We start from the raw sequence: 118,509 nt of genomic DNA on the forward strand, positions 1-118,509 counted from the left end.
CCGAGGACTGATCACCATGTGTGTGATGAAAACTCTTTAACTGGTACTATAACGCCCTCTACTGGAAACTACTACAGGATACATACCTTAAGAGGTCGGTTTACGCTAATTTCAAATATAGGGTATATGTCATTTTCTCATCTCCTACTACTGGTAGTAAGCTATGCAGATTCTGATATGCACATCCAGTTTTGTTTTAAGACAGTGGTCCCTGTGATGCCACCCACGGAGATGAGGGTGGCATCACAGAGACCACTACCCCTAACCCCCTAACCCTAACCCTAACCCTTTTTTTCCTCACCCCAACCAGGTGGCTTTTGTGCCTAAACCTAACCAGAGCATCAGCAGAATTTGGAATGCAAACATTTATTCTGGCGATTGGCTTCCTAATTTTCCCTGTTCGGGTAGAATTATTACATATTTATACTTGAAGAGGGTAATAAAAAAAAGCCCTTTTACTTTACTTTAAATGACTTACTAAACTAGAGTATTAAGGCAAGTTAGTTAGTTCTCAAACAAAACAAAAAGACAGCATTCCTCACTTGCATGTTTATTTCAGCTCCAGTGTTACATACTGTAGCAGCAGCATCACAATCATTTCATATTTGCATGGACAAACGTCCAAGCATTCTTGTTCTGGAGATGGCACACAACAAACAAAACATCCCAGCTCCCATTTCAATCATTTGTGCGTATATAGCGTAAAAATATTTACATCATGGAGCAACCCACATTTAATATCAGCCCTCCTGTCTTCTCCTTTAAATGCGAGCATCTATTCGAAACTACTTTGACACGTTAGAAGTACTTGGACACAGTTGTTGCAACATTAGGATTCACTATCATGAATCGACACATTGAGTGGAATGAAGGTGGAGTGCAGGCAGTGTCGCATTGTCATAATGCAAAAAAAAAAAAAAGACAAAACTATTCTGACTGACTTCATTTCACTTTTGTTAATCATGTGATTAACTTACAATCAGAGGAGTTTTGTCAGTGGATCCAACTAACACAATGTGGGCTACAGGCTAATCTAACTGTCAAACAGATGTATAAATCAATGCCAATTTTGCCATATTAATATTCAAGCATTTCATCCAACCATGTAAAATCCATATTGCATTCAATACAACTAGCTTATGTCGCCTAAAGCCACTGATCAGTAAATATGAACTGGGTTACATGTTCTAGAATATACATAATAACAGACAAGTTCCACCTTTTACTGCATTAGTTCAAGTACTTTAGTCGTAACATTTTGGAGGAGCAAATAAAAAATGCTGAGGCAGCGAATATTTTCCTGACACATTAAGCTTCAAACACAAACAGGAAATAAGCCTCGAGCGCTAAATGGGAAATCCAAAGAATTCAAGTGATTAGGCAGTTTAACGAGTGGAAACTGTGGAGCCAAAAGGTGGAATGACAGCTCACAGCAGGCAGGCAAACAGCGTCATAATTACAGGTTAAAAGTAAGATGCATAGAGTAGAATGCATGTCTTTGGTATATCAACAATTACCCTAAAATACAAGCATAATGAATGTGTTGCTCAAGGGTTTGTGAGACCACTGGAATCCAACAAACTCTCTGAACTTTACCAAAGGGAGGGAGAAAAAAAACCCTCCATAATTAAAAACAAATAAATCTGGCCGCTTGCTGGATTACATCAATATCTGGAGGAATGTCTTGACTTCTGAATGGAAAATAGGCAAGCGGCTGGAGACTGGAGGGAGCAGTGAGCACACAGGAAACGTGTAACGACAACAGGACGAGTGAGAATAAAAGAAATAATGCTGCCTGCTCACCACCTGCTTTGAACAGGCTTTCACTGGTCTCATGGTGAGGAAGAGTGCAAGACCACCGGTCAGTTTTAAAAAAAAGAATGAAAGTTATGTTATATTGCATCACAGAATGTGTGTTTCATCCAAACGTATACTCTGAAACTATTGTATATACACAATAAAGTTATATGTATATACACACTATGACCTTCACGTTCAGTTTCAATATGACACACATTAAACAATCCACACGCGAGCTAAAAATCACACCAGTACAAATGCACATGAAGGTTGAGATATGGTCACCCTCTCAAGTAACAGCCTTATCTGAGATCCGTCTTTGGACCTGCACATTGAAGGTTCTCAAAAATAGTCACCCACAATTGTATATTAATGTTTTTTAGCTGCCTTCTTTCTGCAACAGGTGTGGTTCTTTAAGTCATTAGACTATTATAGAGTGCCGCAGGAACGAGTCCTACAACCTGGACATAAGTTACCTTTTTTTTTTTTTTATTCCCTCATCCTCGTCAATCAGTGTTTTTTTTTTCCAATGGGTTTTTTTGGTTGAATGCCCCGAAATAAGGTCTGTGGTTAACACAAGATTAAGAGATTTTCAGGTTTTGCTTGTCGACAAAAAATACACATCAGTAAATATCCCACATTAAAATTATGAAGCATTTACGTATCTTATAAAAGGCTGTAGCCAACAAATGGCTAAATGAGGCAACAGAGGCTGTCTTTACAGGCCAAATTTAGTTGCAAAATATTCTATCTAACTCTACAACTCAGATCGCTTAATTTATTGGGGGCTGAAGTCATGTAAACAAGGTTTTTACTTCTGGCGACTTCATTTACGCTTAAAAAATTATATAAATGGTGTTCATCTTTAAAGATTATCTTGCTGAACAAAACATGTAAGTATCATAAACTTGTGTTTGCCACCGCTTATTTTCTTGTCAGGGAACCAGGGTGATGGCAACTTCCAGGATGGCCTACAAAAATATATCATCCCTGCAGCACTCCACTGTGCATGATTCAGAAGCGTTGTAGTGCTGTGCTTTAACAAGGCATATAACTGGACTATTACAGCGTATACACACCATATTGAAAGAGAAAGACGGTCTCTCAGGGAGGAATAAAAGTAGTTTGCACTTAAAGAACAAATACTGTAACAATAAAAATAAAAACGTTGAAACTTCCCATTTTTTTGCTTATTGGAAGAAAACAAACAAACCTTTCAGTTTAGTGAGTACAGATTTGACAAACGTGGCCATTTATGACATAGAGAGCCAAGATAAGACTTCATCCAATAACAAAATGGTACACTTCTTTGCTAGAAATTGGACAAAACAAAAGTGAAATGTGGAATTAAAGCAAAATAGTATTTTCTCAGTCAATAACCAGAGTGAACGAAGGAAAGCTGAAGCAGCATTTAATATCTGTGAGGCACTTGGAAAGCACAACTGTTCTGTTCGCCTTAGAGTGAAAAGAAGGAATGTGTTGCAATGGTTTTTTGTTTTTTTTTATAAATACATGATGAAATAAAACAAACAGCATGGTGTTTTTTTCCGTATCCATAAAATACAAGCCTCGGAAAGCTAACAAAATAAATAAAAAGTTCCAATATTGAGAACTTTAAACGTCATTCAAGACAACTTGTTTGGACTCTCGCCAAATGTAGGAAAGACTAGAGGAGGAGGAAGATTCAGCTCTTGTATGTGTATCTGACCTTTAAAGAACAATCATCTCTGTTGCATATCCCAGTTGCGCAACTTCATCTTAATTTGAAAACACACAGACTTAGGTAAGTCACCAATAAGGAGTGCCATTCTTAGTCACTCCTCCACCATGACGACTGCACTGTGAGGTAATAACTTAACAAACACAGCGATCTCACGCAGCGACAGGGTAGAGCCCTCTTCTTCGTCAGTTCCAGTCTAGGCGTGATCAGCTCAAACACACTTTCCATTACATCGGTCGATGTCTTGCCTCCGATTCCAGCTGCTGCTTTGTCAGGAAGTACTTGAAGAACTCATACACTGACCAGGCGATGGCAGTGGAGGGCATCTGGTATATAATCCGAGCTTGGACCCCTTTGAAGAAGGCCGCCAGACCACCAAGTCGGTACACTGTCCTGAAGGCGTTAGCCATTCCCGATAAGTGTCCGCTGATGTTAACGGAGTTGAGCGCTACATTCTCCTGTGTGTTGAGCAGAGTTTTACAGACGTCGAGCGGAGTGGTTATTGCTGCTGAAACGGCACCTGCCGCTGCTCCCGACACTATGTGGCTGCCGGGGTGGTAATGTCTGTGTGGGTTTAACTGTTCTTGCATCAGCTCGTAGGTGATGAAGTGAACGGCCTGGAAGGGGATGTTCATGGTCAGCTGAGTGCTGTAGCTGCGGTAAAAGGCTCCCATGCCCTCAGTACGCGTTATTGTTTGAACACAGTCCCAAAGTCCTCGATATGGCGAATTGTACATTTGCATCCTCTGCTTTATCACTGCGCCGTGGAAGAAAACAGGGAAGCGCGTTAGCATGTTTTATCGCATATATTTCATGTGTCCTATAAAGTTTTATGCTATTCAATGCACTTAAGACAAAATACTTTCTTTAAATGTCAAAAGTAATTGGGTGATGTATGAGGAATTGACTCAACATCAACATGTTGTCTAACCCAGTCAAATGACGTCACTGGCTTTGTCTCGGCATGACAACTGAGCTGTATGGCACTGAGGAATGAAGTATATCAAGCACCTGAGAGACGTGCGATAATACTTATAAGTACAACTCATTGTTGGTTTCGTTCTTTTCATGGAATTCAAGAATTGTTCTCTTACCTTCAGCAGGGTTCATGACTGCATCATGGAGAACAGTGGCTACACTACCTGCCACACCTGTTAAAAAACATAAACAGAGCCTGTCAATTCTTAATCAATAACTGTATTTGCAAGAGTTTTACAATAAAATTCATGAGCATTGTATTTGTAAAAGTATTTTTTGTAGTGTTTACATTATAAAACACTGGGTTTTATTGCCATATTCCAAAGAGCATGTTTGGGTTTTTCATGTTTGGGATATGGCTGCATCCCTGCCACTGTAAACAGGATATGGCATTAAAATGACTTATTTGAACTACACTCCTCGAGGCCCTGTTGTTGAGCCCAGTGTGAAAGCAGTCAGTGTTGACCATCAAGTGATTTGTGTTGAGACGTGGGAACTCGCACCATTGGCTAGATGGCTGTTTCCTCCACTCTGAATGATGTCACTTAGTGAGCGTTTGAGCCGTTCGTAGCAGGCGAAGTAGAGTGCATGGGCAGGTCCCGCTCCCATCATGGTGATGTTGAGGCCCCTCAGTGGTCTGAAGACCCCCTCTGTTCTGATGATCCTTTTCAGAGCCTCATACACACCCCTGTACTGTGCATTTGGGTCCGGCTGCAGGCTCTGCATCCTTGTCTGTAAAAAATAAAGATGTATTAGGGTTGGGGGATATTAGGCTTCAGCCCCGTCCCAAACCTCATATTCTGCTATGATATGGATTTTGTAATTCCCCCTTTACTGTGATAAATGTTTATGCATATCAGAAATAACTCAGTCAATAACCAGAGTGAACGAAGGACATGCAGCCAGAGGGTTATCTAAGGTCATATCTCCCAGCCCTGAGACATATTTAAACTCTTAGTCTGCACAGCTTCAAAGTGGGCACCTGGCGTTAGCCAAATCACGATTTCTTGATGTATTGTTCACTCTAATACTGTCACATTGTTCTGACAGTAAGTGTACTTGGCAACAGAGACGTCCTGACTGAATGATGCGTGTCTCTCCCAAGGCTGCCGTGGGAGGCTGTGGCAGCTCTTTGTTTTACTCCACCATGCCAAGTTATCTGGACACCACAAAGCATGTTTTTATTTGTGATGAGATCTTGGCCTGGTTCAGGAGATAGGCCGAGTCGATGTTCCTCTCAGCATGTTCCCATGTGTTTCCTTCCTCTGGCTCAACAATAAAATATCAATTACATTTCCGTTTAATACAGATTTGGGAATTTTGGGCACTCAGAACTTGGTAGCACAGTTTACATTCCAAGTTTATGTGACTGAATTTTTGCACTATGAATCCCATTGTTCGTTTGAAATCAGATGGTTTTTTTTAATATTCAAGCGAACTGATAGATAAAACTGGTTAACTACTTAAAGTAGCTGTTTGCTCTAGAATTAATTTGAAGGGAAAATATGCTGGACACAGTACAAAGTAAAGCACATGCAGTTCAAACTGTATGCGAGGACTGTGACAACCTTCTGAATGCTGGCTGATAAAAGATGTATGTAAAAGATGTCTTCAGTACCCAAAAGCTATTAATGTAGAAAATAAATGAATAAAAGTTATAGTAAAGGTTAAACATGGGTAAATTGTTGTGAAATTAATTCATATCAGAATGAATATTAAATCACGCAAAAAAACAAAAATGTATCCGTAAAAAGCTGAATTACTCAAAATACTTATCTAACAATATCCAAGTGCTAATGTAGTACTGGGCATTATATCGATAATTTTCTGAACCGACCAGACTGCCTTTAAACACTGTCATTAAATCCACATTATTGATGGTTATTGATCAAAATCTCATTCTGTTCATATTTTCTAAATGTACTAGTAGTCATCCCTGCAATCTTGTTGAAACATGGATATCAAGGTAAGTGTTGTGATATTTGACTATGTTGCCCACTCCTCGCATTTCAGAAGTGCTTTTGAGGAGATTTCAATATAGTGAAATATATGTTGTGTATCATGAAATAGCTAAAAAAGAATATTACAATGTTATTTTAGTCACTGGGTATTATACAGAGCTGTTGAGACAGTATGATAACAATGTTCTGTAAAACTTCTAGTCCAGCAAGTCCCAAGCACTAACTTAAGAACAAGCATGCAGACTGGATCATCGTTGCAGAATCTGTTGGGTTAATTTGTGATTTACTTGCAAATTAATATTTGAACAACATTTTTTCAGTACTCACGATGAGAAACAGCTAAAAATAGCAATCAATTAACCAAGACTGTTGTCTGCAGACAGCATGCATCTGTATACAAGACGCACGCTCCATCTTCTACACTACACTGTGTCACATCTTTCCAAATTTTATGCAGCAATTCACTGTTTGTCTGGCTCTGTGGCAGTTTACTAATCAACACTGCAGAAGAACAATTGCATACACACACCCTTTACTGCATGAGGCTGATTCCAAATGTGCACAGCACCGATAAGATCCCCCTCCTAGCCTTAACACAGGCTACTCCCTGCGTTTTAGCCGTCCGTTCTTTACTGGGCGGCTGAAACACACGGTTGTAAGTTGACTGTGGATTGTTACCATTGTCAACTGAACTCTCACACTCAAAATTAATTCAAGTCTCGTTTCAAAACCTTACGCAAACTCATCTCAAGCCTGATGTGAGTCAGAGGTAATTACATCATAAAACACAGACTCCTTATTTGGAATCTTTAACAAGAAGTAGCCTAAATGTATTGGAGTTGGTCTATCATGTCACTGGCTTTTTTGCACTGTAAACTGTGACTGTCACAATTAACAGGATAAAATATTACCCATTCTTTCATCGGTTTACATCACTAACATTTCAAAATAGGTTCTTTGCCAGCTTGCACTGATTCACCTTAACGGGCAACACTTCTGGACGCTGCTTGTGAAAACTTGTAAATAACCTAAAGAGGAAATGGCAACAGTGGTTTGTGTAGTAATGGTTCATGGGTCAATTTGGAAATATGTCAAGGCAAAGACAATGATGCAAAGATGATATAATGGAATTTTCTTTCTTGCAGTATGTTCATGAAGTTGTCTGTGCCACATCAAGCTTATCATTAGGGCAGAGCAGCGCGCCAAATTATCAAAACAACACTGCATTGTTAGGAAACAATGGCTGAGCAGAAGAGGAGGATTGCAGGGGGCAAAGTTCACACAATAAAAGAAGCACAGTTTAACAAGCTTTAAACTGGCCGGTAATTGCATTTAGGTACGCGACATCAGTTTTAAGTCACAGACCACCACAAAGTGTTGAGGTCAGGAGGAGTTTCTCTGTCTGAACTCATGTGAACTCATGTGATCCCTGCTCAGAGTGTTTGTATTAAGTTAAATTGGTCTGACCATTCTAGATCTACAATCATCACCATTGTCTGTGACACAGTATTGATATGAACTTGCAAAATGAATCCAGAGAATCACCCCAGTAACTGAATTATAAATGGATGAATGACGTTGAACAAATTCAATAACCTGCCGTTCCTACTTGATCAAAGTTTTAGTCGACACATCAGAACCTCCCGCGGATGCAACTGAGGTCAGAAGGATTGTAGTACGCACATTAGTCTCCAAAACAAATTGAAGAAATTGAAGAAACAAGAAACAGTTCCTGAATAACGTCGAAAATCTTAATGACATTTTTTATTTTCAATGTTGGCTAATGTTTGTAGCATCTGTTCAGATGTTGACCTGCGTTTTGTTGCACTAGTTAAGAGTTAAACTGAATCAAAGGCTGCTCAGCGTATCGCAATATAATAGAAATCACAAGAAGGTGCCATCTTTCATGCAGCCCAATTCTAATCTAATGAATACTACACTTAATCATATCAGCGAATAGACAGAGAGGATTTACTTACAGTATTGATTAAACCATTAAGTTGACCCTCAGTCACTGGTCAACACATCTATGAGTGGTCACAAAAGTGTACTTAAAGAAAAATGCACTACAGACTTTAACAACTGTGTTTACGCTTTAATGGTGGAGTTATACGTGTAGTTTTAGATGTAGAAACAGTTTGACATCTTTCACAGTCAAGTCAGGTACTTGACCTTCAACTAGTAACAGAGTAAGTCTGGATTACTCATTTCCCTGCATGGAAAATTAAACCCTGTGACCGAGAAAAACTACAGGATAGCACGGAAACGTATTTAGACACAGTAAAAAGAGTTCATGATTAAAATAATGACCTTACTTTTAACCTTAACCTCTCTAAAAATGTGACTTTGGTGAATTATAGGTGACAGTGGGTGTCCAGTAAGCTTGCTCTGTTAGCAAAGTTACTAGTTATATGGAGAAAGAAGCGACAACAGTCAAAATGTTCCCACTTCCTTCTCGGTTTAGCTAACATGTTGTATTTATCATGTTTTCATGTGTGCTAGCCTGCTTAACTAGTTTGTTCAGTGTACTTGTAGCGAGCAGGCTGTGACTGGGCTAACACTGAGGCTAACTGAGGATGTGAAGCTTGAACAATTTACAGCTAACGCTCGTTAGCAGCCGATAGCGAGCTGTGTGTGCAGTTAGCGGCGTTGAGTAGCTAGTCGGTGGATGAGCTGGAGAGGCACGACAAGCGTGATTTGTTTACTCCGTGTGCGTTACCTTGACAGAGTCCACGGGGTACATCACCGTGTGCTCCAGTATGCCAGCCACGGCTCCTGCTGTCATGTGGGTCGTCACTGAGACATGAGGTGGCAAGCTCTCGTAGTCACCGTCACCACCAAAAGGCTCATCGTCCTGGCTTTTGATCTGCGACATGTCCAGTGTTGCCACCAAACGAGCTCAACTCCATGCGTGGTGAGCTCCCCCAGATGGTCTTCAGTACCAGATAACACTCAGAGAGGTGTCGGCGGCGTGGATAACCACAACACCATCGCTACTTAGTGGAGTTCCAGCGCCAGTGTGACGTTCAGAGCCAGGGGCGTGGCTCGGACGGATGTAGACCAATCATTTTAGAGATACTCACAACTGGGCGGGCTCTTGGTTTAGGGCGGCCAATGAAAAGTTTCCGAGGTAGATGCCTCTGCCCCTGACATTTCACAACGCTGTCGTGCGTCCTTGTGTTGTTTTTGAATGGGTTTAACCCAAGTGAAACCGCACAGGTCTGCCCGGAACGATAAGTAGGCTTGGTCTTCTTATCATTCAAGGGGACTTGTGTAGTTTTGGAGAAGAATTTCAAACTCATAATTTTAATATTTACAAATAGTGTGGTAATAACACAAACTCAGTCTTTTTTTTCCCCTAACCAAATAAACGAGCTGTTCAGCTGTTCTCAGGGGAAAATAATATCGAACACTGTTTGAAGCTGGAAAGTTGGCATGGTCCTCCAAATATAAACAAAGTAAAACGGCATGAAATTGTGTTTTCCTTTATGGTCACTTTGTTTATTCAGTTTATTCGGTCAAGAAAATTAAAAGTTTGTTTATTTGATTTGTTTGGACATTACAAATTAGCCAACAACGATCTTTCTCTTCTGATAAAAATGTCTTCCCCGAAACTACATAATGCACCTTTGAGTAAGACTACAACACAAGTACTCAGGATTTCCCCTTCCAAGAGTCAAATAATACTGTACTGGATTTTTTTTTTTTTTTAGGCTACTGATGCAGTCAATTTTAACTACTTTAACTACTATGTTGCAGTTGGTTATTTACTCATGAACACAGCATTGTGTTCCTAACAGCTCATATGTGTTGCTAAATGTATGAAATGTCAAATAATTGTGAAGTTAAGGCTGTGAAATACAAGCATATTCAAATTGAAATATTCATATAATCATGGCAATAATCATGATATCAGAATTTGAAATACTGACATCATGTTAATAATACATCTTTGACAAAATCTTGTGGATAATCCAAAGAAGATGTTGGGCCTTCATCTTTTCTTTATCAGTTCATCGTGTTGTCTTTTCACTAGTAATTGTTCTATCTGTACACTTTTTAAAAAAGGTAATGTTACAGGCTCTCTCCACCTTCCTACACTCGTATTGTGAGGGTAATTTATTTGCCAAAAACAGAAATGCACAGTCAAGAAAGTCAGAGATATATTTGATTGAAAACTCAAATTTCTTGACAACACAATAATATCGTTATCTCAAGTTCACCAGGCAGCAATAATCATGTAGGCCTAGTAAAAATCTGATATCTGTGTGGGGGAGTAAAAACAGTATTTCTCTCTGAAATGTAGTGCGGTAGAAATCTAAAGTTGCGAAGGCGAAATAAATGTGTGAAATTGTTATATCTATACTTTTCAGGTATGGTGTTTTTGTTTGTTTGTTTGTTTGTTTACTTATCTTTAGTTTTGTGCAATATAGAACCACAGTGAGTTTCATATAAATTGAAAAAAACAGCAAAACAGCAAATGCTGCTGTGGTTATCCTGGTTTATTGTTCAAGGGCCTGATGATTAGACTAGAGACTGAATTCACTGAAGATAGTTTTCTTCAAAGGGCACTGAGGAACCACAAACAAAAAGGTCTCTCTGAAACCAACTGGTGATACAGTGACATAGCTTAAAGACAGATGAGAAGATAAAAGCCGACTTAAGACGTTTTCTTTCACCCTCTTCAATGTGAACAACCGCACATATGATCCGTACTTCATGTAACATCAACGGTCATGAAGTAATCTAGACTGTATGTAGTGGTTTAGCGAACCCCCCTGTGCCTCCCAGCATAGTGGTGCGGCGCATACATGCTTTAGTTTCATTTCCTGAATAAGAAGTGTCATGTTGTTATCACAATTTCAGACTTGTAGGCTCTATTAGATGCAGCAACCACTTGCGGGTTCATGTTTATTCAATTAAATTAGTTCAAAGAGCCTGTTGGAGGCCAATCATCTTAATGATTTTTCTCTTTTGCATGTCTTATTCTTAATAATTTATCATTTGTTTTTTTGGCCGTGTCGTCCTGTCTCTCGTTGCAGGCCAGAAGTTTAAATTTCACTTTGTTATCCAACTGGTTGGCGGTTTGTGTTTTAGGGTCTCATCTGATTCAACTGAGCACGCTGAAGATTCTGTGGTTCTCTGTCAATCCCCTCTCTTTTTTACACTACACAGGTTGAGTTGAACATTTTGTTTCCTCCTTCGTAGTTGAACAAGCCTGTCTGACAAAATATTCCACAAGGAAGAAACACTGTAAATGAGTTGGACTCGATCAATTGGCCATTCTGTGTCACTCACCATTGGCTGAAACATAAGCTGTAGACACAAAGCACACAGCAGCGTCACTGTGGGTGTGTCGGCGAAGCACTGTGACATATCAATGACTCAGCACTATAGGAGTCATCTTAAAGAGCCAGTTGTTGAAGCAGCGTTGTTGCAGCTGACACTCACATGTCCATTAGAGAAGCCAGTCAGAGTTGACTGACTGTTTCAGCCTTTTCACAGTGGCATATCATCATCAGTTTGTCACTCTTAAAGAGTTAACTGTCCTATATTGTTAGCTACAAGCCACAACAAGTGTTATATGACCTTTAACTGGACGATGTATTCAGTCTAACGTGAAAAACGCATATAAGAACTGAATGTTTACAATAAAAATGTCTCCTCCTCTGTTATATACTGGTTGATAATGGACCAAATTTCTTTCATTGTGGAAGTTGCAATGAATGAGGACACCTACCGCAGACAGCCCTGGGTGGTCCAGTGTGTTCCACATGCAGAGGGCATCAAGTATTAACACTTCCCGCACACAGGGCACTTGAATAGTGACCTCTTTGCAATGTTGAGTGACTCTAGTGATTCCTCTCAGCCTACAATCAGTGTCAAAATAGTCAGTGAAATAATTGGCACGCGGTAGCTTTCTTTGGCAGATATTCACGACAGACTAATTCTGCAGAAGGCAAGGCAAGGTCGATCTTGGCTGGCTCTGACCGTCCACTCTTGGAGGAAGTTGTTCCTCTCCCATCTGCCCAGAGATACAGGCAGAGAGCAATGGGTTTAAATGTTCCCATGTTGCAAGTGACAAAAAAAAATGCACTTAACATGCTTAAGTTAAGTTAACTTGATTCTTCGTTATGAACAGATTTATATTCACATTTTTTTTCTTCTGTTGTGATGTTCCGTGTTCTCTTGTTTGCTGTGTTATTTGTGTTTTTATTCACTTCTACATTTAAATTTCACCAAGAGGGACAACAGTAATCCTAACTGAACTGACATGAAGTTTTGGATGAGTAGACCTGGAAACATCCCTCAGACTTTACTTATTACATTCATTCTCATTTGTGAAAGTTTGAGTTTTCTCAGCAATTACAGAAAACTGAATACCACGAGGAGCCGAGAGGAAGACATTCACTCATCTTAATTCGGCAGCAGCTTTCAGTTTTATTTCACAGCTGATGACCCTCGCACGTCGTACACTGTAATTATCGCTATCTCATTTGTCCCATTTTTACTACCACTCTCTTTTATTATACACCTACACCGCCACATTTCATAGAGAAAACATTTATTTTTCACTCCACACTAATTAAATGACAGCTATAGTTACTGGTTACATTGCGGAATAAGATTTTTGCACGTAAAACACTGAAGGGTAAACACTTACAGTATATAGTAATACTTCCCATCTCCATGCACCCTGGAAGTAGGTGAAGTTGTGCCAGAAACCTTTACTCTGCACACAAAGCATACATCTACATATCTACTGTGACGTTTTGCTATAAATTAACTGTCCAAGATAAAAGTCAGTTCATCAATTAATAACTGTCAAGTCTCAAAACATCTCATGGTTCCATCTTCACAAATGTGAGGATCTGGGTAATTCATTTCGTTTCGTTTCGTTTTCTTCCGCTTTATCCATGCGGGTCGCGGGTGATGTTACCGCTTTTATACCACCTTTTTTTTCAAGGTGGAGCGGGGGTTGCTGGGGCCAAATCCAGTGACTCTATGGGCGAAGGCCAGGGTACTCCCTGGATGAGTCGCCAGCTCATCGCAGGGCGATCTGGGTAATTGTCATGATTTTTTTTTTTTAATCATTTTAACAAACCAAACTTTTAATCAATTAATGGAGAAAATAATAATCTATAAAGAAATTATTAGACACAGTCTCACAGAACAATGTGTTCCATTTTAACCACTAACAAGAATACAATCCTGCTGTTGTATTAATCCATCAGTAACCAGAACGTCACTCAGCAGAGTGCGCACCACCACCAAGGCCCAACAGGCCCCTTTTAACTCAATGAAGTCTAATCCAATGTCAAATAAAACATAGTTAGATCTGCTAAATCTGGAGTTTTATTAGGATCCGCATCAAACTCTTGTCACCACATTCATGTTTATTTAATCAAGAGCTATGCATTATATCCTGAGAAATTCACAAAAATGTTGAAAAAACAAAAATAATTCTGGATCTGTCCCTTTATTCAGATCCACACCAAATGTTAATGAGGTCTGTTCTGGGCCAAGTACCATCATCCATCAAAGTTTTGTGGAAATCCATCCCGTAGTTTTTGTGTAATCCTGCTGACAATCCAACCAACAAACTGACACGGGTTATTTTTTGTAGTGTGAAGTTGTGGCTTTTACTTAAAGCAACAACATGTAGAAATTGCCATTTTATGCGACTTGGCGCCCCCCACAGACGTCGAGTGCAACACCACTGTCGTAAATACAAATCCCAGGTCTGTAAAAATGTGACCGCCGTAATGTAGGCGCGAACTACAAACATCATCACAATGTTATGTCTCGAGAACCTGAAGTAAACGTATATCTAACGCTCTGATCCACTCTCACTGAGGTTACATAGTGCAGGAACAAATGATGGGAGGGCAGGCTGCATCGCCAATGCACCCCATTACGAGACACTGTACAATCACAACGATTTTGAAGCTGTTAGTTTAAGATTAAAAAAAGGTTACATAATGTCATGTTGGACATTGTTGAGGATGTTTTTGCGCAGCTACAGGAAGAGACCGTCAAATTATCCACAGCGCTTCAGCTCGTGCTCTCATGCGGCAAATCTTAAGTCAACTGGGATACATTCTTTCCTTTCCAGTGCCAGAGAGGCCGGTGTTTGCATTATGCTTTGAGATTAACCCACCTATTTCATATCCACTGCAAGGACATGCAGACACCATTTGTTTAGTCCGAGCTCCTCCTCGGGAAATAAGCAGCCAGACAAGTTTAGCATAAAACCTTTATTACTGAACTGCAATGTGACGACATTTATTTTTCGCATTCATCTGTGCAAACATTTCACTAGACCATCTTGATATAAATAAATGGGGGCATGTGCTCTCATTTACAGTCCCCTCACAGCAGTGACATGACGGCTTCTGAAAATGAAGCCCAACATAAATATATGCAACAGAATCCAACTCACAAGTCGGACGACCCAACATAAGATTTTCAGCAGGGCTTTCAGAGAAACTGATACTCTCGACCAAAGAACTAATGCATTCTGGAGAGTTTCTGCCAACAGTGACCAGACATGTATTGCACTACTACAGCCATCAAAGGCCATTTGTCTTGTTGAGGCAGAACACGCACGCACACACACACGCACACACACACACACGCACACGCACACACACACACACACACACAAACACACGCACACACAAACTCACGAAAAAAAAAAAGGACCATTCCAGCTGGGAAAAGCATCTTAACTGCATTACAAAGTGCTCCATCCAGTAATTACAAATCGTATTGCATTTGAGGTTTCTTTAGAAATGGCAAGTGATCGTACCAACTATAAATACAAAAATGATAAGATGTGATCCTACATATACACAAAGGCATAAAGAAAGGCAAAAGTCCAATAAGTTTCCACCGCAGAATACTTCATATTTGGGTACGGAAGATAGGCTAGCAAACCAAGTACCGTTGTGTGTCTTTGTCTTTTTAAGAAATAAAACAGGAACCACCAGGAAGGCATTTGCCGTCGACTTTGATGATGGAGCACGTGGCAGGCAAGAACATGAATTCTAAAAAAAGACTTCTCGAAATTAAATAAACAAACAAAAAAAAAATACCATTTCTGTTTCAACTCGTTGACGGGAGCAGCCTTGTTTTTCAATCCTCGGAGAGAAAAGGAGTGAGGATTGGCTCTGGACATGCTGTCCAGACTTTATGCTCTGAAGGATTTAGAGGTTGATGGGGAGAGTGGGCGAGCCAAGGCCTTCCTCCAACCACGGTACGGAGGAGGGGGTGCAGCGCTGGGCTGCCCGCCGATGGATGCGGCGGAGTCGCAGCAAGTACAACATGATGGACAGTAACACAATGAAGAAACAGGCCAGGAACAAGTAGTGGTTGTTGAAAAAGGAGAAGTTGTGCCGCCAGTGAGAGTGCGCTCCTTTCAGACTCTCCTGCTGGATGTCTCTGAAAGAGGTGGAAAAAAAACACACCCATATTAAAACTGGCTTTGAACAAAGATATGACGTGTATACAGAAACTGATTTACAGGTGGTGTTGATTATATATAAACACATACAGACATTTGACTGGATACGTGTTTTAACAAGAATCCTGATTATCCAGTTCTTGGGAGCTCCAATTTCAAGGAGCAGAAATCAGGAATTTCTTTCCTTACTTATCTCAGAACATTGACCTCCTAGTCCTAGACAGTCCTAGATATAAATCGTTTTTGAAACTGTAGTATATGATTAAAAGATGCCGGTGAATTGTTGAATATTTAATTTAACTGTTTCATCTGTTGTGCCTATTAAAGGCTTTGACAGAGCTCATTTCACACTCAGGATGTGTTTGAGACCAGTGGCATTCCTTTGCTTTAATTTCCCTGCTGCTGCTGTTTAAGCCCTCATACTACGTCCACGAACAGCCAATCCTGCGTACTGATCATTGTTTCAAACTCTCAGCTCATGTACCAATTAATAGCACTAAGAATTAACGCCTCCACTTACACCGAGGAACAGATTTAAGACGATTATTTTTGACAGCTAATATTATTCAAGGCTAAGAATGGGGCACGTGTGAGAGAAAATCCATCTTACCTCAAAGGCAGAAACCGTGTTCTGTAAAGAATAGCTCCAAGAGTCCACTGGACCTCCTTATCGTAGACCAACAGGGCGGTCTTCAGATTTTTATAATTGGGAGGGAAAGAAAATCCTGAGTGCAATACTTCGTACATCCACGCTGATTTGAAACACTGGTACCTGCGGACAAAAACATAAAGCCCTTGATAAACATTTGAGTCCAAACTTAGCTGGCATCCTTTTGCGGAATGTGACCAACTGGTTCGTACAGCTTTAGAGGCAGTTCGATAATCCTGCGTGACTTACTTCAGTCTGTGAAGATCAGCATGAGAGGCGTACAAGCCGGAGTCAAAGCGCTCCCTCAGAGTCCTCCATTGGGTGGAACAGTAACTCTGTAAATGTTAAACTACAGCATTAGGAGTGTTTCTGTCACATTAGTGTCATGATTTCATCGGCTCAGTGTGGCCTCTCCGTGCTTCTCGCTCCGCCTCTTCACCTGTGCCATTTGCGACTCCCCATCTGACATATTCTCGATCAGAAGCGGCTTTATTAACAAGAATGGTGTCAGAAAACGCAATGCGGAAAAAAAAAAAAACGGGAATGGTTTCCCTTTTTGAATGACGAATACAGACCACTGCTACCTGGTGGTGTGGAGAGATATTTTCGCTCATGTAGGCGCAGAGCATACAAGCTAGTTAGTGGTAGTCTGATGGTCTTTGCTGTTGTGTTTAAGTGCAGCTTTTAGAGACACAGGCGACGCGACTGCCTGTGTCATTTCCAACTTCTTAGCAGACGTATTCTCAATTAGTATTGACTATATTAGTGAGAGTCAAGTAAAGTCTTCTCTTTTTGAATGAGTCATACAGGCTGCTGCTACGTTGTGGTATGTAATGTTATTTCCTCTAATGCAGGCAAAGACTGTACAAGCTGTCTGCTGTCGGCCTTCGTCGCTGTTCTTTCCTCTGTGTGTGTGTGTCTCGGTCCAAAGTAGAAAAAAAAAAATCAATTATGCAGATCATAAAATGGATGGGGGTCTTAAAATCCTAATTCTAAACAGTAAGTGAACCAGTTTGAGAAGAATACAGTCAGTGGTGCTGTGATGATTAGCTCTCTGACAGAATACACTGCAACAAAATGTTAAAGGTCAAGTAAGATGAAGCTTTTCAAAATAAAAAAAAATAAAAAAAATAGAGAATAAATTACACATTGAGGTTACAGCGGCCATGTGTCATGAGAGCAGACGTGAATTCTCTTCACTGTATTTACCTTGGCAGCCCGGGCATACTTTGAAGCGTTATAATCCCCGCCCATGCGCAGCACATCCTCCGTGCAGTAGTAGAACTCAGAGAAGCCGTAGAACTGACTGTTGCTGTAGTCAATGGCCGGCTGGTAGATGCCACTGAGGGAGGTTTGGGTCTCGTCGGTGCGGTTGAGGAACGGCTGCAGAATCTGCCTACACAGGTCAAAGTCCCCGGTGCCTCGCAGGTGGAGCTTCTGCGTAGATGGACCGACCTCATCCTGCAGGTCTGTGGGTAGACACGGGTCCAGGAGTGGAGACTCTGCTGTCTCGCCAATATGCTGATCTAAGAGTCTGGAGGAAACAGTAATACGTGGTTCATAAAAGTGGGAAAAAATCTAAATCGTTCGAAGAGCTCGATCTGGCGGTGGATCTCACTTGTTTCGAGTGGCAGTATTTCTGAGGAGGCTCTCTTCATATCTTTGGCGTGCTGCATTTCCTCCAAAACCCAGGAAGGTAGACACATAAACACGATAAACATGCTCTGTGCGATGTGCGTCACACCCTAGGTTGAACTCTGCCAGTAAGTTCTTGGCAACTTCCTCCTAGGGAACAAACAAAAATGAGCCTTGGAATGATGACACTGAAATTTTCCCCCATACATATCCTTGTGTGTTTAACATCTATAAGTTGACAACAGTGCTGACATGCAACACGTTAATATAGATTACTACAGAAGGTTACCTATGTTTCGGAGGCAATATAAACTAAATATAATGTCTCGGTTACCGTATCTCAAAAACACACCAGGAACGGAAGCTGAAACTATCTAAAAGGATGACAGTGAAATTTGATTGAGCATCATGTGGTGAAAGGGAAAACAATGAGATCAGGGAGGACAAGCATCGTCTGCCAAACCGACTACTGTACATGAATCACTACAACACAAACAAAAGTTCTTGCCATGGACAACTCTCACTGCTCTCGGCAGTCTCTGCATAAAATGACTTAATGTTCTCAGTGCAAAAGTCCTGCCATGGAGTCATGCAGCAGGCTTACAGTGTGCCCCTCAACAGTGATGAATGGAGAGCAGATCCTCTCCACGGGACAAAAATGGTGCATACAGGTTTAACCAGGGAATGACAGAGGTTGGAAGGAGGGAGAAGAACAAAGGGTGAGTGACAAAAAAACCAAAGACAGCACAAAAACAGAATTGGTTGTGGATAATAACCTGCTGTGGAGAAGCAAAGCTTACAGTTTTGGGCACTTCGTACGCGATCTGCGTGGAGACCCCGCCCATGTCCAGGACACCCGCAGTCCTTTTCCTCACCATCGCCTCCTGCTGATCATTGCCTGGGACATGCACCTCCACTACAGCTTCCCCGTCTTCAAAAAATGCCCAGAGAAAGCAAACAGACCGGGAGGGTGTATCATGTGATTATTGTGTTTTTGCACATTTGGAGGCATATAAGTGTTTCTTATGTAGATCGGTGAGCATATACTAAATCGGCTTTTTATGCAAAAACAAAAAAACGGCACACTGTAGAAATATCAATGGTTTGTGTACTTACCATTGTGCACATGGTTAAACCTTCCGAGCACAAAGTTTATTCCAATCCATGCATAGACACCTAAAGCCAATGACAAGTTGTAATGTTTCATACAAACTTTATACCGTGGAGAATCTTAAATCCCTTGTAATTTAGGGTTGTGGGGGAGTAAAAACAGTATTTCTCTCTGAAATGTAGTGCGGTAGAAATCTAAAGTTGCGAAGGCGAAATAAATGTGTGAAATTGTTATATCTATACTTTTCAGGTATGGTGTTTTTGTTTGTTTGTTTGTTTGTTTACTTATCTTTAGTTTTGTGCAATATAGAACCACAGTGAGTTTCATATAAATTGAAAAAAACAGCAAAACAGCAAATGCTGCTGTGGTTATCCTGGTTTATTGTTCAAGGGCCTGATGATTAGACTAGAGACTGAATTCACTGAAGATAGTTTTCTTCAAAGGGCACTGAGGAACCACAAACAAAAAGGTCTCTCTGAAACCAACTGGTGATACAGTGACATAGCTTAAAGACAGATGAGAAGATAAAAGCCGACTTAAGACGTTTTCTTTCACCCTCTTCAATGTGAACAACCGCACATATGATCCGTACTTCATGTAACATCAACGGTCATGAAGTAATCTAGACTGTATGTAGTGGTTTAGCGAACCCCCCTGTGCCTCCCAGCATAGTGGTGCGGCGCATACATGCTTTAGTTTCATTTCCTGAATAAGAAGTGTCATGTTGTTATCACAATTTCAGACTTGTAGGCTCTATTAGATGCAGCAACCACTTGCGGGTTCATGTTTATTCAATTAAATTAGTTCAAAGAGCCTGTTGGAGGCCAATCATCTTAATGATTTTTCTCTTTTGCATGTCTTATTCTTAATAATTTATCATTTGTTTTTTTGGCCGTGTCGTCCTGTCTCTCGTTGCAGGCCAGAAGTTTAAATTTCACTTTGTTATCCAACTGGTTGGCGGTTTGTGTTTTAGGGTCTCATCTGATTCAACTGAGCACGCTGAAGATTCTGTGGTTCTCTGTCAATCCCCTCTCTTTTTTACACTACACAGGTTGAGTTGAACATTTTGTTTCCTCCTTCGTAGTTGAACAAGCCTGTCTGACAAAATATTCCACAAGGAAGAAACACTGTAAATGAGTTGGACTCGATCAATTGGCCATTCTGTGTCACTCACCATTGGCTGAAACATAAGCTGTAGACACAAAGCACACAGCAGCGTCACTGTGGGTGTGTCGGCGAAGCACTGTGACATATCAATGACTCAGCACTATAGGAGTCATCTTAAAGAGCCAGTTGTTGAAGCAGCGTTGTTGCAGCTGACACTCACATGTCCATTAGAGAAGCCAGTCAGAGTTGACTGACTGTTTCAGCCTTTTCACAGTGGCATATCATCATCAGTTTGTCACTCTTAAAGAGTTAACTGTCCTATATTGTTAGCTACAAGCCACAACAAGTGTTATATGACCTTTAACTGGACGATGTATTCAGTCTAACGTGAAAAACGCATATAAGAACTGAATGTTTACAATAAAAATGTCTCCTCCTCTGTTATATACTGGTTGATAATGGACCAAATTTCTTTCATTGTGGAAGTTGCAATGAATGAGGACACCTACCGCAGACAGCCCTGGGTGGTCCAGTGTGTTCCACATGCAGAGGGCATCAAGTATTAACACTTCCCGCACACAGGGCACTTGAATAGTGACCTCTTTGCAATGTTGAGTGACTCTAGTGATTCCTCTCAGCCTACAATCAGTGTCAAAATAGTCAGTGAAATAATTGGCACGCGGTAGCTTTCTTTGGCAGATATTCACGACAGACTAATTCTGCAGAAGGCAAGGCAAGGTCGATCTTGGCTGGCTCTGACCGTCCACTCTTGGAGGAAGTTGTTCCTCTCCCATCTGCCCAGAGATACAGGCAGAGAGCAATGGGTTTAAATGTTCCCATGTTGCAAGTGACAAAAAAAAATGCACTTAACATGCTTAAGTTAAGTTAACTTGATTCTTCGTTATGAACAGATTTATATTCACATTTTTTTTCTTCTGTTGTGATGTTCCGTGTTCTCTTGTTTGCTGTGTTATTTGTGTTTTTATTCACTTCTACATTTAAATTTCACCAAGAGGGACAACAGTAATCCTAACTGAACTGACATGAAGTTTTGGATGAGTAGACCTGGAAACATCCCTCAGACTTTACTTATTACATTCATTCTCATTTGTGAAAGTTTGAGTTTTCTCAGCAATTACAGAAAACTGAATACCACGAGGAGCCGAGAGGAAGACATTCACTCATCTTAATTCGGCAGCAGCTTTCAGTTTTATTTCACAGCTGATGACCCTCGCACGTCGTACACTGTAATTATCGCTATCTCATTTGTCCCATTTTTACTACCACTCTCTTTTATTATACACCTACACCGCCACATTTCATAGAGAAAACATTTATTTTTCACTCCACACTAATTAAATGACAGCTATAGTTACTGGTTACATTGCGGAATAAGATTTTTGCACGTAAAACACTGAAGGGTAAACACTTACAGTATATAGTAATACTTCCCATCTCCATGCACCCTGGAAGTAGGTGAAGTTGTGCCAGAAACCTTTACTCTGCACACAAAGCATACATCTACATATCTACTGTGACGTTTTGCTATAAATTAACTGTCCAAGATAAAAGTCAGTTCATCAATTAATAACTGTCAAGTCTCAAAACATCTCATGGTTCCATCTTCACAAATGTGAGGATCTGGGTAATTCATTTCGTTTCGTTTCGTTTTCTTCCGCTTTATCCATGCGGGTCGCGGGTGATGTTACCGCTTTTATACCACCTTTTTTTTTCAAGGTGGAGCGGGGGTACTGGGGCCAAATCCAGTGACTCTATGGGCGAAGGCCAGGGTACTCCCTGGATGAGTCGCCAGCTCATCGCAGGGCGATCTGGGTAATTGTCATGATTTTTTTTTTTTAATCATTTTAACAAACCAAACTTTTAATCAATTAATGGAGAAAATAATAATCTATAAAGAAATTATTAGACACAGTCTCACAGAACAATGTGTTCCATTTTAACCACTAACAAGAATACAATCCTGCTGTTGTATTAATCCATCAGTAACCAGAACGTCACTCAGCAGAGTGCGCACCACCACCAAGGCCCAACAGGCCCCTTTTAACTCAATGAAGTCTAATCCAATGTCAAATAAAACATAGTTAGATCTGCTAAATCTGGAGTTTTATTAGGATCCGCATCAAACTCTTGTCACCACATTCATGTTTATTTAATCAAGAGCTATGCATTATATCCTGAGAAATTCACAAAAATGTTGAAAAAACAAAAATAATTCTGGATCTGTCCCTTTATTCAGATCCACACCAAATGTTAATGAGGTCTATTCTGGGCCAAGTACCATCATCCATCAAAGTTTTGTGGAAATCCATCCCGTAGTTTTTGTGTAATCCTGCTGACAATCCAACCAACAAACTGACACGGGTTATTTTTTGTAGTGTGAAGTTGTGGCTTTTACTTAAAGCAACAACATGTAGAAATTGCCATTTTATGCGACTTGGCGCCCCCCACAGACGTCGAGTGCAACACCACTGTCGTAAATACAAATCCCAGGTCTGTAAAAATGTGACCGCCGTAATGTAGGCGCGAACTACAAACATCATCACAATGTTATGTCTCGAGAACCTGAAGTAAACGTATATCTAACGCTCTGATCCACTCTCACTGAGGTTACATAGTGCAGGAACAAAGTGATGGGAGGGCAGGCTGCATCGCCAATGCACCCTATTACGAGACACTGTACCATCACAACGATTTTGAAGCTGTTAGTTTAAGATTAAAAAAAGGTTACATCATGTCATGTTGGACATTGTTGAGGATGTTTTTGCGCAGCTACAGGAAGAGACCGTCAAATTATCCACAGCGCTTCAGCTCGTGCTCTCATGCGGCAAATCTTAAGTCAACTGGGATACATTCTTTCCTTTCCAGTGCCAGAGAGGCCGGTGTTTGCATTATGCTTTGAGATTAACCCACCTATTTCATATCCACTGCAAGGACATGCAGACACCATTTGTTTAGTCCGAGCTCCTCCTCGGGAAATAAGCAGCCAGACAAGTTTAGCATAAAACCTTTATTACTGAACTGCAATGTGACGACATTTATTTTTCGCATTCATCTGTGCAAACATTTCACTAGACCATCTTGATATAAATAAATGGGGGCATGTGCTCTCATTTACAGTCCCCTCACAGCAGTGACATGACGGCTTCTGAAAATGAAGCCCAACATAAATATATGCAACAGAATCCAACTCACAAGTCGGACGACCCAACATAAGATTTTCAGCAGGGCTTTCAGAGAAACTGATACTCTCGACCAAAGAACTAATGCATTCTGGAGAGTTTCTGCCAACAGTGACCAGACATGTATTGCACTACTACAGCCATCAAAGGCCATTTGTCTTGTTGAGGCAGAACACGCACACACACACACACGCACACACACACACACACACACACACACACACACACACACACACACACACACACACACACACACACACACACCACACACACACACACACACACACACACACACCACACACACACACACACACACACACACACACACACAAACTCACGAAAAAAAAAAAGTACCATTCCTACTGGGAAAAGCATCTTAACTGCATTACAAAGTGCTCCATCCAGTAATTACAAATCGTATTGCATTTGAGGTTTCTTTAGAAATGGCAAGTGATCGTACCAACTATAAATACAAAAATGATAAGATGTGATCGTACATATACACAAAGGCATAAAGAAAGGCAAAAGTCCAATAAGTTTCCACCGCAGAATACTTCATATTTGGGTACGGAAGATAGGCTAGCAAACCAAGTACCGTTGTGTGTCTTTGTCTTTTTAAGAAATAAAACAGGAACCACCAGGAAGGCATTTGCCGTCGACTTTGATGATGGAGCACGTGGCAGGCAAGAACATGAATTCTAAAAAAAGACTTCTCGAAATTAAATAAACAAACAAAAAAAAATACCATTTCTGTTTCAACTCGTTGACGGGAGCAGCCTTGTTTTTCAATCCTCGGAGAGAAAAGGAGTGAGGATTGGCTCTGGACATGCTGTCCAGACTTTATGCTCTGAAGGATTTAGAGGTTGATGGGGAGAGTGGGCGAGCCAAGGCCTTCCTCCAACCACGGTACGGAGGAGGGGGTGCAGCGCTGGGCTGCCCGCCGATGGATGCGGCGGAGTCGCAGCAAGTACAACATGATGGACAGCAACACAATGAAGAAACAGGCCAGGAACAAGTAGTGGTTGTTGAAAAAGGAGAAGTTGTGCCGCCAGTGAGAGTGCGCTCCTTTCAGACTCTCCTGCTGGATGTCTCTGAAAGAGGTGGAAAAAAAACACACCCATATTAAAACTGGCTTTGAACAAAGATATGACGTGTATACAGAAACTGATTTACAGGTGGTGTTGATTATATATAAACACATACAGACATTTGACTGGATACGTGTTTTAACAAGAATCCTGATTATCCAGTTCTTGGGAGCTCCAATTTCAAGGAGCAGAAATCAGGAATTTCTTTCCTTACTTATCTCAGAACATTGATCAGGATTAACTCTCTCTTTCTAAAACTTAAAAGTCCTAGATATAAATCGTTTTTGAAACTGTAGTATATGATTAAAAGATGCCGGTGAATTGTTGAATATTTAATTTAACTGTTTCATCTGTTGTGCCTATTAAAGGCTTTGACAGAGCTCATTTCAAACTCAGGATATGTTTGAGACCAGTGGCATTCCTTTGCTTTAATTTCCCTGCTGCTGCTGTTTAAGCCCTCATACTACGTCCACGAACAGCCAATCCTGCGTACTGATCATTGTTTCAAACTCTCAGCTCATGTACCAATTAATAGCACTAAGAATTAACGCCTCCACTTACACCGAGGAACAGATTTAAGACGATTATTTTTGACAGCTAATATTATTCAAGGCTAAGAATGGGGCACGTGTGAGAGAAAATCCATCTTACCTCAAAGGCAGAAACCGTGTTCTGTAAAGAATAGCTCCAAGAGTCCACTGGACCTCCTTATCGTAGACCAACAGGGCGGTCTTCAGATTTTTATAATTGGGAGGGAAAGAAAATCCTGAGTGCAATACTTCGTACATCCACGCTGATTTGAAACACTGGTACCTGCGGACAAAAACATAAAGCCCTTGATAAACATTTGAGTCCAAACTTAGCTGGCATCCTTTTGCGGAATGTGACCAACTGGTTCGTACAGCTTTAGAGGCAGTTCGATAATCCTGCGTGACTTACTTCAGTCTGTGAAGATCAGCATGAGAGGCGTACAAGCCGGAGTCAAAGCGCTCCCTCAGAGTCCTCCATTGGGTGGAACAGTAACTCTGTAAATGTTAAACTACAGCATTAGGAGTGTTTCTGTCACATTAGTGTCATGATTTCATCGGCTCAGTGTGGCCTCTCCGTGCTTCTCGCTCCGCCTCTTCACCTGTGCCATTTGCGACTCCCCATCTGACATATTCTCGATCAGAAGCGGCTTTATTAACAAGAATGGTGTCAGAAAACGCAATGCGGAAAAAAAAAAAAAACGGGAATGGTTTCCCTTTTTGAATGACGAATACAGACCACTGCTACCTGGTGGTGTGGAGAGATATTTTCGCTCATGTAGGCGCAGAGCATACAAGCTAGTTAGTGGTAGTCTGATGGTCTTTGCTGTTGTGTTTAAGTGCAGCTTTTAGAGACACAGGCGACGCGACTGCCCGTGCCATTTCCAACTTCTTAGCAGACGTATTCTCAATTAGTATTGACTATATTAGTGAGAGTCAAGTAAAGTCTTCTCTTTTTGAATGAGTCATACAGGCTGCTGCTACATTGTGGTATGTAATGTTATTTCCTCTAATGCAGGCAAAGACTGTACAAGCTGTCTGCTGTCGGCCTTCGTCGCTGTTCTTTCCTCTGTGTGTGTGTGTCTCGGTCCAAAGTAGAAAAAAAAAAATCAATTATGCAGATCATAAAATGGATGGGGGTCTTAAAATCCTAATTCTAAACAGTAAGTGAACCAGTTTGAGAAGAATACAGTCAGTGGTGCTGTGATGATTAGCTCTCTGACAGAATACACTGCAACAAAATGTTAAAGGTCAAGTAAGATGAAGCTTTTCAAAATAAAAAAAAAAAAAAAAAATAGAGAATAAATTACACATTGAGGTTACAGCGGCCATGTGTCATGAGAGCAGACGTGAATTCTCTTCACTGTATTTACCTTGGCAGCCCGGGCATACTTTGAAGCGTTATAATCCCCGCCCATGCGCAGCACATCCTCCGTGCAGTAGTAGAACTCAGAGAAGCCGTAGAACTGACTGTTGCTGTAGTCAATGGCCGGCTGGTAGATGCCACTGAGGGAGGTTTGGGTCTCGTCGGTGCGGTTGAGGAACGGCTGCAGAATCTGCCTACACAGGTCAAAGTCCCCGGTGCCTCGCAGGTGGAGCTTCTGCGTAGATGGACCGACCTCATCCTGCAGGTCTGTGGGTAGACACGGGTCCAGGAGTGGAGACTCTGCTGTCTCGCCAATATGCTGATCTAAGAGTCTGGAGGAAACAGTAATACGTGGTTCATAAAAGTGGGAAAAAATCTAAATCGTTCGAAGAGCTCGATCTGGCGGTGGATCTCACTTGTTTCGAGTGGCAGTATTTCTGAGGAGGCTCTCTTCATATCTTTGGCGTGCTGCATTTCCTCCAAAACCCAGGAAGGTAGACACATAAACACGATAAACATGCTCTGTGCGATGTGCGTCACACCCTAGGTTGAACTCTGCCAGTAAGTTCTTGGCAACTTCCTCCTAGGGAACAAACAAAAATGAGCCTTGGAATGATGACACTGAAATTTTCCCCCATACATATCCTTGTGTGTTTAACATCTATAAGTTGACAACAGTGCTGACATGCAACACGTTAATATAGATTACTACAGAAGGTTACCTATGTTTCGGAGGCAATATAAACTAAATATAATGTCTCGGTTACCGTATCTCAAAAACACACCAGGAACGGAAGCTGAAACTATCTAAAAGGATGACAGTGAAATTTGATTGAGCATCATGTGGTGAAAGGGAAAACAATGAGATCAGGGAGGACAAGCATCGTCTGCCAAACCGACTACTGTACATGAATCACTACAACACAAACAAAAGTTCTTGCCATGGACAACTCTCACTGCTCTCGGCAGTCTCTGCATAAAATGACTTAATGTTCTCAGTGCAAAAGTCCTGCCATGGAGTCATGCAGCAGGCTTACAGTGTGCCCCTCAACAGTGATGAATGGAGAGCAGATCCTCTCCACGGGACAAAAATGGTGCATACAGGTTTAACCAGGGAATGACAGAGGTTGGAAGGAGGGAGAAGAACAAAGGGTGAGTGACAAAAAAACCAAAGACAGCACAAAAACAGAATTGGTTGTGGATAATAACCTGCTGTGGAGAAGCAAAGCTTACAGTTTTGGGCACTTCGTACGCGATCTGCGTGGAGACCCCGCCCATGTCCAGGACACCCGCAGTCCTTTTCCTCACCATCGCCTCCTGCTGATCATTGCCTGGGACATGCACCTCCACTACAGCTTCCCCGTCTTCAAAAAATGCCCAGAGAAAGCAAACAGACCGGGAGGGTGTATCATGTGATTATTGTGTTTTTGCACATTTGGAGGCATATAAGTGTTTCTTATGTAGATCGGTGAGCATATACTAAATCGGCTTTTTATGCAAAAACAAAAAAACGGCACACTGTAGAAATATCAATGGTTTGTGTACTTACCATTGTGCACATGGTTAAACCTTCCGAGCACAAAGTTTATTCCAATCCATGCATAGACACCTAAAGCCAATGACAAGTTGTAATGTTTCATACAAACTTTATACCGTGGAGAATCTTAAATCCCTTGTAATTTAGGGTTGAACGATATATATCGATATCAAGATATGTATATGCGTATTGCTGGAATTTAGCCCATAAATAGAACACATAATATTTATTCAAAAACTTGTTATTTTCTACAATATTGCTGTTCTTTGCTACTAGTCAAGAAAAGTCATATTTCTTAGTTTACACGTTACATCCCTATTATGCTCATCTCTTAGTAATAATCGGAAATTGCAATGCCCTCAACGTTACGTCAATTTTCCCCCATGTTACTGAATATTGATATTTTTCAAGGTATTGTATCAAAGTTTACAGTATAAAATTACAGTATTGTGACAGTATTCAACATAAACTATTATCATGAATTGAGAGACACTCTGCTACATAGTGACACCTACTGTTATCTGAATGTAATTTATTAAGTATATCACATGAATATCGTTTTTGGATAAGTTACCAAGTCTAAAGTTGCAGTTACAATACATTTCAGTTGAGTATGCCGATTGTCATTCCTGTCTATTCTTATAATTCTTTGTTTTATTACCTTCCTGTTTTCCGGAAATCACTTCCACGTGGGAATCAGAGAAGAGGAAGTTGAAATGGACTGGGATGTCTGTTCGCAGGTCCTCGAGAAGTGCCTCCTGTTGACTGAGATTAAACCACAGAAACTTCACTGTAAAAATGTATTCCGGATGACACATCAATGCTTTTCCCTTTCCGGTGCATGTTTAAGAGTATATTTCTTGCTGCTAAATCTAAACCTGGGGCCTGAGTGCACATGAAAAGATGACGCTCATTTGACCGACTGTACCTTTCAGGAAGGATTCTCATTCCAGCTGTGCACAAGATGTACAGAGGTGTTTCCTGGTGCTTATTTTTGGGGATATGTTGGGCTGCAAAGCTCAGCAACGGATAGATATAATCACTGGCTTTCTCTGGCGTTTTCGCCAATTCAGAGATGCCTACAAGGAAAAGCATTAAGACAAGGTTATATTTCAATCACTGCAGAATCTTTACTCAAACAGCGCAAATTATTCTTCTTACCCGGTTTGATCTTCATGACCACTGGCTTGCGGTGTTGATCTCTCATTTGCTGAATGTCCAGCAGTTCGTGTGGGTTACCATTGTGCCGGGGCCAGCAGTACACAAACACCCTGGAGCCACTGCTGCCACAGTCCACCACCAGGCCATAGTTTAGGTTGGGGTTGCTTGTGTCTGTTGCATCCACATCTGTCACCCGCGCCAAGTGCCTTTCAAACAACACAGATTTATTAGGATATTATTCCCTGTGTTGATTATAACATAAAAGGGCCTGGAGAGGGCTCGTGGTTTACCTGTGAAAGTGATTCTCCTTTCTGAGCCAGCTCGCGTGGCCCTTCCCAGTGACGAGCAGCAGGTAGAGCAGTCCAATGAGGCAGAGCACCAGGCCGATGAAGAGCAGCTGTCTCAGGGAGGGTATCAGGAGCCGAGGAAGCACCTGGGATGGCAGGCTGAAGTGCCATGAGGCTGGGAAAAGGCACGAAAAGCTGATCCTGTCAAGAGATAAAAGGAAGGGGAGCCTCAGCAAGGCATTTTATAAATATGTCACAGATATGAATCAGATGAAGGCAAGCAAACCTTCCCATGATGCAGATTGTTGGCTTAATTAAGAATCAGTCTGCTGCAGGAGGGACTGGGCTTATTCAGTGGCTCCATCCCGTCATCCTTACATGTCACCATGACCTTTTGGAGGAAAATATCAGAAATATTACCATTATTCAGTGATCAACTTCTTAAGTTTTTTGTATGAAAAAGGCCTAACAGACGAATGAAACATAACGGTAAGTTGTCGCATCGTCGGGTTAAATCGACGCTGTAATAACAGGCGATTTCAACGTATTCGAGCTATGAAAAGAGATGAGCCACACCGAAAAGACGACGGTGAAAGACTGCTGTTACAAATAAAGTAAGAAATGTTAGCTAACATGAGTGTTTTCAGATGTCTGTGAGGGCTGGCGATAGTGTAGCAGCGAGCTAACAGACCTGGATTTGACATGTTTAAACACATCGTCATGGCCACCACGGTGAACTTTAATTTCGCGGCCTTTACATGATTTCATACTTACGAACAAAAAAAGTGAAAGTCCCTCCCTTCCTAGAAAAATCTACATTTCTGGGCAGCCAGATGCTAACCGCTGGCTAACATGAAGCGAGTATGTGGCAGGTCTCCGGTGAGTGACGTGGGTGTCCCGCACACGGTGTGTTTGATTTTTATCTCCGCGTCGGCCGGAGAGCAGCAACAACATAGGTAAACCCAAACCGCCCAACATCCTTCTATTTCTTTGACATTTACTGGCGCGCTGTAACCACGGTTGAGGCGCATTACCGTCACCTAGTGGCTGAAATGTGTACCATGAGAAATCAATACATGATAAGTCCAAATCCTATTTCAGATTGTTTACATTTTTTTAATTCCAACAATTTCATTGAAAATGGCCAAAATACACATACACAACGGTTAGTCTATATAGAGGATAAACAAACTGCCAAGGAGAAAACGGTATGGTAGTAAAATCAGATAAACAGTCACGTTTATATTCAGGTCTCCAATAACTTCGACCAAAACTTGATCGTAAAAGGCTTTTATTTAAAAAATAATACAAAAGATACAGTATGAAATCTATTCAAGGCACCATAGAAGTCTGTCAAATACATTGTGATATGAGACAAGATTTGAGGACATAGTATACATATATGTACGTCAGTGTCAAATCAATCTGTGTGTGTAGCATTTTAATCAACTAAAATAACAAGAAAAATAGGATTAAAGTCCTGCAACCTAACATACTAATGCACAGTGCTGGGGAGAAGTGAACTACATGTAATCAAACGCAAAGCTTAACTACATTTTGTAGCTCATTGTTACTTCAACCACATTCACATCAGCATTGTGACTCAAGTAGTTAAAGCAGGCATTATGTAAATGTATAACATGGTGACATACCATGATGTGATGTCAATTTCATTGTACTCTCCTGTACAATGACAATAAAGACTATTCTATTCTATGTCACATGTTTTCAGTGGGAGAGAGGTGCTTCTTTTGGTCTGGACTTTTTTTTAACTTTCATGTGCACTAGAATATATAACACACTTATAGTAATAGGTATCCTTTAAGTTAACCAAACTAAATTTCAGCTGTAGTTCTGCTAGTGTGCAATGATTGGTATCTTGTAGCTATATGCTTTGAAAGTAACTACCCCAAAAGTGCTAATGTAATTGATATTGTACAAAGAGCTCAGTGCATTTGTATTTTGAATCAGTTCAAGCTTTATTTATCCACGTTCATCAGTGTTGCTCCTGTTTTGGGAGGTTTTCATCTCTTCACTAAGACCAGACAACTTCCACCCTCCTGAACGCCTTACAGTCAAACCATCCACTCAGACTGATCTGCCAGCAGCAACTCACATCAACAAACCTGAGTCTCTTGCTCCGTAGCATTATACTTTTCACAGTTTCTGTCCTCACATCTGTTCGCGGGACTTCAATGCGTTGTACCCTCCCGAGTGGCAAGTCTGTGAGAGAAACAAAGAGAGGCTGGTCCTCTCTGAGGATCTGTACATCCTGTAAAACCCAGTCCAGAGAACACGGCAGGGAGACCAGTGAGAGCTTCTCTAGTAGAGGGGAACCAGCCAGGAGACACCTGAGCACCCTCTTCAGGGACATCCAGGACATGACAGGCCTCATTTGGCTGTGCTCGTAGGAGAATCTTCATGGACACAAGACAGATGAGTCACAAGAGGAAGATGACTTGATTAGGCAGTTTTTAACCTTAACACCTTTATCACATTATGCTTGACTTGGCTGCAGGGATTTGTGGCTAAAGAAAATCATGACACCACTGTAATGTTAGCAGACTGAACTTTGGATTTTGTTGATGTTAAGAGAGAAATGCACCTTTTCATTGTAAAGATTGTTACACGCAATGAAAACACACTCCTTTGCTGATAGAAAATAGAAATATACGAGTAGATTAGTAGTGTGTTTGGTAAAAGACACAAAGACAACCGTGATAAAAGCACGACAACAGGATCCACGAAAATTATCGACCATAACTGCCTTGCAGCGGATCCTCAGTTTAAACCACTCCTGTTTATTCTGGTGAACATTACTGACTCTCATTATTTGAGCACTAACAATTAACATTACTGAGTCCCATTCCAACAGTATCTGTGGGGGTTATTCAGCTAGGTTGATGTTTGATTTTAGATTTCTCACATTGGGAGACACTAAAGATGCATAGAATAACATTTTTAACTCGTAAACATCTCAATATTATATTCAAATATGCAAATGGACACCTGAACTAAAATAAACATTTAAATGTGAATTTTGGATGTTTTCTTTCTACCAAGTTTGCAACAAACACATGACTGCATGTGCAGGAACAAAACAGTGAATCCTAGCAGTTTGTCAATCTCTGACAGTTCCCAGTGTGCCTGAATGGTAGGCTTACTTGAGTGTGAGAGAGCGGAGGTCAGGCAGCCGTGGAAGATCCCGATCATCCTGCTGATCCTCCTGGATCTCTTCTATCTGTGACACGGTGGGAGGCTCGGCAGAGATGTGCAGGTCTCTGAGTCGGGGACAGGCTTTGATGACCTCCAGCAGAGGGGTGTGAGGGCTGGTTTTCACCCCTTCCAGGGTGAGAGAGAGCAAGGACGAGCCTGCAACTTGCAAGGCAGGAAGGAGATCTACCAGAGGGCCTGAGTAGTGAAGTGAGAGGCTCCGCAGCTGATCTGACCACATCTGGAGGCCCGCGGCTAACAGAGAACGCTGGCTCCTTCCTCTGGTACCCTCATAATCGACAACGTTCACAGATATGGAGTGGATGCGTGGACACAAACGACTTATACTGTCTAGAGAGTCGCATGATACGTTGCTAACGTCCTTTAAGCGCAAGATCAGGTGTTTATCACCTGACTGAGATACTCTCCCTTTTTCCTCTGAGCAACTAGGTCCCTCATCTTCTTCACTTTCACCACTGTATCCCTCCGACAACATCCTCTCCTCATCTTCCTCATCTGCAGCTTCTGCTCCTTCTCCCTTTCGCCTACAACTATCCATGCCCTGCCTGTGCCTCCACCCCTCCCACACCTCCTCCAGCCTCGGAATCCCTTCTCTGTCAGTGAACTCACCCGTCTGCTCGAACTCTCTGTGCTGGATGAGACGGGTGGCCTGCGCGAGCCCGTCCATGGCCACTCTCTCCAGGCCGGGCAGGGAGAGGAGAAGGTAGGCGGCAACCGCAACAGGGTCTCCCTCTTGTTCCCCAAACCCAATATCCAGAGCGAGCAGACTGCTGAGGGGAAGAGGAGACAGAGGTGCAGAGGCAGGGGGGGGGAGAGAAGACTGGGATGTAGCGGTGCAGCCAGGGGACGAAAAGGAAACCCCACCTCCAAGAGGAAGCAGCGCAGCAGGGGAAAGAAAGTGACAGCGGGACACGTCCAGATGGCGCAGAAAACGACAGCGGCTGGTGATCGTCCTGATTACACACCTGTCACAGGGTGTACCAGCCAGGGAGAGCGAGCGGAGGGCAGGTAGACACGAGAGGGTTTCAGACAGGACCTTTGAGGGCAGCTGCTGGGCTCCAGTCAGGTCCAGACTCCACAAGCTCTGAGACAAAATGAATTTAAAGAGTTACAGGCCAGACACAGGATTCAAGATTCTTAAAATCGATTTTAAAGGGTGTTTATTTACACCCTCAACACACGGTCGAGCTCATGCATCCACTTCAGACAGGCTACGCACTAACACTTTCAGCTGAGCAGCTACAGTGAAGATTTTTCGGCTGAAATATGAATCAATCTGACTCAATCAACCTCGGGGTTTCTCAAGGCTTTTTTTCGTTGCTTATTAACATTTTAAAAAAAAATCCCAATCTACCCAAGTTGTTTAGAAAGTGCTGCTTTGCTGTGAGGCTCCAGAAATTCTTCAACTGACTTTCCATCAGCGTGAGGGTGAGTAGATTATAGCAAAATAATAAAAAGGCTCAAACGTCTCTCTTGGAATAACTGATCCACCATCTGTGCAGCTGACTTCACTGTTAACTGCACTTTCAGTTTTTTTTTTCGGTAAAAGACAAAAATGTACAAAAGCCCTCAGTTGCAATCAATAGCTAATGAGGACACAGAGACAGGATTCCCTCTCACCTGACAACGTGCAGCAATGTGGGGACAGAGGGCTGAGTTGACCAGACTACAACACTTTTCCATAGACAGCACACGGAGTTGAGGGACCAGCAGGAGGTGGAGGGCTGCTCGGGTCATCTGCTTTCTGCTGCACAGCAGCGACATCAGCTCCTGGACCAGATCACCTGCTACAGGACAGCACAATCCAGAAAGAGAGACATACAGGGAGATATTGTAGCAGGATTGGAAGTTTCATGTCAAGCACACATGAGGAAGAGAGTCTACATTCGTTTTTTCAATTTATGCCTCACTCTACACAAGAGTAAGTGTGATGTATTTCCTTAAATGTAGACTTTTATTTGAGTTTCCTTTCATTTCCTGTCATGCTGATACAATGAAAGACAGGGACAAAACACGTGATCATGTCTGTTAAATAAGCTCCCACAGACTCACGCAGGATGTTGAACGGCCCCATGATGTATCTGAAGGAATAATGATCCATGTAGTTGTCAGCATAGTCCTTCACCCACACGTCCTTCATGTTGTCAGCGAGGCTCAGCAGACTCAGCCGCGTCAAGGAATACACAGAGCCGTCTTCATCCATCTCCCCACAGGTGCCCCTGAACTTCATTTTCTTCACCTTCTTCCCCGTGGGCTTAGCATGCACCGGACCACCACCCGAGGCCTGAAACAGAGGCATTGCTGGACGGCAGTGGCTGGTCTCAGTGCCGAGGTGGATGCTGAGCCTGTGTGATGAGATGATCGACTGAATTGAAATCTTATTTCTGATAAATTGTGTTTGCTTATTTTTTTTCCCCCTCTAATTTGCTTTTAAATATCCTCACTTGCCCTCATAGAGACCAATGTACACATCAAAACAAGTTGTAAACTCCTATTTTTACTGTTTTTATTGTGTAGTTTCCGGGCTTTCCTCCTCAAAGGTGTCGGCATGTAGATGGTGATAAAAGAATTCTGCGGAGGCAAGGCTGGGTGGAATGATAGAGCAATCTTTATCAAAACAGAATCTAGAGCCTTGAGTCCGGATCAGAAGCGGCCGCTTTCTGATATTATCAAATCTGTGGACAAAACAATGCCAAAATGCTTTGCCCTCTGTTCTATCAGAACTCCTATCAGCCTTTGCTCTCAGGAGATCATCCAAGTGCCACCCTCCTGTTCTTCCTGTGAGGGCCTTTTTTAGAGTCCCTTCCCAAGGACACCCACTTCTTCTGATTGGTTCCCTTGCCAAATTATCCAATGGACTAAAAAATGAGTTTGACCTGTGTTAGGAATCGCTCACTATTTGGCATGCAGGTCAAACTTAGCTAAGCACTTTATCGTCTGTTACCTTTGGCCCCTCACAGTTGGAAGCCAACTCCCGGACCTTCATTCACACAATGAAAATCAACTGGTCATGATTGAATTCAAACTAAGTAGATCAGTCATGACTGAATCCAACCTAAGTAGGTCAGAATGTGTTGTCCTCCAGATACCTCAATTGTTTATTCATTCGTTCATTTTTCTCTATTCGTGGTTTATTTGACAGGGACAGGGACAGTATACAAAGACAGACTGAAACCGTTTTCTACAGGTATCACATAATGTTCATGGCAGTTGCTAATTTGTAACACCCTTCTCAAGAAGAAGGGCTTGCATCAAAATAAGAAATATAAATGGATAAATACAGTAAACTTTGTACAGCCAGATAAAATAAAGCGCACATTTTAAAATGAAGTGTGGGGTAATAGACTGTGCAATACCATGTATGTGCCACTCATGACTTTAACTGTGTGCTTATCAAGTTAATTGAGCTGAGAGAGCGACAAACCGAAAGTAAGGCAAACACAGCCTGTCCGTGAACGTGTAACATCCAGTCACAAGTATTTCTATTGCACTGACACCTACCTGACACGTCAACTCGAAGACGTTCTTCTAAGCAAAGTAGAAGTCTGAGTAGAAGTCAGGGAGTGAGGAAAAGGAAAGTGTCCTTCCTGGTTGGATACGTCACGTGACATATTGGTGCTCTTCCCTAAGTTTTGTCTCTCAGGCACGATCGCCTCTCAGGCTGCGTAGATCAACGGGCAGCCATGACATTCAACCAGGTACACACACACACACACACACACACACACACACACACACACACACACACACACAATCTATGCGCACTGACAATCTGATTGCAGAGGCGGTGATACACAGTCTCAAGAGTAATGTCTTCCTTTAAGATAATACCTAGGGCAAAAATAACCCATGTAACCTCAATCAGGATCTATGTTCAGGGACGCTCAAAGGTCTTCAGAAAAGGTTTTGTTTACGCTTAATAACTAATAAGCACTCTGAAACCTCTCTTAGAATGTCTTTTCTGCAGGATATAAAGTAGTAGGCAACATATAGACAATAGAGAACATTCAAAACTGAAAAAAATATTTGCTTTCAAATTTTTAAAGGTGCACTCCGTCGTGTTGGGGAAGAAATGTTGAACAGAAGAGAAAGAGCTTTAGTGGCTGATTTAAAAAAAAACAAAAAAAATTTATGTTGAAACTAAATAAATCAGCTCCCATCATGTAAATGGCTCAATAAACAAACTGACCTTAAAGGAAACACCAATTTCACACTATTTTACTTTGTTTATATATGGGGGACTCTGCCACCTTTCTAGCTTCCACCAGTGTTCTGGGGACCTTATTTTTAATCAATGAATATCTTTTAATCATCATCATCACAATACAAATGGAAAATGTAAATATGGAGAAAGTGGCTGAAAAAAAACAAAAAAACACCAGAACTTCACAAACAGACTACAGTTTACATTTACAGTTACACAGAGGGGGGGGGGAACACAATGCCTATGCAGAAAATTGTATTTTCCCAAAATACAAGAGACATTAAAGTCCTCATAAAATAGAGTTGTTCTTCTTCAGTTTTGTTTGGGACTCCTTAAGGGTTCAGTGTGTAGGTAGTGTCATCTAGTGGTGACATTTACGATTGCAACCAACAGATTAGTGCTGGCCTCAACCTGCCCCTCAGGTGATTGTACACAGATGAAGACACAATTGTGAATATGATATTCAATTCATTCATTCAATCATTCAGAATCCTACACACTAGCCCCTTAATCTTCACATTTCCTAGCTGATATTTTTTAACTGGCTAACTGGCTGTTCAGAGGATATTTGTCACAGGCATTGAATTCTAACCGGTGAAAAAATTCTCTCTCCTGGGTGACTTCACCTTTGTCACTGCTTCAAACCAGTAGAGTTGACTGCAGACTGTAATTGGGTGACTTTTCATGCTGTAACAGTTTATCAGAAGTGGAGTAGAGGACAGTGGCCACCTCACATTCTCAGCTGTGTGGCCCAGGCGGTGAAGACGATACACAAATAAAGCTGTAAAGTGGCCTGTGAGAGGGCTGGAAGGTTCAGTGGGTGTTTTGTTATCCGTACTGATGAAGATCAGTCGCTGCTTGTTAAATGACTGCACATGAGAGATAAAGAGGATAAAAAAACCAAAGCAGACTTGGAGGTAATCTTTATTTCAAGCTTCCATAATAAGACAAATCAGTACAAAGAGCGACTTTTACATACACAATTTAAAGTCATACGGTGATGACAATCGGCTTCATTTCAGTAAAAAAGTAAACTTGTCTTAAATACTTATCAAGACAAACACAAACACAGAGATCAGTCCACTTCATTTCCCTTGATTTCCAAACATTCGTGAGACAGTTATAATGGTAAAGTGGTTGTTATTGAAATCAATCATCTCAGTAGTAAAAGTGGATTTAGATAATAAAACAGCAGATACAAAGGAAAATTCCACTTTCCCCTCAGTCATGGAGACAAAAGGTCTACAACTGGAATAAGACGCTTAAAGTTTTTATCATGAGTCCCTGGTTTCATCACACTGAGGGCTGAACATGAAACCAAGTCAAGAGGAAACTATAAAATACTGTAATATAATTATGTACCTTTCTCACTTAAAGCACCTGAGTGGAGTGAACAGCATATAATTCAAGAAATGGTATTAAACTTCACTAAACCTAACCTTCTAACCAAAACTGGGTGTGAGAAAAACAACCTTTAAGTGAACAGAAAATATATCAGATAAATATCCCAAAAATGTTTTTAGTTTCAGTTTTTGGGGAATTTGGCCATATTTGTCATTTGTCATCATATGTTGATTGAAATTGGACAAAACTGGATTGTATTGTATCATAATATGTATTGTGTACTTCTTAAAGATGTAATTCACAGGAAATGGACAGAATTCGAAGATGCTCAGTGTACTCTCTGCAGTTGCTAACTTGCTGCTATTATCAAGCAGCAGCTCACTCAGCCGTGGTGACAGGAGTGCCATGAAGCGGCAGCGGAGTGAAAGAGGGTCGGGCAACAGCACCAGGTAAAAAACAGCGTGTTTACAACTGGAATATTTTCACATTTAACCTATTGGTCATGATTATGTTTTAGTATGCAAAACTGCAATGTTCACTGCAAGTTCTGTATTTTTACTGCATTCAAGCTCAGTAATCAGCCTTAAAGAGTTACAGAACAGGCTGATCGGGCTTCAGATCGAGCTCAGCTGACCACAGTCCTGCATGACACGTAATCTATTCTGTCCTCCGGATTTCACGGTAAAAATCTTTATGGCTATGATTCATTTCCATCTCACTGGTTTAGGGAACAAAGGACAGCTGTGCAGTGATAGGGCTTTTTTCCCCAGCCGATTATTCTTGAGCTATTTCACATTTAACCTATTGGATTGAGGATTCATTTCGACTACAACCAGAGGTGACTGTGGGAAGACAAACCAAGACAGTTTTGGTGTGTTTTTGATGAGTTAACAAGGCAATCGAGCTCAAATCTTGGATTTAGACAGATGTATTTGTCTGTTTAGTAAGGAAAACAGGTGTCAAAATACATCCTTTGCTGGAATTTTGTGAATGTATTTTGTTTACTTAATAGACTAAGTTGTGAACTCGTCGCTTTTCCACCTCCCAGTTGAGACTACAAAGCCTACTGGACTATCGCCTGTGTTGTGTCAGGAGACAGACGGACAGATTCAAACTCTGTGGATAATATCATACAAAGACTGAATTTCTAATTTAAAAAAAAAACTGAAACTAATAACAATTATACTCGAACTAAACATTTTGAAACAATAAAAAAAAAAACTGAATGGAAAAAAACAAACAAAGAAAATGAAAAATACAATACTACAATATCTCTGAACTCAAGTTGATCCCAGTCTTTTGATCATGAAGCATTTTCTCGCTACAACAGCATGACAGTGAGATTGTCAAGTTGTTCTCAGTTCAGGCCCTGCAGCTACACCGAGCTACGGTGCTACACTAATATGCCACTTGACTTTATGGACAAATGTCCAGTTAGAATTTCTTGAGGTAATGTGTGCTATGCAATGGAAAATATGCAATATGAAATGTAACATACTTACATTATAATTGGTAGTTAAGCAGTTTATGTAAATCACATTAAAAAAAAGTCCTTAAGAACAGAAAGAACATAAAAAAAACTAGCTCTTTGACCAGCTGGTCATGATTGTGTTTTAGTATGCAAAACTGCAATGTTCACTGCAAGTTCTGTATTTCCTGCTTTCAAGCTCAGTAATCAGCCTTAAAGAGTTACAGAACAGGCTGAGCGGGCTTCAGATCGAGCTCAGCTGACCACAGTCCTGCATGACACGTAATCTATTCTGTCCTCCGGATTTCACGGTAAAAATCTTTATGGCTATGATTCATTTCCATCTCACTGGTTTAGGGAACAAAGGAGAGCTGTGCAGTGATAGGGCTTTTTTTTCCCAGCTGATCATTCTTGAGCTATTTCATAGATATGTATTTTAGTTCCTCTTCATCTTGTCCAGCCTTGTCTTGTCCAAGAATCCTCTTCAGGATGGCTCTCCCTGAGGCATTTACTCTGGCTTTGGCTCTGTGAACGGTACCACCTTCCTCCCAGCCACAAACACCTCGACTATGTTCCGATCATCACCTGTCGAAGACGAAGTGACAGAGATGACTGTGAAGTAAATCAGCAGCATGTTAGAGTCTGAAAAGTTTGGACAAATACATTGAAATTCACACGTACCCAAATTCAGGAACTTCTCCAAAAGAATCTGAAATCAAAGTGTACGTAAATTAGCTTTAAACTGGAATGAAATGTTCTGCTTTTATTCATTTGTGAGTAAATGTGGTTGAATAGATTAAGGGCAACCTTTGGTCCATCACTCTGGATCAGGTCGATGGGTCCCCCGGGAGCAGTTACATTCACCCTCAGGGCATCGAAGTCTTTGCCCACCTCAAAGTTCCCTGTTTGGTCATCCAGGGACAAGGCTACAGATGAAACGCATCATAAAAGAAGCTGTTGTGGTGTCTACCCTCTTGTGAAATTGCAATCAGTCATCATTAAAAATAACTTCCCACAGGGACTTCATGGACTGAATCAGGCATTTCTGCCGAAGTGCGACGTTAGCAAGAAAAATGAGAAGACAACGTGATTTTTCAATTCTAACCTCTATACAGTGACAGATCAGAGCGACAGCTGTGTGTCTTACCTTGGCTTCCTCCCAGTGTGGCGATTCTGAACGCCTCCTCAAAGGTGAGTGTTTCGTGTCCTGGATCCTGAATGGTCAAGATTTTGGATGAGTCCAGAGCTCTCCTCAAAGCATCCAGTATAGAGGCCGAGTAGCCGCCCGCCACGTCTGCCACAGGACAGCAAACAAAGACCAAATTGTTCAAATCAATACAAGCAGGAAGACATACGACATGATGCGTTACTGTCAGTTTACACTCAAATCCCTTTCGCATCCTTATACCGTAGTTCCGTTCAAGAAATTTAGGCACAGGTTCAGCATTAAGTACACACAAATTCAAAACACTATTCATAGTCGTACAACGCACGCCAGGCAGTCGTGACAGTTGTGTCAACATCTACAGGATTCAGAATATTGGTTTAACAACAGGTTAGACTGATGTTAAAGGATTCATCTGCCTGTTGTATTAAAATGGTTGAGGAAGAGAAGAGGCAGGGTTTTTCCACATGCGATGAGTCGGAAGAGGTACTATCAGCAAGTACGAGCGCAAGTTGCTTGAAAGCTACGGTATGTGACACAGGTTGGCAAATGTTCCTTAATCCAAAAGTTTTAAAAAACACAAATATTATTAGGCTGCTGGCTCCAAAAAGCAACTTTCTCATAGTGTAACAAACGTAGTCATACAGTATGGGGTCTGGCAGCTCTCACCTGTTCCCAGCCCCAGTTTCACTTTGTGATTCAGGACGTTGCGGACATTCAGCACTCCACTGCACAACCTGGGCAGAGGGAGAGAGGGATACAATAAGAGAACTGGAAAAAATGAATATATTTAATTTTTCTGTCAAGTAATAGATTCAAGCTTAATGAATAGCTTGTACAGAGCCAGACCCTCTGGAGAATAAATACAGAGTCACGCTCTGCTCTCACTGGGACCAATTTACCAACATTACTGTTTAGCTCACTTCTCACTTCGTCACTTCTCTTGTTAGTTAACCTGACTGAAGCAGTGATCCGTGGAGTTCACAAATGATCGTGACAGCTCAAAGCTATTTAAAACACTTGTCACATTCACCCATTCAAACACTTCTACACATTTTTTATAACATTTTATTCACCTTAAATTTGATCTGGTTTGCAGATTTCCCTATGCTGGAATTAATGATGGGCAACCATATAAAACCTACTAATACTTTGAGTGAACACAACGAAGGTCCAGTCGTGTTTAGACATTTTAGTGCAGAACATTACATCTTTAAGGCTGCTACAAGATCTTTTTGCTACAAGAGTGATGAGGTAAAGTATCCATTAGTAGCTATGTAGGTCTTGTTCCCTATTTAGGTCATGTGGAGGCATCGGTATTAAACTTTAAGAGACAGTTAAGAGGTAATTATAGTACGTTTAAGATCTATTTAATTGTAAAATCAGTCTTATTGTCTCTATATCTTCAAATGGTCTTGAGAAACAGAGCCTGATACTTACGAGATGTTGGAATTGGGACAGTGAGACAAAGAGGTTCCTGTTTCTCTGAACAGGGTCAACTCTTCATCAGTGAGGTGGCAGCCATGGGCCATCACTGTCTGTGAATCATCATCATAGACAATATCAGCATTTCTATCAGCATTTCTATGTTTCTACAGAATGTCTGCCTGTGTGTGTCACTGTGTCCTCACCTTGTCAGTGAGCAGGTTGTGCTTGTGATAGACGTCTGTGTAAGACTTGGACTCAGGAAACAGATCCTTCACAAGTTTAATTTCCTCAGCGTTTTCACTGATGTGACTCTGAAAGTAAAAGCACACGTAAGACATTAAACCGAGAATCTGGGGTGTTACCTTTGACAAAAGCGGGAACATGAATATCTCTATAAATCAGGGGGTCCGGCCCCCGGGCCATTTCCGTCCTGCCCTCCTCCTCCATCTGGCCAATGACCTGATGTCAAAATTGTAATGTAATCCGTTCTAAAGGAACATAATTTCAAGTGTCATTACTCAAACACAGAAAACAATACGTACCAGGGAGATGAGAGGAAACCATGAGTCACGCAGCTACAAAGAAAACAGTTGTCTCAACAAGGTCTTTACCGTAAAGCTAAGAAGGAAGCTGATGCTGCGGTTGAAGCAAGTTATGTGCTGTGTGAATGAATCACCAAAGTGGGTAAAGCCATTCACCGAAGGGCTGTTTCTGAGGAATTGCATGTTGCAAGTGGCCGATATTCCATGCCCAGGTAAAAAGAGCTTGTTCAACAATATATCTCTAACAACAAACACAGTGGCAGAGCGGACAAACAAGTAGTCAAGTGACATTTATGAACAGTTACGGGTTAAAGCCTGACGTTTCACCGCATACTCTGCGGCGCACAACGCAACCATGCAAAGCTAGCCGAACTTCAGTAAACGCGATCAAGGTCCAGGCTTACTGAAGCTGTACTCAGGGTTTCAACTGTGACCTCCCTCAGGACAAAATGTGGCTCAGCCCTGTCAGCAGAAGCGCTACCAAGAAATAAAGTACCAAACTATTCAGGGAATCCATTTGTTAGTACAGTGCAAGGTTTACTTTGAATAAGTTATTTATACAAAACTTGCACCAACTGTTGAAAGGTTTTTAAAAATGTATACAAAATGGCGTTTGCATTTAAGTATTATTCTGTTGATGATAATAATAACACTATATTTTCAGCGCTTTCTTGTAGTACCGGCCCTCCTAAAAGACACATGTACCCAGCTCGTTTGAGTATAAAACCCCTGCTATATATAGAGCCTGAGGTGCCGTGCGGTAAGTCAAAACTGTTATCAAAACTGATAACTTGTGATAAATGCTGTTCTGTGAGACCTGTTTCTTCCCTGTCAGATTTTTCACCTCTTGAAAATTGCATGTTTGTGTATTTATTCCATTGTTCAAAAAAACCCACAGGGCCAAAGCTACACGGTCTCTATGGCAACAGTCCCCTGTGGACATGGCCTGGTTCGGTTGCCACAGTGAGCTCACCTGAATGTGCAGGTTGTTATTCTTAGCGATCGCTCCCAGCTGTCCCAGCAAAGCTCCTGTGCAGGTTGGAGCGAAGCGGGGGGTCACCACTGGCTTCACAAGAGGGTACTGCCAAAACCAACAAAAACAAGTGGAGTCAGAGAGGATCTTAAAATCTATATATTTTTTTTCTCCTGCATATGATTTTTTTAATCCATCTTTGAAGTTTTGTGCTCGATATATTAAGGAGTCTTACCTTTTTGTCCAGGAGCTCTGCGATGAACCTTGAGGGAACAAAACAATTGTTGCGATTCATTCGAGGCAGCCACATTCACAAGTTTCAAAAGGTCCAAATGTTCAACAGCAAATTAAACAGCTATACAAATTACATCTGCATGGTATCATGATTGTAAATATGTCCGTGTAAAATGGATATGTTGATAGTTTTATGGACGAAAGGGTAATCAAATAGAAGAAGGGGAAGTTAAGACATGTCGGTTGAGGAAATTCTATAGTACAGTTGATGGTCTTGTCTACACTCCCTGAAGATTAAGTGTTACACACATCATGGAAATACATCTGATGCTATCTATTGCTATCTATCGCTATCTGTAAGGTACTAGATGAGATATCGTAGTTTTGAGTGCTGAAGAACTGACGCTTTTCTGACACACAGTGAAGACATCAAGTCTAACTGACTTTGTTGACTTTGGGGATTTTTCCCAACTTTCTTTTCTTGAGTTCTTGATCTCACTCAAGTGAAATCAGCAATAGCCAGAGCCGACACATGCATAAATGCTAAAACTGTGTAAAACAGCTGGTACCCACCGACAAGTTTCCTCTTGAGACTCCTGACACGTCTCTTTGTAATACTTCGCAGGGTTGTTTCTGTCCATACACACCTTCCCCACCAAGGCACGCTGTCCAAGGTCATCTGCAAGAAAAGAGATGAATGGGTAACTAGAATATAAATAAACTGCCAAGGTTTTGGTTTTTGGTTGTGGTTGTACCCTCTAGTGTCTCGGTGTCACTTTTCTAATTCCTGCTCACCTGTCTTCCCAGTTTTTTGTCCTCACCGTTTTGCTATTGTGCCATTACCAATCCATTAAGTAGGCTAATTTCACTGATTCTCCCTCAGAAAAGCTTGACTGCATGTTCTTGGCTTATGTAAGAAACTCTTGTCAGCAACTGCACCTTCCTGAGTCAGTGAGCTCGCACCAAGGTTGATTCTATTGTCCAGCTCTATCATACAGCACAGCCCGAGTATGAAATTCAACACAATGCGATTCACACCATGAAAACATGTAACTAAAATGCAAACAAGGTATCGGAGAAGTGTTTGATATAAATGAGCAGGCGCAGATATGACTGAGTATATCATAAGGACTTCTCTTGACGGGAAAATGAAGGGCAGAAAATATGATTTGAAATTGAGTTAGAAGTATTTGTGCAACTCGCACCAAACAATCTCCAAAATGTCGCTTGTCACATGTGCGTGTCAACGTGTCACAGCATTTCAAGTTCGACAGGTCAGACTCAAATCCCTCTGCCTCTCACAAGCCCTAATCTCAGTCCTATTGTTTGACTGCACGCACGGACACACATACATTACATCACATAAGAAGTCACTAACTAGTCAGTATAGTAGGCTACATCTTTGGTGAGACATTAACTGACAGTTACAATGACTGATGTAACAGCTCACTCTAACTTGTCCTGCCCCAAAGGGAAACACTTTGAAACAATTTTGAGAGTTCTGGTGCATATGGGAAAAAAAGTAGTATAAAGTCTCTTGGGACTCTACATGAAACTGCATGTTATCTGATCAGTTCCCATCAGTGATATCACACAGTCGCATCGCAGGTAATGTAGGCGCCAGGAAGAAGAATGCGTGAATACGAGAAGGGTGATATCTCTGGCTGTGCTGTATTGATTTGCATTGGTTCTTTTTTAACTACAATGCAATGCAAGCTGCGACGCTCCAACAGTTGTGTGCTCTTTAAAACCCGGTGCTTACATCACTACTTACCCACATCCCCAGTAGTACACCCAAAGTCCTGGAAACACACTTTATTGTGTAAATTGGTGGAGCCTTTATAAAGTGCAACAAAACTAAGAGATTTAAATCAGTGCAAAGTTCTAATCAGTTACTGAGGCGGATTTCTATGCATAATCAGAAATAATGACAGATCAGTCCTCCACAACAAATAACTCAATAATGGTGAAGCTACCATTGTTAATCTGGTTCTTACCATGCTTCTTTGGGGGCTAATCTTAGAAATGCTGTTTTAATTCATTTGTTTTATGAACCAATTGATCGGCACACACTGAGGCTTGGGCCTAGCGGACATCTTTGCTAGACTGGTAATTCATGCTGTAGAACAGTTTTCTGAAGAAGCTTTGTGCGACTGTGTCCAAACATTTCCAGTCAAATCAGGCAGAACATGTGCGTTTATATCGGATGCCCATGGGACCTTGAACTTTGGAGTTTACAAGCCTCTTGCCTGAGAAAATACAGCACACAGTCATTGAAACTATTTTTTTTTTTCTTTTGCTACATGACAGAAGAGGCAATGAAGGTAAAATTTTGCTGTGAATGTTCAAACATGCCTGAGCAAACACACACACACACACACACACACACAAACACACTTGCAATGACTGACAGAAGGTTTGAAACAGCTGCTCAGAACAGGTCGAAGGTGAGGGCTCAGTGTACCTGATAACACAAAATAGCTGTGTAAAGCTGCCAGAACCAGTTCTCATTTCTATTATATAACATGACACCTTGAAGATAAAAGCATCATGGTGGAATAAAGGTCAGTGCAACTTTTCTGAAAGCTACATCCTTCCAGTCACTGGGCTTAATTTGATGGATTAAGTATTCACAATCAAACATGGCCTCTGGATCCATTATCACAGTTTAAACAGCCACTGTGCTCTCGACAGTGATTGTACAGGCTAAATATGTCAGACTAGGCAGTGTTGACTCTTTCTTTATGAGTTTTGACTAAAACCTGGCTGCGTTAATAGATTTACATTACGAGAATTTTTCACATTTGTTCACAGTAGCCTCTGCATTCATCATAGGGGCAGAACCCACCACAGACTCCCAGATTTAACAAGCAAATTGTAAAGTCTGTGTGAAATGACAACCTCAAAACCACCAACAGGTCACCTACTGCTCTGGTGATCCTTTCAAACTGCGGACAGGATAATCTATAGTGTCATGTGTTGACTCACAAGAGGACAAACTTGAGCACTAACTCTCCATTCCTCTGTCCATATTACAGTTAGAAAACACTGAAGAGGGCCAATGCTTAAAAATAAACAAGATTTAGGTCAAAATGTGTGTGTGTGTGTGTGTGTGTGTGTGTGTGTGTGTGTGTGTGTGTTTTAGTGTAGAGTAGCACATCTTACTTGCAATCTGGCCCAACAGGAGAGTGGCATCCGTGTGTATAGTAGCATGGTAACATGCAGTGGTGGTTCCGTTTCTCAGGGTCCTTTTCTGTAAAGTTCAGGATTCATATTACAGGATTAGGACAACATTCCTACATTTTTTTTTTCTCTTTTCTATATGTTGTTCAGCCACTTAAATGGTCACACCCTTCTCAAATCACAGGCTGTGTGACAAGAGAAGAGACCTCATGCAGCACATCAAACACATCACTCTTATAGCTTTACATCTCAGGGCACAGCTTGTGACTGATGCATAGTATTTTGATGGCCATTTATTTTAAGGTGGCAGGATACTTACCACCACCTTAGTGTAGACCCGTTGGGCAAACTCCAGATCCTTGAACCGAGACTCCACAGGGAAGGTGTAGGTACAAAGCCACTGCATTAAGGGCATGTCCAAGGCTGTGCCAGCGTAGCTGTACTGGGATGCATGGATGTGGGTGTCCACCATTCCCGGCATGAAAAACTCACTGCGGTGAGGCAAAAACAGGCTTCAAACATACACGTTTTGTTTTCATGGCCCATGCAACAAATGATTCAAAGATGTATGCTCATGTTTAAGGTTCAAGTTCAATAAATATGATATGATTGCTGATGCAAAGAAGAGTTTTTGTTCATATCTGCCAACCAGTGTCACCAAACACACTGTTACTCTCTGACTTATTAAAGTCATTTGATTCTGTTTTCCACTGTATAAACTTTAAGTTATAGCCGACCAGTTGGATGAGTACGAAAAGAAAAAAAAAAAAAGTCTGTGTTCATTTGCGAGAGTGTTTCTGCTGGTGGTATGTGATTGAAATTAACAATCCAGTCCGAACGCGTGTGTAATTGCGCGTCACTTTGAAAGTGCGCACGTCTTCAAGGCACGATATGCTGGTCCTGAAGATTGTCATACATCCTAAGGGCAGCTATGACGGAGAGAAAACGCTAAGCCCTATTTCTATCCCATTACATTGAATAGCATAACATTCGAGAAGCAGTGCAGGAGATTTTGGAGAGGCGTGCCTCTGGATAACGTCAGGGATATAACACGGATCATATTGCCTTCCCATAAAGCGATAGCCTATTTAGCACCGACCAGAACTGTCGCCTGCAAATTCGGTTTACCACAAAAATCGCAAACCGTGAATAGCCCCAAACCTGTTTAGTGACAAACGAAAAACAAAAACAATGGCTGAGCATGTGTCTTTTTCTGTTTATAATAGGATATCTCTCCTTCGTGATAATAACTGATCACAAAAAAGGATATCTCTCCTTCGTGGTAATAATTGAAAAATAATAATAGGCCTCAAACACCAAGTGGTCGACTTTGAGGACAAAATTAACCTGAAAACCTCATCGGGGTCTATCTGATTTCTAACCCTGTCAAACTAAGGCAAAGTGGAATTCAGTCAGTGTTTGTTCGTATAGTCGACTTACTGTTGTGCCAGCTGAGTGATTTCAGACGGACTGAATCCAAATTTCTCAGACAGTCCGTCAAGCTCCGAATCTTTTTCAATGAAAGCAATCTGCAGAGAGGAAATGAGTCAAGTTACTGGAGAAACCTTCTCGCGATTACGTAAAAAGTGTCTGCATTGTGCAAGAGAGCAGGCTGCTGGGATGGCTGGAAACATCGCACATGTGTACTTTGAGAGGCGCAGTTACACCTCTCCAGCTTTATAGATAAACCATTACTTCTTACATAGCCGTGCATCTATTTTCCTCTGGACGGTTTAAGGATGTCGTGTGAATTTTAATCCCACTTGTTTTTGAAGTGGCTACTTGAGACTGTCATTAAGGTCTGCGTAGAGCTGAGAGTGGGCTTAATTGTGAAAGTTGCTCAGCAACAGCTCACTGTAGGACACAATTAAGGCATTATGTAACAGATTTGCGCATTCTTCGTTTGGAAGACGTCTTTTAAAACGAAGTCTTCCAAATCTAACCCGTTTGCACCAAATTTAGGAGCAACACACATTCTACCTGCTATAAATATATATCAATGTTTAGGCTGGATGACAGCTAAACGCATATATTGGTCACATGTGTGTTTTCTAGATCCGACCAAAAACTGCAAAAGCTGTAGATATTTTGGAAATCTGACTAACCTTCCCCTTCACATCCACTCCCAGGAGCGCATCTTCCAGGATCTCCACCGCTGTGTGCTGGGTCGAGTGGATACATGTTCCCCTGTAGACGCGCATGATTTCTGCGGTGTATCCGTTAGAGTTGGCCATCCCTTCAGTTGATCAGTCGGATCCGAGCAGTGAGATACCTGTGGCAGCAACAGCGCGCTGGGTTTTTGACCTGTGGTCGCCCAAGATGCGCCGTGACGCACGGCACCACCTGATTGCAAAATGCGCAGCCAATGAGAAGACTGGGTGTGTGTCTCTGGGAGATTAATGGGGCATACTGGCGCGATGCAACTTCAAACTTGTCACAGACTCCCCAAAATTCTTCCAGTTGTGTTCGAGTCCACTTGCGGATGGTTATCAATCAGGTACAACTACTGTATACGCGCCTTTGAACTGTATCCGTTTATTGAGTCATCACACTGACCATATAACTGCGAGGTAGAAGCAAACACTGTCCAATTCTCCAAGGTAAATGTAAAATGATCAGATTTTTGGTGCAAGATGTTTTTTTTTTATTCTATCTATCTATCTATCTATCTATCTATCTATCTATCTATCTATCTATCTCCACGTAAACTCCACGTCCTAAATATAGACACCATCAGAGGACATTCTGTACTGTCCGTCTCTAAAGAGTGACAGCAGCAGGTCTCTCTCCAAACATGCACAAGAGTAAAAAAAAAAAAAAAAAACACAGAGTGAACTTGAATTTTAAGTCACAGGGCTATAAATTTGGCCCATCATGTGCCAGGACGCATATAGGCTCACATGCGTGTGAGCGCTTCCTTTTTGTCAGTGCTCTTTACCCATGTTTGGCCAATGTTGTCATGGTGTTTGAGATGTTACTCCATCTTAAACATTTACTGACATCACTTTACATTTCAACATCCCTCTAGCCAAGGTCATTTGGGCGTAGTTGTAGGTGATAACATGTTGCCAGTTGGAGAAGAGAGAGGTAATGTCCAGGTAATATATTGGTTATAACCATGCAAATATATTAGCTTTATTCAACCTTCAAGATCAATGACGGCGAACCCTCTTCACAATGACGTCAAGTGACTGTCAAAATGTAATAAAAGATACGAAATATTAAGAGATATTAGGAGGCTGCAATTAAAAAACATATATGGATACAAATACCAAAATAAAGCCGAATATTAAGTCCATAGAAGATACACGAAAAATCAGTTAAAACTGGTTCAAACTGAGGCTGAATGGATTCAAACCATGGATTTAATCTCACATAAAATGGTCTCAGAGCATTCATTATAAGGGTGCTCTGTAACGAGCTCTAGGCAGCAGCAGCAGCAGCATGGAAGCTGAAGGCGGATTTTGCAAGTTCAGTGCAAATTTGAGGGACTGTATTTTTGTCACTGTTTATAATTGGGTGATAATGGAGCTAGGGGTGTCACGATATACAGATACTGACGATAATCGTGATATCAAAAAATGCAAAAATTATATCGTGCTAAAAATCAAGCACCTTTTATATCATTTCTGATTCCGTTCCTGCAATAACTGCCAACGCGTGTGGCCACTACTGCTGCACAAAATCATGTCATCGGAGTTGGCAGACGAGAGTGAGACATGCCACCCACAGTAGATATCGCGATACTGTCGTTATCATGAATTCTTTTGGCCAGGATAATCGTGTAGTGAAAATCTGAACTCATGACAGTCCTAAAGGGAGTAGAGACATGTGAACTGGGCAGAACATATGAGCGATAACATGGTAAAATCTAACAGTACGTCAAGTTGCAGTATGATGGGGTAAAAAAAAAAAAAAAAGGTAACATAAAGGCTACGACAATGCTCACGACAGTGTTTTACAATAATCTAACATCTGCACATTTCTTTTGTTTTACAGCAAAATCTGTTATTTTCCTGCTAATTATCCCATGTGGCCTGTCCTCTTCTAGGTCACCATGGTGGAGAACATGTTGTATGACTTAGGCACCACCGACGCCTTAGCCTGCTCAGTCCTACTCCCAGTGTGCACATTTCTTCAATGTATGTTAGATCACTGTTACGTGTGCTCTGGTGTGTGTTCTGCTGTGTCTCCCTCTCTCTGTTGGTTTGCTCATAGCACCCTCTTCCCTCTCTACCTGAGCACACCTGAGGGTAATTGGTGCTCTGGAGTGGAGAAAGATCCCACACAGCAGCAGCACACTTGTGAGGAGGGTCCTCTCCTCGCCCTTTGATCCATTGTTCCAAAAGGATTGGGTCAAAACCTCCATGCACTTTAGGTGCTGGGGTTCTGTTGACTTAGTTTGTTGTATTCCTTTTTGGGCTGGAGATTACCGGTAGTTCAGTTATTTTGTCTCTTTTGTTTTAGGTTTAGTTTTCCTTTAGGTAGTTTAGGTAGTTTTGTTCTTTTTGACTGGGATCTTCAGCCTTCTTTTGTTTGTTCTTGGGGTTTCCCTTTTAGAACTGCTTCATGAAGCTTGCTCAATTGTTTACATCACGTGCGGCGTCCTTAATATGTTACATCCTCCAACCCCCTTTGAGCCCTGTGTTTAATTTGTCTAAGGAGGCCGTAACAATAATTGAATGAATAGTTTTATTTCAGTTACAATATACAATACTTAAATTATGTGCCATCAACTGACAAAATATTACCATACATGCTTCCACTAAACATTTTCTCACAACAAAATTTTAAACAAACTTCGGTAACCGAAAAAGGAATAGGCTGAAGCCAAGGCTTATTTTTGCCTATCCTGTACAATCAATAAAACAACCCAGAATATCAGTAATACAATATAATCAACTTGGATCAGATATTTTATCATTATAATCTGTATACTCTAAATTTACTGCATTCATGTCCGTCCTGGGAGAGGGATACCTCTTCTGTGACTCTTCCTGAGGTGTCCTCCATTTTCCTTTTCCCTGCTACAAGGGTTTTATCTGGGAAGTTTTTTAATTCTCAAAACAAGGGTCTAAGGGCAAAGGGTGGTGTTCACTGTACAGATTTTATGGCCACTGCCACTGTGATTTTGGGCAATATAAATAAAATTGACATGACTTGACTAACTGTACCTTTCTGGGGATCCCCAGGAATCCCCTCTGGACCTCGCTTTGAGAACCACTGGACTTGAAGGTTAAGTTACCCAGGAGACAGTTCATTAACCCTGTGTCATTAGTCATGAGTCTCTGAGCCGTACAAAGCCATGTGAGAACCACATAAATAAATGGGAATCCTGTGAGCTCAGTGATGCATCCACCTATACGTCATGACGTCTGAATGAGGAACTGAGATTCGAAATATTGCCACATTCTTTTAAATTTATCAGCCCCACATGATGAATGACAACAAACGCTCACTTTAGATGACATCAGTGTGAACGAAAGCACGCTGTTCCGTGTAACTGCAGGTTAATCAGAGACGGGAAGTGCGAAAGGCTGCAAATAATGCAGAAAAATTTGAACTTTTGTGTGATAATTTTATGGCAGTGAACATTTTTAAGCCTTTCTAAGAAAAAGCTAAATGTATTGATATTTCTTACTGTATTTCAATATTTTTTATTCTAGAGATGGAGATAGAAAGTCTAGATGGAGGACAGAGGACATCTAATCTGCCCTCATTGGCATAAATACAGTGGACTTAATATTTCGACACGTATCATTGTAACACAATAAAGACAGCACAATCCACTGTTCACTTGTGGAGTGGAGGGTGTCTCCCTTACTTAGAGGGAAGTGGGTAGTCATCCAGGGTAGTCCTGGCCTTTGCTAAGCTCTGCTCTGTGGTTTTGTTCTGTGTCACAAGGTGTTCTTTTTTTGTCTCTATTCCTTCGAATGTTTTTTCTGCAAATCCTTTTGCTTACGTTATTGCTCGTGTTGCCACGAAGGTTCATGCAAAAGGTTTCTTTCAGGCAGATGGTCTTATATATGCTAACTAATACACAGAGGAAAGTAACAAAGTACAAGGACTTCATTACTGTACTTACGTAGATTTTTCAGGTACCTGTACTTATTTTTCTGACAACGTTTTTCCTCTGACTCCCTACAATTTCAACACAAATATCTGTACTTTCTACTACCTAAAATTTCAATTCAGGCTCGTCACTTCAGTTTTACTGTATTTGAGGGGAATTATGTATTATTTCTATTTTGCATCGTAGCACGCCGCCCTCCCAACATTGCAAGATTGATTTCATCCCATCAGAGAGACAGAGTCATAAAGAGATTCACATTTTTTAACCATCTTTCTGGTGCGTTTACAGACAGCTGGGACAAATTCTACCTTTAATTTTAATAGCCTTTGAATGAATATATATGTATATTAATATGACATGAGGTTCAGTTAGCTTTCCACAACTTTTTACTTTTATACTTTGAGTACATTTCAGAGCCTGTACTTTCTAACTTTTACTTGAGTAAAGAAGTTGAGTCAGCGCTTCTAATTGTACCAGTCTTTATTGACAGAAGTATCTGTACTTATCTCTACTTGAGCAAACACTGTGTGTACTTTTGCCACCTTTACATGTTAAGTACAGCAATGGTGAAGTTTAACTAATCAGCTAGAATGTGAGGGGATGAACAGTCCATTAAAAAGAGGAAACGTGTATGCACACCTACACACGCTCAAAGTTCATATTTGTTTTGTCCAGGAAACACAATTTTAAAAACTGCAGCAAAACAAACCTTTCCTTCATGGGCATCCCAGATCTATCAGCTAAACCTTGGCACAATAACAAGGGATGTTGCAATCCTGATAAAAATCCACCCTCTAATGACTTCTGACCTGAATGGTAAGGTATATAACAGTTACTGGAACTTTAAACTCCATACCAATGACATTAGTAAACGTGAACGGGCTAAAAAAGAAGTCTGTCAGATTTCAACTGTGTTTTTTAATTCTATCCCAGACAGGCAGCACTACCAATGGAGCTCACTTAAAAAATAGTAGGGACAATCAATAATCTAACGCCATCCTGTGATTGAGTAGATATTTGGAGGCTTCTCTGTGCCACAAAAATATTTGAAAATACTAAGATTTTATGAAGACAGAGGCGATGTGTTTGATAAGATCTGGGACCCTGTACTAAAGTTTGCTCAGCATTAAGACTAGCGCACCGTGTCTATTGTGAAGCATCTTGCTGCACTGGTCTTTATATACTTCGGTTCTTCTCTATTCTTTGTTTTCAATTCAGTCATGACTGTTTTACCTTTAATTCCTGGATGTGCTTTTCTCTCTCTCTCTCTCTTTGCTTTTCTTTGTTGTCTTTGTTTTTTTGATTATTCCTGTTCTCACTCAAAATAACAGCCTTCACAAGGGTAGAATTATCACAGGCCTATTCTATTATACTACATTACCTTTAGTTAGGTATGGCTAATAAACTGGTAACCGAGTGTAAACATAAGATATGAATGTGCATCAGGTCAATAGTCAGTTCCTGACAACTTTGCATCGCCTCTACTTCTGCTTTTAGTTCTGCTCATATTCAAGCCCTCTATTAGTTCATTTATAGTCAATGGAACTGGGAACTTGGATGAATGAATTTATGTACAGAATGTACATGTTTTTATTGAAGTACATTCAAATATATCCAGTTGGCACTGTTTGTGAATGTGCGCTGTACAGTCCATTCATCGTGAATCACAGTATTTATGGTCCAGTAAAAAAGAAAGAAACACAGCAATCTTTAAACTTTGTGAATCATCTGGTGGCTTATGACTAATCGACTGCCAACTGCATTAGTAAATCTGATTATGGTCACATCTCAAACTCTACTGTGTTTCAATTAGAAAACTTGTTTTGCATGTATGAAAACTAAAAAGAGTCCATTTGGTACAACAGAATCACTGTTGTCAGTCTTTAACATTGACTCGAGATACATCTGGAAGCACATCAGACTTCTTCTGTGTCTTCTTTTGTTCTGAGCCATTATCGGAATCCTCTCCCTCATCATCATCATCATCGCCAAGGTCACTTAGGTCGTCATCATCATCATCATCATCATTGTCCGAGTCATCCATGTCCTTCTTTCCTCGTCTAGGTCCTTTCTTTCTCTGTTCACCGTCATCCTCTTGGTCTTTCTTGTCCCCTTCAGAGTTTACTCTACACAATGGAAGTAAATCAAAAGGCGGTGTCAACTTCTGTTTTGTTGTAGTACAACAAGAGCAAAAGAAAAATCCTGCACGCTTCATTTTGAATTTCATAATCTTGTCAAAGTAATAGATTAAATTATACACGAGTAAATGGATGCTGTAATGTTGACAGAGGCTAAAATGCTGTCGATGAGATGATTTGGGATTTTTGTAAATCAGCTGTAATGCATCTTACTGTCCACAAGATGGCACACTTATAGTAGAATTTAAAGTACATGCTTGCCAGTGAGGGAAAATACAAATATTGACCTCATGAAACGATCCTGCCTCCAGTTAAAGAGCCACATTTCCTAGAAATCATTTACTTCATATACAATGTGCGAACACATGATACAAATGGCCGTAAGGGCAAGAAAGTCATAAAATTGTCTTTTAAATAGCCATGGTAAGCAGAAAAATGTATCATTTATGTAAAGGCAGAGCACAATATGATATCTTAGTCATCAACTGCTTGGATTGCAGACGTTGTGGCAGCTGCATTAACTCTGGCAGCTCTCAACAACTAATGCGTATCTAAAGTGATCAGCCACAACATTAAAACCACTGACAGGTGAAGTGAATAACAATGATTATCTCATTAAAATGCAATGAATGCTAGGAAACAATGGGTCCTGGCATTCAGGTGGATGCCACTTATCATGAACCACTCACTCCAACAACCTTGAAGACCAAGTATCCCTATGGCATTGGACACCCAGTCGGACAATGGGCCCTGCAACACTGCAAAAACTGCTCAGGAATTGTACGAAGAACCTGACAAAGAGCTCAAAGTGGCAACCGGGGCTGCAGATTCCCCAGATCTCAGTCCAATCAAGCATACACTGAACATGCTGAAACAAATCTGATTGTTGGAGGCCCTATCTTGGATTGGACATGGCACAGTACCCAGCATGGATATGGGACCTTTGTGGGTGTCTGACAAAAAAAATGTTTGTGGAGTTCAGCTGTTTTTAGACAGGGCAGCAAGCCGCCAATTTCCCCTTCTTTTTGGCAGCTAGGTCCGCGGTTTTAGACAGAGGCCGGCAAATTGGGGGTCTGTTTTGGTCCACCGATTTGCCGCCTGGGAGGGTACACTTATTTCCGTCTCGCCTGCTATCTAAATCCGAGGCGTCAATGTGCTGGCCCCTGCATAAGATGGGCGGAGGTGTGGATGACCTGCACTGTTGTGCGACCCACAGTCAGTCTATCACTTCATCTGCAGACATTAAGATGAACAACTGGACAGCCGCTGAGATCCAGGAGATGCTAGCGTCTCCTCGGTCTCTGTAGCTGTCTTCGTTGTCAGCTTGTTGTTGTAGCGGTAAGCTAGGAACGGTCGCTACTTTCAAATTAAAAGCCCCCCGCTAAGACCCCAGTTCTAAACTCCAATGAGTCTCCACATTGCTGCCCTTACCTTGGAGCAAATGTGCCGCCTTTTCTATCTAAAAAGGGCTACTGTTTTGAGCTCTTTGTCACGTTCATTCAGCCATTCCTGAGCAGGTTTTTGTGGTGTGGCAGGGTGCTTTGTAAGTGTTTTTAATGTTGAGGCTGATTGATGTCCTGTGTGTATAAAAATAAGGAGTGTAAAAACTGAATTTCCCCAGGAGGGAATAATAAGACAGTTCTTCTTCTTAATCCTGTTTAGGGATTCTGCACACAAAGACAAACACACACACCATAAAAAACAAAAAAGGGCCACTCACGGAATAACGATATCTTCTTTCTTCCCACACTTGCAACAGATTTCTAGTTGAAGAGCGCAGGGCTTACAAATAATGTGATACGCATCCTTCACAGTCTTTTGAGAACACTTGACACTGAAAGAAGAAAACATGTATGATCAGATTCCATTAGAATCAACTGAAACACTCAGCTCTCTTGGCTTTTGTCAAATCAATAATTACAATGTAAATAACACATCCAAAAGACATTACTGCACTTGTGTGTGTGACACACCTGCAAACTGAGTGAGTCTGGCTCTTGCTAGCAGGAGATAACCAAACATATGCAGCACATCAGGAGTTTTCCTGATGACCCCCACCACCCATTACATGCATACTTTACCCTCCTCCCCTCTGGTCGAACTGTCCTGCAGAACAACCTGCTTCTGCAAAAGCTTCATCCCCTCTGCCATTACAGCTCTAAACAGCAGGCGGCAGATGTAGTGGTTTTTGTTTATCTGTATATGCATGTATGTATTTTTTCTGGTGCTGCACGTGTGCTGGTGTCTTTGTCTGGAACAGAACTGTGAAAATTAATTTTCCATCGGGGACAATAAATCATGAATCTGAATCTGACTACAGTATTTGTATTAGGTAAATGAATTATTTCCAGGTATAAAACGACAGTAAAATAGATTGTGTAATGGCATCGGTTATCTCATGTCGCTCTCCCTCCTCTATTGTATGTATTTATACAAGGATACTGCACTGCTGAGGGTGCAATTATTTTGGTACACAAAGACACATCATTTTGAAATGATCAGACAAGATTCTCGCTAGCTTTTGGCAGGGTGCAACTGAGACATGGGAGGTCAGAAGTGGCAATTGTCAACTAGGAAATTCCAACCTTTGACGTAGGCTGGAACGCAGCATAACTTGCCATCTGGTCTGCTAATACAGACACATCCCTCCCACAGTCTGCTTTAAATTTCAAAGGGCTCCTTTAAGTTAAAGTCCGCCTCTCAGTGTGAGAGACTTTTGGATCTTAAAGTGATGCCTGATCATTTCTTGTGTAGCCTGATCAGAAGCTAAACATCTCCCTGTAGGAAAGAAGATGATCTTGGTTGTGAGTCACACGCAGCCTATAAGTGTTTTGTGTTGTGTATAATAATAATCAATGTTATTTCTCTTGATTTGTCAATTACTCACTGATCGCTTCCTCAACAATTACTTGCAGATCCAATCAGTTGAGATGTGGGCAGTCACGAGCAGTTGAAGCATGCAGATACTTTTCTGTGACGAAATGTATTTGTGATGTATCCATGTTTACTCACCATTTTTTGGGCTGCGTTAGTGTCTTGTATTTGTTGTACTTCACTTTCCATTCAAGAACACCCTTACAGTGTTGACAGAGCCCATCATGGGTCTTTGATTTTGCTTTCTACAACACCAAACAAGCAGAGATACTCATATTAAAACATGGGTTAACTTCATTGTTTTACATTTATACACAATGCTACAACAATAGTGTTACAATATTACTGCTACTGCCCGACAAAAGATAACTGCAACCTTGTTTCTACATTAGAGCTCATTGTTAAGTCTAAAATAATACAATGTTATGTTATTTCAAAAGTTTTAAGTAGGTTCCCTTCAGCTGAGCTCAGTAGCAGTTCAAGCTAGGTAATATTACTCCTGGGTTCACCTACCTTCACTTGGACAGTCGCTCCGTACTTGTCGTTTTTGAAGGCAAAGGCGTTTTGATGCTTCTGGCCTCGCGACCGAGACACATTACCTTTCTGAGAGCTCATTTTATCTTAAATTCTAGTTACACATGTTATGTTAGTGCGCAAATCCAAAAACCACGCCAGAGAGAGGGCACTAACCCGGAAGGAGTACGAGCAACGTCCTGAAACGTAATTGACGTCGAAACGCGAAAGCTTTTCCTTGTCTCGGAACTGGTTAAAATAAATTAAGTAAAATACTTGTTCGTTGGGAGAAAACATAAAAAAAATATTAACGTGTTTTAAAATTTAACAAATGCGCTAAGTAAAAAAAGATATAGCTCAATTACGTCACTTGAGTGGGCGTTAGAAACACATCGGTCGATGCCGATTTGACTGTGCCTCGCAATAGTAATCTCCGATTGGTTCTCCCAAACGTCAGTCAAAACATTAGGTCACCACTCTGCGGCGTCTACGGGTACCGCCCACCGTTTGTAAGATTGGTGGGCTGGTTCATAAAGCTCTTTTCTATTGGTCCACCGAGCTGTCAATCACGTCCTATCCTTCCTTGGACGCTAACATAACGAGCAGAGCGATATTCCCAACGACAGCGGTGATGTTTCGGAGGCAAGTGGCGCTGCTGTGAACTGTTTGGCAAACCAGCACAGACGTGAGACGAGAATTTAATCAATTCGGGACCTTTGTCGAATTCCCCCATGTCGCCGCCGAGCTGTAAAGACTTGAACGTTTTGAATGAACCGATCTCGTTGTCATTCAGGACCATATGTTGAGAGAACCGAGCGGAGGAAACAGAAAAGACAGTTTCGGAGGGTGTCTGGACGGGAGGACGAAGCGGCTAGCTAATAGTAACTCACAGCTGTGGTGCCAAGGGGGATATACACACGCAAAGTGACATCGCCAACAAATACGCGCAACAGAGGATAATCTGGCAGAGGATAACCTGTCCAATCTCCCGGCGTCGAGTTGAAGATACATTAGTTGTCCTGGTGCGAAGATAACACCTGACTACGACGGGGCTGGCCAACAGTGTCACCTCAGAAATAGAAAGAAAAACTAAACAAGCGTCAAGCTCCGTCCAGGTAATGTTGTCATCATTTCTCTTTTCTGTGTTAAGCAGGAACACGTTTGCTTGTTTTAGTGTCGCTGGCTAAGTGGCCCTTTACACTTGGCAATAAAGTGTGCCCATCCACAGGATATTAAACCTCCACAAACCATCACTGTAACCTGAACACATTGCTGCCCCCACCACCATTTTACAGTAAATCGCTGCTGGGCTCCATTCTGTCTGCGTGACTGGAGATTAATGGGGACTATTTGGGGGAATATGGATAGCAAATAGCCTCCACTGTGTATTTTGCTGCTGCGTGCTCCTTCAGGATGTCACAGCATCCTGCAAAAGTGGCCATCATAGATTGCAAGTGGCTATAAAAAAGTATTTACAATCTCTCTAAGTAAGTGGCAAACAGGTCATTCATTTGAATCGGAGTCACCTGTGTTTAATCAAGAAGGGATCTGTGAGCCTCTCCTTTCATGTAAAACCACTTCTAATGAAGATAAAGGACCATTCCAAACAACCCCATTACAAGGTTGCTGGAAAAAAAACACCCATATTTCTTAGACTTGGATATGGATAGCGTAGAAAACCGATCTTAATCTGCAAAGGGCACTTCAAAGATTAAGTGTGCAAGAAGAGTGGCGGCGAGGATGGCCATCAAGATCTGAAGCTTCTTTAGAGTTGTGAAAATGAGATGAGAAACATTTGCTGCCTGTGTGCTTCATCATTTATAGTTTAGAGGACTAAATCACATCCCGAATGCATTGGAATATGCAGGTGGGATGCCTTTCTGCAGCAGGACCTGCAAAGCTCGGATACACAACATTGGCAACATATCCTGGAACAAAAAACATTGAAGAATAATTGCACAGACTCTGGGATGTCATAGCAGGCTGTTCATCTTATTTCTAGCATTAGTATTGGAAATATAATCCATAATAAGACATGTCTGCTGGATCTTATCTGTTTTATTCTATTTAAAGTGCACATGTAGATATGAAACCCCCCCTCTTTCTGAGTAATGGCCACTGCAATTCAAACGCAGCTGGATTGTCTAAAAGGTAGCCTTAGGTGGGGGTCCAGGTGCACGGTGAAACAAGAAAAGCCTTCAAGTCAGTACTGCCTGAGTGGTTGTGGAGCCAATCAGGGTCATGGCTATAACTTTGTTTTTATAATCCTGGCTGAAGAGAGCCATGCATTCTGAAAAGAATAATTCATAGTGCATCTAAAAATGGAAACCATTCCTGGAATTCCCCCGTGTTTGTTCCTTAATGAAGACAAATGTTTATCTTCTTGGGGAGAGCATCATTCATTCAAGAGTTCTGTGGCACAAAATTGCCCTTTTGGTGTTCCCCTTGTGATCAGCCTGCTGGGGATGCAGCGACAAATTAGTACACCAGCTGTCTGAGAGAGCCCAGAGGTTCTTGTTTTGATGAGGCTTTTATCTGCTTCTCAGTTCTCAAAGGAAATTCTTGCATTTATCTGTTGACTGTTGAATTTTATTTATTTATTTTTTTTAACCATCCTCACTGTCCCTGTCACAGTGTTCTGAGAATGAACCACTTATCCCTCGGCGAGCTATGTTGCCTGTTCTGCTGTCCACCGTGCCCCAGCAAGATCGCCTCCAAGCTGGCCTTCCTGCCCCCAGAGCCCACCTACAGCCTCATGAGTGATGACAGTGGCAGCCGGTGGACGCTGCACCTCTCCGAGCGTGCCGACTGGCAGTACTCATCCCGAGAGAAGGACGCCATCGAGTGTTTCATGACACGCACCTCAAGAGGGAACCGCATTGCCTGCATGTTTGTCCGCTGCTCACCCAGCGCCCGCTACACGCTATTATTCTCCCATGGAAACGCAGTGGACTTGGGCCAGATGAGCAGTTTCTACATCGGCCTGGGTTCCCGGATCAACTGCAACGTCTTCTCTTATGACTACTCGGGCTACGGGGCGAGTTCTGGGAAACCCTCGGAGAAGAACCTGTACGCTGATGTAGACGCAGCCTGGCAGGCACTACGGTCACGGTAAGGAGAGAAGATGATGATGATGATGATGATGATGATGTATTTGTGATGTATCCATGTTTACTCACCATTTTTTGGGCTGCGTTAATGTCTTGTATTTGTTGTACTTCACTTTCCATTCAAGAAAACCCTTACAGTGTTGACTGAGCCCATCATGGGTCTTTGGTTTTTGCTTTCTACAACACCAAACAAGAAGAGATACTCATATTAAAACATGGCTTAACTTCATTGTTTTACATTTATACACAATGCTACAACAATAGTGTTACAATATTACTGCTACTGCCAGACAAGATAACTGCAACCTTGTTTCTACATTAGAGCTCATTGTTAAGTCTATAATAATACAATGTTATGTTATTTCAAACGTTTTAAGTAGGTTCCCTTCAGCTGAGCTCAGTAGCAGTTCAAGCTAGGTAATATTACTTCTGGGTTCACCTACCTTCACTTGGACAGTCGCTCCTTAGTCGCTAAGGAGGGAAGGTGATGATGATGATGATGACGATTGATGGAGGGAAGATGGGTGAATCGATTAGTAATGGTCAGTGCCTTGCATACAGAATAAAAGCAATACAGTAACGCACAGAATTCAAACTTGATCTCTCACAATTGATGCTCCTTTATTCAAGGGACCCAGAGCTTGAAAACACAAATAGTGTCAGCATCAAAACTGGTTGCAAAATTACAATATCCAAAAATCCCTTGCCTAGGCTTACAAAAACACTACGACTTGCCTTAAAATACTTCTTTTGGTCGCCACAATCACAGACGGACACATTCCGACTTCACAGAAAAAATAGCTGGTTTTGATCGCCACAAAAAAGCTGGAAATGTCTGCAGGTCTCCTTAAAAAACACCTGTTTTCATGCCAAATATCCCCAGGTGTCTTTTAAAATATCCTTGTTGGCAGTAATATTGGTAAGTACTACTAGTCATCCCTACAGTATTGTGTCAGTATTGTAGGGATGACTAGTGGTACTTACCATTATTACTCGTGGTACTTTTGCAAAATATTAACGCAAAGAAATTGGTTGATAATCATCAGTAATGAGGATAAAGTGGAACAGTCTGTTAAGTTCATAAAATGACATCATTTTACTGTAATGCAGCCTTTAGAACAAGGAAAAGACAACTTACTCCTTATCGCAATATAACGATATCCAAAATCTTAGAGGATGTAATCTCACATCACGACAATGACATAACATCGATATATATTCCCCAGTCTTTGTTTACAGCTATGAGGAAGTTTGACAAAGTAAATCGGAAGCCCTGGAATAAAATGAGTTTGATATAGATTGATAGAGAAAAGCACAGATGCATGAAGGGATGGAAGAGAGAGAGTTGAAGATGTGAGGAGTCCAGAGAAGGAGCTGAGTGGAGGGATGATTAGCTTGGGCCTGATAAAATCTTGGGTGGAGATGATGAGGAATGGTTTAGTATGGGTGGCATGATGTTCTTGTAGGCGATAATAAGGAACGTGTTTTCTATGATTGTGCTGACCAGCCTTACAGTATGTAGGTGTGAGTGGGTGCTGTGCTGCATCTTCTTGCTCTGCGGGCTATGAATAGACAGATATTTATTGGCCGATATTCGACCTCTACTGATATGCAATCTGTGATATGCTTTCACAGCTGATAAGACACGTGCTTCATCTTGCTGATGTCTGCTTTAATGTGTATCGTTGCTTTGTAACGATAATGTAACGATCTTTCTGAGTTTCCTTTTTATTTTTTCAGTCTCCTGTTTGCTCCATTTCATATTCTCTTTTCTTAATGTACAAAACATAATGAAGTTCTCAATGAATTGACAACAAAAATGTACAGGCAAGAACTGTTCTCTCTTTCTTTAGTCCCTTCCCAAAGATGAGTTCTCTGTGTGTTCATCAGACTGTCTGTTTAACATCACTTCCTTCCATTCGACCCACTTGTCATCTCCCTCTTTTGTCCTTTTGTAACACCATAGTCACTGTGCTTCGTGGCTTCAGGGCTGGTTTGCCAGGAGAGGGGCCCCATTTCTTGCCTTTCTGCATTTGGATCCGACAAACTATAACAAAGGTTTTTATCCTAGGATGTTGGCTCAGTTGGGAAGCAGTGGCACTCGTATGTAGAATGTCAGGTGAATGGCATTCCTGGAGTTGAAGCCCATGTTGTGTTAGAAAGTTCTTTCAGCATATTGCTGGTATATCCAGTCTTACAGAAAATTACAATGTGTTAGACTTCACAACTTGCACAGTTGTCAACTTTCTTTATGAAATCAAGCCACACTTCAGACAGTTCTTTTCCCCTCCAACATGGCAAAGTTTCCAGCAGCATAGACACAGAGTTTGACGTCATTGTTTTGTGAATACACAATTATGCCGGCATCAATTTTAAAGGAACTGATAAGATCAGAAGCATATGATTCGATGGATTTCATTTGAAATGTGGAAGTGATTCTCAACAGGACACAGTTCTTGATTTCCATTTCTAGTAATAGATTAAATCCAGAATTAAATTGGCGATGGTAATGGAATACATTTTTTTTTTTTATTATTATATTTTTTTTATATTTATTATTATAAAAAATGCATATACGCCAATTTTGGTGTAAAAGTGGAAATGTATGCATACACGAAATCTCATGTTGGTGTTGTTCCTAGAATATGTGATTTGTATCATCACGGCATTGCAAAAGGCGGAAAAAGACAAGCAAACTACATACATTACATGGGACAAGTTGTCCTTTATAACACAACGTTATGGAAATTTGTTTTAACCAAATCCATGTTTTCACAAACCTAATAATAAAATGTTTTTGTTGCCTAAACTGAACCAAACAGCGTCATAAATCTGAAAAGAAACAGAAAATGATAAGTGACCTTGTCAGTATAACATTTGGGATACGAACCCCAGTCTGCTGAGTGACCGTCCGACAACATTAATTATTATGTTCCAGGAATGACACCAACATGGGTCGTAAGGCAATGACATCACAACAGTGTGATTGGTCAGTAACAATGAGTGTCGTGGAACAGCATCAATTATGATGTTCTAGGAACAACACCACCACGGTGATATCAGATATACTTGCATACATACTAATAAGATGGATGCTTTATCTCTGCAGAACCAAGAGAGCACACAGCCACATACCTGTTCCCATAGAAAACAGGATGTGGATGTGGGGTGTACCATGTTTGTGTGAGTGGAAATAATGTGTACATCATATTTGTGCCTTTTTGTTTATGTGGACGAGGAGGGAAATGGAGGTTCATCCAGTAGGCCGTGTTGTATTTGTATACTTCCTGCTGGAAGACAAACAAATGACTAACAGAGGAGATGGGAAAACTAAAAGGGCTGAAAGAGAGGAGCCAAAAAATCAACCACAAAAAGAGAGAAACTAGTCTAGAAACTGTAAACTAGTGTGGAGTGCTCCTCCTGTGTCAGTCCTGATGTGGGTGTATGTTCTTTCTGTGGCAAGGGAGGACGTGGCACTGCAGAGATTTAAAAGTGCTGATGTATAACACTGCCGATAGCGCCACTTAAAGCGAAATGTTTCTCAGCTGCTGACTTTTGCTTTGAATCTATCTGAGCACTTCTTTTACATATTACACTATCTACCAATTGACTTGAGTGATCTTCTGTAAGTAAGGGCCTGTTAAATAAGGAAGCTGGCAAGTTAAACAGGAAACTCTTGATCATAAAGGTTCTGACGACAGGAAATAGGCCACTGCTGCAAAGAAGAACCTGCTCTTCTGGTGGCCGGGCACTCTTGAATCTACGGGTTGGATCAAATGCATTCCTTTGTTTTAATGTTGAAACCTTGCTGTCACTTGTGTTTTACATTTAGCATGCTTCATTGCCGCAAATGTCACCCTGTTGAACGTGACCAAAAGGAGAAGTGAGAAAAGGAGCATCAGAAAGTTTTTGTGAAAACCCTTTCTTTGTTTTTGCTTTCATACACAGCAGCTGACTACTAGCTGAAATGAGTGCTTAAATAGGTGCTGTGTTTTTTGTTTTTTTTCTTTTATTCGTATTTTCTAGCTCACTTGCATATTTGTATTGATACACAGAGGAATCTCCTGCTCCCACACAGTCGTGACTGGGGCAGAACTTAGTTTTGAAATGTAATGTAATCTGATCGAGGCAGAGCAGATGCTCCAAATAGCGTCAACTTTCTGATAGTGTGTGGGGCAGCGATTCTAGACATAAATGCAAACCCTGTGTGTTGGCTACTCCTTTTTTATGTTAGCCCAGTTACATAGTTTAGATAAAAAAATTTGAATGGTGCTACTTTTACTGCGCACTGAATGACCCAGGCTTAGTCTTCACTGTTTATAGAGATACATGAAGTTGTAATGTTTTACCAATAACTGATCATTTCTATCACTGTTCAACAGCACTAGTTAAATGATATATATGATATATGAAGAGCTCTAAAGAGCATTGCTTCATTAATAACTATTATGTGTGATGAATCTTCTGTGTGATCACATCTGACTCGAGTGGGCAAAATCTTAGTGCTGTTCATTCATCAGCTTATTCAGGCTGAGGTCATGTTCTCGGGAGCATTATCTGGTGTGCAGACACTTGCTTTTGTATTTTTCACTTTTGCTCCTGTCCAGTGTCTAGTGTTCAACTTATTTGGATTTGCAAAGCCTTGTTGGCACGCCCTCATTTGGTTAGGCCAACTTAACTTTTGCACCATGATCAGATTGGGTGGCTATTTGCCTACTAGTGTTAGTAAAGACTACAAACTTGTTCTTGTATGTGATGTTAATGACTGTTTAAATAAGGGCAGAGCTGGTGGTAGTGAGTATCTCAGCCACTGTATCACGTTGCTTTGTAGGTTAATCAGGGAAGAAACCTCTCCAACATTAGACGAGAGGGAGCTTACAGGAAGAATGACATAACTTGATAAATTGATTCTCAAGAAGTCTCGCTTGCGTGTCTTGTCGTCCCTCAGCATATTAGACTGAGTGCTTGCTATTCTTTTTCAGCAGTGTTTTGTTATGCAATCACACAGTAATTGCACTGTCCACCAGTTTTAATAATGCACAGAGGTACTAATTCCGTCTTTACAACACAGGTTATGAAATACTGAAGCTATGAATGGTTCAGTTTTTGTATGTGGTTCTTATTATGCAAGCCAGTTTCTTTCAGTTTGATTCATTGTTGTTGTTTTTCACATCCATGTTAAATGATATAGACATTAAACTTAGTGTAACAAAACAAATAAAAACATAGTTGTGATTATGTTTTAATATGTTACTGTCACTTTTTGTCATACTTGGGATTAGAGCCCGACAATACTTGATTTTTGGATCCCTCACATTTTGAGGGAGTCAAGTTCTGATAAAGATATATTGCCAACATACAAAGATATATTACCCACATACAAAAATGTAAATGATCCAGGATATTTTACACTTTAACAATATATAAGTGTTTATAATGTTTACTGGAACTTCACTTGAATTTGTTATAACTGGAAATGACCCCAAGCCTTATATTCTGCATTATAATCATATCTACATATCGGACAACATATGCGCCAGTACCAATAAATCTGTGATGGGCTAATATCAGCCAATGAATCCATTAGGCTCCTATTTGTGACAACTGAAATCCATGATGTCTTGTCATCTGTGCTGTTGTGTTTTGTCACACATTTTTACAGTGTTTGCGTGAGGCTAAATCATTACACCTCTCAAAAGCCAATTTGCACCTCTGAATGCCAACTCATGCCACAGTGAGTCTGAGTAATGCCATATTGAGATCTCCTTGTTTGTGTGTTTTTGGAAAATGCAGATGGCACTTATAACGCAAAGATAAAAATGATGATTGACATTAGAATGTAACTTTTTTACAAACAAGGAATCGGACAGTCACAGGGTTTGTAAAAGGGAAGCAGTGTTAAGTAATGTCATATGGCTTTGCACTTGTCCTGATGGAACTGTGCACAGAGACATCTTGTAGGATGTCCTTTTTTATAAACAAAAAACTGACAATTAAAATAAGACCAGAGGTTAATTTCCCAAGTCTATTTTGCATTTTTAGCTTAACCAAATGGCAAGCTTACATGTAGACTCGGTGGTTTGGATACCTCGGTCACTGGCAGCAATCTGTTCTTCCTTCTTTGCCATCTCAAGTGACACTCTTTCTTTCTGTGAGTCCTCTTCAGCCTCCAGTCAAAGTATATATCATGTAAATGGGCCCGCTTTCAGGATTTACACTCACTACTTTATGTTGCCACGCATCAGACTGTCTTGGTTGGTGGTACTCTGCTATGGCCTCCAAACCAAGGACGTCACATTAAAAATGGACACACAGATGTTAAAGTGCACATGAGAGGCTACAGCTAACTGAAGTTGGCTAACTCGGGTTTTGCGCCCAGCTAATTTGAATGGGGATAAAATGATTTAATCGTGCAGCTCTTATGGACTTACCAAATGATATTGGAACGAATGGCTCAAATTATGACAGCAAAGCAAGTCATTTCACAGGAGCTGTGACGAGCTTCTTTCACAATGTAAGCTTATGGGAAAAAGTCTTTTTGGGCCACAGCTCTTCCTGATGTCTTGCTCCAAACCCGTGGTTTTGTATCAGCTGAGCAGACACTCCAGTTTCACATTATTCCTGTTCTACATAGGGAATTATATGATGATATTATTCTTCAAAACCATTTAGGGCTAATTGCTAGATAGTCTCTCAAATTAAAATGGGTTCAGGTTAGAGGAACTTCAAGTCCCATACATGGGCATAAAACTACAAGTTGAGATGCAGACTGCAAGATGATAGAGGTCTTTTGCATAGCTTTAATGAAGATTTTCTCCTTGCAGACTTTTTTGCTTTTTTATGTAGCTAACCTTTTACTGTGTAGTGCAGATAAGAACCCCAGTTTCATATTATCGCTTTTTGACTCAGATGTCTGTGTCTGATTGTTTGAGGGTTGTGCCAGATTTATAATTGACTGTGAGGGTACAGCCCGGCCTTTTGAACCCTGCTGGGCATAAATCAACTAGATCGTGTTTATCACATCAAAAGGCCTCTCTGCATGGCCTCACATTAGTCGGCTGCATATGTCCCTCGTACATGTCTCCTGTGTTCGATCACAGCCTGAAGAAGAGAGCAGCCCTCGAATCGCTCTCTCTGCTTGTCATGCTGTGTCTTTAGTATTTAGCATTTTGAACACTCAAGATCCTCTCTTTTTATACTTATGATTCAGCAGTCAGCAGATTTAGCTTGTCTTGAGCGTTGAGTACGCCCCGTTCACTTTACTCCGCAGTCATATGACAGAGGGCAGCCACCTGTCACTTCTCTAACCACCGAACTCCTCAGCCGCTCCTGTGTTTCTTTGTTCAGACATGGTGGATGAGGCACTCCCTTCACCTGTGCAGGAAGTAGGCCACATGATTCAGTAATTGCATGAGTCAGCGGGTTTTCACACTCACACAGGCTCTATTATCACACCGAGGATTACACATACTTACAGAATTATGTGTCATGTGTACTGTTTGTTGCTCCAGGTTAGAAGAAATCGAACGTAAGAAAAATGTTGAGCAAAGGGTGACCAAGCTGGTGAAACCCCATTAGCCAACTTCCTCTCTCTCTGTGTGTGTGTGTGTGTGTGTGTGTGTGTGTGTGTGTGTGTGTGTGTGTGTGTGTGTGTGTGTGTGTGTGTGTGTGTGTGTGTGTGTGTGTGTGTGTGTGTGTGTGTGTGAGTGACCACAGAATGGCACTGTATCATTTTCTTTTCCCTCTGAGATGGAGGCGGGCCACCAGTCAATCCCGCTAGTCTAATATTGAGTGGTAGCCTAGCAACCATTTTCCAATGAGCTCTCAGACCGAGGTCTTCCCGCACTGTGGCCAATGAAAACAAACAGGGAAAAAAAAAAACTCTTCCTGGTCAATCCTCTTTTATTGATCCAAGTCGAAATGTGTCATCTCAGACGGTCAATAACGGCGAGAAAGTCTCACAAACATGGCCACAGAGAGGCAACATGTCTGTGAATTGTTTACTTTTCTTTGCTTGAAAAGTCACTGGCGGTTAGGCTGACGGAGCCTTTAAACAAAGGCTGCTGTGTCTGTGGAGTCAGTTGGGTGGAGTGAAATCACTCACCTGACTGTCGTTAGCGCATAGCTGTAGGAACAGCACTTGCTGATTGTGATTGCTGATTATAGAATCTCATCTTAATACTTAATTCCCCCCTATTCACTTTTTTTAAATGTAGTAAGCCATAAATAGAGATCTGAACATCTAATTATACAACGGGAGGAAATGAGTAAAAAGGTGCTAACCATAATAACAGATCATTGGAGCTCGTCAGTGAAGGAGCCCCCTGCTGAGTGCAGATGGTACGCTAATCTGTTAAAAATGCCTCTGCATATGTTCAGGATATCCTAAAATATCTATTAGTCATAGTGGCTGCTATTGGATGAGAATATTTTTGGTCTTCAGGGAGTAAGAGGTGGGCAGCCAAAAGGCGGCGAGAGACAGAATAGGGGAACGAGGGAGGATGTGATGCATAATAGATTGGATTTGTGTCAGGAGACTAAATTGACGGAGGTCTGGGGGAGGGGTGTTACCATGGAGCATGGCTGGCTATGGATTGATGAGGTCTATTCAAGCTGAAATGCAATGGAGTAAATTGTAGGCTAGTGCTGGGCGGTCTAGCAGTCTAGGGGGGTGTGGGGTGGGGGACGGCTTGCGTTTTGGTCAGTGCCAGTCGTAGTGCAGCTGCAGATGTGCACTGTGATTGTTGTCCTCTTCGCACAGCCTTTCCTGAATTTGTGACCAAAAGCCACAACAGTCTGTCAAGCTGCCAAAATAACAGGGTGGTTCAGTGGTTTGAGTGACCTTGCTGTAAGTGGAAGGTCGGAAGTTCAAGCTTTGCAATATTCATGTGATTGTGTGTGACCTAAAAACTCCCTCTTGCACAGTGTTGGCTTAAAGATGTAAGCAAAGCATGCCGAGTTAGTCCTGTCGGATGCCTTGCTATATGTACTTTAGAGTAGCCATTCACCTGATGACTAAGCTGCCAGATGGTTTCAATTTACCCTGTGTTTATTGACACTGCATAAGCTTTACATTGTCATGACACCCATGTGGTGAGTGTTATTGTGTCTCAGGATTGGCCAGTCTTCAGTGGCCTGATATGGAAAAAGAACATTGACTAGATAAGCATAATCGACAGGAGATAATCTGAAGTGCAAGATGATAATAACAGATACAAGTCTGTTTGACAGCTACACTAATAAAACTTAATAGCAGTAAACAGATAACAGACTGTTGTGACAACGTGACACATCCAGCAGCAAATATTGTCAAGTTATTAGGTCTAATTAAAGACTCATTCAGAACTTCTCAGATGTTGCCTATAGATAAACAGATATTATTAAGGAAGGTAAGCAACCAAATAATTCACTTCCATGTCTCCTGGGAGGAGTTGATGTTGAATATCTAAATGAATGTAGTGGCCGTCATCTCACAGTTTACTTGACTTCTCCCATTAAGTCTCTGTCAATGGGCAAATTTGTAAGAGATCACCAGAATGTTTGTTTCAAACATTCAGAAAATGAACTAACATCATCAGCAGTATGAAGAAACGACAGTGTTGACGTCATGTCAAAAACCTATGTATTGTGTTGCCAAGACACTGTAATTGGCATGCTAACCAGCTAGCCCCGGCCCATCCTGTCTCGTAAGTTTCAGCTTGCCGTGTCCTCTTGTACCTGGAGTCGCAGTCCTGATTGGAGCTGCTGTAAATCACCTCTGTGATCCCCCGTCTTCAAATTGACCTCTGTCATTCTGGAAAGTTGTATTCAGACCACATTGGGTGCCCGGAATTCTTCTCTCGGGCTGCTAAAGCCGGTTTAGCTGAGCCCTGTTGGCCGTGGTCACTCCCCTCTGTGACCCGAGCTACCTTTTGAATTCTCACCATATTTTCTAGATTACACCTTTTAAGAATAGTGACCTCTCTCTTGAAGGGAAGACTGAGAAGTGTGGCTTTGGTGGTTGTGGTTTTTATGGGAAAATGCCTTGTCCTCAAGTTCCTTGTTATTACCTATTTTAAATGCTGTTTGCCGTTAGCTGATCTCACAGACATGATTCATAATAATTTTGCAACAAAATGTTAAAAATCAAATGGACCATTGTTATATATTTTGTTCAGTCGTGTACTTGCATTATCCTAAATGTTTTCAAATTGTTCAAACCAACAAAATCGGGGGAATGCGGGGAATCATCAGATGATATGTCTGAGAATGAGGAGGGAAGCCTTAGAAGGTAACTAAACACAATGGGAATAAAATTTGAAAACCTCTCCTTGTTCATGTTCATTTCTTCTTGAGTCACATGAGATTTTCACTAACAATGTTGATTAATAATGAAGACAACTCCCATGATTCAATGCTACTTAATGTCTTTTGTTTTGATTGAGAGACAAGTAGCAACAGAAATTATATACTGAGCATATAAGCCTTACAACAAAACAACAACAAAAAAACTCACCTAAACTTTTCTATGCCAAAAAAGGTTCAATTATGTTTTTTTTTCATCATGTTTTGTTCAAATTGTCTTTGAACATGGTAAAAGTTGGATCCTAACTTTTATACTTTTCATTGGGGCTGTAGGTTTTTGTTTCGCCTCCTGCAAACTCTATGATGACGCTTTTTGTTTTAAACATCAAACCCTCCCTCTCAATTACTGTGATTATGCTCTCTTTATTTTTCGTGACAAATTGAAAGGGATTGTACCTGACATGAAGATGACATTTACTTGCAAATGGTGAAACAAAGCTCTTAGCCCTAATCTGACAGTTCAGAAAGGTCAGTGTCATATTTGATACAGTTCGTGAAAACCTTGAGATTTTGGCCTCCTCCTCACTGTCCTTCACCTCCCCCTTCAGCTACTTTATGCTGTATCGTGGAAAGAGGCTTCCAGTCCATGAATTGTCTTTCATGATCAGCCGACCGTCTGCAGTCACACACTCCCGTGCCGTGATGGTATTTTCACCCCTATTTATACTCTCTGAAGGTCAGCTGACACACCAACGATAAACAGTTCCTATATTCCTGCTAATGACCGTCTGCAAACTAGACTGTGTCCGTGTGCTGTTTGAAATGGATGTGCCAACACTTAACACACGTCGATCGCCCCTTTCAGAGCAGTAGTACTACATTCCTTTAACTTCTTTTCTTTTCTTTTTAAACATGTTAGACTTTTGTCTTCGGAGCTGCTAATTTTAAATAATCGATTGCAACAGCACAGAGTTGTGGCAGACTTTGTTGTTCTTGCATTGTTCATCACTGTGTATTGAAGGAGGGCAGTGCCTGTAATGTTTCCCATTTTTCATTTTTGTCAGGTTTATGTTGTGGTATGGTTGTGGCTGTTAACTATGAACTGTCCGGACACGGTGAAGACACTGATGCAGTGTTCTCAGACGTGGTTTCAGGTTGTCAGCTGACTGCCTGCCTGCCTGCTAGAGTGGGTCACGTTCTCAATAATCAGCTGTGGAATGTCTTCCCTTTTTTCCCCCCCCCCTCTTTCCAGTTTCTCCCTCATCCTCTATCCAGTATCGGTGTCTCTTTTCCTCTCTTTCTGCTTGTTTTGCTCTTGACCCTCCTCCCCTCCGAATCACGAGACTACAGTGGTGGTCCTCTGTGTTCAGCTGCAGAAAGCCACTGAACCATGGCTGCCTTCCATCTTTGTGTACTTGTTTTAGGACACCGTATAATCACTGACTCACTGTGGCGTGACGTTTCAGCCGATAATAGAGTATGAGTAATTCTCAGTTAGCACACAGGTGTGTGTTTGCTTATGGAGCAGCATGAGGGGGAAATGAGAGCTTGATGGGTGTGAGGAAAAGCAGACCCTATGTAGAGAATCGTATTGATGAAGTCGCTCTTTTACGTCAATAAAGCAGATTTTCCACTCTAAGGCTAACGAGAAATGTTGCATTTTGGAGCCCACTCATTTGCCAGCCAAGCTGCTTTTCATAATTAACAAAAAGGCCTAACTGGATGCCTGCCAGTGTCTAGTAGAGCACACAAAATGTACCCAAATATGTCTGGCTACTAGCAGTGTAAATATCCTGTTCATGATCGGTGAAAGAGTGATATTTAGACATTCTCTGTCCTCCTCGCAGGTATGGCATCCGGCCAGAGAATGTGATCGTGTATGGCCAGAGCATTGGCACCGTGCCCTCCGTGGACCTGGCTTCTCGTTATGAGAGCGCTGCCGTCATCCTCCACTCCCCGCTCACGTCTGGCATGAGGGTGGCCTTCCCCGACACCAAGAAGACCTACTGCTTCGACGCCTTCCCAAAGTGAGTGCGCTGCATGCACAGATGGCATGTGTGAAAGCCAGGCTAAATGCATCACAGACATCCCCAGAGAGGCCCACAGACAATCGCATAAAGAGAGTTCATATTCATTTACAAACAGCATTGTATGTATCAGGAAAACCTAAACACACAAGCTTGCAAACATGGATACATTTAGATGTGTCAAGTTAATCCAGCATGTGTGTCTCTTCTTAATGAGTCTTTAGAAATATCCTCAGTAGCTCCATCTGTTGGTCAAATTGCAGAAAAGCTGTGCTTCATTTCTCCTTGGTGAATTTTCAACAGTTAGTATGCATCTTTTACAGTGTTTATGATTACAATAACTTAAAGGAGACATATAATGCCCATTTTTAGGTTCTTGATTTCATTTTGTGGAACCACTGGAATAGGTTTAAATGTTCTAGTGCTCAAAAAACATCAGTTGTTTGAAATGCTCTGTTTTAGCTCCAGTCTCTTTAAGCCCATACATGTCTGACTCTGCACAGCTAACAGAGCAGCTGTGCTAAATAAATTCTTACGTGCCAAACTAGTCAACAGGCATGAATTATGCAAATATTGCAAATATGTGACAGGGTAGTGTGGTGTGTGTCACAAAATTACAGAATGAAAGGCGAGGCCACTGACGGGGCATTTCAGGAGCAGTGTTTTGTGTGGGAGAAGGGAGCTTCTGTACGTGCTGACTTTGAACTTTTGAACTTTTAAGATCTTTTACATGCTCAGGATCTTTAGAAAACATTGATGGGAAGGAAAAGAAATGACAAACAGAAAAGGTCTCCTTTAATGGTCTCGTTTTTCTTTTTGCCTTCATGTCGGTATTTTGAATCCCGACCTAACTGACTGTTTTCCTATCTTCTTTCAAAGCATTGACAAGATTTCCAAGGTAACGTCACCAGTACTGGTGATCCACGGTACGGAGGACGAGGTCATCGACTTCTCCCATGGCCTGGCGCTGTATGAACGCTGTCAGCGCCCCGTGGAGCCACTCTGGGTTGAGGGTGCCGGACACAACGACGTGGAGCTCTATGGACAATACCTGGAGAGACTCAAACAGTTTGTTGCACATGAGTTGGTCAACTTGTAGAGGGCCTGGATGAAAGGGTGGAGAGGGAAGAAGAGAAGAAAGAAATGGTTTTCAGGAGAGGTTGGATGACGGAGAAAGGGTACATCTTTTTCTTTTTTTGTGAAGCGATGCAGGTGGAAGTGTTTGTCTGTTCAGTACTGAAGTTTCGATGGAAGTCTTCTCTCATTACCGAGCACCTCTCCCTCTTTGCCCGGGCCTTTCTGCTCCGTCCGCTCCACATGCTGCAGCTGTGAACTTACAAGTATCCATCGTTTTGTTTTCTTTTTTTTTTTTTTATCATGTTGAAAATTGCACATCCTGAAAGTGCGTGAATGAAAGAGGTAGTAGACAACTGCACAGGCAACATACTGTGTGTACGTGCGATATACGAGAGCGTGTGCGTGAGTATGGGGAGTGTCACATTTTTGCTGCCTTTTGAAATGGTCCACGGTTCGTAATGGTCAACTCGCGAGGCTATTAAAGTCCGGGGAAACAGCCTTGCTACAAACTGGACTGGACCAGAAGTGGACCAGACTCTCTCTAACCCAACCGAACTCTTTCTGACTTTGAGGTCAGGTTTGGTCCCACACACTGCAGTCACCATGAATTTCATTTTTTTCTTTTTTTTTTTTTTTGGACTACTGTTTATTATATTTTTTTATATTATACATGATATTTGCACGTATCAGCTATCACTGAAGAACTGTACAAGACAAACTGACATATAATCTAGCTGTGCCAGTGTTGCCAAATGTTTAGTATGATATATTGCAGAGACTTAGACACACAAAGAACGTTATCCTTTGTACGATTTAAGATCTACTAGAAACATCTCCAAAGCTCTGTTAGCTGTATTCAGCCTCTACTTTTCTGTTTAGTTTAAAAATGGTACAATTTTAAATGTTACAATCTACAAGAACATGATGCAAGATGGGTTAAAAGGCCTGGGCTGTTTATCATCAACAAACAAAGTGTGGGTTTCCACAGCTCTTACTTCGGAGTTTACATCGAAGTGTTGTTGCTGCAAGATCAGTATCACTAAGCTGTCGTAAATGAACTTGATGCTGGACTGTTTTGTGCAGAAAATATCTGACCGATCATTGAAAATAAGAAGTATTCACCCTAGTATAGTAGTAACTATTTTCACGCCCAGTATTGACAGTGTTTTATCTGTCTTTGGGTCTGAAGATATCAAGTTAAAATAATGTACTTAGTAGATCTCTTAGGAACCTGAATCCAATCTTTCTAGATGTGTCATTTTTTTTAATATATATATATATATATATATGACAAAGATTTAACTACTGTGACAGCACCGAACGGTCTGCACTCTGTTTAAGACTTATACCACTAATGCCAATCCAAACTGAATGGATAACATTATTAACGACTCGGTCAAACTGATTTTCAGTTCAGGAAGTTGTTAAAAAAATAAAAATGTTTTATTATAAGTTATTGACAAGCATTTATTTTCAGTACATTTGAGCTAAAAAATGACTCCAGTGGGTGTATGTCAGCATCAGTGTCTCAGCATTAAAAAGCCTCCATCACAGACGGAATGTTTTGTTTTTGTCTTAAATTTATCCTTTTTGTCTGCATGGTATTTTTTGGATCCATTGTTGTCTGTTGATTTGCCCTTTAATTCTGAGTGAGACAAAACAAAGCATTAACAACTCCATTGAGGGACCGTCAGAGCCGTGTATGGCAAATGTCAAAGTGCTACTGCATGCCATGAATGGCCAGTTTCTCTACTTGGCCTGTATATGAAACACAGAAATGCTTAGGAAATCTCAATATTTTTTATGGGTATTTTGAATACCTGTATAACACTTGAGCCTGCGTCAACTAAAGGGGCCGAATACCCCTTTAGTGGAATACTGTCGGTAAGTGACAATTAACCAATTAACCAATAAGCCAATAGGTGCTACTGTAAACCTTCAGGTCTGAATACTTACAGGTTGAGAGGAAGCAAAGATAGCTTGATGTTTGACGGATTGACCAAAATCCAAAACAGGATTGGATCAGTAAGTGTTCGTCAGGTGATGGTCTGTTGTATGAAATGTTTTTGTTTCTTTCATAATTCATTTGTCTTACACACGAGGTTATGCTTTCTTTCATTTTGACTTTGTAAATAATATTTGTACTGGACATGTTGTCATTTTTTCTTTTACAAGCTTTTGTCCTCAGCTCTTACTTTTCCAAATCTTGATATGACAACTGTTAGACCATGGTAGGCCATCATTTTGGCTTTTCAGATGACCTTTGTACCGGTCTCTTTGACTAATGTCATCTCTGATTTGATTAGATTAATTTTGTAAAGCATATTTCAATACAGAAGGAACGTATATGTAATAACAATATTAATATAGTAATTCTAATATGGATAGAGAAAATAAAGTGGTATTTGAGAAGCAACCCAATTTGTGACTGTTTGATTTTTAAGGGCAAACCTTTCGTTCTTTATTTTTTGTTCTGTATCGTCTTGCATGACTACAAGTAATCAAATGCCCTTGCTGTTATTGTAATGGAGCTCATGTTCAGAGGGTGAGATATTGCCTCTATTCTGGAAAGAGACGTGATTTGGCTGCACCACCGTGGATATTTACTGTCAACAACACAATGTGCACACCCTCTGTCAGGGTGAGTGCAAGACCAAGACAATTTTAACAAGCAATTTCACAGGAAATGTGTTTCATAAAACTTCAAATTCTCTGGTCAGTAAATAGAGCCAGTGAGCAGAATGCCGTTCTGTTGTTTTCAGCGAATTGTCCATAAATTTGAATTGCGAGACTTCAAACGGCGTGGACACATTATCCAACACCTGTTTCATTTAATGGAAACCGGCACAACAGCCTTTTAGAGTGTGTATTGTATTGTATTGTATTGTATTGGTATTACTGAATATGTATTCATAACACTGCACCAGCCTTGTTTGAGTCATTTAGTAGAGATAATTGTGTTCTGCACAGTGTGCTCATGAGGTGCACAGTTTGATACTATCGCCAGGTAAAATTGAAGAGATGACATTTCAAAGGAAGCGACACTAAAAGGAAAAAGTGTCAACTTGACACTGCTTGAGATCAAGAGGTCAACTCTGCTGCTTAGTCTTTGGGACGGTAGCAGAATATGGATGAGGAGACCACAGGAAGATGTAGACGGAACAGCGAGGGAGAAATCCTGCCGTGTGACTGCAATGAAAATGAGAGATGTAAAAGTTGTGCAACTATTTTGTGATAATTATCAGTGTTCAATACGTCAGAATCCATGTTGTGGATCAAAAAGAGAGGTTATGTTCAGTGACCCTCCCATGTCAGAGTAGGAGGGTGGTAATAGTCGTCTCTCTTTTATACCAGCAGGCGGCAGTGTGGGCCAGGTTTAAGCCCCTCCCCTCCGTTCATGCTGTCAAAGTGCTCCTTGTGCCACATTCAATGACTCCTCGAAAACCCCTTTGCTCATAAAATGAAGTCCAAAGAAACGGACCTGCCCCACTTTCAGACACCTAATTAGAAGAGCTGTGTGCTTCTGCAGGAATGTACTGTTTCGGCCACAGTGTTTTCTCAGTTGGATTCACAGCTTTGTCCTATTAACAGGTTCTGTAGAAGCAGAGATAAATTACTATCAAATTGTCTATTCGAAATCAAGATGTGATAACATCAAAATGTGCTTAATATTGTGTTAACAACACTCAAACTGTGACTATGGGCTCTATTAGAACTGTAGTAGTATTGCTGGTGGTGTAGCCACTCTCAAAGTGCAACCAATTCCAGCAGCAGACTGCACATTTTGACCTCTCGTGGACAACTTTTGGTAAGTTTATATTGATGACTCATGCTTGTCTGCCTACATTTACATCAACTCATTTCTTTTATGCAAAATGACAAAGATATAGACAAGATTTATGACTACCTCAACAATGAAAACCTGTACTGCTACCCAAGGCTGTCGGCACCAAAACCTACAGAACATGCCCTTAATATTTGTGCTTTAGAACTGAAACATGATTCAGGTATTCTTGCATTCAATATACTTACATCTAAATAATGTTAGGCCAATTAGATTATTAGTTAGAATAATACGTGTACAAATGAAAACGTGCGAAAAAAAACCCACCAAAATGTTATTTTGGAAAATTCTTTGGGACAGTATTTATACATGAATACAAAATAATAAATGTGTATGAAGAGTCAGTTAATTAATTATAGATGAGATGAAAAAACAATTAATCTGTGTATTTCTCTCTTGTCAAAGTATTCTAAAGGTGAAGAGATATGTTACATGTCCCGTATCCATGTACCACCACCACCACTACTATCACTACTACTACTACCACTAATAATGATAATAATTATTATTGTGATAACTGGCCAAGTAAATGTACACATACAAATACAACAAAGCTAAACAAAGACTGGTAAAATGAACATAAACTAATCAAACACATTGAAGTGGTTAAAAAGAGAAGTGTACATATAAATAAATAAATAATATAAGGGCATAACTGGGAACAATGACATACACTAATGTGTAATGTGATAAATTACTTCATATATATAAAGTGGGTGCTCAAATACAGTATAACCATATATACATGTCTATATAAAGTGAGAATTATAGAATAATATAATTGCCACTTTTATTATCAGTACAACAACACTGTCTATAAAAACAATATCTATCTATCTATCTATCTATCTATCTATCTATCTATCTATCTATCTATCTATCTATCTATCTATCTATATATATATATATATATACACACACAAATGAAATGATATATTTTTCCTTGTAGTTATATAGTAAATCAAAATGTCTTTGTCTGAAAATCTGATTGGCAAAAAAGATTGTTTGCCATGTTTTCCTTCTAATAAATTCTGAACAGAAATGTCTCTCATTTTTCCGACGGTATCCGTTGGGCATTGAATGCATCGCCACTTCCTCTCTTCCAAGCCGCGCCTGGTTTCTTCTCGGTGGGACGGGGGGCAGAGCGACGGACGGTCGGACGGACGACAGCCCACCAGCAGGAAAAAAAAACACCATGTGAAGAAAAAGTATTTAAAGAGGGACACGGAAAAGCAAACTTGCGAGGAGGGTGAGAAGTTATTCATTGGTCTCGCCGGCACCGGGTCAGCGTGTTAAAAGGCTCGGCAGAGAGCGAATGGACGAGGAGCAGGACAGTCTCACCAACGGTACGAGCTCACCGTCCGTCCGACCACTTACATTGTGTCTGTGTGCCAACCTCTGGGGGTGATAGGGCATTCACGGGTAACACTTCAGTTACAGCTGTTGTTTTTCCTTGTGAAGAGACTTCTCAGGAGGGTTAGCTAACAAGCTAGTCATAGTGACAGTTTCTGTGTCCAAGCTAGCGCGTAAAAAGTTGTGTTGCTACGTGTCCCATCCCGTACCTTTAACTGTCAAAGTGAATGAAAAGCCTCTGTTACCTAAACTAAAATCTGATTTAATGTGACTAACTGATCATCATGTGTAATGTATGACATATGTCTTCCCTCCAGGCTCTTCTTCTGTGGTGATATGTCGGTTCTAAACTACCCAGTACCCCTTTGAAAATGTGGTTAACTAACGTTATAGGTTATGTTTCTTTATGGTTTTCAGGGTCACTGTGGCCAAAACAAGCCCATAAATCTTGGTAAATTGCTGAATGAAATCCTCCCATTTATCCTCGAATAGCACTCAACCTGATGCAGCCTTCTCGCCAGACTTACTGTAAGTGTGCTGGTCCAGCAGTGACAGCTCTGTTTCTGCTTATAGTTTGGACTTGATACAGTCAACACGTGGCTTACTGTTTGTTACACTGCCACTGTGGAATTCCAAACTGAAAGATGATTATACAGCTGAGGTATGTCTGATGGTCTGTCCCGCGTTGACTCCAGTGTTTCCCACCCACATCTGTTTGATATTCAGTAGCTCTGAAATCAGGAAAATGTGTGTGTGTGTGTGTGAGAGAGAGAGAGAGAGAGAGAGAGAGAGGGAGAGGGAGGGGATGAGGTTATTAGGAAATGCATGAGGTCCATTAGGAGCAGTGCAGCCTTGTGATGAGTGTGTTTTCCAGAAGTTGAACAGCCCCGAGGTGAGTAAGTCGGCAACTCTTTATGCTCTGACAGGTCAGTTAGTTAGTGGCAGGGGAGCGCCAGCAGCTTGGCCCTTTTATGGTGAGGAATGTGAATAAAAACATCGCCTGGCTGAGATAGGGTTATAAAGACCGATGCCTGGGGGATCATCCCCATCACAGGGCTCCTGCTGAGTCCCTCTAATGCAGGGCACAGACCGTGAGAGTATGAAGATCCAAAACGGTGTAGTCCACATGCCTTTTGATTCAGAAGGAGGATAATCAGTTAAAGTCTTCTGAAGACGGGTTCAGAGACACTGTACCGGGATCATTCAGGATGGAGTGGGTGAAACAGCTGCACTTGGGTCTCGCTTACATTAGTGACTGAGCCCTTGTTGAGCAGTCCTTTGATCGTACATTGCTTTGTGTATGAGTTGAAGAGGTTAGTTGTGCTCTGGGCTAAAATGATGACTAATTGGCTTGGCGAGACAATGTTCGGTTGTGTGTCTGTGGGTTGGTACGGGTGTCTGTGTAGGCCTGTCACGATAATGATGTACGATGATATCAATCACTTGTAATAAATGGACTAATTGTCAAATTAAGTAGATCGCAACCAATGTACTGTTTTGCCAATATGGCCTGTTACAGATATATTGGTATCTGCATGTATTATGTCCGTAATGTGCTGATGATGCTTGGGATGTTTCATATCAGTACATTCACTGTGAAAACTTCTGTTCCCTTTACATATCTTTGCCACTAATGTTTGATAACCAAATATATAGTATGAACATCTGCAGATATATGTATTCGATCAATCTTGCTCTAAGATCCAATTCCGAATTTCATTCCTTATTATTTTTAATATTCAAATTATATTCTAATGTCAATCAAATTTCATGTCCAGCTTTTGTTTGTTTCACTGCACAAACGCTTCATCCCAGCGCTCCTCAGCAGACTGACAGCCTTTTCAAAAAATAAAATAGACATTTAAACAGAAATTGCAGCATTCGATTTACAGTATTTTTTTTACTTTCTGAATTCTGTTCCGATAATGGAATTTTTGTACTTCCTAATATCGATGTAGGCAAAACCCCAAAAAATCCAGTATTGGATGCACTCCAATATCATGACCATTTAATGCCACTGATGCTGTAATATATTAGCATTGTAATGCGAGTAGTTAACCTTTTCGAGGAGGAATTCACTTTTTCTTAAAAACAGCATCAGACACTTGAATTTTTTGAAAAAAGCTTAAAATATTCTAACACAAATAATATCTTAAAAATCACACTGCCAAAACAATAAATAAAATGGGGGGGCAAATACAGGTGCTGTGTCAAAGTTTTAACATGGGAGGCAAACACCACTTGTTATTCTGGCATCATCTTTGCTAAAATAGCAGTAAGAATTTTTTGTAAACAAATTTGCAACAGATAATATGGAGGGCGGCAAAAATGGTAGAGGTCACGTACGTATGTTGATGAGATAAGATATCGTATGTGCAGTGACAAGAAAATGTAATGAACATGCAAGGACGATGTCTGTGCTCACATATTTGTGTGTGTGTGTGTATGTGTATGCGTGTGTGTAAGTGCAGATACACACTCAGCTGATTTAAAGACTGAAAGTCACTACTTGAGTGTGCCTTTGGTTTAAACAAGCCTTTCTTGGACAGTTGTTGCAGTTTTCCACTTTAAACTACCTCTTTAAAAAGACTGAGTCGTTCATCAAGTCATGCGGCCATAATTAGATGTGTGGAAGCTTGAACTTGGTGATGTTCTGTTTGTGAAGACCTATAGTAGCAAGCTGTGATGTTATTACTGTAGTACAGAGTGTTTGTGTCAAAGAAAAGTGCCATTGGAGCCTTTTTTCTGCAGTGTCATTTCCTTTACCCCTGTGTGTTTGTGTGTGCAGGTGTGCGTCCATATGACCTTTCAGTGTGTGTTTGTGTGTGTGTGTCCATGGCCCCAGTTCACTTTGTGCTACTTTCTCCATTTGTCTGAAATAAAGTGTGCACAGACTCAAGCTGAAGCACTCTTCTGCTTCCCTACTGTAATTGGTGCCATCTGTTTTGGCTGTGTTAACATAGTCTCAGGAATGTTGCGACCCATTATTCACGACCTCCTTCGTTAGTGTGGACAAGAGCAGCCAATGTCCCTCTGTCTGAGCCAAACTAGCCAGGGGATAAGCTGACTGTTTTTGAATTATGGATTATTGGTCCTTTCAAGGCAGACATCCAGGCTCTTTACTGGAGATCCTGGAGTGGGATGCGCTCAGGGTTATTACCCATTTCCCAAGAATCAGCCCTTTTTCATCCTTCACCACCTACTGCTTTAACTCTCATTTTATGTGCTCTTTTAGTGCCTTCTTCCTCCTTCGTGACCTTTTCTGCCTGACCTCTTAGTCACTTGTTTTTGTCTCATCCCTTAACACGTCTTTTACTTATTTAATAGAGCTGCAATGATTAGTTGATTATAACTAATAATTGCCAGCTACTTTGATAACTGATGAGTTGTTTCAGTCATTTTCTTAAACTTGTTCCACGTTCTTTCTTGATAAAAAAAATTCAGCATGTTTTGGATTTGGATTGTTGGTTCGAAAATAGAAGCAATTAGAGATGGCTGTTTGAGCTTTCAAGAAATTATAATGAGCATTTTTTCCACATTTGATAGCCTAAACTAATTGGCAGATAAACCAATTACTGAAATAATTGTTAGTTGTGAAAGACAGCAGGGAAGTTAATCTATCTCAAATAATCATCACATCCTTCTCATTTATTCCTTCTCCTCTCAGGTAGCAGACGCGTATACCATGCCTACGAGTGATGGCCCCAGCCGCTTCCCGGTCTTTGCTCCGCCCAACCCCAACCACCAGAGGTCTCCGGGTTATGTCCCCGGACGGGTGGCACCAGTGCGTTCACCGCCACCTGCCAAAGCCCCGCCGCCACCACCGATAAAACCTCATGGCCCCCCGCCAGAGCGGCGAGCCACTTTCAACTTGTCAGAGGAGAACCAGCGTAGGGAGCGCGCTCAGAGCCTCCAGCAAAGAAAGAACACATTTATCTGTTTTGGAGTGTCGATGGGGGCTTTCTTCCTCACCCTCATCCTCATCCTTAGTCTCACAAGTGGAGATGTGTTAGACGGTCAGTATTGGCTTCTCAACTTGCTGCATGTCTGTTTCTGGCTTTTATACAATCTGTGTATATTCCAGATATCCCTGTCTAATGAGAAGTATGAGGTTTACTGATTTGTTACTGGCTCGTCATGTTGGCAGAAAATTGTCCGGACCACAACCCGTCCCTCAGTAGCTGGAACCCAGGCCACCAACCAGAGAAGGCTGTTTTTGTAAGGAGTGGGCATTTGTTTCGATTGGATGCCTCTGCTACCTTCCATTCTCTAACCATCCAGTCAGGAGGTAAGCACATCAAGGTGCATGATTTGTTGAGCAGCATTTTGGGTTGTACCGTTGATGGATATTGAATATGATTAGCGCACTCTTTTTTTGTCTTTGCCTTTTTACAGGTCGGGTGGTTTTTGCAGACAATGCGGACGGCTCCAAAAACATAACCTTGAGAACACGTCACATCCTTATAGAAGACGGTGGAGCCCTTCACATAGGTGCACCTAAATGTCGCTACCGTTCACGTGCCACCATCGCCCTTGTGGGCCGCTCTGATGACAAGGCAGTCACTGAAGTGCCCGGCCTGGGTCGCAAGTTCATAGGCGTCATGGGCGGTGGGACTCTGGAGCTACATGGTACTGAGAGAATTTCCTGGTCTCTGCTGACCCGAAGTGTCCCAGCCTCCGGTCTAGTCACTGGGGGTTATGCCTTCCAACGGAACTTCAGCCGAGGCATCAACTTGCGCGTGGTGGACCAGGACACAGCTGCTGTGCTGTTTTCTGAACGCTATGACACACATGACTCCCGAAATGACAGTCGCCGGCTAACGCAGTTGCTGCGGTCTCTGCCAGAGGGTCGCATTGTCACACTTGCTATCGGAGACTCGGCTGTCAAAAGTCTTCTGGAAGAAACTAAGAAGGCCTTGGAAGAGAGGCTTGGCAGCAGCTTTGTCAATGATCTCAAATACAGGTAAATGGGGCCAATTTATGAATATAAGACTTGTTAATTATTTGTTTTTTTAACTCAAATGGTAATACACTTGGATTGTTTCTTAATGTTGCCCTGGTGAGTGTGTCTGTTTAACTGAATGAAAATATGCGTGAGTGCGTTTCTGTCTCAGCTGGGTTGCAGAATGTGCCAGCTCTTGGAGAGTTTGTATTGGTTCTCCATGGTGTGTTGTCTGTGCAAGTTTCAGGAGTTTTTTGTTGATTCTTGGTCTCCCGGGACTGATAAAGAAGGTTGCTGTGTTTTTGTCTGACCATTAAAGTAGGACCCCTCACCTTTGAAGCCTCAATACATGGACTGACAATACCATTGTTCTGTTCCACGTCCACCCTCCCTGAAAGGTGTCCTCTTCCACGTGTCTTTCTATTTATTTGGGATGTTTCCTTGGATTCCTTTTCCTGTTGGCCCTGTGTTTCCGCTGTATCGTGCTCTGCCAGGAAAGGAAGCAGGTACTGGATAATGGGGTTACGGTCAGAGAGTTTCCAGGATTTGTGCAAAATGTGTCAGTTCAGGAGATTTTATGTCCATACTGGAAGTTTGAATTTAATCCTTACCACGTGGACTAATGATTTCTTTAAGCTCATTAAGTGAAGGAATTGGGTTTTTTTTCTCTGTTACGGTCAGTCAAACGTATGTATGCACACACATGTTTCTTTCAATGGAAAGTACAGCATTTCACCCTCAGTTATTTGTGGCTCGGCCTAGTTTGGTCCTTGGTTGGCTAAAAAGCCAAGTGCTACGCCAGATTCTCCAGTGTCACATTTCGCCTCTGCGGGTGGGTGCCAAGGCAGCACAGAGTTTTCAAACAACCTCCCTTTAAACCACAGCACAGAGATTTAAATGGTTCAGACAACAGACCCCTGCATATGTTCAGAGGTGTGTGTGTGTGTGTGTTAGAGCAAGTCAACGGTGTGCACTCTCTTCTGCTTTCACCTTTTATTGGTGTGCGGATTTTTATCTCAGCTTTCTGTGGATTTGCTTGTGGCAGGAGGAAACACATGGTACACGTTTATGAGAGAGCATGCAGTTTAATGTCTCATTAATGTCACACTTTGTTTGGCTGAGTGATTTGAGGCTGGAAGAGTTGGGTGGTAAAGGCATGTGACCTAAAGGATTGAGTAATGATGAAGTATCAGTTTATGAAGTGCAATGACATGTTGCAAGAAACAGCAGGGATTATAACTGGCTTTGTAGCTATAGCTTTGGTTTTTTTGCATCCGTGCTGTAGCACTCTACACACCTGTGTGCCTGAGGGCATGGACCTCTTTCCCCAAGTACCACCAAAAATGCCTGTAGATTGATCTCAGTGACGTCAACCTATCCTCCCTGGCACAGATGCATTAACACATTGGCTCCTGCCTCGTTCCTGATGACCCCTCGTTCTTTAATCTTTGGCTCTCATCACACGTAAGCACACGTCCATACCGGTCTCTAGTGAATTCACCTCTGGCCTCCACACATTCGCTGCCTCCGGTCAAACAATGAGGTCGTTAAAATACGGATGAACATCAAATCAAGGATGTGGCGAAAGGAAACAGTGAAACAACCCCTCTCTCGTATTGTCTCAACTCTGTTTGTTTTATGAAGTGCACACTCACATAGCATATAAGCAGCCTCAGGATAGAAAGCTGGCAAGCGGGGAAAAAAAACACATAAAGCATCACGCTGTAGCTGTAGTGACAGTACAAAGTGGATCCCCAGATGAACTCTGTATGTGGGGCGCACGGTGACATGGCACACAAGCTCTTTCATCTACAGGAAGACGTGTTTAGGTTGTTATTATGCCTGTGGGAGCAATTATAAACGGACACAGATATTAACACAGAGGCATTTTCAAGTCGATAGCATCATAAACTACTGCTAATATTCAGTGAGAGTTTGTATGTAAACATTAGCATTTTTAATTGTTTGTTGTTCATTTAATGACATTTAATTCCTCTGAGGAGTTGATAAAGCATTTTGCTGCTAGTTTGTTGTGCAGTGAGTGAAACTGAGCTGGAGAGGCAAGTGTGAAAGTGATTGTTTACTGTGTGTGGAACAGGCCAAGCAGTGCCTCAGTGGAAAAGATATGGATAACCCTCCTCTTTGAGAATGTACAACTGCCAGATAGGATTCCATAGGTTTAAAAATAGGCTTATGAATAGTTAAGTGGTTCAAGAAGGTCAAAGTCAGGTTGTGTTTAAGGTCATGCCTCAGTTTGATACAATGGCCTTTCCATATTATTTCCATGAATAGCAGAAAGGATTTAAGCATGTTTGGACTCGTTTCAGCTAATTCTGGACAACAAAAAAGTCATTCTTTATAAGCTTATGGTATGACGTAGAAATCAAGCAAGGCTACAAGTCCATTATATTGTCTTGTTTTACTGTAGGTCATGCGCCCTTAAAACGCCCAGTCCCTCGCCATCCACACCCTCAAGTTCCTCTGCTCAGCCTCTCCTTATTTTATCATTGTAATCTCATTTAAGAATGATTTCCTTGACATTAGGCAAAGGCAGAACTTGGAGCAAAAGTCAAAAGTTGGATTTGAATGGAACTTTGGATGTAGCAGGTACACCCATTATTCCTCCGAGCCATGTGAACACCCTTCCTGAAATCCTCTGTCCTCATTTTAATAATCTGTTGACCTCTTTGATACCCTTTCTTCAATTTCATACTCGTCATGTGGACTTAATATTATATGATATTCAGCCAGACACTGACATTCAGTCACTTGTTCTTCTCTCACCTCATATCCTGCCTCAGGCTCATCCAAGGCATTTGCTCTGCCTTCAGGGCATTACACTAGTGACTCCTTTTAGTGTCTTTCTATTATGATCTGTAGTATCTATAGCCTTAGTGGAAGAGGTTTGTGAAAGGGATTGATTCTTGATCCCGATCCCGACATCAGCTCGCTCCCTTTATCTGAGTCACTGTTGTTGTAAGATATTACGTAAACCCGATTCTGATGTTGCTGTTGACATTTTCACTGAAAATCACCAACTTGGAATTCTGGTCTTACCTGCAGCTCCTGCCATTACCTTTCAGTGGCTTAACTTGGTGGTTAGGGTCATCTCTTACAGGAAGTAGGTCATGTTTGGTAAAAGTAATATTCTCATTAATAGCATTTGACATGAAATTACAGAAAATGATTGAATATGTCATACTTACCAGCCAGTACAGGATCAAAACACTGTTATTTGTGTGCAGGTATGTCACACGCAAATGTGAGCCAGGTAAAAGACGTAACAATGGACGTAATAAAAAGGTCATCTTCATCATTCAAACACAGTCTATGGAAAACTACTAATCAGAACTTCTATATACTCTGATCTCTAAAAAAGACTCCTTTCTGTCTCTCCAGACAGGCTTGGGCTTTGGTCTCGGTGGTAGGCGGTGGAAACGCATCATGCTCAGAGGACGTAAGGGAACATGAAAACCATGACACAGGAGGGAGGGCTCTGGCAAGACGGAACTTCACCACTGTGGACGGAGTGGGCTTCTCGGTCACCGCCTACAGCGAGTGGAAGAATGGTGAGAAACGGCTTATGATGGAATCGCTATCAGAAGCAGCTTAACGAAATAACAATTCCAAAAAAGTTGGGATGCTGTGTAAAACATTCACACTGATTTGGCATTCATAGGCTACCTGTTTGATGCTATTCATCTGTAGTTTTTCAAAACAATCTGCTTTATCATGGAAGCTGTTCAGGTGAAATTGACAGGTTTCTCTTGTTTGGATTTGAAGTAAGGTGACAGGGTAAGGAATGAGGTTTACCACCACCAACTGCTTTACAGATCAATCATCTGATTATAAAAGACATTCCTGTGACTGGGTGGGTGACAGAGTATTTGTGGCCATGTCATTATGACAAATACAGGGTCTGAAGGTCGATGTGGGTGAGGCACTCAATGTCTATATGTATTGCGTCTGTACATGCCCACACCTTTTAAATCCATTTTGACAGTGACACATTTTTACTGTTGATCATAGATTGTAGAGTTTCTCTGAGTTATCTATCTGTACATTCATATTTTAGTTGATATTGCCCACAAATGATCAGTAGTTATAACAGTTGTACACAAGCATTAATTCAGAATTCAGAGTCTTTGCCTCAAATTCTCTCCATGGTTGTTTAGCTTTTAGGAAAGCTACAGCTTTGTTAGATCTATTATTACCAAAAAATCTAATTTAGCATCAAAGCTGATGGTTATCTCAGAATCAGAATTGTACTCTGTCTCTTTTATTGCTTGGGCCTCATGTTTATTTTTAATTAAGTGATATGTCCTCCTGCAGGTTTCCCAATCTCAGGCTTCCAGGTGGATGCTGTGGACCAGGTGGTGCTGAATCTGCAGGATGAAGTGCAGCAGACCTGGCGACCCGGGGATAAAATTGTTGTTGCTAGCACAGACTACTCCATGCACCAGGCTGAAGAGTTCACCTTGTTGCCCTGCCCTCACTGCACCAGCAGGCAGGTCAAGATACAAGGTGAGAGTGTGCGTGTGTGTGTGTGTCTGTGTGTGTGTGTGTCTGTGTGTGTGTGCGTGTGTGTGCGCGCACGTTGAGAGAATAGGTTTGGTTGCCCTGGCTGCAAACTAAAACAAGCTTTGTCTGTGTGGTGTTTGTCTTCTAGGGACAACTCCTTTTGTAAGTGTGTGACTTGTAGTCTGACTCAGGGCTTGTACTGCAGGTTCCACTTTGAGCTATGCACTTCCTGTAAAATGTGTTTAACTACAGAAAGAAAAAGGAAGAAAGAGATATAGGCACTTCAGGACAGACATATTTATATATTAGAAATCTTATGGTGAGATTCAGGACCAGTAGCTATGTTTACTTACACAATATTCCTTAATTCAGATTGAAATTGTTGTGATTGAAGATTTCAGGTCAACTGTTTACATGGGATAGGATTAATAGGGTCTGAGTTTTTCATGCAACAGCGATATGTAATTGGAACAGCTGTGTGAAGTGCTCAAAAGAAATATTACATCATACATATGCCTCCCTTTTTTTAAATCTGTTTTGGCACGTGTTTGATCATCTCCCTGTCCCAAAGATGGATAAGGATGAAGTTTGTATTAAAACCAAACTTTGCACAGTAGACCCCTTAGAGGACACCATCTTTGATAAGTGGAAATGTACATCACAATGCATTTAACACAGTTGACATGTGCAGCAAGAACACAGCCGGAAGAAAATCAGGTTTAAAAATAATCATCTTTTAAATGGAACTAATCCTCTGCAACTGTTTGGTTGGGACTGAAGTATTTTTATTCTGTTTGGGCTTTTAAACCCACTATAATCTGAATGTAAAGCTCCATGTAAATGCAGCTGGAGTCGTGCAAGCAGCAGAAGAAATTGATCGAGTCAATAAACGTGATCAGTAGATGTAATGCTTCTCATCCTGAGGTCCAGAGAGATCTAATTTCCTGTTCAGCTGTTGAAATTAAGTACGATTATTGGTGGAGGCTAAAAAGACATCATCAACTATGTTAGGACGATTATTTTTGACCTTGTGTTTTGATAGTGAAGTTTTACCATAACAACAGTGATTGCATGTTTTTAGACATGTTTGTCTCTGATTCATGTACTCCATTTTGTTGCTCTCCAACAATCTGTAACTTTTTGTCCATCTTTCTATCAGACATGTTTCCTGATCTCATTCCTCTCTTGTCAACAAACGCCAACTCCCTTCCTGTAGAGAAGGGTGTACTAGTGTGTGTGTGTGCCTAGTTTTGTGTTTGCTGCCTTGAGGAAGGGCTGAGCAGCTGGAGTTCTGCTTTGCATTATCAATGACAGCTTCACCCTTAGGGCAAGGGTACTTTCCGCATCGTCGAAGAGCAGATTATTTTGTGTTTTATGTGAATCTGATTTCTTTTGCTTTTACGTTTTTTATAATTTCAGTTGGTCGGTTCTTGGGGTGTGGGTAGCAGTTGTTTATGTTTGAGTGTGTGCTGCTCGCTGTGCTTGCTGTGGTTGACAGTTGGAAGCGTGCCATTTACAAAAATAAAATACCTATGTTTAGTTAAGTGCCACTATCTGTTTGTCTCAACATGTTGTCTTAAGCTGGTGTTTTTGTGAAAAGGTTTGAGTCTCAGTATGACTTGTACCACAAGTGAATGGATTTGCAAGAATTTGATTGCAAATTAAAGTATGTTATTCAGTAAAATTTGATTTCCTCCAGTGTCCATTTACTTTTCTGATTTATTTAGACATGCAGGGACTGAAGTTTGTAATCATACAAAGCATTTGCTAGCACCTTTTGTCAAGTTTTTAACTTGTTGTAGCATATTAAAAAGAATCTACCTTTCTTTTTCTACCAGGGAAGCCTCAGTATAACCATTTCGGAGAGATCGTAGATGGAGTAGACATGCGTGCTGAAGTGGCTCTGCTCTCCAGAAACATTCTCATTTACGGAGAAATGGAAAACTCGTGCTATGGAAACAACGCATGCCAGTTCTACAACCACGACACCTACGGAGGCCATGTCAAGGTGTGACTTACGTGTGATTTAATAGCACAGGACCTTGTTTAAACTGTTATGTCTGGATTTGCTGATGTTCATGTCTACAGGTTTCAGCATGATTTTACATTCTCATTATGGGTCACCGTGTCTGCAGTGTCCATACTGCAGAGCGGAAGCCTCCATACTTTCTATATTTATATACTGTCCTAAATGAGAGAGGTTATTCATGTTCCCAGTTTGTTGCCACTATTGTACCTCTCCCCTTAATTTTCTCCTCTTTGCCTTTACATGTCAAGTTTATGCTTTGAAGGCTGACAGTTCCTCATCTTGAAATATGCAGTTTTTAAATCTAAATATACATTGAAAACATAAAACAGATTAGGGTCAAACACAGCAATGGCTCATCAAATCCTCCTTGACATACATTTGTCTCTATATAGGCGAAGAGTTAACTGTACGAATGATTTCATTCACTTTGGTGGCAAACACACAGTAGCATTCCGTAGGCTTGATGTAACCGACCCCCATCATGCTTAACAAAATAAACACTTGCCATCTTTTTTTCTTTTCTTTTCTTTTCTTTTCTTTTCTTTTCTTTTCTTTTCTTTTCTTTTTTTCTTTTCTTTACTGTTCTCTATCTTCTTTTTTTGTTTACAATGTAAGCTTTCGCCAACAAAAACTCATTCATGCATCTTACACAAACATTCTCTAAAGTGATTGATCTTTCCACACCCCAAGCTAGAAACCCTCTGCAGCAGAGCCATTACCCTCACAGGACTCTTCACCACATGTTTTCTCAATCCATTTTTCATGCTACTCCCATATGAACATAGATAATACATTTGCAGTTGGTATATTGCAAGAGTCTGTTAGTATAAATGCAAGAACTCATTTATGTGTTGTTATTCTTTGCATTGATTTACTATATAAACAGCATATATGTATGTATTGAGACGTATACTGCAGAAACAATGTTTGCTGTTATTGAAATGTGCGTGTGTGTGTGCACGCGCATGTGCATGCACGTGTGTGTGGGTGAGTTACAGTTAGCTGGAAGTATTGGCCAATACCTCCTTAACAGGAACCAGATTTTTTGGATTATGCCATACCCACAAAAAGACCTCCTAGTGAGCATTATACAGCATATTTGTGCTTTTTGTTGACGTACATGTTTCACTGTACTTGCTCCACAGTCCATATGTGTTTTGCACGTGTGCATTTCCAAGTATATTTAATTTTTAAAAAATGTTGTGTTTCTTTAACTTGCATTTGTTATTCATTGAGAGGAACATCAGTGGTTTTGGTGCAGTTTGACTCACTGGAGCATGATGCCAACACAGAGCTATAGTTCACTTCCCAGTGGGATCATAGACAAACAGAAAATCATACTGTAGACCTAAACCTTTAATTGGATCAGAGTGGGTAGACGGTTAGCCTACTTTTTTGGCATAATATGATCCTTGTGTTACCCTCCACAAGGCCAGTGTGTTTAACTTTAGCGGTGTAGAATAGCTCATTGTTCTTGCTTGATTTTAAAATCACCCTCTCTTTTGTGGCTTTCCTGGTTCTCTCCCTCTTTTACACTGGCAGATCTTTGGTAACTTTTCATCAGTGCATCTTTCCCACGTGGAGCTGAAGAACATGGGACAGCAGGGCGAGAAAAGCCGCTACCCACTCCATTTCCACATGTGCGGAGATGTTGACCAGAGAGGAGGCTACAGGGAGCCCACCTACGTGGACGGGCTCTCCATACACCACTCCTTCTCCCGCTGCCTCACCATCCACGCCACCAACGGTCTGCTGGTTAGTAAAGTGTTTGTGTTGAGTAATTCTATAAGGAACAGTAGACACATGAAACCATCTGGATTTTTGGAAGATGTGTGAGAGAGCTCTTACTAATATGTAACATGTCATGTTAGCCTTGAATACTCGTCAATTGCTGCTCCCATCGCTGGATCACTGTAATGGCTGGTTTTCTCCATGCCCTCTCCTTTTTTTCATTAATCTCTCTCTTCAAGCCATCCTGTCCCACATCTTTCTCCAATATGAAATAATCTGTCTCTCTAGAAGTCTCTTTGTGAAGAAGTACAATAATTTGTACATAATTAATTAGTGCCTTACCTTGGAGTTATGTAAATGAATAATTGAAATTACATGTTCACACAGGTATTTCTGTTAACCGCACAATTATATTGCCTTTGTATGCATGTGTTTTTGTTCCCTGTTGACGTCAAAGAGTGATGGGTTACCTATTGTCCTTGAGGCCATTTGTCCATTTTCCACAGAGGAAATGGAATTTAAACTGTTTTGGATGACATTGTTTGACTGCTGTTTTTTCCTGTTTCCCTTTTGACACAGTGATAATGTGAATATCTTCAGCAGCTCCCTCGATGCCATCATCCCCTATATGGCTTTAATAAAAAAAATTTTTTCAAGGAATTTAAAGTACTTAAGGTGGCAGACACTGAGCAGTTGGAATGAACTGTATTTTCCTGTGGGTTGTTGATGATTCCAAGATGGACTGAAAAATGTTGTCTTAGCCCACTTGTTTACCAGGATTTTCTGCATATTTCCATTAGGTGTAAACCACATCTTTCTTGGAAAGGAAAGGCTGCCAGAAAGAATATAATACTGTATTTATTTTCTCCCATGTTGAGCTCTGAAAACTATTTTGAAAATGTTTCTTTAATATCCTGTGGTCTTCTTTTTGTGACCCAGGTGAAACACACTCTAGGCTATGACACCCTGGGTCACTGTTTCTTCCTTGAGGATGGGATCGAGCAGCGTAACACTTTCTACCACAACCTCGGTCTGCTAACTCGACCTGGGACTCTGCTGCCAACGGACCGCAATGAGACGGTCTGCATCAGCATAAAGGACAAAGTCTACAAAGGCTATACTCCCTCACCCAGCACAGAGTGCAAGTAAGAGATTAGAATAACAACTTGATGTGTCTCGGGTTATAGGTCAGGGTTAGGGTTAGGTTTCTGCACCATCATGAAGAGCAGGTCTATGAATACTTACAGCGCATTGCTTAACAACCACTGTAAGATAAGGACTTTATGACTGTATTTCTTAGTTTATGAACCTGCAGTCAGATCAATTATTTACTGGTCACACACATTTAGATTAAATTTAGTTGCCTTGAAAGTTTTTGACTTCCACAGTAGATCCATGAGTGCTCTGTAAGTAGGCTCAAAATAATTATTTCATTAGTATCAACACATTACACTTTTGAAGTGTAGTTTTGGTCTTTGTCAGAGTTATCCTTTGGTCGTCATGATACAGGTGGTGCTGACTTTCTCAACCAACATTGTGGACAGGTCTGATTTCATTTATAGCTTTGAAGGGACAGAGGCTGTATCTTACTAATATACAATGCCTAATCCATCCACTAACAACAGCTGCAATCAGAGAACCTTGGGTCTTGTTAAGCATAAAACTGAGATTAATTGTAATGACGGATAATGGTAGGAACACTGCAAAGGCACTTGCCAAGCCCTGAGCGCTGTGATTAAGCCAACATCATGACTCTAAAGTAACTTGATATTTAGGGAGGGAAATATAGTAGACACTGTATTTGACACTTAGTTGTAAGGCCAAATCAACACAAATTATATGTATTGCTTGTAAATCTCCACCACTGACAGTGAAGTCTTTAAGGAATGTCAGTGTCAGGAAACCTGGTGAGATAGTACATAGATACCCTGAGAGGAGACAGAAGGTCCATGTCCATTGGAAAGAGAAACTGTAGTTAGTAAGAGTGTGTACAAGAGATATTGGCAGGATGGTTTTATCCATGCAATAACAACCTCCACTCTCCACGGGATGTTTTTATGTCGAAGCAAGAACAAGAAAATCCCCTCTTTGAGAAGCAGCGAGGCCTGTTTCCAGGAGTTTTCGTGTGTGTGTGTGTGTGTGTTGGCAGAGTTTACCCTGTCCAGGGTTTATGTTGGAGACACAGATTATTTGAAGGAATTTTGAGAGATCACAGGATTCTTTGATCTCTGTCTTCTGCTAATAAGTCAGAGTCTCTGTTCTGCCAATGTCCTGTTTTTTTTAATAATCTTTTGTTCATGTATGTCTGTGTTTTTGCGGTACGTCTCTTTCCAGGGCCGTTTCAACATTCTGGATCGCCAACCCCAATAATAATCTCATCAGCAACGCAGCTGCTGGTTCTCAGGTAATAACATCAGATTTACATAAGAAAACAGCTTCAAAATAACATTTTACAGATGATTAATAAAAATGAATGACCAACAAGAGCCCCTTGATATATGAACAATATAGTTTCTTGCATGAAGCTTTAGTGTTTCTTTTAACTACTAAGACGTAAGACTTTCATGCTCATAACAAAGTGATCTGCCAATAAAATGGGATTTAACAGGCTTTAGTGTCTGATAGAATTGTGAGATCTCAAATACAAAAACAAATATATGACGAGGATCTCCTGTCTCTTTTTCATTTTGGCACAACAATGCTGAGGTCCACAGGGGAGGGCTGTGCAAAGTCGTACTTATTGGTAGAGAGTACGTGTATAATATTTAGGTTTGTCTTTATATATCTGTTGAACCGTAGAATTTAATGAGCTTTTGAGCTCATGTGAACTCTTCCACCTAATTTATTCGTTGTGTGGGGCTTCACCCACATGTAGCACATGTGTATGATGTGCATATGAGCCCAGATAATGAAATTCCTGCTGTTATACTACTGCCGTGATTTGTTTCACCTCATTTCTCTGCTCGTCCTTCGTGCTCTAGGATGCTGGCATATGGTTTGTGTTCCATAGCTCATCTACCGGAGACTCTCATGGGCTGGTACCAGAGACCAAGGCGGAGCTCACTCCCCTGGGGATTTTTTACAACAACCGTGTACACTCCAACTTTAAGGTATCATCCGTTTTGATAATGTTACATTTTTTAATTGGTCCAGGATCCAGTCCGTGTACTTTCTCTCCCATATACAGATAGACCCTTTTAACACTTAGTTTTGAAATGTATATTGGGCAATTTTATGGCTGGACTATATGGCCTTAACATAACACTGATATTTTTATACATATCTAGATATTTTCAGATCTCCTCAAAAGCACTTCATTGATGCTGGGACTGGGCAACACATTTAAATATCTCAATACTTTTGACAAATACCTCAATATTGATCTTGTCATTGATATAACAATGTTGTAGGGATGACTTTTGGTCTTTCACACAATATTATTGTATTGAGTGAGTATTGGAACAAGCGGGACAGTCTAGTAAGTTCAGAAAATGGCATCACTTTACTGTAATGCATCCTGTAAAACCAGCAAAAAAACAACACTTGTTGCAAAAGTTGCAATATCTTGGATGATATCTGATCTCATATAACAATAAAGAAATAATATATATTGTCCAGCCTTATGTGACTGGATCACAAATGGGGTTGCAATGGTAGGAGATTTTCACAGTATGATTATAGTTACTAGTTACTGGTATTAATATTTGTTAAAATTACATTTAATAGGATGAAAACAGGGTTTTTTGGTTGCTGAAACACGTCATAATAATTTCACAAACTATTATGTCCTAAAAAAGATATTTTTGATAACACTAATACAGTAGAATCAATAGTGTAGATAAGCAAATGTTATGCTATTACATCTGTTGATTTTCATACCACGGTGTACCTTGAAAACGGTATATCACTGAAATCCTAATCACAAGTTGATGGTACTAAAAATGTTTACATATCTTTTGTAAATGCTGATGCATTCTGATGCATCTCCAGCAAGGACTAAAGTGGAAAAAGGTCCTTTGACCTTCTAGTAGAAGTGACAAACTCTGAACACAAATCTTCAACACCTCTGAGATGCATGATGGACACAGGTGTGAAAGGCCATGTGTCTCAGCTCAGCTTTAGTCTGGATATCCAAAATGCATTTTAAAACAGGGTCATTGAGACGAGAGAAATATAGTGTTTATAACTTTTAAAAAAGGATTGCACATAATTCTCTGCTTACCCTCCTTGTTCTTGCCAAGAAAAGGCATGAACATACACACACACACACACACACACACACACACACACGAGTTGGCTGTACAATAGTGCTCTGTTGTGTAATGACAGAAGTCGGGCAGGTGAACTGTAAGTTCTTTGTTCAGTCTGACCACAGCAGCCTCTCTCATAGAGGTGGGAGCCCTGAGGTTTAAGACTATACCTCGCTTATACCACAGGACCAACTCGGAGGTTTCCATATACACGAACACACAGACATGTTACATATTTTCCTTTAATTTATTTTACAATTTATTTTTTATACATACCAACATAATCCATATATAATGGAGTATGTAAATAAACATTACAAGCTTATAGACATTATAAATTATTCACAGGAATTCCGTTCCCAATTTTCCTACTTTCTGCAGAAGCACATAAAGCATTGACTCTATAACTCTGTTAGCCAAGAATTTAAACTTAGTGCATTTATTATTGCCTCAGGTGCCACACTGTAAAATAAACCAGTAGTCTTGTTTATGTCAGTAAGACAGAAATAGACCTGAGGCCCATCTTGGATTGCTCATGATAATTTTAGAGGAAATTTGGCATTTTACTATACTCAGACTCTCATCTTTCTAGGCAGGACTGTTCATTGATAAAGGAGTGAAGACCACAAATGCCAGTGCTGCAGACCCCCGGGAATACCTATGCCTAGACAACAGCGCCAGGTGTGTATGTGCCTGTAAATATGTTGTGCAATACCATCTGTCACTTATACTATGTATAGCATTTTTATGATGTATTATTCATTTATTATTATTATTTTGGACATCTTTAGTAGTTACCTGGGTGTATATAATTGGATAGCGACTTTCAACGGACTAGTAAACTTCTGGTTTTTGCACCTAACATATAAGTGTGCACTATGAGAGGGTCTACGGTGATCATATGCATCATGGTGTCCAGTTACTCTATGTAAATATTAGGGTATTTGTGGTTTACAAGTTTATATTTTTATGCCACTGTCAATAAATGTTTGTGAATGAAGTTATTTATAGATACATCTCGCAGGATATCACCATTGATTGGGATGGATGGATGGCCTTATACACTGTTATTGCCTTTTAGTGGAAGGTCTGTCAGGTTTGTGTTGACAGAGAAAACAAGGCTTCACAGATAGAGTTTCCTCTCTGCAGCTCCCTACCCAAATACAGCCCTCAACTAGACGGAAAAAATCTTACGTGTCCACCGAGACTTCTGGCCAAGCTCAGAGTGTGTGAATGTGTGTGTGTGTGTGTGTGTGTGTGTGTGTAAGTGAATGTTTGCAGAGGTATGAGGGGGAGGATTTTAAATGTTAAAAAGTATACTAAGTATCAATCTTACATAAGAGAGAGATGGGTGTTTTTGTTGTGTGATTCCAAGAAACTTTAGAAAGAGGAGTTTAGACATACTAAGGACATACGAGGAAATAATTTATTCTAAACTTTCGTCTCAAGGTTAATATTCCTCCATGTCAGGGTGCTGATTAGCCCTACTGGTAGAGCGGGTGTCCCATGTACAGTTGCTTTGTCCTCACTGCAGTGGCCCCGGGTTTGAGTCCCAGCCAGGGACCCTTTGCTGAGTGTCAAATACTGATAATTTTATTAAAACATGGTACTACTCTAAATAGAGTACCCTGCGAATTTGTCTTACCTCTCTCTACTTCATGACTCCCTGTGCAGTAAACTTAATTATAAAATTAATTTACACAATTAAAAAAATGGAATGATGATCGTCATGGACAAGTTGCAGTCAGTGTGTGCTGATAGGACATTTTACAAACTATTGTTATCGGCTGAACTTGGCTCTGATGGTTGCTCATGGCTGCACAGCCTCCAGCGACCACGTCACCATTTTACATGGAGGAGACGCTGAGGCAGTCATCATCATTTGAGGGCTACCTCCGCTGAAAATATCTAAAAGTTTCACTGTAACTTATCACCAAGTTCAATTTTGACAGTGTTACATTCAAAAAACGAAAAATCCGCTATCGGTCGATCTCTGGTTTGTGGGTATTAATAAGGCACAATGCTCCATGAACCTTGAATTAATTCATGAAGCCTGATTTTAGCCTTCTGTGAGGTATTGTTTTCTTCTTCGTTTACAGACACATCGTGGCGTATCGCAGAAGTTTCAAGTATCACAGAATAGCTGTGTCATGATACCATTGTGGGGATTCCCACATCTGTTGTACACAAGATATTTCCCAATCAAATATGTAGATGGATATAAAACTTGGAAGCACATTCATGCTCACAAGGGGGAAAAAGCCTTTTGTGCTGAATGACACTCCTCTCTCTTTTGCAATAGTTCACATTGTGGGAGGCAATGAGTATTGAAGCCAGCAGAGTTCAACAGTGGGGCTTTAGACTTTTAGTGTTATTTTTGCCTGGTGCTTTTGCATGCTGATATTATATTTATCATGTCCACTCATAACCCTGCAAAAGTTGACATTTTTAAGTGTATTTTATGTTTTTGTTTGTGCGCGTGCTGATCACACACGTTAGCTATGACATTGTGGTGAGGTTGAAAGTGTGAGCGGTAATGAACGTAGACAAAGGAAAGTCACAAGAATACAATAGACAGAAACAAGAGTGTGTTTTTCTGTGTGTTTTTTCAGATTCCGACCACACCAGAATGCTGACCCCAGGAGCCCTCGAGTGGCAGCAGTCATTGACACTCTGATTTCCTTCAAGAACAACGACTTAGGAGCGTGGATTCGGGGAGGTGACATCGTCATCCAGAGCTCTGGGTGAGTTGACTCCGAAGCTGTGATGTGATTAATTTCACGTCTTCAAGAGAACTGTTGATGTTTCTGATGAAAAATGATAGGAGCATGACGAAAAGAAATACTGTGATGTTGACAGTTTGTGCTGGGAGTATGATGCAATCCCACCACAACTCCCTGTGACGACATCATCTACTGTTTCTAACAAAATGCACTCAGTTCAATTACTTACATTTTGAATATGTTCCAAATGGTTCCACTCTGTTTGATCACTTCCTCTCTTTTATAATCAGTCACTCATTGCTGAACTGTTGGTGAAATACTCTCACTTCAGTTTTTTTTTTTTATAGCGGACATTTTGTAAGATTAACAAATATCTCTGTTCTGTCTCCAAACAGCTTTGCAGACAATGGAGTGGGATTATCCTTTGCTAGGTGTGTACTTATCTAGATCACTCTGCTCTTATAGTCTCATGATCTTATGCAGCCATATTTGCCTTTCTCCTCTTCATGCCGGATGAATGTGCCAAGAATCTCTCATGTTTGATAAATACTGAGCAAGACACAGATGCTTCAAAGCTCCTGTGCGGTCACAGGCTTCTCCTTCTTGCTTAACAGACGCAAACACATTTCTTCGCTGTTTTTTTCTGTATAAAGGAATAAACCTTGAATTTAACATGCTGTTATTTCCTTCTGATTCGCCAGTGATGGCAGCTACCCTAAGGATGAAGGATCCAGCCAGGAGGTGACACAGTCTCTGTTTGTGGGTGAAAGCCGAAACAGAGGGACCAATGGAGGACAGAATAAATACTGGGGCATCGGAGGGACTGATGCAAAGATGAGGACACTACCAAGAAACAGGTGCTGAGAGGAAACGGAGGAAGTGATGATAAGTTGATAAAGGGAAGAACTGAGGGGGAAATCCAAATCAAACTGAGTTTTCTCAGGAATTGCAGGGGATGGTCTTGGAGGAGTTGGCAACAGCAAATATGCTGTGAAAAACAAACAAGGAAGAGAGAGGCAGCGAGGCAATCAGGTGGTTGGACAGATGGGCAGACGAGGCTGCTACAGCTGGCTCACGCAGTAGGTGGACTCGTGAAAGGAAGTTCTGTTTTGAGAGACTTCCTTCCAGTGATATTTTAGGCAGTTTATGAAAAAGAACTGTGGTGGCAACACTTGCATGGTTTCGTAGAAAGGGATTACTCATTGTACCATTTGATTGCATAAGAGCAATGCATTTTTGGCACAGAGCTCACGTAAATTTTAGCTTGACATCACCATGTCCCTCCTTTGTGTCTATGGTTTCTATCATATTGATCTTCTTTGGAAAGGAGTATATGACACAGATGAGTATACTGTATCTTTAATAGTGCTCCCACTGATGAGTAAACTAAACCAAAAGTCTGTTGGTCTTGCACGACTTGTGCCTCCTTGACACTGCCTTAAATAGAACTTACATTACGAGGAAGTTTATGGTGTCTCTGCAGGCTATAATGCCATGTCAGACTAAGTGGACAGTCCTAATGAGAGCAGAGTTTTAAGCTTTATGTCCCCTCAGGGTCTCCTTACATTCCTCTCTGTCTGTCTTTCTGTCGTGCTTTATAATTATAGGGATAGTTATACAAGACGAGGGCAACATAAGCACGAAACTGGCAAATAGCTGCTCTTTTTTAGCTTCAACAACTACAGTTTGTGTCAGTTTGTGACCACTGTCACCGCTGTGTACAACTTTATAGCCATTTTACAGGCTTCCTGACCGCACTGTGACATCTGGCTCAGTCAGTTTGTGTGTTGTCATCGTCGTTACTGCCAAACATGCTGACACTCTTTTTTTCCTCCCAGAGAGAAGATGGTTCCACTAAAATGGGTGGATAATTTGATACTTAAATTAAATACCAGTTCAGTAAGGTTTCATTAATCACAATTACGTAAGACTGTGTGACCTCCACAACCCACTTTAATGGAAACAAAATCTACATTTCAACCTTTGATCATCTGAGGGAAAGTAATGAAAACCCCAGTATGACATTTAAAAAAAAAATGTTCCTTCTTAATTATCACTCAATCAGTCTTGTTACATCAATCCAAAAAAAACATTTTCCATTTATACTGTACAATTACTACTCTTTATATGACACACTGTTTGAGAAATAAGTTTTATCTTAAGCCTAAAACGTACCACTGTCATACACACATTACACAAACCATCATTTCTAGATTTATTACTAATGGTAAGCCTTGGAATTGTAACACTGACTCAAGGCCCATATGACCATAAATTATGGAGCATGTTTGGTCTGAGGCATTTGATGTCCTGCTCCCAAGCGACCTCATGGCCTGGCTAAAACTTCATGGATTTTTAATAACATGTTCCTCTGACAGTCTTTTAATGTTTTGGGTTTTAGCCAGTTAATGACTAAAGCCTGTGGTCCATTGGAATGATAAACCATTTACTCTGTTTACTTCATCTCCCATGTATTCATTTATGTCACTTGTCTTGCCTAATCATGAATCATCCCCTGTTCCTCTCCACTGCAGGACGTTCCCAATCCGAGGCTTCCAGATCTATGATGGCCCGGTGCGGCTCACACAGAGCACATTTCGTGGATATATGCCAACACCGGAGCGTTATACCAGTGCAGTGGGATTCAACCTGAAGAACACGTGGCAGCTCACCCCACGTAACAACCTGTCAGAGCTCAACTTCCACTCCACTGTGAGTAGACATTTAGGTTTGATTAGACATCGCACACTATACAGTTTCTGTTCAAAGAATTCCAAAACTCCCACGTGACCTCTTACCACCCTGTTTTCACCCTTTTTTTTTGGTCAGCTCTTTTTTCATTCTTTCTTCCTTCCTCTTTATCACTCTGTTGTTGCTCTGTCTGCATTGCAGAGTCACCGCTGTAAGTCAAACAGTAGCTGTGAACACTCCTTGATTGATCTGTGTCCACCCGCTTGGTGCATAGGGTCAGACTGTTTCATCTTTGGCAGGTTGTTTTCCCCTATATCCATCCCCTTACATTGATTAGATCACAACTCAGATCAATGTCACATAGCTGACAGTGTAAACATCAGTTTGACAGAAAATAGGAGGGGAAAAGTGGACCCGTTTCAGTCAAGCCTCCTTAAAAAAAACATTTTAAGGCACTAGAGCCCTCTTGTGGTGATATAGTACAGTGCACTGTCTTTAACAAAATGTGATACTTATAAACCCAATTCACCCTAAATTTCTTTGGAATCTTCAGCCCTTCAAGTCCGACCTATTAAACCATAATATGATTGCTATTTTCACACTTCCATGCAGTGAACTGTTCCAGTGTCGTAAATACCATACCAAAAGTTTCGCTTCACAGCCCTTCCATAAAAAGGTAGTTAGTAGATTGATAGCTGCAATCAGATTTCTGCATGGCAAACAATCTATTTTATTTGATAACATTACTGTTGTAAAGGGAGCCCAAGTCTTTTACAATAGAATTTTCTGTAAACAGCCATCCATCAGAGAGCAGCGCCGTGCTCTTCTGTAGTGCCTGTGAAACCTGAAATGAAAAGGCTGCAGTTTACATTTCCCTCTCCCAGAGGGGCCGAGATTATCACTGTGAGATTCACTGAGAGCAAATGGCTCCATTATGTTGATGAAAAATAACTGCTAAGTAAATAGCAGCAGTGTTGGAGAGAGCACTCCCAAACAAACATTTAACAGAGGTGGCACTTAACCATAATTATAGTGGCCTGAATTGAATTATAGTGCTAGAATATATATGTTGTCATTTACAGCACTCTTTGCAAATAACATCCTCAGGTGGGTCTGCGTACATTCTTCGGTCGCCCTGGGCAGTGGTTTGAAGAGAATGACCTGGATGGGGACAAAAACTCCATCTTTCACGACGTGGACGGCTCAGTAACAGGCTACACAGACACCTATGTCGGCAGAGCAGACAATTACCTGATCCAGCATCCTGGCTGCGTGAATGTGTCCCAGTGGAGTGGAGTGATCTGCAGTGGCCGCTACTCTCAGGTGCAGAACGTCGCACATCTACAGTTGTTCTTGTTGTTCTATCTTTGTCTCTCTTTCAGACCATTTCACTCAACCACATCCTCCTCTCCCTCAGGTGTACATCCAGACCCAGGGAGCCCCCAGCCTCATTTTATCCATCAGCAGAGACGAATATCCGTATGCTCCTCTGGTACTGAGAGGGATTAACAGCCAGGGGGCGCCATCACAGCAGTACCAGCCCATCCTGATGATGAGCAAGAGCTACACTCTGCACTGGAGCGGTCCGGCACCCAGAGAGGTCGTCCTGTCTCTCATCAACTTTGACAAGTGAGTAACAAGAGTCAGAAGCATGTGTGTGATGGATGCATGGATTTCTGTAGTATCTGGATATATTCTCTCTCAGAGAAGGACGTGGAGCAACAAGATATTTTAGATTGTTTTGTCATTAAAGTAAGCATTGATCCAGAAATTCCTGTGAATATTTATGCCATCATTGTATTAAATTGTGTTTTTGAGCATTTTTTTGATCCTATTAAAGCTATCATGAGCTGAAAAACCTCATTAACAAATACCAGTGTCTTTTTTGTGTTAGTTCTAAATAGTCTCGAGGGAAGCCATGTGTGACATCATGTCCCTCTTTTTTTCTCCTACCCCTCAGAGATGACTGGGTGCTGGTGGGACTCTGTTACCCAGCAGACACCACATTTCAGATCATGGCTGACATCAACGATAGGCAAAACAACACCTTTGACGACCTCACAGACTACGGCACCGTTTCATCCTTGGCAGAGCTGCAGAAGAGGCCGATGGAGAGGAAATACTACTTTGACCAAACTGTTGGGTGAGAGAACAATTCCAATCCTCTTGAATTTCATCATTTCATTCTGAAAGTGCATTAAACCCCGGGTCCTTCTCCTGCTCTCCTCCCAAAACACCCAGCTTGTTGTGGCTCTACCTTCGAGCTCGGCACGGTCGTGACGGTCACAGCTACTGTTCAGTAAAAGGCTGTGAAAGAGTGAAAGTCATGGCCACCACATCCTCCAAACAGACCTGTAACTGCTCAGCCAAGGCCTACCCCAAGTACTCCAAGACACCCTCAGCAGTGGTGCCTATGCCAGCTCTGAACACACAGCCCTGTAAAGGCTGCGGTGCCAAACAGGTTTGTGTTGCTACATTTAAGATAACTTGCGCTCAGCCACCTGAATCAGAAGCCACCCTAGCTGACAAATTAGTTTTTGTTTCAGCTTGTGTTTTCCAGCGAGCCATGGACCTCCTACCTCCAGACACAAGTCAAGTCTCTGAGCAGCAAAGAGCAGCAGAGAGGAGATAACAGCTCCTTTATCACTGTGAGCATGCCAGGCCTCAAACACATAATTTTATCTGTATAACTTGAACATGTCAATCTTAGTTAAATAAGTCTATTTTTCCTCTCACCTGCCAGGTGAATGAGGTGAACATGCCTTTCTCTCAGCCTGGGTATTTGCTGGTCTCAGTGGATGCCTGCTCTGGGAAAGTCACCAAGAAAACCTCGTTCACCAAGATGGATGCCAAGATGCAACAGTACTTAAAAACAGGAATACCAAAGAGGTGAGCCAGGAAAATAAGATACCACTACCCGAACCCCACATATCTGACATGAACATCACACTACGTCACCATGTCACACACCTGAAGTACAACAGAAAGATACACATTCTTGCTTAAATCTCAAATGTGTTTTGTCAACAGGTCAATGGTGCTCCTGGCAACACGAGGTCAACCTCAAGGCCTGGTTGATATCGCACCATATCTAGTCTCCTTTGGTTTGGCCAAAGCTGCTGATCTGCATAGTAAAGGTAAGTGACATTTACAAAGAGTAAAAATAGTTTCAATTTTTTTCTCAGAATCTCTCTCTCTGATACACTCGTACTGCTGCCTCTTACTGTAGAGAGTCTGGCACTTTGGGGCTTCCATGGTGGCTCTTCACCCCCCCCTTGGGTATCGCTACAAGCTGGGCAGGGGGATGAGCTTCTTGGGCTGCAGGAGCGGTACTTGCCCCTGAATTTGGAGGCTTACGGCTGTACACCTGCAACTCATACTCGCAGAGACCTGGAGCTACTCAAAAAAGCCACGGGACTACAATGACCGATGTGAACTACACAAATGAACTACCCGAAAAACACTCTTGCACACAGATACGCAAACACACACAACCAGCTGATGAATGTGAACTGCTGAACCTTTAATTTATTTACAATTGCAAAGATGTTTACCGATTTCAAGTGGAGAGAAGGTATTTTAATTTTGAGCGGGGTGAGTATTTTTGTGATTTTTGTGTGTGTGTATGTGTAAGTATGCCTTGGGGCTGTTGAGTCGATGCACTTTCCTTTTAAAGACACAACTTGCCTTATCAGCCAAAGTGATCAAATGGAGCTTTATAACAACTCAGTTGTAAATCTTTGACGACAGGAAGACACAAACCCGAAGCAACCTTTAACATCTACCGAGCAATGTGATTATTTATTATGTAGTAAATGAAAACAGAATGAATTGAATTAAGTCTGAGAGCAGAACACAATGCATTAGATACACACAGGCCAGGAGGAAATTATGAAAATAAATTGCATTGTCCCTGAAATGAGATCCTGTTCGATTAGAACAGATGAATGAGATGGATTAGATGTGCTCAGGTCAAAGGGAAATAATGAAATTAAATGCCATTGTACCTGAAGATTAAAGAGCAATACTTAGCCAAAACTTGACATATAAAAACAGTCAGTCGAATAGACATGTTAGATGATTTGATGCAAAACAAAGTCATAACAAGCCATATTGATATTACATATTTAAATGGTTTTATAGTCACAATGTTGTTTGCAGTAACAAGTCTGGATAGTTTGCCTTCCTAACACACAAAAATGCAATTAAATATAAAAGTTGCTACTATGTAGACCACCAGACTCTTTTCCACTAATCCTCACTCACATCTTGTAGCTTTTTAGTTGACGTCTGTCACAACTGAATCTTTGACTGGAAAACCTCCTCTGATCATCGTGCAGCTGTACAACTGAAGACTTTAAGCACCTTTTTTTATGGATTCCTACATGGACTTACTGGATCTTTTTATCTCATATTTTTATTTATTTCTTCACAGCGATGATGTCTCAAGTGCTGGCCACATGTGCAGCACAAATATATATACAGTATATATTTTTTCTTTTGTTGATTGCTCAAACACAGTTGAATGTTTTTTACCTTTCATCTGCCTCATTCATGATCTCTTCATGTACATTATTGCCAAATCCATGTTTAGATTCAATACAGAAAAAAGGGTGTTTGGATGTGAGCAGGGCTCCCCCACTGAGCGATGATAAGTACCTATCTGTGACCGTGTGTGTGTGTGTGTGTGTGACTGTGTTACTATATGATGGAGAGATCCTCTGGAGGATAATTACCGTGTTGCCTTTTAACCACTCTACTGTTAAAAAGAGCAAAAGAATGAGAGAGAGAGATGTTTCCAACCCTTAACTTTTGTTCAACTGATGCTTTGAAGATGCACAACCAGAGATTTCTTAATGTTTTAATTAGAATTAGAAGTGAGCTGTGTAAATTTGGTGTTCATTGTTATAACTCATACTGTACATGTAATGTTAAACAGGTTGTCAATAATGTGTATGTGTATTTACTGTCTTTGTTTTTTTTTTTTATCTTGTGAAATTTTTTTGTGTGGATTTTTTCCAACATGAAAAACTCAGCATTTGTTATGACATTTCCAATTAAATAAACATGGATGCTTTGTGATAAAATCATATTTATTATTTGCTTACAGCTGTGACTTAAAGAGTCTGAGTTCTAATGCAAAGGACTGTTCATATTTAAAGAGTAGCCACCAATTTACGTGGGTAATTCTACTACATATGTGAAAAAAATAGTATAAATCCTTTTGTGGCCCCAGAGGTAGCTACATGTAATCTGATAAATTGCCCACCAGTGATGTCACTCAGTGTCTTAAGTTTCATTGTGGATAATGTAGACACCAGGTTTTTGAACAGCAGTCCACACTGAGAACGACAACAGCCAGTTTAAATATAACATTTTAACAATCATTCTAACTGAAGTGGACAGCGGAGTCCACACCAGAGATATTTCCTCTTTAATTCTTCTTTTTCAAAAACTGGTGCCTACGCTAGCCACAATGCAACTTAGTCACAGAGTGACATTACGGCCAATTTATCAGATTACATGCAGCTTCCTCTGGAGCCACAAAGGGCTTTAAACTTTTTCCCCATATACAGTTGTTTTCCTAAGACCTGTAAACACACTTTAATGTGTAAAGTTGTTGGAGTTACCATTTAATCTGTTTAGCATCCACTATACAATTTCACCACTTGGGGGCAGCCTAGTATTTTTGAGGAATAGCTGCCTTTTACCTTGAAAGTCATTTTGGCGCAAATCCACATTTCTACACCTGAGATGCTGAAATAAAGTCAGTGCAAGAAATACCATCAATGTGACTGTTAATGAGGAAAAAAACGACACATTTTTGAATTATTTTTGTCTTTTTTCCGGCAACAACAAACCATCCAACCGTAGTCTGAAAAAACAGCCATCACTGTTATTTCACTACGCCAGTTGCCAACACAGAAGAGGTGGCCAGAGGGATGTCATAAAGTTTTAATGAGCCTCTGGAGATCAGGGATAACACCTTCTATCTAACATGTAAAGCCATTAGATGTACAGCACACATACAGTATATGTGGCATGGCAGAGTGCAGCAGTTGCTTTTACTGCTGTGGATTATTAATGAGGGACAGGTTTCAATAGGAAACAATGAATTTATGATCCACAACTTGTTCTAAAGTCAGCCGTTCAAGCTAAAAGCAAATAGCAAAATGAATAACGGTGAATAGATTCAGCGACCTGCCTCGTCAACTCAAGCACTACTGCTGCCGATATCGTAGTGAGACTGATTGCTTCTGTGTGTGCTGGTGTGTGAAGATCCTTGACAAGAAAATGATACAAAGACTGTCACTGCCTAATGAAATACGGTGCCGTCCTAACAGACCACAGCCCACCATATGGCTCTGATAGTGAATTTACTTCTCCATAAAACAGTCCCTGACCATGAAGACTGAGTGCTCCCACACGCTTCACACCGTTCAGAAAATGAGAGAGGACAGATTGGTGGGACACACTATGCCAGCAAAATGACACACATGAGGACAATAGCTCCCTCTCACACCCAGGCATCCGCCATCAGAAAAAAAGACACTGTGGAGGGATTACACTCCATCTTTCTCATTGTTTCCCACTGATTATCTCTGCACAACCCAGGCAGCATTTTAAACTTTCATACCAGAGTATTATCAGTACAGGCAGAGAGAATAATTTCATCAGATCTGCCATTGCACAACATATTTCAAAAGCTTTTTTAATTTTTTTTTATTTATCCTTTGATGATTATGTTTCTGTCGCATGGATGGACTGAGTGTTCTGTACAGCTGGGTTTTAATTATGTAACACTCGGGCGTTTGAACTGTGCAAATACAATTAGAGAAATGCCAAGGATAAAATATGACAGTATAAGACTCCTGTATGCGCTGGAGTGCGGGCGGTTGCCTTGAGCAATATACTGTATATTGCTTTTCATGAGAGTGGCCCAGCTATAGCAACACGCGCTCCACACACCGTGACACCTCAGTGGTGATGTGCCTTTTCTTTTGTCTGTTTCTGTACTTTTGATTCTTCTCGGCAACTACATGTACACCCTTCTGCTTCAAGGTTTAGAGAGGTTAAACGAGAAAGAATGTAGTAAACTGTGAAAAAAAGAAAACAGAAAAGGGAGATGCATCTTCCCTACAAAGGCAGAGAAGATGAGCACAGGAGACTGATGATGAAAATAATATATATATATATTTCTTCAGGTTAACTAAATATGTAAGTAGAAGATTTTATCTGACAAGAAAAAAAACCCAAAGACCAACAAAATAAGCCCCTATAACTGAATGTGGGAACTCAAACTGTGTTATTTAGCCTCTCATTTTTATCCATTAAAAATAACCTTGAAATGTTTGAAATACATTCATTTACAATTTGATACTTTTCAATGTGTGATTTAGATGGATCATAAAACCAGTTCAGATCTTGAAGAGTCCAAATCTGATGCTAGGCTAGTTTTTAGCAGCGCTAGCTTTAGTTTGGCTGTTTTTATTCACCATTACAGTATTAATGTGGAATAACATACAATTAACAACACACTGGTACAATGTCATTGTTACTGATATGTTTCAATTACAAGACACCTTGGGGGGGGAAGAAGGTTAAGTACATTTAGCTTTTGTCAAGGCTAGCTCTGGCTATCTAACCAGCGACCTTTAAAGCTTTTTTTGTGAATGTATATGAGTCAAACTTTCGTGTAGAAGCATTATTACGACAAAAGAGGCACTTTTAAGATTTACTGTATTTTCATTTTTGGGCATGCTCATTTTCAATGGGAGTTCAAGGGGCACTTTTACAGAAGCATCATAGTTGTTATTTTTAAAACACTAAGAAGGCTCGACACAACATGAAAATTTGCTCGTAGTATCACCAGGGTCTCTACACATGAACACGAGCATTGAGAACATTGTTTGTGTACACAGAGTTTAATAAAATGAGAGTTTTTTGCAGTAGATATGCAGGCCGGAGAACGTAACAAAAAGCAAGCTTTATTAACATGAAGCGGATTCCACAAAAACCAAAGGCAGACAGTAAAAAGCAGGCAACAAAACTGACAAAAGCAGATGGGTGGGGGAGGCGAATGAGAAATGAAAAAATAAATCTGGATGAAGGTCGGTGAACACATGGAGGATAGCAAGGGAAAAGGGCAGAAAACACGAGGCGCGAAGGCAGTGACACGGAGAGCAAAACAGATAGACTGACAAAGAATGAGGGAAAAAGACGGACTTAAATGTACATATTTCAAAAGAGCAAGTGAAACACAGATGTACACAGAAAAGGCTAGAAAAAGGCAAAGACAGGAAGTGCAAAGACACAATAAGGCACATGAGGATGAACCCTATAAAATAAACCATGAAATTACTTACTGAAACCCCAAACCGTGACACGACTGTGTTTCTGTTTTGCATGGCAGAAGGCATCTAGGGGAAGGCACACCTTGGCCACATGTATGTAAATCCTTTGACTCTTTGAATGCCTGAGCATATTTATATTCCCAGCAATATGCACTTGACATGACATGACTGTTGATAATGGAAAGAATAGTTTCCCGCCTGCATGTGATTAGTGAATTACTGGTTGTGAGCGTGTGCATGTTTGCATAGAAATGAACTGTGTGTGAACTGCAGAGCAGCAAATACTCATTAGCTGAGTCGACCCGGGAGCTTTACAGCTTCACAGTTTAGTACATTCACAGGAACTTTATCTGGATTCCCCAAATTCGCCTCTTCGTATAATTTTTTAATCACACTGTTCAATCGGTTCAGTGGTTCCAGTTGGTTCCCCGCTGATGCCCGGTGATGGTGGTCCTGAATAATTAAACAATTCTGACAGCCGTGCAGGGGTCCGTTTCCATGACAACCCCACTCCCGGTGTCCTGGCTGCCCTGAGGAGAAAACGTAAATCTCCTGTCTGCTTAATGTCACAGTAACAGCGGCAAAGTGGAACTCAAAGACGGCCGGGTTGGGGTCAGTGTGGGCTTTTGAATACATGTCCGGCCGCGGCTCCCTCAGAGGGATGCTGTTGGGGACCGCCTGTGACCACCAGTTAGCGGTTCCTGTGTTGTCACGACTACAAAAGCGGTTTTCAGGCGCCGGAGGAGACAAGATGCAACAGAATCAATAACACAACTGGAGAAAGGCAAATACAGATTTCTTGATCATGACTGGCTCCAGCAAAAAAGGCAGGAGTTTACAAATTGACCATAAACAGCCACAGAATGTGCTGATTAGTCAGCGCAGGGGTGGGTGGGATCGCTTTAAGGTCACAGAGGGAATATTTTAATGATGTCTGTAATCTTTTCTGACACTATGTTGACACATCTATGCTTCTGAGCGTGATACTCGCTCCACACACACTCACTAGGTCTCCTGATCTCCCCTCACACACAACATAGTCAATTACCCTTTAACTTCAAATGGTTCATCAGCTCCGCGGCCCATTAGACAGTGAATTAACCTTATCTACCTGTAGATGAAGAGGTATGGGTGTGACGGTTATAGCCATGTCCCAGTCAGAGCTATTACGAGAAAAGACGTCATGTATTTTCCACGCAGCACGATACTGCCTAATCAGGACCAGAGAAATGCAATAAAAAACGGATTATGATGCAGTTTTTTATCTGAACAGCGCTTATACCTTGTTTTAATTATTCAGTCAATTAATATGTGGCTACGTGTTGTGTTTGGGGACTCCAAAGGGGCTGTAAATGCTAAAACCCAGCATGGGATTTTTTAAAGCCAAACTCCCAGATTCAGTGACTCTCAACTGATTTGTGCAGCGTGTTTCATGAGTCACAGTCACAGCACACAACTGAAAATTGTTCCATGTGGGCAGCGCACATTAAAAGATACTTCCGTTTGGTTAAACGTAATGTTCATTTTGCTGAACTGTAAAGCGCCTTCATGAAATTGGTTTGTGTTGCTCGCAACAGAATCACAGCGTCATGGATGAGGGCTTTTTGCAGCTCGTGTTTATTGCACTTACGAGGCCACCAAATTGTTGATGCAAATATGGGACCATTAGTGTTCGGGAATCACGGCGGCGATGATGACCATTAAAAAAAAAAACGATGATAATGATGGCAGCAATCACGCCTGATGCTGCCAGCCTCCATCTCCAACTAAACTAATTCTGGCTGTGAAACCAGTTTCCTGTTGAGATAAATCAAGTTGCGACATGAAGTGTGGTAACCAATCCAAGATACTCATCGTTCCCTGGAGAGACAGGACCTGATTATGAGTCTGTTGTGACTGACTAAACACCAGGGCTGAGAGCTATATGCTCCAAGCTCTCACTGCGGCATTTGACCCTGAGCTGAAAACCAACTTCTGTGAATTCCCAGGAGCCCCGGCTCAAATGCAGAGGGATAACGGGGTAAATCCTCTGAGACGCTTGCTCAGCATATAACCCTGCTAGCCAGAAGACATACAGTTAGTTAGCAGGAACCTACTTACTCTGACTGACTGGCTCAATATGTAATGCAATTGCTCAGTATTTGTGTGTCCCCTTAAAACCTGATATCACAGTTTTCGTATTTGGGATTATGTGATTTGGAGGGAGAGCTGTGCCATCAGCCGGACCTGAAAGCATCACCACACTTTATGATTAGATATAGATTTATGGGCCCTTAGGTGGGACTAAAAGGCTTTTCTGCTTTTGCACAATTTTGATTGTCTAAACCATCATTGCCTTTCAATCATATATGAAACCCTAAACAATATAAACATCTATTTAAGAGACAATTTGTAAGATATTGCCAGAATATATCGTTCAAAAAATGAACCTTTTCTATAGAGCCTGACGAAACAACAGTGTTGATGTTATGTCCAGATGTGCACTGCCAAACAGAGGCAAACCAGGCAAATGTTGGGGAAAGGGGCCCCCAATGGGGCCACACATTTTGCAATGACAACTATAAAACCCCCTTAAACCTCTTTTAAAGGCACCACAGTATACTATGCACCACTGCTGCTGCTTCAAAATAAGTGCTTCATGTGATGATGATCACTGGCCTTATACTGTGGGTTTTTATTTACAATGCGACAATGTTGTTAAGTTTTTAATTTAGGTTTTAATTGTTCTTCTTAATGTTATTGATATTCTATATCTATATAGTATATTTCAATCTATCTATTTAAAACAATGTTGATGAGGGCTGGTTGGAGTGGCCCCCTGGGAATATTTGCCCTCAGCCCCCAACAGAATTGCCACTGGTTATTTCAAAGACATCATGAGCTATGCCTCATCAGACAAGTCTACTTAAGTTTGCACGCTAACCAGCTAGCCTCGGCCTGTCCTGTCTAATAACACGACTTTGTACCACAAGATACAGCAGTCTAATATCCGATTCAGATTCAGATTCAGATTCATATTCAGATTCAGAATACTTTATTAATCCCCGGGGCGAAATTGTTTTTGTTCCAATGCTACACTGGATCCACTGTAGTTTCAGCAGTAAGATGTATAAGTGGCAGGCTTGCTACTTAGCCTGATAAGTAAAACAAAATAAACACACAAAATGTCCAGAAAGGATCCTCAATTCACAGAGTTAATTAGTTAATTAGAGCGATGCTTCTTCTGATAGGAGTCGCTGTAAATCACCTCCATACTGTATCCCCTGTCTTCAAACGGGTGGTCTCAGTGGCTGTGTTCAGTCCCAGTCTGGTGTCCAGAAGGCTGATTGACAGAGTATTGTTGACCCCCATCCTCTGAGGTCGTGATGTGGACAGACTCCTATCAACTTATAGGGCCACTTAGGTCCACAGCTATCCAAGGTTGGTTGCTGGTGGCTTCTTAACAAACATAACCCCCCTTAACCCCCTTGCCCCCTCCACTTGGAAGAACTGGCCCTGTTGTGCTGACAGACCCCCCAACCCCCCCGCCCCCATGCTCACATGCACAATTCCAGAGTCCAGAGTTGGTGTTTGTCTTTTCCTGTGATATGGTTTACTTGTTTTGTATATTACTGTCTTGACTGACCTGAACAAAATGAATTTCCCTAGTGGACAATAAAGAACATCTCATCTAATCTAATCTTGCTTCAGCTAAAGAGTAGGAAGTTCAGAAAAGTGAGCAGGAGTAAGTGGTTGTGTTGCTCAGAAAACTTCTCTGTTGTACTTTTCCTCTCTCTTTTTTGTGTTCTTTTTCATTATCTGCTAAGGTGAAATTGGACGAGGATGAAAATGGCCTTCCATCCTTCGCGTAGGTTTTAGCGACATCGTCTCCCATTAAAGTTAAAAGCCTTGTCCACTAGTCAACTAATGTAAAACACTCAATCCTTTGTTTTACAACTTAAGGTCACATTTAATGTTCTTTTAGTCCTTCCCTCAACATCCTCACTTCTCATCGTCCTCCTCCTTCTATCGTCCTCCAGCTCCTTTTTTTTTCCACAATTATTCTCTCTTCTTATTTGTGCCCAACATGAATTATTTGTAATAATGAGTGTGTTGAAAAGAACCACCTACACACTGTTACTCACAGCCAGGTAATTGATAGCTAATTGCTACGCTTTTATGTCGACCTATTGTTTAAGATGCTGTGGCTTGTTTAATCGCTTCATATTGTTCTTAGACCTGTCTCTCCTCTCCGATATGCATATGTTTGAAGTTTGCATAAGATTATAAAGCATCGAGGAGGCTCGTGTGTGTGTATGTATGTATGTATGTATGCAGCAGGTGCGATGACGGAGCGGTGTGGAAATGAATGAGGCCCTGATCAGTAGCGCTTTGTATCTGATGTGACACACGACAATTGGATGAGCCATTTTGCAGTCTCGCCCCTGCATTGGCACAGACAGGCCTTGATGGGAGAAGGGAAAAAAATGAAGGAGGAGGGAAGAAGAGGAGGTGTCAAAGAGCAGGAAAAAAAGGAAAGGACTGAAAAGAAATTGACCTTTTAAAAACAGGATTTGTTTGATCAGATTTGTTATCGATGGACACCAGTCAGCCAAGTGAGACGTTATTTAATGCTCATGTTTCCAGACAACCGAGCGGCATCTCAGGGCCCTAAAAGGACGCGCAGCTCAACTGGGGCCCCCTCACCGATGTCCCACAAGACGACTCCTCCCCTCTGTTGCTGTGGCATCCGAGTGATCTCTTCATTAATTCATAGGAAAGCGCCAAACTAAATTAGCACTCGTTAGCCACCCGCTGTTTACTTTTCTTTGTTTGCTATCGTTAACCCTCCACCCTTCAAACTGTGCAGTCTGTGTGTGTGGTCATGCATGTGCGTTGGTTTGTGTGTGTGTGTGTGGAGGGGGGGTGAGAGGGATTTGGGGTGGGCATCATGACAGCCTCGCCTAGCAACCTGCCCCAGTGAGATGCTCAAAGGGTCTGGATCGCTGGGGGTGACACACACCACTGAGTCTCCCACCCTGAAGCCCCTCACAGTAACTGTGACTCAGGTGGCTTCGTTGATGACGTTCCACCTGCCAGATGCTCATCAGGTCTTCCCTGACATCCCAATTTTCATTCCTTTTCCCTTACCTCTGCTGAAACACAAGACCTTTCCAGGAAGAGTGGAGAAGACTGTGCAGCCTAATTAGAGGAAAAGGGACGCCTTGCTCCACCTTCCTCGTCTTGGACATTTTTTTTGTTTTTTCAACTTTCATGGCCGCCAGATGAGAGCTGTTTTGCGTAGAGTTGCCTTTTTTTCTTCTTCGTCTTCTTCTTCTTTCTGACTTTGCAGGCTCAGTCACCATAAGACTTGACTAAACAAGCTTTGAAATACATCAGCAAACCCAATCAGAGAGAGTTTTCTGAGTTTCAGATTCCGCTGTTGAGGCTGTAACGAGATGATTCTGGATTTCCTTGATTCTCACCCTCGGCCCAGTGTTTCTTTTGGACCAACAGATGTGTTTTAATAGAGATTGACAGTGTCTCTCTCTCTCTCACACACACACACATGTTCACAGGCTGCGTCATGCCCTGTCCTCCAACACGCCTCCACTAGCAGAGGGACGACTTGCCCACCTGTGGCTTTTGACTCCTGGAGCCAGCCATCTTCTCTCAGCCACCATTTCTTTCACCTTCCAATCATCTGGCTTCTCCCCCCTTTTTTCTCATCTGGTTGCCAAGCTTTACCAGTTTCTGTGTCAAGTATTTATAAGGAAGAGGGATCTTTGCTCGGAAGAGGATTCAGAAGTTCAAGACTCAAGTGGCGGACGGCTGAGAGGAAAGCGATTCCCAAAGGAGCCTTGGACACCTTCAGAGTGGTAAGACATCGGCCATTTTGGATTTGAATGCTCTCTTGGTGATGAAGTTTGGGTTATAAGAAATGTAATAAAGGGGTAAAAGATGATGATTAAACGCATTCACAGAAAGTTTGATGAAATCACAGCTGCAGAGAGGAGGGCAAATTGATGTAGGAAATTACAAATGTGTTACTTTGGGGATCAGTGTTTGGGATCATGTGTTGAACTTTTGTTGGGCGATGATAAAAAATGCATCACGCAAGCCGCGGTAACAGATCAGTGCTGAGAAGTGGTCGGCTGCTGGTGTGCTAAATAAATTATGGTCGTCTCCCCATATTCCCTCTCTTTCTTGCTTTGCGCCTCCATCTGTTGGCCGTTGGACACTGACGCAACCATATGCTCTCTATGTATAAATCATCCACAATAGCCTGCTCCCTGTAAGTCTGATAAAACATGGATTTAACACATTTTACAAGCCCAAGCCTTTGAGGGATTCTCTGTCCTCTAAACAGAGTGATCATCTTTTGACTTGTGTCTCCTCTCAAATCTTTTAAGTGTGCTTTTCTTTGGACTTCGAGGGCAGATTATTGTAATCATCTGCCATGTGTGGGGTTTAGTTTTCTCCTCGACACGTTTAAAGCCTCAGCTTCAACATAAAAGCACTCCCCGAGGTCTGAGCGTAGTTTCAAGTTTTCTTCTTTTTTTTTTTGCTTGAGTTTTATCTCTACGATGCAAAGGTGGCAGAAGACTATCAGGGTGGCTCTCCCTCC

The 118,509-nt window shown here is 41.2% G+C and overlaps 8 protein-coding genes across 11 annotated transcripts; 2 read left to right on the top strand and 6 right to left on the bottom strand.

Annotated features, from left to right (window-relative positions):
• Positions 1-534: 534 nt before the first annotated feature.
• slc25a37 (solute carrier family 25 member 37) lies at positions 535-9,490 on the bottom strand. Its single transcript, XM_030418209.1, has 4 exons — positions 9,179-9,490; positions 5,002-5,230; positions 4,615-4,671; positions 535-4,277 (listed from the first exon to the last, which is right to left on the bottom strand). Exons 1-4 carry the CDS (start codon positions 9,332-9,334, stop codon positions 3,748-3,750), a joined length of 972 nt encoding a protein of 323 aa, XP_030274069.1. The 5' UTR covers positions 9,335-9,490; the 3' UTR covers positions 535-3,747.
• Positions 9,491-14,702: 5,212 nt separating this feature from the next.
• On the bottom strand, positions 14,703-19,439 carry LOC115581867 (ectonucleoside triphosphate diphosphohydrolase 4-like). The gene is made up of 7 exons (XM_030417356.1): positions 19,326-19,439; positions 19,010-19,140; positions 18,193-18,359; positions 17,784-18,108; positions 16,824-16,909; positions 16,536-16,697; positions 14,703-15,903 (listed from the first exon to the last, which is right to left on the bottom strand). The coding sequence occupies exons 1-7, from the start codon at positions 19,414-19,416 to the stop codon at positions 15,669-15,671; spliced, it is 1,197 nt and encodes a 398-aa protein (XP_030273216.1). The 5' UTR covers positions 19,417-19,439; the 3' UTR covers positions 14,703-15,668.
• Positions 19,440-24,054: 4,615 nt separating this feature from the next.
• On the bottom strand, positions 24,055-30,567 carry LOC115581866 (ectonucleoside triphosphate diphosphohydrolase 4). 2 transcript variants are annotated; one of them, XM_030417355.1, is made up of 13 exons: positions 30,368-30,567; positions 29,880-29,984; positions 29,597-29,794; positions 29,307-29,512; positions 29,074-29,224; positions 28,807-28,910; positions 28,158-28,217; positions 27,842-27,972; positions 27,025-27,191; positions 26,616-26,940; positions 25,655-25,740; positions 25,367-25,528; positions 24,055-24,718 (listed from the first exon to the last, which is right to left on the bottom strand). In XM_030417355.1, the coding sequence occupies exons 2-13, from the start codon at positions 29,885-29,887 to the stop codon at positions 24,484-24,486; spliced, it is 1,833 nt and encodes a 610-aa protein (XP_030273215.1). In that variant the 5' UTR covers positions 29,888-29,984; positions 30,368-30,567; the 3' UTR covers positions 24,055-24,483. The 2 variants fall into 2 exon arrangements, with proteins under 2 accessions (XP_030273215.1, XP_030273214.1); XM_030417354.1 differs by having other exon boundaries at positions 27,818-27,972.
• Positions 30,568-30,867: 300 nt separating this feature from the next.
• Positions 30,868-36,440, bottom strand: LOC115581045 (uncharacterized). Its single transcript, XM_030415864.1, has 5 exons — positions 36,329-36,440; positions 34,880-35,172; positions 34,448-34,614; positions 32,758-33,911; positions 30,868-32,010 (listed from the first exon to the last, which is right to left on the bottom strand). The coding sequence occupies exons 2-5, from the start codon at positions 35,124-35,126 to the stop codon at positions 31,629-31,631; spliced, it is 1,950 nt and encodes a 649-aa protein (XP_030271724.1). The 5' UTR covers positions 35,127-35,172; positions 36,329-36,440; the 3' UTR covers positions 30,868-31,628.
• A 1,497-nt stretch (positions 36,441-37,937) lies between these two features.
• Positions 37,938-49,682, bottom strand: gda (guanine deaminase). 2 transcript variants are annotated; one of them, XM_030418324.1, is made up of 14 exons: positions 49,474-49,682; positions 48,809-48,897; positions 47,688-47,859; positions 47,351-47,438; positions 44,759-44,864; positions 44,187-44,214; positions 43,952-44,059; positions 42,640-42,747; positions 42,449-42,546; positions 41,678-41,745; positions 40,991-41,137; positions 40,651-40,745; positions 40,525-40,552; positions 37,938-40,428 (listed from the first exon to the last, which is right to left on the bottom strand). In XM_030418324.1, exons 1-14 carry the CDS (start codon positions 49,600-49,602, stop codon positions 40,352-40,354), a joined length of 1,341 nt encoding a protein of 446 aa, XP_030274184.1. In that variant the 5' UTR covers positions 49,603-49,682; the 3' UTR covers positions 37,938-40,351. The 2 variants fall into 2 exon arrangements, with proteins under 2 accessions (XP_030274184.1, XP_030274183.1); XM_030418323.1 differs by having other exon boundaries at positions 40,651-40,769; positions 49,474-49,681.
• A 5,312-nt stretch (positions 49,683-54,994) lies between these two features.
• On the bottom strand, positions 54,995-59,322 carry c5h9orf85 (chromosome 5 C9orf85 homolog). The gene is made up of 4 exons (XM_030417600.1): positions 58,967-59,322; positions 58,592-58,698; positions 57,300-57,413; positions 54,995-55,567 (listed from the first exon to the last, which is right to left on the bottom strand). Exons 1-4 carry the CDS (start codon positions 59,066-59,068, stop codon positions 55,318-55,320), a joined length of 573 nt encoding a protein of 190 aa, XP_030273460.1. The 5' UTR covers positions 59,069-59,322; the 3' UTR covers positions 54,995-55,317.
• Positions 59,323-59,524: 202 nt separating this feature from the next.
• On the top strand, positions 59,525-77,880 carry abhd17b (abhydrolase domain containing 17B, depalmitoylase). Its single transcript, XM_030417599.1, has 4 exons — positions 59,525-60,081; positions 61,601-62,077; positions 74,208-74,387; positions 75,267-77,880. The coding sequence occupies exons 2-4, from the start codon at positions 61,611-61,613 to the stop codon at positions 75,484-75,486; spliced, it is 867 nt and encodes a 288-aa protein (XP_030273459.1). The 5' UTR covers positions 59,525-60,081; positions 61,601-61,610; the 3' UTR covers positions 75,487-77,880.
• A 2,540-nt stretch (positions 77,881-80,420) lies between these two features.
• Positions 80,421-108,635, top strand: cemip2 (cell migration inducing hyaluronidase 2). 2 transcript variants are annotated; one of them, XM_030417900.1, is made up of 24 exons: positions 80,421-80,654; positions 84,329-84,677; positions 84,809-84,949; positions 85,057-85,624; positions 89,003-89,172; positions 89,936-90,127; positions 91,963-92,132; positions 93,696-93,908; positions 94,824-95,029; positions 96,219-96,288; positions 96,866-96,994; positions 98,727-98,815; positions 100,747-100,878; positions 101,253-101,288; positions 101,559-101,714; positions 103,392-103,569; positions 104,656-104,871; positions 104,966-105,177; positions 105,509-105,691; positions 105,790-106,009; positions 106,095-106,196; positions 106,292-106,437; positions 106,579-106,685; positions 106,778-108,635. In XM_030417900.1, exons 2-24 carry the CDS (start codon positions 84,347-84,349, stop codon positions 106,972-106,974), a joined length of 4,164 nt encoding a protein of 1,387 aa, XP_030273760.1. In that variant the 5' UTR covers positions 80,421-80,654; positions 84,329-84,346; the 3' UTR covers positions 106,975-108,635. The 2 variants fall into 2 exon arrangements, with proteins under 2 accessions (XP_030273760.1, XP_030273761.1); XM_030417901.1 differs by lacking the exon at positions 80,421-80,654 and adding an exon at positions 81,488-81,553.
• Positions 108,636-118,509: the final 9,874 nt, after the last annotated feature.

Source organism: Sparus aurata, chromosome 5, assembly GCF_900880675.1.
Source record: "Sparus aurata chromosome 5, fSpaAur1.1, whole genome shotgun sequence".
NCBI lineage: Eukaryota > Metazoa > Chordata > Actinopteri > Spariformes > Sparidae > Sparus > Sparus aurata.

What these genes read in the sequence shown, in the direction of transcription:
- slc25a37 (XM_030418209.1), bottom strand. Translation starts at nt 9,334, where the DNA reads ATGTCGCAGATCAAAAGCCAGGACGATGAGCCTTTTGGTGGTGACGGT. An exon ending in ACCCCGTGGACTCTGTCAAG is followed by an intron (nt 5,231 to 9,178) that starts GTAACGCACACG and finishes TATTTTTTACAG; the next exon opens with ACAAGGATGCAGAGCCTGCA. An exon ending in AAACAGCCATCTAGCCAATG is followed by an intron (nt 4,672 to 5,001) that starts GTGCGAGTTCCC and finishes GTTTTTTAACAG; the next exon opens with GTGTGGCAGGTAGTGTAGCC.
- gda (XM_030418323.1), bottom strand. Translation starts at nt 49,602, where the DNA reads ATGGCCAACTCTAACGGATACACCGCAGAAATCATGCGCGTCTACAGG. An exon ending in CAGAGCTCCTGGACAAAAAG is followed by an intron (nt 44,060 to 44,186) that starts GTAAGACTCCTT and finishes TGGTTTTGGCAG; the next exon opens with TACCCTCTTGTGAAGCCAGT. An exon ending in TGTCCCAATTCCAACATCTC is followed by an intron (nt 41,746 to 42,448) that starts GTAAGTATCAGG and finishes CCCTCTGCCCAG; the next exon opens with GTTGTGCAGTGGAGTGCTGA.
- c5h9orf85 (XM_030417600.1), bottom strand. Translation starts at nt 59,068, where the DNA reads ATGAGCTCTCAGAAAGGTAATGTGTCTCGGTCGCGAGGCCAGAAGCAT. An exon ending in GAGCGACTGTCCAAGTGAAG is followed by an intron (nt 58,699 to 58,966) that starts GTAGGTGAACCC and finishes TTGGTGTTGTAG; the next exon opens with AAAGCAAAATCAAAGACCCA. An exon ending in AAAGAAGATATCGTTATTCC is followed by an intron (nt 55,568 to 57,299) that starts GTGAGTGGCCCT and finishes TCCATTGTGTAG; the next exon opens with AGTAAACTCTGAAGGGGACA.
- abhd17b (XM_030417599.1), top strand. Translation starts at nt 61,611, where the DNA reads ATGAACCACTTATCCCTCGGCGAGCTATGTTGCCTGTTCTGCTGTCCA. An exon ending in TGGCAGGCACTACGGTCACG is followed by an intron (nt 62,078 to 74,207) that starts GTAAGGAGAGAA and finishes TCCTCCTCGCAG; the next exon opens with GTATGGCATCCGGCCAGAGA. An exon ending in TGCTTCGACGCCTTCCCAAA is followed by an intron (nt 74,388 to 75,266) that starts GTGAGTGCGCTG and finishes CTTCTTTCAAAG; the next exon opens with CATTGACAAGATTTCCAAGG.
- cemip2 (XM_030417900.1), top strand. Translation starts at nt 84,347, where the DNA reads ATGCCTACGAGTGATGGCCCCAGCCGCTTCCCGGTCTTTGCTCCGCCC. An exon ending in AAGTGGAGATGTGTTAGACG is followed by an intron (nt 84,678 to 84,808) that starts GTCAGTATTGGC and finishes TCATGTTGGCAG; the next exon opens with AAAATTGTCCGGACCACAAC. An exon ending in GTCAATGATCTCAAATACAG is followed by an intron (nt 85,625 to 89,002) that starts GTAAATGGGGCC and finishes CTGTCTCTCCAG; the next exon opens with ACAGGCTTGGGCTTTGGTCT.
- LOC115581866 (XM_030417354.1), bottom strand. An exon ending in GCTTTGCTTCTCCACAGCAG is followed by an intron (nt 27,192 to 27,817) that starts GTTATTATCCAC and finishes TTTGTTCCCTAG; the next exon opens with GAGGAAGTTGCCAAGAACTT. An exon ending in ACACGGTTTCTGCCTTTGAG is followed by an intron (nt 24,719 to 25,366) that starts GTAAGATGGATT and finishes CACCTCTTTCAG; the next exon opens with AGACATCCAGCAGGAGAGTC.
- LOC115581867 (XM_030417356.1), bottom strand. Translation starts at nt 19,416, where the DNA reads ATGAAACATTACAACTTGTCATTGGCTTTAGGTGTCTATGCATGGATT. An exon ending in AATACTGCCACTCGAAACAA is followed by an intron (nt 18,109 to 18,192) that starts GTGAGATCCACC and finishes TGTTTCCTCCAG; the next exon opens with ACTCTTAGATCAGCATATTG. An exon ending in GCTGATCTTCACAGACTGAA is followed by an intron (nt 16,698 to 16,823) that starts GTAAGTCACGCA and finishes TTTTGTCCGCAG; the next exon opens with GTACCAGTGTTTCAAATCAG.
- LOC115581045 (XM_030415864.1), bottom strand. Translation starts at nt 35,126, where the DNA reads ATGCCTCTGTTTCAGGCCTCGGGTGGTGGTCCGGTGCATGCTAAGCCC. An exon ending in ACATTGCTGCACGTTGTCAG is followed by an intron (nt 33,912 to 34,447) that starts GTGAGAGGGAAT and finishes ATTTTGTCTCAG; the next exon opens with AGCTTGTGGAGTCTGGACCT. An exon ending in CTCCGCTCTCTCACACTCAA is followed by an intron (nt 32,011 to 32,757) that starts GTAAGCCTACCA and finishes GTGTCCATGAAG; the next exon opens with ATTCTCCTACGAGCACAGCC.